The sequence below is a fragment of the Myotis nattereri genome (genome assembly GCF_964212035.1).
Source record: "Myotis nattereri genome assembly, chromosome: 2".
Classification (NCBI taxonomy): Eukaryota; Metazoa; Chordata; class Mammalia; order Chiroptera; family Vespertilionidae; genus Myotis; species Myotis nattereri.
This window is the reverse complement of record NC_138076.1, coordinates 15,975,513-16,119,691: the sequence shown is the minus strand read 5'-3', so window position 1 is coordinate 16,119,691 and position 144,179 is coordinate 15,975,513. Positions and strand designations below refer to the sequence as shown.

Here is a 144,179-nt window from a genome sequence, read left to right as displayed (position 1 = left end):
GAGGCGGGCAATCGAGGCTGTCTGGTTCCTTTAGCCAGGCGATCCCTTAGCCCTCTCTTTCACAGCAAATGTTGTGTTGGAGTAATCCATTCATCCGTTGCTCAGGATCTGCTGGTCAGCCTCGGCATAATATCTCTTTTCATAATACTTTGAATTCTGTTAAAAGGTAAAGCACATAAAAATATGATTCCATCAGTATAGTACACGGTCACAATGTAAATAGGTCCATGGTGTCAGCCATGCATGGATGCACTGCATTTGAACAGAGGTTGCTTGGAGGGACGCAGAATGTTCCGGGAGCATCACCAACCATCTGAATGATTGTCCTTGTTGTGATCTTAAAAGTGCTTAATCAGCTTTGTGAGTCTGACTGCAGAATTCAGGCTGGAACACAGAAAGAAGCAGAGGGTTAGGTCCCTGTCCCAAAAGACATTTCCATTTGGGCTGGGAAATAGGTTAAATAAATCTTTCAATTTTTTGTATATTCTCTCTACAAGAGCTCTTGGTATAATGATAGGAGACAATTCACAAGTCAGTGTGAGATTATATATATATATATTTCTCAAATCATTGCTAGACCATAAGTTCTAGCAATGAGGCAGTCACCTGAGCGAAACTAAAGAAAGAAAAGGTTTGGAAAAGAAGGGGTTAGGAAATCCAGACTGTAGTAACAAGTACTCCCTGGGACCAATATTCTCTGATGCCCACACTTGGTTGCAGAATCCATGTCATCCTACCAACTTATCAGAATTGTTTGCCCTTGCCAGTTTTGCTAAGTGTTTAGACTCTAACCATTAGAGTGTCAGCCTGGGCACTGAAGGGTCATGGGTTTGATTCTCAGTCAAGGGCAGGGACCTGGATTGCAGGTTTGCTCCCTAGCCCTGGTCAGGGCACATGCGGGAGGCAACCAATCAATGTGTCTCTCTCACATCAATGTTTCTCTCTTTCTCTCTCTTTCTCCTCCTCCCTCCCTTCCATTCTCTGTAAGAATCAATAGAAAACATATCATTGGGTGAAGATTCACACACATACACACACACAAGAATTGCTACCTTAGAATTGCTGGGAGATCTGTTAACTCTAGAGACTGGAGTTGGTTTGGGATGGGTCCCGGGATACTTTAAAGTTTCCAGCTGATTCTGACTTGTGGGCAGGCTGCACAGCACTGGCCCTAGAGCGGTGGGTCTCACACTGCAGCAGGCATCAGCATTGTCTAAAGAAGGTGTCATTGCTCTGCTTTCTGGTCTCCACTGCCTTGTCCAAGGACATGGCCTGGTTGCTCACTGTGGCTGCTGATTTTATCATCTGTGGTTCTCACCCTTACGGCAGTGCTCTTCAACCTTTACTGGGCATAGGAACCACCTGGAGATCTTGTGAAAATGCAGGTTCTGGGTGGTTGCCAGAGGCCAGGAGGAGAGGGATTGTTTAGAGCAGTGGTTCTCAACCTTGGCTGCACATTAGAATCACCTAGGAATCTTTTTAAAATCCTGATTTCTGGGCCTCATCCTCCAGATATTCTGTTTCTTTGTTATGGGGTGGGGCCACAAGATTAGTAACAAAGAAACAGAATTTCCGGAGGATGAGGCCCAGAAATCATGATTTTAAAAAGATTCCCAGGTGATTCTAATGTGCAGCCAAGGTTGAGAACCACTGGTTTAGAGAGATGGTATAGAGTTTCCCGTTCACAAGATGAAAAGAGTTCTGGAGATTGGTTACACAACAATGTGAATGCACTTAAGCATTACTACACTGTACACCTAAAAGCAGCTAAGATGGTAAACTTTGTGTTACGTGTATTTTAGACGATGGTTTAAAAATGCAGTCAGTGGGTGTGGGCTGGGGCCCGAGATTCTGCAGTTCTTATAAGCCTCTAAGTGAAGCTGATGCTGGCCCTGGGACCACACTTGCAGAACAAGAGTGTGGTGCATCAGGATCACCTGCGGGACTTGGTTTACTATAGATTCTCCATCCCCATCTCAGAGATCTTGACTCAACACATGTGACAGCGGGCTCAGATGTAGCTGCTCTGAATTCCCCCCACTTTAAGAAAGAATCTTTATGGGTACTTCCAAAGGTGAGACAGATAATTTATAGATGAATGTTTGAATATCTGAAATAAACGTTTCTGTGTGCCTTCCAAGTCTATAAAGTGGTGGCCTTCTCTGGGTTCAGAGCTGAAAGAGGAAGTAGACACCAGAATCTAATCAACCATCACCCCTTAGGCAGGATGTGCATTTGTGATTGTGTTGGAGCTCCTGGAATACCACATCCCTCAGCAGATCAAACCTCAGGGTTCCACAGCAACTATTCCCCAGGCCTCCTGTCTTATGACCAAACTGCACCCCACCCCATCTCCAGTTCACGGCAAGACCCAATAACCCACTGACCCAAACTTAGTCTTGGAAAGTCTAGGGAGCCCCAAAGCCATGCAAAAATGCGACAGTTGCCATTTATGTGTATTTGGTATGTGACAGGACCTTAGCCCATCATCTCTTTTAATCTTCTCAACAACCTGTGAGGCATTTACTGTTATTACCACAATTTTACGGGTGAGAAAATAGAGGATCGCCTGGCTGGCGTGGCTCAGTGGTTGAGCGTTGACCTATGAACCAGGAAGTCACGGTTCGAGTCCCAGTCAGGGCACATGCCCAGGTTGTGGGCTTGATCCCCAGTGTGGGGAATGCAGGAGACAGCTGATCTCTCTCTCCCTCTCCCTTCCTCTCTGAAATCAATTACATATCTATACTAATAAAAGGGTAATATGCTAATTAGACCAGATAGACCAGACATCTTCCAGGTGTCCTTCTGGACAAAGCCACGGTGGCGGAGACTGAGGCAGAGGCAGTTATGGGTGATCAGGCAGGCAGGGGAGAGCAGTTAGGGGTGATCAGGCAGGCCGGCAGGTGAGTGGTTAGGAGCCAGCAGTCCCGGATTGCGAGAGGGATCCCAGATTGGAGAGGGTGCAGGCCGGGCTGAGGGACCCCCCCACCCCCACCCCAGTGCACAAATTTCATGCACCAGACCTCTAATATATATATGAAAAGAAAAGAAAATAGAGGATCTATAACTGACCCAAAATCATAGAGCCAGTAGGTGACAGAGCCGGGATGTGAAACTGGCTGTGTCTGGTAGGATCCCTAGGCTCTTTATGGATTTTGGCTTTTCATGGGCCAGGAATTGGGGCCAAGAGTGGATTGCAGCTGAGGAGCACTAATGAGTATCAGAGCTGTGACCTGTATGCCAGAAAAGAGTCCTCCATCCAAAGTCCGCTTGTCCAGTACTCACTGTCCCCAGCACCCATCTGTCCTGCTTTTCTCATGAACTGCCATAACTTCTCATAATCTCCGTAAGAGAATTTCTACTTAATGCCACTCCCACCAACTGATAAAGAAGGCCTTTCTAGCAAATAATAAACATATTAAAAGAGTAACATGTTAACCTAAATGGGTTCGTGGCTGGTAGAAAATGTACAAGAAAGTCACAGTGGGAAGCTTAGGGGATGCTGAGGGATTTTCCTCTGAGGAAAGATCTTTACTAGTAAAACTAAAAGGGGCTGTAGGTCATCTGGTCCCACTTTTCATCTTTAAAGATGAGTTTCCATACAGGGCAGTGAAATACAAACAGGGTTTAGTATGAGGTCCCTCATGTCAGGTTTTTTTTTTTTTTTTCCCATTTAAATCCCCCCACCTTGTTCTAAACAGGAATTGAAGATGAGAGTATCAGAATGTGGGTCTAAATATGTATTCAGCACTTATTTGACAAATGCAAATACAAATGCAAAAATCAAAGTGAAGTGCCCTAAGAAACATACAGTGCCCTGTGTGTGTATAGTTGTCCTGGCGCTGAGGCAGCTCCGAGGAGGAGGCCGTAGAATTCCTGGGAGAGACACCTGAGCGGATTCCTGAAGGATGGCAGGTGTACGAGTTTACTAGGCCGACAAGCAGTTTCCTAGAGTTACGGGAACCTACCAGGCAGAGCCAGGGAAGGGCACTTGGAAGCCCACAGCAGGATTATTTTCCCTGGAGCTCAGGGCCAGTGGGAAGAAGCAGAAACACAGAGCGGGACCAGGAGGCGGCCAGAGAGGTTTCAGGGGCAATGAGAGTGTGGCTACAGGAGGTAGTGGCAGAGGTGTGCAGACTGCATGAGCCAGAGGCCTGGGCCCACAGGAGGTAGTGGCAGAGGTGTGCAGACTGCATGAGCCAGAGGCCTGGGCCTGCCAGGGCCGAGTGGGAAGGTGGCTGCCGGATGGAGAGGCCGGCCCAGGAGACAGAGACCTGCTCTCACTCAGCTCGCACAACTGAACTATGTAGCTGCTGACCCTCCATGGGGACCTCAGAGTCAACGGTGATGCAGAAAAATACCAAAGGAAGATAGAAATAAATGCTGCCAGAACCTGAACCTGAAAGAAATATTAGTGCTGCCCTAACCGGTTTGGCTCAGTGGATAGAGCGTCAGCCTGCGGACTGAACGGCCCCAGGTTCGATTCTGGTCAAGGGCATGTACCTTGATTGTGGGCACATCTCCAGTAGGGGGCATGCAGGATGCAGCTGATCGATGTTTCTCTCTCATCGATGTTTCTAACTCTCTATCCCTCTCTCTCCCTTCCTCTCTGTAAAAAATCAATCAAATATATATATATATATATATATATATATATATATATATATATAGTAATTGTTTAAAAAAAAAGAAATATTAGTGCCTTCACAGACTGATGAATTTCAGAGGGATGGCGGGAGTGGGTGGTGGGTGGGAGAGATTTTTTTTTTGCATTTCAGATGTGCCTTTTATTTATTTATTTATTTTTTATATTTTTTATTGATTTTTCACAGAGAGGAAGGGAGAGAGACAGAGAGAGTTAGAAACATCGATGAGAGAGAAACATCGATCAGCTGCCTCTTGCACATCCCCCACCGGGGATGTGCCCGCAACCCAGGTACATGCCCTTGACCGGAATCGAACTCGGGACCTCTCAGTCCGCAGGCTGACGCTCTATCCACTGAGCCAAACCGTTTTTGGCAGATGTGCCTTTTATTTTTAACTAGGGGCCCAGTGCATGAATTTGTGCACCTTGAAAGGAACTGTGGGCTGTGAGGCTGCGGTAGGCACAGAGGCGGGTCTCGGCCCATCCTCCCTGCCCCCTCCAGGCCCCTCCCACCTCGGCCCCAGTCCCCTGTCTGCCAGCAGCTCCCACTCCTGCCACCACCACTCCCATGCACTCAAGGCTCCAGCCCCACTCTCACCTGCTGAAGGCGTGGAGCGATTGGGGCTGGCACCAGCAGCGGGTGCCAGCAGGGCTGGTGCCATCAGCGGGTGTGAGCGGCAGCTGCTGGCCCTGATCTCCCCTCAGGAGCAGGGGGAGGTGGAGAAGCCCTGAGGGGCGATTGGGGCCAGCAGCTGCCGCTCGCACCCACTGACGGCACTGAGAGATTGGGGCCGGTGCAGGGCACCAGCAGTGGATGTGAGCGGCGGTTCCAGCGCTGGCAGAGGGTGCGAGCGGGGCCAGCGTCAGCAGCAGGTGCAAGCGCCGAGCAGGACCACTGCGCATGGCAGCAAACAATTTTCAGTAACCACCAGAGGCTTGCCCTGATGGCAGCGACCAGCACCCCGCCTTGGTCTGGCGCCCCTACTCACCTGCTCCATCATCCCACTGTGGCCGACACCCGCCATGTTCCATACACGCCCCCTGGTGATCAGCACACATCATAGCGACCAGTTGTTGGGTTGTTCAGTTGTTCCACCGTTCGGTCTATTTGCATATTAGCCTTTTATTATATAGGATTTTTATTTTAAATATATATATATACATACATATATATGTATATATATACATATATATAAAATTGTTGATGGTATAACAGATGTCTCCCATTTTCCCCTCCCCTTAGCCCCCCTCCTCCGAGCCCCCCCCCCCATTGCCTGTGTCCATGGGCTATGCATACAAGTATATAAGTTCTTTGGTTTAGCCCGTGAACTTATATGCATATATGCATAGTCCATGGACACAGACAATAGTGTGGTGAAGGCCTGGGAGGGGGTGGATGGGGGTGGATGGGTGTCATTGGGGGGGGGAAAGAGGACATCTGTAATACTTTCAATGAAAAAGATGAATTTTTTAAAAGAATTAAAAAATTATAAAAGAAGTATTATAGTTTGTTTTTTAAAGTTATTGATGTACCCAAAGTGAAGTTTGGGTAAGTTAAAGGTCATTTTCCCCCTCCCCAGACAAGGCTACTGGCTATTGCTGAAAGTGCTAATAATGACAATAAGCAGGTGTTAATTCAGCTCTTCATACCTGCCTCACCCTTGCCAAGCACCGTGTCCCCCTCTTTCAGGCTTTAAATCTGTGCACAGCTCCTTCCAGCTTCCTCTGGGCTCTGCCAAATCCTGGACTCTGCCAACCCCGCCTCCCCCCCCCCCCTCCCCGCCTGGGGTGTTGGACGGCCTTGCAGGATTCCTGGCAGCCAGTCTCCGTGGGACCATGAGGTCAGGGTGGCCTGATTCCTGTTTGCCCAAACACAGGAGAGCACAGTGTTGTTTCAACCTGTTTTAAACTGCTGATATTAGAGAGTTGGATTCTCTCCATACACACACACACACACACACACACACACACACACACACTGCAACCCAACAATTGGGAAAGACTTTTTAAAGTTATTTGGCCCTCAGAGGGTTACTGTCACGGGGAAGGGCCTTTGCTCCATTTGAATCACAGTGTTTGATCTGGGACAGATCTTATATTCAAGATCTTTTTCTTCAGATATGGCATGTATAAAAATGCAGTGGGCCATTAGTAAGCAATAAAAAAACCCACAATCAAATCTTGCCATTTTCAACAACATAGATGGACATAGAAGGTATTATGCTAGTGAAATAATTCAGGCAGAGAATAACAAATACCATGATTTCACTTATATGTTGGGTCAAAAAACAAAACTAACAAACAAGCAAAACAGAAACTTCATATATAAAAAGAACAAACAAAACAGAAACAGCCTCATAGGTACAGAGAACAAACTGATGGTTGCCAGAGGGGACGCGGCTGAGGGGATGAGTGGAAAAGGTGAAGAGGAATAAGAGGTACAAACTTCCAGTTATAAAATAAATAAGTCACAGGGATGTAGTCAATACATCATAACAACTTTATATGGTGACAAATGGTGAATAGACTTACTATGATGATCATATTATAGGTATATCAATGTCAAATCACTATGTTATACACTTGGAATTCATATAATATTGTACGTTAATATTAATTTAAAGAATTTTTTAAATACCTAAACAGGTTAAATAACATGGATCTGGCCATACAGCCAGTTAGTGGCAAAGCTAAAACCATTAAGTCAAATCTCTTAGCCAGTGCTTTTCCATTGTTACCTCCTCTTAACTCCCCCTCAAGCCATTTGAAAAAGAAGTACACAGAGAAATAAAATGAGTGAAGTAGAGCAAATCGTTAATAATCACACTGGTTCCTTGATTAAGAATCTAAGTAAAATTCCCCTGAAACGTATTATAGGGAAAGTTCCTACAGAACCATTTAGTTTGGTCAGATATTTCTTCTTTGATTCCTGTAGCCATCCCAAAGAAATGGCCCAGAAGAAGGCAAAATTTCAATCCAATAAGGAATCTTTTGGGCAGAGAGAACTCTTGCCAATATGAGCATTTAAGGCTCCATAATAGATGTGAAAAGCATCTACAGTTCAAGAGTCTAAGAATCTGCATATGCTTTATAAATACTAAGATAATATTTCCAGGAAACTGGAACCAAATTATGAGAAATATATCTTTGTATTTTTATACATGCAGCACAAAATTCACTTTCCTGAATTTAACCTAAAAGCTGTATAGCAAACCATTCTTTACCCAAACCACTTTGCTCTGAATCTAAAACAATTGAAGTAAAGATGTCTGGAGCCTCAGACGGGAAGAAATGTATCCCCTATAACCCATGTCTCTTGTCAATACTAGTAGATGATACTCACACTGGAAAAGACAGCTACTAAGTCAGGGTCTTTGTATTTCACATTCTCTTGGCCACACTCAAAAAAGAGGATTTTTAGCCATTAGGAGACATGTTCTGGAATCAGAGAAAAGTTAACCTATTTGCCTTTTGAAAATTCTGATCATATAGTTTTTTATACGCTGACTTGCTACCACCACCAGGATTAGGTTAGTTTTTAATCCATCTGGACTGTGATGCATCATAGTTAAAATTTTTACTTTTTAGGGGGCAGGGGTTGTACTGAGAAGATGTACATCATCTACAGAAGAATGTCTGTCTCAGCTACTATTTGGACTCAGTCCCAGGAATTCATCCTATAAAAAAACATTTCCCAAGGGGAAATATGCTAATCACACAGAGATGATTGCAATCAGCTTTAGGATAGCAAAAGGGAAAAGAATGAGCAACAATTAGACAGTGGTTAAATAAACTAGGATAGCAATTCAATTAGAATCTGTAACCATCAAAAATGGAACATAGAAAAGCATATAAGAAGCAATCCATGTGAGTATTATACCTCGTAATTAGACACGTTAGAGTTTATAAGTTGTTTCTGCATCACATTATCTCATTGGCTCTTCACAGCAACTCTATGAAACAGAAGTCGTTCTCGCCATTTGCTGATAAGAAAACCAACTCGTGGAGAAGAAGTGGTTTTCTGGGGTCACTCATGAAATATTCAACTCATTGACCACAACGATTTAAAAACCACAGGTACAAAGATCAAGACTGGAAAGACCATAACAAGTTGCAAAAGTTGCTCTGTTAAGATAAAGTGTTTTTCTTTAAAACAAAAAAAAAAAAGTGTTTTTCTCTAGGGGTATGTGTGTATGTGTTTGTTTTTTGTTTTGTTTTCTGTAAAGCTCCTTTAAACACTGGATATCTTTATGGCTATATATCTTAATCATTGCAGCTATGCTTTCAGCTTCCTTAATTGACATCAAATCATGAGATAACCTATAACACGGGTTTTCTTTGTTTTCCCAGGTACACACAGGTCCTATGTGTGGTCTGCCTTCCCACACCGATAGCAAGACTGTCTGGGGTGGCCAAACAAATAGCTTTTACATCTGGCTACTGTGTCCCCATTTCCAACACTGCTATGGCCACAAGGAGCCCAGCCCCCCTGAATCTTGCTTATATACCCATGTATATACCCACTAAAGTGATTCCCCTTTGCAAAGCAAGTCCTTGAGTAGTTTGTGGTAGGAAGTTTCCAGAGCTGCTTTCAGGAGAGGTGCCCTGGAGTAGCAGAGTGATTTAGTAGCGATGTAATAGAGCTTTTAGCCTGTGCTCCAGTGTTTTGTTGTTGTTTGCTTTTAAATATATTTTTATTAATTTCAGAGATGATTTCGGAGATGAAGGGAGAGAGAGAGATAGAAACATCAATGATGGGAGAGAATCATTGATCAGCTGCCTCCTGCACACCCCACACTGAGGATCAAGCCCACAATCCGGGCATGTGCCCTGACCAGGAATGGAACCATGACCTCCTGGTTCATAGGTCGATGTTCAACCACTGAGCCACACAGTGGTTTAATAGGACCAATCTCCCATCCCCATCGTCTGTTCCCTCTGTTTCCCTTTGTTCTCTTTGAGTTCCATGAGCCTTCTCCACTGGGAATGTTCAATCTAATTCAAAGGAACAGCGGAGCATAAAACAGGATCCCAATTCTCTTTGTCAATAAAGAAGCTGTGTTCGCTCTCATGGAGACCATCCCTTCTCCGGGACAGCATGAGCAATTTCTGCTCAGAGGCCATTTTTAAAGGATGACTGCCTGGCTGTAAGTTGATTGTAAACACAAATATAACCGGAGAAACTCAAATCCCAAGACAGTATTTAGTTATAAGTGGGCAGTCAGTGGATATGGTGTGTGTGTGTGTGTGTGTGTGTGTGTGTGTGTGTGTGCGCGCGCGCGTGCTTGGGTTAAAATTCTCACGTTTTATGGACTGCAAATACTTTCAAAGATCCCAGTTTGAAAAACATTACGCTCATAGCTTTTAGCTGCAGCCCCTTTACTTTCTTCCCTTCGAGAATCAAGTTTATTTATTTATATTTTAATATATTTTTATTGATTTTATAGAGGAAGGCAGAGGGAGAGACAAAAACATCAGTGATGAGAGAGAATCATCAACTGGCTGCTTCCTGAACACCCCTCACTGGGGATCAAGCCTGCAACTACCAGGAATTTAACCTCGACCTCCTGGTTCATAGGTTGATGATCAACCACTGAACCACGCCGGCCGGGTGAGAATCATGTTTCTTGAAAGAATTGTCCACACACAATACCTCCACTTCCTTCTCTGAAGATTCCTGCTTCAACTCCTGCCACTACACTAAGACTGTTCTCCCAGAAAATTCTTTGGAGAAACCAATGGGTACAGTTCAGCATCATCATGCAGCTTTTTGACTCCATCTTTCCCTGCTCTTCTCTGTCCTCATGACCCAATATGCAATGTCCCCCTAAAGCCCTCTGTCCGCACATGCTCATGTACACTACCCCCAACCCATCCTCCATCGATGACAGATAAATACCCCAAGTCCCCAGACAGCTCCAAGCCGCAGATTCTTCACTGTTTCCAGGATCTTCTACCAAGAGATTAAGCTTCAGTTGCCCATAGGGTGACTTCCACGATAACACTCCCTTTTGTTTGTTTTCTTCTCTTCCCTGTTTCACGTCCACATTTCCCTACCACTGTGCTTGGGATCACCTCCAAAATAAACTACCTGCATTCAAATCCTTGTTTCGAGATCTGCTGTTGTCGGAACCCCACATAAGACACCGTATTTCTGCTGGGCAGTAGCTACTTCTTTGGGATGCTGGAGACGTGGGGCTGCTAGTCTTTGCATTGGCAGACTCCAACCAAAAGACAGGAAACCTGGGTGACACGGTGTACAAGGGTTGGCCTCTGAGAGGCTGGACCAGCACAGAGAAGCTTGGGGGGGTTACAAGGAGGAAATGGGTGCAGTAAATGGGACATAATCAGCTCAGTGCAGAGCAGCATGCTAGCCTACCAGGCTTCTTTGATAGAATTCTGTGTGGCCACTGGGCGAGGTGGGCCCCTAGGCCTTAGTAGGCCTACATATATTTCCTGGTTTTTTAAAATAATAGACACATTTTACTTTTGCAAGAAGAAAAAAATAAAGAAAATATATGTCAAAAGTTAAAAATCGAGAGAACCAAGATGGCGGCATAGGTTAACGCCGGAGTTTGCTGCTTTGAACAACTACTTCAAAAGTGAAACTAAAAAACGGAACGGACATCACCCAGAACCACAGGAACGCTGGCTGAGTGGAAGTCCTACAACTAGGAGGAAAGAGAAACGCATACGGACACTTAGAGGAGGCGCAGTGCTGAAGTCAAATTCTGAGGTGCGGAGTGCGCGGAGTGGGCTGGCGGCGGAGGGCGCGGTTGGCGTTTTCAATCGGGAGGGAGTCGCAGACTCTGAGCTCCAGATACGGGCGAGTCTTTAGGGGCCCAGACTCAAACGGGAGAAGCGGGACTGTCTGGCATCGGTCAGAGCGAGTGCAGCTTTCTCTCCGAGCTTTGCAGCGGGTGCTGGGACTCAGAGAGGCAGAGCCCCTGGGGACAGGACTGAGAGCCGCCATAACTGCTCTCTCCGGCCCACCCTGTTGATCCTGTGCGACCCGCCCCGCCCAAGCCCTGCACAGAGGCATTTGCCGGATAGCCTCAGGCAAATGCCAGATTAGCACCTCCCTAGAGGACAGAAGTTCTCTCACTGCTGACACAGCTGATTCTCATAGCCACTTGGCCTGGAGGTCAAACCCTCCCTGGAATTAGCTACAACAATCAAGATTTAACTATAAGACCACGAACAAAGACCACTAGGGGGTGCATCAAGGAAGCATAACAAAATGCGGAGACAAAGAAACAGGACAAAATTGTCAATGGAAGATATAGAGTTCAGAACCACACTTTTAAGGTCTCTCAAGAACTGTTTAGAAGCCGCCAATAAACTTAATGAGATCTACAAGAAAACTAATGAGACCCTCGATGTTATATTGGGGAACCAACTAGAAATTAAGCATACACTGACTGAAATAAAGAATATTATACAGACTCCCGACAGCAGAACAGAGGAGCGCAAGAATCAAGTCAATGATTTGAAATGCGAGGAAGCAAAAAACACCCAACCGGAAAAGCAAAATAAAAAAAGAATCCAAAAATGTGAGGATAGTGTAAGGAGCCTCTGGGACAGCTTCAAGCGTACCAACATCAGAATTATAGGGGTGCCAGAAGATGAGAGAGAGCAAGATATTGAAAACCTATTTGAAGAAATAATGACAGAAAACTTCCCTCACCTGGTGAAAGAAATGGACTTACAGGTCCAAGAAGCGCGGAGAACCCCAAACAAAAGGAATCCAAAGAGGACCACACCAAGACACATCATCATTAAAATGCCAAGAGCAAAAGATAAAGAGAGAATCTTAAAAACAACAAGAGAAAGACAGTCAGTTACCTACAAGGGAATACCCATACGACTGTCAGCTGATTTCTCAACAGAAACTTTGCAGGCCAGAAGGGAGTGGCAAGAAATATTCAAAGTGATGAATACCAAGAACCTACAACCAAGATTACTTTATCCAGCAAAGCTATCATTCAGAATGGAAGGTCAGATAAAGAGCTTCACAGATAAGGAAAAGCTGAAGGAGTTCATCACCACCAAACCAGGATTATATGAAATGCTGAAAGGTATCCTTTAAGAAGAGGAAGAGGAAGAAAAAGGTAAAGATACAAATTATGAACAACAAATATGCATCTATCAACAAGTGAATCTAAGAATCAAGTGAATAAATAATCCGATGAACAGAATGAACTGGTGATTATAATAGAATCAGGGACATAGAAAGGGAATGGACTGACTATTCTTGGGGGGGAAAGGGGTGTGGGAGATGTGGGAAGAGACTGGACAAAAATCGTGCACCTATGGATGAGGACAGTGGGTGGGGAGTGAGGGCGGAGGGTGGGGCAGGAACTGGGAGGAGGGGAGTTATGGGGGGAAAAAAGAGGAACAAATGTAATAATCTGAACAATAAAGATTTAATTTTAAAAAAAAGTTAAAAATCATGCTTTTAAGTGAAACGAGTTGCCTTTATTAAAATGACACATTTTATGTTTGTGACTCAGGAGAGCCTAAAGGTCTAATTTGGTCTTCCTTTGGGGTCCATCATGATTAACCTACAGCACTATAATGAAAATGGCAATATCTCTACGTAACAGCTACCATGGTGTTTCAGTATAGGGGCCAGGTGAGAAAACAAGCGAATCTAGCATTATAATTACACCACAGAGCAGAATCCTATCTAATAAACGGCTAATATGAACATCAACCTAACAGCAGAATGACTGGTCACTATGATGCTATGACACGCACTGACCACCAGGGGGCAGATGCTCAACACAGGAGCTGCCCCTTGGTGGTTAGTGTGCTCCCACAGGGGGAGCAGCTCAGCCAAAAGCAGGGCTCACAGCTGGCTAGTGCAGCGGCAGTGGTGGGAGCCCTACCTCCACAACAGCGCTAAGGCTGTCTGACTGCCCACTAGGAGCCCCAGACTGTGAGAGGGCACAGGACAGGCTGAGGGACCTCCCCCTCCCCCACAGTGCACAAATCTCGTGCACCGGGCCTCTAGTCTATATATATAAAAGCCTAAGCGACTGGCCGACTGATAGCTATGATGTGCAATGACCACCAGGGGGCAGACGCTCAATGCACAGGCATGGAAACATGGAACAGACTGATAAATCTCAGAGGGAAGGGAGGAGAGTGGGCAGAGATTAACCAAAGTTCTTATGTGAATACTAGAGGCTCGGGGCACGAATTCATGCACAGGTGGGGTCCCTTGGCCTGGTCTGTGGGGATCAGGCCAAAACCAAGCTCTCCGACATCCCCTGAGGGGTCCCAAATTGTAGGAGGGTGCAGGCCAGGCTGATGGACCCCACCAGTGCATGAATCCATGCACCAGACCCCTAGTCAATTATAAAAGCCATGTGTGGTTATGAAAGTTCTGCTCAGGGGAAGCAATAAGAACTGAATTAGAATTAGGGGCCTAATCTCAAGCAATAAGAATCAGGGGTCTAATCTCAAGTCTAGCTAACTTTTAAATATATTTTCTTTAATTCTTTAGGGTACATAATTTAAGAGATGTCTGGCCATAGAAGAAAACAGTCCAACGAAAACCAATATAATGAATATATTTGTTAGAATACATATTGGCAGCCCTTTCTCCCCTTAAAAGAGTCAATCTTTCTTCTTCTTTTTTTTTTTTTTTTTTTTTTCCAAATTTTGGTTTAACAGATGTCAGAATTGCTAGCAAAATCTGGCAGGACTTTGATTTTTTAACAATGAGGCTCATTCTGTACATGGGTGCACATTACAACAATACCCACAACATATTTTCATCTCCATGTAATTATCTCCCTTTAGAACCCTGTGCACTGTTAATATTTGGTCTGGACTAAATAAATGCACTTAATTTTTTATTTTTGTAAAATATATATAACTGAAATTTACAATTTTAACCCTTTTGGGGTATACAGTTGATTGGCATTAACTACATTTATCATGTTGTGCAATCATCACCACCCTCCATTTCTAGAAATTTTCATCTTCTGCCACTGAAACAAGAACTACCCATTCCCCACCCACCCCTGGCAATTGCCATTCTACTTTCTGTCTTTATGAATTTGCCTACTATCAGTACTCCATATAAAAAAAAATCCTACAATACTTGTCCTTTTGTGTCTGGCTCATTTTACTTAGCATAATGTCCTCAAGCTTCATCCAGGTGGAGCATATGTCAGAACTTAATTCCTTTTTAGGGCTGAATAATATTCTATTGTATGGAAATGTCCCATTTTGTTTATCCATTCACCTGTTGATGGACCCTTGGATTATTTCACCTTTTAGTTATTGTGAACAATGCTATTATGAACATTGGTGTACACATATCTGTGCTACTATGAACATTGGTGTGCTAATATCTGAGTCCCTACAAATTTGATTTTTAACAAAAATCTCATGCCTTAACACATACATCATGTGTGATGCGTATTTAAACCTTCTTGAGAGACTTTCCCTTTGACAGGTTAAATCTCCAAAGATGCCTGGCCAGTATGGTTCAGTGGTTGAGTGTCATGAACCAAAAGGTCATGGTTTGATTCCCAGTCAGGGCACATGCCCGGGTTGTGGGCTTGATCCCAAGTAGCGGGTGTGTGGGAGGCAGCTGATCAGTGGTCCTCTCTCCTTGGTGCTCCTAACTCTCTAGCCCACTCTGTCTCTCTCTCAAATAAATAATAAAACAATATTTTAAAAATTTCCAAAGACTTTATAAAGAATTCATACAAGTGAAATATTTTTATAATTGTGAAATACAGAGAGAAAATAGCCTTAAACCAGGAGAGAGACTTAACACAGAGGAAATGCAGGTGCAGCAGCTTGATGACCAGATATAAATATTAAATGCCACAACCTGCATTTCTTCTTTTATACATAGTTGTCCTAGTTCCCAGGAACTGAACGTAAACTTGGGAGGCTGGGTTAGTTAGAGTGCTCTTAGCGTGATACTTAACTTTAGTGAAGATTATTTTGTTTAATATTTATTTAAACTTCTCAAACTTATTCTGTAGGTTAAAATAAACTGTTCATTTTCTTACTTGAAAGTAGACTTTGCATTTTTTTTTAAAAAATATATTTTATTGATCTTTCACAGAGAGGAAGGGAGAGCGATAGAGAGTTAGAAACATCGATGAGAGAGAAACATCGATCAGCTGCCTCGTGCACATTTCCCACTGGGGATGTGCCCGCAACCCAGGTACATGCTCTTGACCGGAATCGAACCCGGGACCTTTCAGTCCGCAGGCCGACGCTCTATCCACTGAGCCAAACCGGTTTCGGCGGACTTTGCATTTTTAAATCTATTTATAAATTCACATAGCTGCTATCCCTGGCCCCTAGGAACTTTGAAAGAGATTTTGTCTTGCTTTCAAATACTGTTAGGGTGTGTGTGTGTGTGTGTGTGTGTGTGTGTGTGTGTGTTTTCCACAACCTGCATGGTTTTCTATAAACACAGCGAGCACATTCACTCGGAAGGTGAGACAAGACAGATAAAACAGATGGTTAGTTGTGCATCAGCCCACATGACACCAAAAGGTGCTGCTAATTTTGAGAACCATGCAGATGAGATGTCAGCGGAGCAAGTATGTAGCTCAAGCAAGCTGTTTAACTGTAAGCCCCGAGCACTACTCCTGCTAGCTATGGGCTGGAACTGTTGCTAGGTAACCATTTTGAAATGGACACCTAACGACTATTAACTGCCATCTTCCTTTTCTGTTCTATCATTTAATGAAGGGACTTGCAGTTTCTAAATTCAATGTAACATCAAAAGTCGTGGGGGGGGGGGGTCCGGGGGGGAGATATCTTAGCTTAGACTATCAGTGCCTACTAATGGAAATACTTAAAAGAAAAGCAACATGCCTTCTAACATGCCACTCATGAATAATTACTTTCTTAACATTTCCATTGTTTTACGTCAATGGAATTTACTTCACAAACCAACATGTTAGTGTTCTTATTTTGGGTTGCTTTACATTTTTAAAGATTATACTTTCTGGAATTTCTCCCAAAATTCAGTAAGTGTGTACTTTAGATATAAAGGAAATAAAAGCTAAATTTATACTGTTTAGCTCATTTAAATAAGTCTTTTTGTGAGGATACAAATTATGCTATTGAATAATTATCATCCCATGGAAAGGCTTAATATTTTGGGGAACAAAAGCCCACATTTTGGGGGGGCATATCTCTCATTGGCTAGAATTAGGTGCTTAAGAAAGTTAAGTAACCTCATGGAGGAGGGGGGGGTAATTGAAGAATTGGTGGAGGGGTAAAAGGCAGTGAGGAATATATATAAGTAAATTCTATATTAGTTGGGATTAGATTCATTCATGACAGAAAAGTCAAAATAAGAGCGAGGTAAGTCCGGCCAGTGTTGCTCAGTGGTTGAACAGTGACCTATGAACCAGGATGTCAGGTTTGATTTCCAGTCAGGGCACAGTTCTGGGTTTCAGGGTTGATTCCTAGTAGGGGGCGTGCAGGAGGCAGCCAATTGATGATTCTCTCTCATCATAGATGTTTCAATCTCTCTCTTCCTCTCTCTGAAATAAAAGAATTTTATTCTTTTAATAAAAGAGTGGTTAAGGCAGTAGTTTCTTTTTCTTTTCATGCAAATTCAACTGGTGTAATAGCTTCATAATCATAAGAAGACAGGCAGCTCCACCCACGCAGAGTGTCCTATCTACCCAGCAGGAAGGAGGAAAGTGAGAAGGACACACCCTCTGTTTAAGGACACTTCCTGTAAGTATCACATCTCTCCTCCTGCTAGAGCAGCGTCTCTGCAGTTTCTTCTGCCTGCAGTCTGACAGACTCCACTCCGTCCAGTTTAGGTCAACACTTTCCCCAGTGAGGCTGTTTCATGCATTTGTAATTCACATAGTTTTGTCACATTCTGGGATCCCTCAACCTCCTAAGTGATTTCTAAATTTGTACACATTAGGCTCACTCATTATGCTACAACATTCTATGGGTTTTTGTCACATATTGTTTAAAACATCAACGAATAGCTGCAGCGATCCTGAGAAAGAACAAAGCAGGTGGGATCTCAATACCAGATATCAAGCTGTATTACAAAGCCACTGTTCTCAAAACTGCCTGGTACTGGCACAAGAACAGGCATATAGATCCATGGAATAGAATAGAGAGCCCAGAAATCGGCCTGAACCAATATGCTCAATTAATATTTGACAAAGGAGGCATGAACATACAATGGAGTCAAGATAGTCTCTTCAATAAATGGTGTTGGGAAAATTGGACAGATACATGCAAAAAAATGAAACCAGACCACCAACTTATGCCATACACAAAAATAAACTCAAAATGGATAAAGGAATTAAATGTACGGCGGGAAACCATAAAAATACTAGAAGAATCCAAAGGCAACAAAATTTCAGACATATGCTGAAGCAATTTCTTCACCGATACAGCTCCTAGGGCATTGGAAACTAAAGAGAAAATAAACAAATGGGACTACATCAAAATAAAAACCTTCTGCACAGCAAAAGAAACCATCAACAAAACAACAAGAAAGCCCACTGCATGGGAAAATATATTTGCCAATGTTATCACCAATAAGGGTTTAATCTCAAACATTTATAGGGAACTCATACAACTTAACAAAAGGAAGATAAACAATCCAATCAAAAAATGGGCAAAGGACCTAAATAGACACTTTTCAAAAGAGAACATTCAGAAAGCCAAGAGATATATGAAAACATGCTCAAAGTCACTAATCATCTGAGAGATGCAAATCAAAACAACAATGAGGTACCATCTCACACCTGTCAGAATGGCTATCATCAACAAATCAACAAATGACAAGTGCTGGAGAGGATGTGGAGAAAAAGGAACACTTGTGCACTGCTGGTGGGAATGCAGACTGGTGCAGCCACTATGGAAGACAGTATGGTGTTTCCTCAAAAAACTAAAAGTGGAACTCCCATTTGACCCCGTGATCCCACTTCTAGGAATATATCCCAAGAAACCAGAAACACCAGTCAGAAAGGATATATGCACCCCTATGTTCATAGCAGCACAATTCACCATAGCTAAGATCTGGAAACAACCTAAGTGCCCATCAGTAGATGAATGGATTAGAAAACTGTGGTACATCTACACGATGGAATACTATGCTGCTGTAAAAAAGAAGGAACTCTTACCATTTACAACAGCATGGATGGAACTGGAGAGCATTATGCTAAGTGAAATAAGCCAGTCAATGAAGGAAAAATACCACATGATGTCACTCATTTCTGGATAATAAAGACCATTATAAACTTATGAACAAAAATAGATACAGAGGCAGAGCAGCCTCAAACAGACTGTCAAACTACAGCGGGAAGGCCAGGGAGGGTTGGGGGGCAGGAGGGGAGGGTAAGAGATCAACCAAAAGGCTTGTATGCATGCATATAAGCATAACCAATGGACATAAGACACTGGGGGGTAGGGGAGGCCAGGGGATTGTCAAGGGTGGGAAAAAAGGAGACATATATAATACTCTTTGTAATACTTCAAGCAATAAAACAATTTTAAAAAATCAATAAACTGTATCATTGTGATATTGCTCTAATAAATTATCCTATCTAATAAAAGACAAATATGCTAATTGACCGTACCTTCGCTGTGCCCGTCAGCCAATCAGAGTGATATGCAAATTAACTGCCAACAAAGATGGTGGCTAATTTGCATACTGCAGGCAGGGCAGGCCAGTGTGAGCCGCCATCTGGGCCCCCGTGTGCGGCCCTGTGCGGCGGGACCCCTGTGTGCAGCCCTGGGTGGTGGGGCTTGGCAGTGCAATCGGCTTAAGGAAGCCCTATTCTTGCAGGAATCTTCCTGCAACGGGCCTCTAGTGTATAATAATAAAAGCATAATATGCTAATTAGACCGGACAGCCAAATGACCTTCCAGATGTCATTCCGGACGTCCTTCCAGATGAAGCCGCTGAGGCGGGGGCCAAGGCAGAGGTGGTTAGGAGCAATCAGGCAGGCAGATGAGTGGTTAGGGCGATCAGGCAGGCAGGCAGAGTGGTTAGGGGTGATCAGGCAGGCAGGCAAGCCAGCGTTTAGGAGCCAGCATCCCAGATTGTGAGAGGGATGTCTGGTTGCTGGTTTAGGCCCAATCCCCCAAGGGGTCCCGGATTGCGAGAGTGTGCAGACCGGGCTGAGGTCCCACCCCCACCCCATGCATGAATTTTGTGCCCTGGGCCTCTATTATTTAATTATTTAGTATGTTAATATATATTTAATAGAAACAAGAGCACATAATTTGCTTAGGATTGCAAGCTGTTAAATTGCAGAGCTAGGATTCAAACCCTGATGAATGGATCTGCAAAGCCCTCTTTCCTTCTACCTTGCTATTTTCTTTTTTAAGAATCTTAACCTCTGAGTCTTCTCACTTTATAGGAAGAATTTTAGATTTCCTGTGTGGGGTCACTTGCTCTTTCCCATGTATTGGCACAGCACTTTCTAGATATCAGGTCAAGCTTAAAGAGTGGCTCTGAAAGGGTTTTTTTTAGAATTGCCCACTCCATTGGATGAAAATAGCACATTGACAACTGTTTTGATCATCTATAGGGTGTTCCAAAATTCATGCAAGATTTGCAATTGAATTGAATTGCGTGAATTTTGGGACGCCCTATCTACACTAATAAAAGAGAAAAATGGTAATTGGCATACGGCGATACCGTTTTCATTGGCTAATCAGGGCTATATGCAAATTAACTGCCAACTAAGATTGGCAGTTAACTGCCAACTAAGATTGGCAGTTAACTGCCAACAAGATGGCGGCTAATTTGCATATGTAGGCACAATGCAGGGAGGGGAAAGGGAAAGCAGGAAGAAGCCCCCTGCCACTGACAGTGATCAGAAACCCAGGGGGGAGCTAAGAGCTGGGGGACAGGGCAAAGGTGGCCCTGGGGCCACCTTTGCCCTGCCCCCCAGCCATGATCAGAGAATCAGGCGCCTTTGCCGCCCTGGCCAGTGATAGCAGGAAGTAGGGGTGGAGCCAGCGATGGGAGCTGGGCACGGTCGAAGCTGGCAGTCCCAGGAGCTAGGGGTCCCTTGCCTGGACCTAAAGTGAAGCCCACGATCGCGGCGCCCCCCGCTGCCACTGCAGGTCCCCGCTGCCTGGGCCGGACGCCTAGGCCAGAGGCGTTAGGCCTGGGCAGGGGCGGAGCCTGCAACCGCAGGGAGCTGGGGGTCCCCTGCCCAGGCCTGACACCTCTGCCGGAGGCCTCAGGCCTGGTCAAGGGGCCGATCCGGTGATTGGTGATCGGAGGGTGATGAGGGTCAACTCCTCTGGCTGAGGCATCAGGCCTGGGTGGGGGGTGGAGCCGGGGACTGGGGGGATATGATGGTCCCGTTGCCCAGGCCTGAAGCCTGGGTCAGAGGTGTCAGGCTTGGGCAGGGGGTGGAGCAAGTGATCAGAGGGAGATGGGGGTCCCCTGCCCAGGCATGATTCCTGGGCCAGAGGCCTCAGACCTGGGCGGGGGCCAGAGCCAGTGATCGGGGGGAGATGGGGGTCCCCTGTCCAAGCCTGACACCTATGGCGGAGGCGTCAGGCCTGGGCAAGGGGCCGATCAGGCGATCAGAGGGTGATGGGGGTCAATGCCTGAGGGCTCCCAGTATGTGAGCGGGGGCAGGCTGGGCTGAGGGACACTCTCCCCACCCCCCACACCCAGTGCACGAATTTCGTGCACTGGGCCCCTAGTATATATATGAAAGCCTACAACCAGTAGCTATGACGTGCACTGACCACCAGGGGGCAGACAATCATTGCAGGAGCTGCCCCCTGGTGCTCAGTGTGCTCCCACAGCTGGAGCACCGCTCAGCTGACTGACGGTCACCACACACCAGGCTCATGACTGGCGAGCACAGCTGTGGCGGTGTGAGCCTCTCCCACAGCACAAGCCTCTCCAGCCTCCATAGCAGCGTGCTACCAAGCGGTGGCAGATGTCAGGCACAGCAGGGTTGGGATGAGCAGGAGCTGTGTGGCACCCGGCCCCACTTCTACATCCCTCTGCAGACATCGGACTGCTGGTTTTGGCCCCAAGGGGTCCTGGATTGTGAGAGGGAGCAGGCCAGGGTTATGGACCCCATAAGTGCATGAATTCGTGCACCAGGCCTCTAGTAGATCAATAAAGGGCACAGACTTGTCAAAGTGGTGGATAGGGCACCACTAATGGTCCACTATACAAGCCCATCCCATCACCCACATTTCTTCCCCCTTGTTGTATTAATAGTTTGGATCAGGCAGCACCTATTTGCAATCTCTGCTACTTTCAGCTGCCCAATAACTAGCTGATACTCCCACCCATCCACCCCTCACCACCTCATTACCCTGCCTTCTCACCTTGGAGTTTACAATGTACTTAATGGGGTTTCTCCCCTTACTTCTGCTGGTGATGGCTGATGGCTGTGGAGGCTAAAGCAAGACGAAACTCCTGCTGTGGCAGAGGAAGGAAATGAGCATTATGTCAAAAGGCTGCCATTTGCAGAAGAAAATAACTGACTTTTTCATAGAAACTCATAGCTAAAGTTCAAAATCAGATCACTGTTTTTCCCTTCCCTGATCTGCGACTCCAGTGCATTCTCTGGTGGAGACCACTGTCTTCTCTAATCGATCCTTCCCTTCTTCCTTGGTAACAGAATTATTGATTGACGCAAGGCTCATGGCCATCCAGAATACTGTCTTCGAGACTCCCTGGAAAACTACTCTAGTTGATGAATTGCCTCCCACTGGTACAGGTTAACAACAATTCAGACACTCTATCCATGTGTATTGAACAATCAAGTAAATAAATGGTGGATGGTAGGAGCCAGGTTTCTCACTGTTGAAGCAAGGGAAAGTGGTAGAGTGATCCATGTGGTAATGGATTAGAGTTGGAGACATCTGTATGAACTCATGCTTTGATTAATATGGATACCAATGGTTATATATAAAAATGTTTATGCACATATGTAAATACCTGGGTTAGTTCCTTTCTCTTTCAGCTGAGAAGCAAAACCACCCCAGTAACAAGGGACATACCTGTCACCCAGATTTCTAATAGCACTCTCCAATAAAGGGAACCAGGTTTCCTTAGAGAAATGGCTGATTTCTAGGCTTTGGGCAGGGAAAATGCAAAGTAAGGCTGGAGCATTTTATAAATCCAGAAATTAAGAAAGTGCTAAAAAAATCCACAACAAAGGAGTATGTCAAAGGGACAAGGAACCAACAAAAAGAGTTTCCAGTGACCACAACTGGAAAAATTTGAGCAAGAAAACAAAGAAGGATTTATTGGATTACTGTATAAGCCAAAGTATGTTTTTAAAATCCTTAAACTTATACTGATATAAATGACCGAATAGATAAGAACTTCAAATAATCTATGTAGATATCTGCCCTCAAGAAGGTGAGCCACAATTCCCTGCTCCTTACGTGTGAGTAGTCCATAGTGACTTCCTTCTAAAGATGGGGAGGGGAAGAGAGGGCAGTCATCTCCTATCTAATAATAGACAAACATGGTAATTAACCATAACTTCGCTACCCTTCCCATTGGCTAATCAGAGTGATATGCAAATTAACTGCAAATTAACCAAGATGGTGGCCGGCAGCCAGGCAGCTGAAGCGAACAGGAGGCTTGCTTGCTCCAGTGATGGAGGAAGCCAACGTTCCCTGCCTGCCGCTGCTGGCCTCTGAGCTGCACTCTAAGCAACTATGTTGCAATTATAGAAGCTAAACAAGCTCCAAAAACCTGCTTTCAGCCAGCTTCAGCCTCAGAGCTTAGAGTGGCAGTGATGGCAACAATGTTTCAATTATAGAAGCTAAACAAATCCAGATTCCTGCTTTCAGCCAGCTGCAGCCTCAGAGCTGGAGCTGGCTCTCAGCTCCAGTGACAGCTATAGAAAGTAAATAAATCCCAGAGTAAAAAAAAAAACAAAAAAAACAAAAACAAAACAAAAACAGACAAAAAGGAGAGGCTGGGAGCTTCAGTTGCCCGCCAGCCTGAAAACGGCCCTCAGCCCCTCACCCAGACTGGCCAGGCACCCCAGTGGGGAGCCCCACCCTGATCCAGGACACCGTTCAGGGCAAACCAGCCGGCCCCCACCCGTGCGCCAGGCCTCTATCCTATATAGTAAAAGGGTAATATGCAAACTGACCCTAATAGCAGAAAGACTGGGAATGACTGGTCACTATGACACACACTGACCACCAGGGGGCAGATGCTCAATGCAGGAGCTGCCCTCTGGTGGTCAGGGCGCTCTCACATGGGAGGAGCTCTGCTCAGCCACAAGCCAGGCTGATGGCTGCCAGTACAGTAGTGGTGGTGGGAGCCTCTCCTGCCTCCTCAGCAGCGCTAAGGATGTCCGACTGCAGTTTAGGCCTGCTCCCCGCTGGCAAGTGGGCATCCCCTGAGGGCTGCCGGGCTGCCAGAGGGATGTCTGATTGCCATCTTAGGCCCAATCCCCTGGGGAGTGGGCCTAAGCCAGCAGGTGGTCATCCCCTGAGGGGTCCCAGACTGCGAGAGGGCACAGGCCTGGCTGAGGGATCCCCCTCCCCGGCAAGTGCACAAATTTTTGTGCACCGGGCCTCTAGTCCTATATAATAAAAGGCTTATATGCAAATCGAACCAATGGCAGAACTACGGGTCGCTATGACGAGCACTGACCACCAGGGGGCAGACGCTCAATGCAGGTGCTGCCCCTGGTGGTCAGTGTGCTCCCACAGGGGGAGTGCCACGCAGCCAGAAGCCGGGCTCATGGCTGGCGAGCACAGCAGCGGTGTTGGGAGCCTCTCCCACCTCTACAGCAGCACTAAGGATGTTTGACTAACGGCTTAGTCAGACATCCCCCGTTAGTCGGACATCCCCCAAGGGCTCTCGAACTGTGAGAGGGCGGAGGCTGGGCTGAGGGACCCGCCCTCTTGAGTGCATGAATCTCATGCACTGGGCCTCTACTTGTAAAATAAGTGACAGTAGAGAAATCTGACACTTATTGCTTCAGCCATGTGATTAAGGCTAGCATCAACAATGCTAAGTCATGTTGAGTGTATACATATATCACATCCTTTGACATGATGTCATGAAAATGGTGTTCTGTCTCTGTGGTCTTCCTTTCAAGAACACTTAACCCCAGTCTAACGACCAAAACATTAATCAAATCCGAATTAAGGGACTTTCTACAAAATACCTCAAAACTGTCAAGTTCATTGAAATGAAAGTCTGAGAACCAGTCCCGCAGACCCTTAGAAGACATGATGATTGTAATGTAACCAGGATGGGATCTTGGGATAGAAAAAGGACATTTGGTAAAAACTAAGGAAATTGAATGATACGGATGTTAGTTAATAATAATGCATCAACATCAATACATTATTGTGTCATTACATTGATTGTAACTAATATGCTAATGTAAGGGGAGTATGAGATATATGGGAACTCTACTATCTTTATAATTTTTCTGTAAATCTAGAACTGCTCTAAAATAAACCTTATTTTAAAATAATGCTATATGAAAAGTACTTGGCACTTTGTAAATATTCAGTACATGTGTATTGGCCTGAATTAGTTGTATTATTGGTACAATTTCCCAAACTGAGAGAACAAAATGGCCTCTTTGCCCTGGGAATTCTGTATAGGAACTCCTATTGTGGGAATTCTTCCAAATTCCTGTGGAGTTAGTTTCACTCCTGAGAGGGAGTATAGAACATGTTTTTAGAAAGAAAACAAACAGCCTTAAAAAAAAAAACAACCAACATCTAGCATCTGGACAAATATAGACTTGCACATCAGAAAGTAGGGAGTGACACATGAGCACAAGCAAATGCTGAAACTGACTCACTTCATAGAAGATAACAGAGATGCCGTGAACTGACTGATTAGTCACACCACCCTGCTCTAATTGTGATTACAAAAGCCAAACTGTTTTTATGGGCAACACCCAGTGAGCCAGACTAAACAGGAGGAATTAAGGGGGTTTTTAATAGGAGTGCTAAATGATGACACTAGCCTCTTGCTTCAGAAAACCTACCCCAAAGCAAGCCCAACAGCCTGGAGCAAAGCAGGGTAAATAACTCGGTTTCCAAGAGCTTAAGTAATCAAGTGATTATAAAGCAAGTCCCTGAAGGGAGGCGAGGACTCTGGGAGAACTAGGTTCTGGAAGCAACCAACAAGATGCCAAGGGCGAGACACTGATGCAGGCAGGGTGTCTAGTCCTTGCTTTCCAAGAGCTGAGTCCACGTCTTTTTTCTTGCTGATTTTTTAGAAAAGCATTTCTTTTTCTGTAATTCTTTCCTCATTTGGATCTGTTTTTGTATGTTGCCTTAGCTACCATTCACAATTAAGCAAGCAAGCCAACCAAGGAAGTACTAAGTGTAAGAACTTGATAGAAGACAAATGAAAACCATGCATGGGAGTAACTCTCATAATGGTTTTGTCCTGGAGGGATTGGAATTGTTAAATGTAATATCTAGGGTGATGCAACAGGGTTATTTTAAGCTGTCGGCATTAGAATTTTCAGGCATGAAGAACTAAATTCATTTTCCTGCGAGCGAAAGTGGTAGTGATGAAAGGACAACGTCTCCAAAATAAAAATTGACACATTTTGAGTAACTTTTGTTTATTATGAAGAATTATTTTGGAGGCAGTTCATATCATACAAATGACCACTTTGGTCTTGTATGGCTCATGTAGCATGTCAAAATTTTTATTAATAATCATTATATCTCACAGTTGTATAGCTTGTTACTTACATTTTAAGGGGTGTTTCAAACACTTTATCCTATTTGTTGTCACCTTGATATCTTTTTCACCTTAGCCCAATTTGACTTAAATCTGAGATATGTAAAACTAGAGCCTTCTAAGAAATGACCCTAGGGTGAAGAATATCATAAAATATTAAAACTATTGAAATAGTTTAAAATATCTGGATTTAAAGAGAAATCTAGAAACCCTTGTATCCACGGTCCTCTGGCTTGGCCTCCTTCCTGGATTCCATTCCTAGGTCATGTCAGAAGAGGCTCTTCCATCTTGGCTGGACTTTAGAAGCTTCTTCTAAAACTCACAAAACCCAGACAATATCCCAGATAAAATAAATCAGTAGCTCAGGGGTGGAATCCAGGTATCAGTACTTGTAAAGTTTCCAGGTGATTCCAAAATGCAGCCAAATTTGAGAACCACAGTCCCAACAGAAGAAGAGACTTTTCAATTAAAAATGAGGTTGTGTGATCCCTCTGGCATACTAAGTTTTGGGGTCATATCATTTCTAGTAATGTTTGAAGAATCATCAGTAAAATTAGACTTTTAAATTCTAATTTTATAGACATGACATACAAGGTTTCCCCCTGTGTGTGCAATAGATTTGGGGTGGTTTAATCCATTTAAAAACTAAATGAGGGCCAAACATTAATGAAACTCTCTGGTAAATTAGTGACACACCATATATTTCAGCTGAGAGAGCAACTTACTCTGTGAATTACTGGACACAGATTGAGGAACAAGTTCTTGAGAAAACACTGACAGTAACTGAGTCACCTCCTGTCACAACAAACAGACTTCTTACCTGAGAGACTTTCAAATTCAAGAATCTATACTAATAAAAGGATAATATACTAATTAGACCAGTCAACTGGCCATCTTCTGGACATCCAACTTCCTTCCGGATAAAGCCATGGTGGTGGGGACCAAGGCAGAGGTAGTTAGGGGCGATCAGGCAGGCAGGCAGAGAGGTTAGGGCGATCAGGTAGGCAGGTGAGCTGTTAGGAGTCAGAGGTCCCTGATTGGAGAGGGTGCAAGCTCGGCTGAGGGACCCCCCACCGCCCGGGCATGAATTTCGTGCACTGGGCCTCTAGTAGTAAATACTTTCAAATGAGTTGTAACAAGTGCAAGATATGGATAAACAACTTTGGGGAGACAGTCACTCAAGACCAAATATTTAAAATTCTTCTCTGAATCTATCTCTGACATTGACTCATGCATTTTTCTTTAAGGATTTAGATTTTTGGTGCTTTAGATTTCCCATCTATAAAATGGACTCTAGGCATCTGTTTCAAGGTGGTATTAAAATTTTATTTAGAATGTACTTTGAAGATGAACTATACATGTAATTAAATTCCATGAACGTTCCCATAGAGGTTGCTGACGATATGACTGAGTTCATTGTTCTAGCTAGAAGTTTAACTCTCTTTAGCCATATGTTCATGTTCAGCTCTTTGTCTATTCATTGATTCAACAGATATTCAATTGTGATCTACCATGTGTCAATGTGTAGTGGTGAAAACAAATTCCTTGTCCTCATGAAGTTACAATCTTGTGTGGGAAACAGACAAATTCAAACAGTTTGGATGAGGAAACTAAATTAAGTTTGTGTTAAATTTGTGTTAGTATTTAGACAGATTCTATGACAATGCTACATAATTTTTTTTTAATCCAGCGAAGTTGCATAGTAAGAAAAAAGTGACTCCTAAATAATAATGAGACTGCAATGAGACTCCAAATGCATAGTTTATATTTTCTTTATGATCTCAAACAAGACACTAGATTTATTAAGCGGAAAGATCGTTCAAAAGAACACGGTGAATGCCTTCTATAACTTGACATCTTACAGACTATTGCACTGAACAAGGAAAACACTGAGATGTTTACAATCAAAATAATAAAAAGGGTTTAAAAATATTGAATATTTCAGGCAAACCAAAAACTATAAATAATAATATAATGGATAATGCATTTTGATTAAAAAAATAACCCACAATCTATATTTTGATTTCATTTAACAGGTTAACAGCAATACATGCTTATAGCTTTGCTTTTTTTCTTTCTCTTTTTAAATTTAATCAACATACAGCCAAAATTGTTTCATATATACCCAATGACAGATATATCATTATGCTTATAACTACTTCATATGTATCTCTAAAAAGATACAGATAGTCTTAAAATAAAGAACAATACTTTCTTTATCCAATCAGTGTTCAAATTTCTCTATAGTCTCATAATTTTTTAATAAAGCAGATTTTCAAAAATTGTGGTAAAAATATGCATAACATAAAATTTACCATTTTAACCATTTTCAAGTGTGCAGTTCAGTGGCATTAGTACATTTACATTGTTGTACAACTATCACATCATTCACCTCCTGAATTTTTTCATCTTCCCAATCTGAAACTTCATACCCATTAAACAATTCCTAATTCCTCCCCTTTTCCTTCAGAGTAAGTATGACAATCACCATTCGACGTTCTGTCTTATGAATTTGGCTACTCCAGGTACCTTATATAAACTGAATCATGTAATATCTCTCTTTTTGCGACTGGGCTTATTTCACTAGCATAATGTCTTCAAGGTTTATCCATGTTGTAGCATCTATCAGAACTTCATTTCTTTTTAAGGCCAAATAATATTTCATTGTATGTATATACCACATTTTGTTTATCCAGTTGTCTCATACTTCTTTTTAACTGTTTTATTTCAGTCTTTGTTTGAAAATCCACTTTATTCTTTGGGAGCAAAGCTGCACATAAAATATGTGGTAGTGGTATGTTTCAAAATTCAAAGAGATGAGAAATCTAAGAATCAAATTACAGAATTTAAACCCTTTTTGAAACCTTTATAGAGCTCTAACAATCCAGAGTTAAATACTTTAAAAATAAAAGCAGACTGTTCTTCACAGTTATGGGGCCAGGCTGTTCTTTGTGTAGTGGATGTGATGTCTGCCCAATGGTGAGACATCACTGCTGAGAGCCCAGACCACGATGTGGGCTCCAGGTGCCCAGCTTGTCTGGTTGGGAAAGAGGACCGTGTTCTGGAGTGTTGACTCAGTGCCCCTGGCAGACACTGCTAGTGTTCATTCCCAGACAGAATTTCCCATTATACCTGAAGTCAGCTTATGGGGCAAGAAGATGCTGTGTGTCATCATTAAGTCACTTCTAATGCAGTCTCTTGAAAGAGTAGGCAAATTTCAGAGAGACTGGTGTGAACAGACAATTTGATTATGGATGTCAAACAGGAAATGAAAATCTGAAGAATCTGAATTTATTACGGTTAATTATATATTGACTAGACTAGGTACAAAATTCACACATGGGGGGCGGGGGTCCCTTAGCCTGGCCTGCACCCTCTCACAATCTGGGACCCCTGGCTCCTAACCGCTGGCCTGCCTGCCTGCCTGATTGCCCCTAACCACTCTGCTTGCCTGTCTGATTGCCCCTAACCACTCTGCCTGCCTGCCTGATTGCCCCTAACCACTCTACCTGCCTGCCTGATTGCCCTAACCACTCTGCCTGCCTGCCTGATAGCACCTAACTGCTCGCCTGCCTGCTTGATCGCCCTTAACCGCCTTTGCCTCAGCCCCTACTATGGCAGCTTCGTCCGGAAGGATGTCCGGAATGACGTCTGGTAGGTTGTTCGGCTTTCGGGTCTAATTAGCATATTACACTTTTATTATTATGGATGGGGTTGGGGTCTTGGAATTATAGTTCTATGACTTCCCCCAACTTCTTTTCTACCTACTCTTTAAAAACAAAGTCAGGATCAGGATCATACAGTGATAACACTGTAAAAAAATCAATCTTAACATATATTCATTTTAAGATATTTTAATTAGACCAACTAAACTAGTAAATTGTTTCAAATTTCACATAATGGCAAGATTTCCATCATTGACATCATATATACTAGCTCAGCGATTTTCAACCTGTGGGCGTGGCAGGCACACTGGTGTGCTACAAGAATTTTAAAACATGCAATTCCTGACTATTTAGTCATGGGCACTGACCTCTTCTCCCTTAGATTGTCAAATAAAAAAATGACAACAGTCAACACAACAATAGCCATCTGGTGTGGAGGAATCAAAATTATACCTATGTTTTGTCAGATGGACAAAAAGTATGTTTTTTGGTGTGCTGCAGAATTTTAATAATTAGTTTACAGGTGCCATGAGATAGAAAAGGTTGAAATCGCTGCATTAGATGGTTAATTACTTTACTAAGTTTTCTGCATTTTGTAGCTCTTGTGTATATTTACATACACAAATCCTTCCTGTGGAAAAACTCCTTGTAGATGAGAAAGGAAATAATAATATTTACTTCACCTGGGAATCTGACCTCAACAACTTGAAGGTTGAGTAAACCTAACATGGTATAAAATAAAGTCTTTTAATAAGGTAAAAAACACTATCCAAAATATACACAAATGGAGAATTGAAGAATATTAACTGATATTTAAACATTATATAATTCACTGGGTCATCATTTCCTTGGATTCATGAATTAAGAACCTGATGAAAGCTATGGATCTTCCCTCTACAAAAATGTATATACTTTTGCTTATAATTTCACATGTTCTTGAACCCTCTGATGCCCATTGTCAGACTCTAAATTAAGCATCAGATATAATTCATCTACTTTCTTTTATGGTTGATGAACTGAGAATCATGGTGGCTATGCAACGTGCCCATAGCCACCATGTGAGGTAGGTAGAGAGTTCACTCTAATTGCAAAGTGATTTTTACTACCACTTGGTTATGAAACTTCTAAATAAGAGCTCACCTAACTTAGATGACTAATGTGAGAGGCCCCATTGGCCTAAATGTCTCTCCCTACCGAGCCTCTTACAGTGCCTTCAATTCTCACATGTGAGGTCTTCTGGTAGCATATTTGTGTTAATGTGAACAAAACATTAAGCACCGGCCTCCATTCAAATGCCAGGAGAAGGTCAACTAGAGGATGATATGGGTCACTAGCCCAGATTCTTTCTCTGGGAATTCTCCTTTGGGATTCTGGGTCTCCTTACCTGTCGTTGACCTTGATGCCTTCATGCATTTGCCTACTTTTCCCACATCAGCTCAGTGGAACAAGGAGGTGGAGTTAGAGAGATCTGGTATAAAAGAAAAAGGGGGATGGGGCAGAAAACTCTCCTTAGCAAGATTAAAGTTAAGCAAAGGCAGCATTTTCAGAAATTCATCTGGTTCAAATATTTGTGCAGCTAGAAGTCAGAGTTCTGGAAATGTTTTATATTGTAATACTAGGCAACCATATTCTCAACATTGTTGGAATTTATTTAGAAGTCTCCAGTTTTATAAGTCTCATGTAATTAACTTGGAGAAACTTGCACATGTTAGATAAGGGCTGTGTCTAAGGCCAAGAAGGAAGCTTAGACTGATATTCCAGGAAAAATGGGATTTCCTTTTGAACATACTTGCCCTCAAACAAATCAGAAATTGAAATACAGAAATACTAGTATATTAAATATAACTAAATATAACAAGTGCTTTTTGTGATTGCTTGAACAAAGATGTATTTGTCTGCATGACTTTCTTTTGAAATATGATTTATTCTAATGATAAAGATGACACCTATTATAGAAAATGTGGAAAACAAGAAAAAAATTGTAATTTCACTAAGCAACGATAAAAACCACTGACAATTTGATGCATGTATTTTCAGGGTTTTTTTCTATGAATGTACATTTAAACATACACACATACATACGTATCCCAATGTATGTATCTATTTACATCAGAAACTAAAGAAAATGATGGTGAAGTCATTTTTCCCCACCAAATATCTTTCTATGTGGATCTCTATTTCTTTAAAACAATTCCCAGGGTAAACATTTCTTTAGGATTTCCCTGCTTCTTATTAAATGCTCTACACAGAGTTGTACCAATACATTCTTGCCGTAACACCTGGGAGTGCCCCTTTTCCTTATTCTCCTATTAATATTCTATGTTTAATTTTTTTTTCTTTTCATTGTATCTATATTGGATGATGGATGCTAACTAAACTTTTTGCAATCATCAATCATATCACTATATATGTGTGTGTATATATATATATACTAGAGGCCTGGTGCACAAAAATTTGTGCACTCGGGGGGTGGGGGGGGACAGGGGGTTCTTCAGCCCAGCCTGTGACCTTTCGCAGTCTGGGACCCCTCGGGAGATAATGACCTGCTGGCTTAGGCCTGCTCCCGGGTGGCAGAGGGCAGGCCCAATCCCTAGGTGCAGCCCCTGGTCGGGCTCAGAGCAGGGCCGATTGGGGAGTTGGGGCGCCGCCCCCTGTCATGCACAGAGCAGGGCAGATTGGGAGGTTGCGATGCCACCCTCAGTCACGCTCAGGGTAGGGCCGATTGGGGGGTTGGGGCACCGCCCCGTCACACTCAAGGCAGGGTTGATAGGGAGGTTGTGGCGCCACCCCCTGTCACGCACAGAGCAGGGCCCATCAGGGGGTTGGGGCGCTGCCCCCTGTCACACACAGAGCAGGGCCCATCAGGGGGGTTGGGGCTCCGTACCCTGTCATGCACAGAGCATGGTCGATCAGGGGGTTGGGGAGCTCCCCCCTGTCATGACCAGAGCAGGGCCCATCAGGGGGTTGAGGAACTCCCCCCTGTCACTCAGAGTAGGGGCGATAGGGGAGTTGGGGCACCGCCCCCTGTCATACACAGAGCAGGGCAGATCAGGGGGTTGGGGCGCCGCCCTCTATCACCCACAGAGCAGGGCCGATCAGGAGGTTGGGGCGCCGCCACTGTCACACTCAAGGCAGGGCTGATGGGGAGGTTATGGCTCTACCCCGTCACACACAGAGCAGGGCCCGTGGGGGGGAGGGGGTTGGGGCGCCGCACCCTGTCACACACAGAGCCGCAGGGCGATCAGGGGGTTGGGGAGCTCCCCCGTATCAGACACAGAGCAGGGCTGATCAGGAGGTTGGGGCGCCTTTCCCTGTCACGAACAGAGCAGGGTGGATAGGGAGGTTGTGGCCCCACCCCCTGTCACACACAGAGCCGCAGGGCGATCAGGGGGTTTGGGCGCTGCCCCCTGTCACGCTGATCCTGGTGCCGGGAGGCATCGCGGCTCCGCTGATCCCGGTGCTGGGATGCATATTACCTTTTTACTATATAGGATAGAGGCCTGGTGCACGTGTGGGGGCTGGCTGGTTTGCCCTGAAGGGTGTCCTGGATCAGGGTGGGGGTCCCCACTGGGATGCCTGCCCAGCCTGGGTAAGGGGCTGAGGGCTGTTTGCAGCTGGTCACACACCCTTAGTGTGGGGGTCCCCACTGGGGTGCCTGGCCTGCCTGGGTGAGGGGATGATGGCTGTTTGCAGCTGGTCACTCACCCTTCAGGGTGGGGGTTCCCCACTGGGGTGCCTGGCCAGTCTGGGTGAGGGGCTGAGGGCTGTTTTCAGGCTGGCGGGTGACGGAAGCTCCCAACCGCTCCTTTTTATTTTATTCTGGGCCAGCTTTAGCTCTGAGGCTCCACCTCTTAGGCCTCTGCTCCTGAAAGCAGGTATCTGGTTTATTTTGGTTCTATAATCGAAACTCTGTATCAACTTCAGCTCTGAGATCCTGGCTCGCTGAAAGCTGGTTTCTGGGGTTTTGTTTAGCTTCTATATTTGTTACAGTGTTTCTTAAACTGCAGGCTCAGAGGCCGGCAAGGCAGGCAGGGAACGTTGGAGTCCTCCGTCACTGAAGCAAGCAAGGCTCATGTTAGTTTCAAGCTGCCTGGCTGCCGGCCGCCATCTTGGCTGGCAGTTAATTTGCATATCTCGCTGATTAGCCAATGGGAAGGGTAGCGGTCGTACGCCAATTACCATGTTTCTCTTTTATTAGATAGGATATATATATATATATACCAATTACCATGTTTCTCTTTTATTAGATAGGATATATATATATCTACACTAATAAAAGACAAAAATGGTAATTGGCGTACGGCGATACCTTTTTCATTGGCTAATCAGGGCTATATGCAAATTAACTGCCAACTAAGATTGGCAGTTAACTGCCAACAAGATGGCGGCTAATTTGCATACGTAGGCACAATGAAGGGAGGCGAAAGGGAAAGCAGGAAGAAGCCCCCTGCCACTGACAGTGATCTGAAACCCAGGGGGGAGCTAAGAGCTGGGGGGCAGGGCAAAGGCGGCCCCAGGGCCGCCTTTGCCCTGCCCCCCAGCCATGATCGGAGAATCAGGAGCCTTTGCCGCCCTGGCCAGTGATAGCAGGAAGTAGGGGTGGAGCCAGCGATGGGAGCTGGGCAAGGTCGAAGCTGGCAGTCCCAGGAGCTAGGGGTCCCTTGCCTGGGCTTAAAGCGAAGCCCACGATCGCGGCGCCCCCCGCTGCCACTGCAGGTCCCCGCTGCCTGGGCCGGACGCCTAGGCCAGAGGTGTCAGGCCTGGGCAGGGACAGAGCCTGCAACCGCGGGGAGCTGGGGGTCCCCTGCCCAGGCCTGACACCTCTGCTGGAGGCCTCAGGCCTGGTCAAGGGGCCGATCCGGTGATTGGTGATCGGAGGGTGATGAGGGTCAACTCCTCTGGCTGAGGCATCAGGCCTGGGTGGGGGACGGAGCCGGGGATTGGGGGGATATGATGGTCCCCTTGCCCAGGCCTGAAGCCTGGGTCAGAGGCGTCAGGCTTGGGCGGGGGGTGGAGCAAGCGATCAGAGGGAGATGGGGGTCCCCTGCCCAGGCATGATTCCTGGGCCAGAGGCCTCAGGCCTGGGTGGGGGCCAGAGCCAGTGATCGGGGGTGATGGGGGTCCCCTGTCCAAGCCTGACACTTCTGGCGGAGGCGTCAGGCCTGGGCAAGGGGCCGATCAGGCGATCGGAGGGTGATGGGGGTCAACGCCTGAGGGCTCCCAGTATGTGAGAGGGGGCAGGCTGGGCTGAGGGACACTCTCCCCCCCCCACACACACACACCCAGTGCACGAATTTCGTGCACCGGGCCCCTAAAATATATATATATATATATATATATATATGTCAAACCATTACACTGGACACCTGAAATTTAAATAGAGATGTATGTCAATTATATTTCAATATAACTAGGAAAAATAAAGCTTAGTAACTATATAAAAAAATCGATGCCACCTTGGTCAGCGTGGCTCAGTTGGTTGAGCATCATCCCATGCACCAAAAGGTAATGGTTTTGATTCCCTGTCAGGGCACATATCCAGGTGTGGTTCAATCATGGGTAGCATATCACATTGATGTTTCTCTTTCTGTCTCTCTCCCTTCCTCTCTCTATAAATCAATTTTTTTAAAAAGAATGAAAGTTTTTTAAAATCTACTTTAAGTTGATGGACTAAATATCGTATCCTATGTTAAAGTCATTACTTTGATTACTCTTGAGATGAGACTATTATTATCTATCTCTATTTCTTCTACTATAAATTGTTTTCCATGCATGCTTTTAAAAAATTGTGGTACTTATCATTTGCAAGCTGATTTATAAAAATTCCTTATATAACTTAAGTATAAACCCTATGTTTTAAGAATTGAAAATATTTCCACCATTATTTTCTTTAGCTTCTGATGGCACTTTCTCCCCTTAATGTATCATGAAATGTTACTTGTGCCTCAAGTAGATTTGAGCTGAACTGCTTGCAATGGGGCAGGCCTCATCACATTTATCTGGTGGGACAAATAGAGGGGACACCTATGGAGGGTTTGGGGTGTTAAAGCTGAAGTTCTGGAGTTGAAGCTCTCAGCACCTCTGGTTTCTCCCAGATATTCCCATTCTAATCGCTGACATGATACATTTTCTCAATAAACACACCAATTTTCATTTCAAAAATGGCTACAATACAGAAGCTGGTTGGATTTATTTGTGTCTTTTTAGATGCCTCTTGGACTAACTTGGAGCAGTCTCAGGTGGGTGGCTATAGTCAGAAAGGCTTCTGGAATATAACTGTATTTTTTTTATTCCTCACCTGAGAATATGTTTTTATTGATTTTAGAAAGAGAGCAAGAAACATCAATGTGAGAGAGAAACATTGATACATTGCCTCCTATACTGGGGGTTGAACCAGCAACTTAGGTATGTGCCCTGACCAGGAATGGAACCTGGTGTATGGGACAATGTTCTAAACAACTGAGCCACCGGGCCAGGGCCATAATTGTACTCTTACTCTCCTTTTCTGTCTATTTTTAGCTGGGCAACCTTGGCCTGAAGCTTCTCTTTTTCTTGATCTTATTGCATTTCCTTGAGGCTGCAAAAACTGAACATACTTTAACATATGTATGTTCTTTGCTTCCAGGACTACCCACTTCTTGCCTCATCTACTATGACATAACCATTTTCTTTGATGGTCTGTAACTTGCAAACTCGCTTCCATAGAATTTCTATGCTAAGATTCTTTTGGTTTCAAAGAAGAGAAACCAACTCAAGGGTGCTCTAGCAAAAGCAGAGGATTTATTTCGAGTCTTTGGGGCAGAAAATGTAGCTAAGACTCAAGGATACTAGGCAAAAAACCAAAATGTTGGAAATCCAAGAAACATGCTCTCACGCTCATATCTGCTATCATGTCATATCCGCCTTTTCCTTTCTTGGTGGACTGGATTTCCTCTACTCCCAAGTCCCTGTGATGGTCTAGGGATAGCTGCTCATGGTCTCCAATTTAACGTAGAAAGACCGACTTTCCTACTCTCCGTCCTGAAGGGTAGCAGGACGTGCCATCGCAGAATACGCCATGTTGGCAGAGGATTCTGTTGAGCCTGAAGGCTATTGAGAAGAAGCAGATATAAGAAAAGTACCCTACCTTCCCCTTATTTGCCTAAAAGCAGACATATATTTTCAAAGGTCTCCCTACTTCCTTCTCTACCAGGAAAGACAAAATTTAATCCCTGGAGGCAACTTTAGACCCTTAACAAAGGCAGTAATTTATGTGCATAACCCTCCACCACACCCCAAGACTGGCCTCCCCCACACTTTCTTATGGTGTCAGCTGAAATTGCCTTATAAGCCAGCGTTCTAATGACTCATTTCCCCCTGATTATCTCCATGTATACTTGAGGTATGCATGATAATAAACTTCTGTTTGTTTTTCTCTTATAAATCTGTCTTTTATTACAGGAGTCTTAGCCAAGAAGTCAGAAGTTTAGAGGGAGATTTTTCTTTCCCTACATTCCTAACTCTAAAATTCTAAGATAGGAACTTTGGTCCAGTTTTAATGAGGTGCCTACCTTGGGCACTAAGAGTAGGAGTGTGAGGTCACATTGTCCACATGGCTGTGGGAACCCACTGCTCGGTGGACAGGGGGCAGCTAGAGGGACTGCTGTGAATTTACACAGATACAAACTGTACGCATCACATTAACTGTATTTTTAAAGATCCTCCCCTATAACTTCTAGCATAGATGTAATGTTACATGCCAGGAAATTTAAAAATAAATGAAAACCATCCATTTCAGGAATATCATCTGCAAGAAAGTAACCACTGACATTTAAGAAAAAACCTGAGAGTTTGGTCCTAGTTAATTCCGTTGTTTTGCAGAGACAATGCCTCTGACACAACAATGACAAGCGGGAAGGGTAGGTGACTATGCCCAGTGTCGCGTGGAACCTGAAGAGTAGCTGAATGCCACCCAGAATACGACTGTAGGAGTTCAGGACGAGCCACTTCAAAACATGCTGCTTGGGCATATTGATTTCTCTGAGCTGTAAGCACTTAAGAAACAGCAGATGCAGGGAGAGGCTTTCTCTCAGCTCCCTCATCTGCCTCAAGATCTTCCCAAATGAACTGGGTTGTCACAGATCCCTCCCCAGAAGTGTCATCAACCAAGGAGGACTGACTCATGCCAGGAGAAGGGGCTAGAAATGGACATCACACTCAGACACACCTGTCACAAAGGATCATACCGCCCATCTGTTCTGCTCAGGGCCCATTCATCTCTCCTGAAAATCTTTACCCTCCCACAAGAGGCCTACATCTCTCTCCGCTGTCCTAGTAGCATGGTATTTCACCTGATTCTAAGTCACCCCGGGGAGCTAGTCACTTATCCCTGGGTCTCTCCCATGTGTACATGCGTTATACATGTTAATAAACTTCTGTTTGTGTTTCTCTTGTTGATCTGTCCTTCATTACAGAGGTCTTAGCCAAGAATTCAGAAGGGCAGAGGGAAAAATATTTTTTTTCTCTCCTACAAACCTAAACTTCTAGTATAAGGCTCCTGTAATTTCTCCAGTTTACTTTGGGAAATATTTTCACTTAATTTGTACATCACGTTAAACTTATTTTTATTTTTTTTTAAAATGTATTTTAAAAGCCAAAGGAAGGGAAAAGTAATACATTCAATATTCTGTACTTAGAACAAAACCCAAACTCCTAATATATAAACTTAATATTCTTAGCTTTGAAAATGTAGTGTTAATAAAATTGTTTTCAAGAACAACCACACCCTCGGAACAATGTTACCTTGCAGAGGAAGGGAAGGGCTTCCTCAAATTGTTTTTACACCTGAAGAGCCACTGTAGTTAGGGAACAAAGGAACAAAGCTGAGGGTTCACTGGCGACGTCATCAGGACGTCCATTCAACCTGCTCTGACAATTCTGAACTAGACAGTATCTAATTTAGGAGAGGGCCATAGCTTTTGAGACGGCCTTAATATCAGATGAATGCTTTACTTTTACACCTTGATGACGAGAACAGAGATAGGAGCTTTCGCAAGTAGTCTCGTATCCAGCCATCCTGCACAGGCCTTCTATAAATATTAGATGAATTTATAATGAAGTTATGACCAACCGTGATTCTTATATAACAGCTCACCATAAACCCTTATTATCTCAAGCCATCTCACTGTTTCGTAGGATGTAGAGTAGGTAGGGGATCAGGTTTTATTGTTCTAGTCTATAGAATTTTAAGCAGAAAGTTTTCTTTTTTGGGTACAAGAGTAATAAATATCGTGAATAACATCCACGGTAACTTTGCCTTTCCTGTCTTTTAATAACTACAATACTAATCAAAATTATAGTTCTTTGGGAAGACCTCACATTTTTTATCTTACGCTCTGCTTCATGATGTGTGTTATATGACGCCACCAAAGACTTTGTTTTTATTTTACAAATGCCTCAAGATTTTGTTTTTGTTTTTAAATATATTTTATTGATTTTTTACAGAGAGGAAGGGAGAGGGATAGAGAGTTAGAAACATCGATGAGAGAGAAACATTGATCAGCTGCCTCCTGCACACCCCCATCGGGGATGTGCCCGCAACCAAGGTGCATGCCTTTGATTGGAATTGAACCCGGGACCCGTCAGTCCATAGGCCGAAGCTCTATCCAGTGAGCCAAACCGGTCAGGGCTTGTTCTTATTTTTGAAAGAAGGATACAATATCACTGTCTCATTCATTTAAAAGCTAACAGTTGTGGATGAAAGGGGCCACATGCTAACCTGGTAAGCTCAGGGAAGGCTTGCCTGGCAGTCTTTCAAACTCAAAGACCTAGCATAACCACAAAGGACGGTCTGAAACTAAAAACTTTAACTAAAAGCAGTTATGGTGGGTAGTCACCTCCTAGGCCTGTATCTTCCCTGACAAGGTCAACCTTGACTTTAACTTACTGTCTTTTTGCATCTACGATAACAAAAAGTATCATTGAAATGCCAGGGTAACTTGAAAGTTCCCTTTTTCCGGACCCCTCAGGACACAACCAAATGCCCTGGGTGCCAGGGCAGATACCACAGATTCCTTCATTGTTACTGTTGTTATGAAAATCATTGACTGTTAACTATCCTGCACCCACCTACGTATGCGTCTGTCATTTTACTCTTTATCCAATCCCAGAGCATTCCCTGCTTTGCTTTTTCCCGCCTCTCTATTCTATCACCAATGAGTTTCATGTAACCCACTGATGTCTCCTTTGATTGCAATGTTTAAAAATAGATGAAAGCCCTAACTGATTTGGCTCAGTGGATAGAGCATTGGCTTGCGGACTGAAGGGTCCCAGGTTCAATTCCAGTCAAAGGCCTGTACCTTGGTTGTGAGCACATCCCCAGTAGGGGGTGTGCAAGAGGCAGCTGATCCATGTTTCTAACTCACTATCCCTCTCCCTTCCTCTCGGTAAAGAAATCAAGAAAATATATTTTTTTAAAAAATAGATGAAAGCCGCCATTCTCTGGAGCATTATCCCAAACCCGGCAATCGTCAAGAGTTTGGCTAAAATAAACTCACAAACATACTTTATCGGTTTGAATGTTTTTACGTTAACACAGTTGCCTAAATCGGTTGTCAAAAATGGAAAATATTTTTCAAAACTGTGCAGGCAGAAGGAAGGTCTTAAACCGTATGTCTCACTGTCACCAAATCTCGTGAGCAAACCTTCCATTTCAGACGAGGGCCCCCTTGCACATTGCCCATGCCACCCATGGAGGGTGAGACCATCTGGGCAAGCTCACCATGCCATGGAGCGGCCAGGTGTGCCAGAGTGGCACCTGTCCTCTTTCACGAAGACACATATGGTGGCTCCCTGTGCATGGCTCATCTCCAGCGTGAGGCACCAAGGGGAGGGAGGGCATCCTCTCTGCTCCCCATGCTCCCCCTTCCCTCCTGAACCTGCTCCATCTCAGAGTGCCAAGTGTGCTATAGTTAGCGTCATGTGTCATAACTATTTCACAGATGTTTCTCATTGATCTTTCACTGGGATGTTTTCTCTCTCTTTCTCAGGAGAAAAATGTTTGCAACAGGATTAGCGTTGCGAATGGTCGAGGGTAAGGTGGGGGGCAAAGGGACACTGTTACTTACAGACCCCCAGGGCACATTCTGGAATTCTTGGTGACATTGCAGCCAATCCTTGGGCCTTCAGTAAATGGCCTGGATCCTGCGTAGCTTCAGCTGCGAGTCCTTCCAACGGATGCTAAAAATACACTGCAGTTTATTTTCCTCAGTAGGGAGCATATGTGTTCCCACTTGACCTGGAAACACAAAGAGAGCCAATGTTAAATCGAATGCTGCCCAGTCCAAGATGAATTTGTTTTCTGTAGTGCAGGGGAAAGAAAAAACAACAGGCATTGGGACAGTGTTGCCTTTGCTCTCAGGGGGAGTCAGCGTCTTGAACACATTTTTTACGCTCCCTGTTGGTAGTTAAGTGACACTCTCAGACTTCTTAGCCAGTGCTGATATGAACTGGCTCTCATTCAAATCGGACGGTGAGTCCAAGGCAGATTTATTAAATTTTGGGAAATAAGAGTGAGGAAAGCTTTCTTTCTCCTTTTTATTTTTTTTTTAAATCTTCTTAAAAGGCAGAATCTAAAATGCCCTCTAATTGAAGGACAGATTTTTATGGACACTTGTACTTATCCCTTTTTCCTTCAAATAAGCAAACAAAGAAGCAAATCAAACACTTTATCAACAAATGGCAGAGAAATTCTGTTTTAATAACAGATGTTAAACCTAGTTCTTGTGTTTGGGGCTGTTTAATCTTTGGGTGGCCCAATGTTCTTCATACATAAGAGCAGAGTTCACTTTAACTGTCGATGGGTGTCTTCCCTGCTTTCAGCTGGTACCACTTTTCTACAGCTTAAAATACTCAGTTGGCTGACAATGAACTTAGACCCATTCCTCTCCACCCCCCACCACACCTCCAAGAAACAGCACAGTGATTAAAACAGGAGGTTTGGACTTCGCCTTGTTGTGAGCCTGGATTCTGCCATTCAGTAGCTCTGTCTTCATTTTTCTCCGTTTGTAAAACGGGATAATAATGGGACCTGCTATTCAAGGCTGTTGTGCAGGTTAAAGGAAACACTGCACGAAGAGCATACAGAACAGAGCCTGAGTTCACAGGAAGCCTTCATGCATGTTAGCTGTTATTGCTGGTGATTATTCTTAGATAGCTCAGCCATCCCAATATCCAGAGTTTAGAGGACATGACCTTGAAGATCCCTGTGGTTAAACTGCTCTCTGTCAAATTTGGCTTTATTTTTATTTCTAATCTTCTTCTTTGGAACAGGCCTAAAACCTTTTAAATCAGTGGTTCTCAACCTTCCTAATGCCGCGACCCTTTAAGACAGTTCCTCATGTTGTGGTGACTCCCAATTTCATTGTTACAAATTGAACTTAATTAAAGCATAGTGATTAATCACAAAAACAATATGTAATTATATCTGTGTTTTCCGATGGTCTTAGGTGACCCCTGTGAAAGGGTTGTTTGACCCCCAAAGGGGTTGTGACCCACAGGTTGAGAACCGCTGTTTTAGAGGGATGTGCCTTCCTCCTCCTCTTCCTACCTTTCCCTTGATTTCCTACACGTTCATCTAACAAAATCAAAACAAAAAAGGTTAAAATCAAGGAGGTGAGAAAGTTTCCAAGGGAAGTTACTTAACATTTTCAATGATGGGAGATCAAGGAAGGAAGAAGCATGAGTGAACCTTCTAGAGAGCTATGTGCTGGCTACTGGGGATAGAAGCCAGATTACTGGGTCCAAGAAGGGAACCAGTGGAGACAACCAGACTGGCCCCAGACCACTTATGTAAGATATTTGACAGAGAAAGGAAGTAAGGCAATGAGACAGTAGCTAGAAGGTTAGCAAGGTCAAGGAAAAAATCTGTCAAGATGGAAGCAAGTCAAGTATGTTGAAGGCAGAACAAAATAAATGAGGGATGAAAGCTTCCTTGGAGCTTGTTGCTAGTCTACCAAGGGGTGACAGCAGAGTACCCCGGCTGCCTGGGGCCATCCACACTGTTATCGACAGGTAATGAATGGAAGACTAATGCCCACAATGCACAGGATCCTCCCCTATAGCTCAAGACCCAACCTCTTCACACATGTTCTCCCCTAGAAGACTTGTGCCCTAACAGAGGGTCTGCACTCTGGGAGGAAGCCAATGTGCCTGAGATATTACTGCAATCATAGGGCAGCGGCTAAAATGAAAACAGCCTCAGAGTAAGAAAGATAGGAGAAATGAAAAGATTTGGGAGCCTGGCTGGCATGGCTGCTCAGTGGTTGAGTGTAGACCTATGAACCAGGAGGTTGCTGTTTGATTCCTGGTCATACCTCAGTGGTGGGCTCGATCCTCAGTAGGGGGTGTGCAGGAGGCAGCCGATCAGTGATTCTCATCATTGATATTTCTATCACTCTCTCCCTCTTCCTTCCTCTCTGAAATATATAAAAATACATTGAAAAGATTTGGGAAAGTTTATAGATGAGGACCATGGCATTGGATAGATATCCAAGGCAAGAAAACTTTGAATAATCACCATTCCTCTTTTTCAAACTGAGATGATCATTTTTTGCTTTTAGGAAGATCCTGACATGTGCAGGGCCACAGGCTTGGGGCAAGACTACACTCGATGGTCCATATATTGTATATTTAAATGTTTAAATCCTATCTAAAAGAGTAATATGCAATTTGACCGTCACTCCAACACACAAGATGGCCTCCACAAGATGGCTGGCAGGGGAGGGCAGTTAGGGGTGACCAGGCCTGCAGGGGAGGGCAGTTGTGGGCAATCAGGCCAGCAGGGAAGGGCAGTTGGGAGGGACCAAGCCTGCAAGGGAGGGCAGTTGGGGGCAATCAGACCTGCAGGGGAGGGCAGTTAGGGGTGACCAGGCCTGCAGGGGAGGGCAGTTAGGGGCAATTGGGCCGGCAGGGGAGCAGTTAGGCATCAATCAGGCTGGCAGGGGAATGGTTAGGGGGTGATCAGGCTGGCAGGCAGAAGCGGTTAGGAGCAATCAGGCAGGCAGACAGGTGAGCGGTTGGGTGCCAGCAGTCCTGGATTGTGAGAGGGATGTCTGACTGCCCGATTAGGCCCCATCCCAGGGATCGGGCCTAACTGGGCAGTCCGACATCCCTCGAGGGGTCCCAGATTGGAGAGGGTACAGGCTGGGCTGAGGGACACCCCCCCCTTCCATGCACAAATTTCATGTACCGGCCTCTAGTGTGCTATATCAGGCTAGCAAATGTGGTCCTCTCATCCCTCTCATCCATTGAGCACAGTGAGGAGCCTGTGGGCACAGAGGGACAGTCAACTCCATCCATACTCCACAAGCCTCGAATGGCCACGTAACTCCCGAATGGCTCTGAGAGACTGCCCGGCCTCCTACAAGCAGGCTTGAGACCGTTTGCACAGGCATTTCCGTGTCCTTCACACCAAGCATGTTCTAGAAGGCTGAAGGGGCTTTCCCATCCTGCCCCTCAGCCCATCAGAAATTTTACCACAAGGGGTGGGATGTGGCAAGAGGAGGACCAGGTTGGGAGCCCAAGGCAGGATCCTTCTTGTCTGGATTTAAGAGCTACACTGGGCACATTGCATTCTCCTGATCCACCTTTCAAAGAACAAACTCTCAGATAAGCTTTTTACAACAAGGCTTCCCACCACATTGACAGCAACAGCACATAGCAGGCCAAGGGGCTCAAAAAGAACACTGCTTCTGAGCAAACTCATTCACACCAGGCTTCCGTGCTTCAGTGAGGGCCCAGAGTGGCCACAAACAGGGTGTTGTCTGGTCCTAGCCAGCTCTCTTTATTAGATAAAGCAAATGACACATTATCTCCTGACAGAGAAGAGCACAATTTTCAGAGACATTTAAAATGGAAGCGTAATTTTCTGATGGCTTCTAAAGGGGAACAGCTTAGCACAGGTTATTTAGATCTAATCCAAACCACTCTAGGACTTCAATTTAGCCATTTAAGGTAGGAAGCCGATGCCTTCTCCCATCTCCTGCTGCAGGCTGAGGTTTAGATTGGAGTTAGATGCACCAGAGTATGAAGATTTGGGGTCTGACCACAAAGTTGATGTCTTCAGGGGAATCATTCCACAAGGGGAGCTGACACACCTGACTCTATCCTTTACCTGGCTGGGAAGTTGCTTCATGTCTTGGTCCTGTTTCCATGTGAAAAAAAAAAAAAAAAAAAAAAAAAAGCCGGCCTAGAATGATTTAGAATTTTTCTTGAGGTGGGAGGCCACGGATTCCTCCAGCAATTTGATCTTCCAGGAACTCCTTCAGGTGCACACCGCTCAGTTCTCCCTGGTAATGTACACATAGTTGGGACCCACCTGTCCGAGGGCACATCCTCGGATGTAGAGCCAGGCTTGACAACCATCCCTGGGGCGGATTTCCAGCTGAAATGTTCAGTTGCTCTTTTTGAAGAGACAAACTATCACTACTAAAATAACTGCAATAACTGCCCCAGTGATAACTGGAATAGCAAGCTGAGTCGTCCCCCTGTCATGTCTCAAAGCTGAAAAATGAGATCTCGGAAGATTTAAGCCAATGCGTGGAAAACTTATTGCAAGCAGATTCAGACTGCCGGCACCGGGAGGGGCCCAATAAAGGGTTGCCAGGGAAGCTAATTGGTCTAGGAGTATATATGTGCTACAAGCCTGTGTCACCACCTGATCGATTCCCTCAAGCATTCTTGCCCAGCAAGGGACCTTACATTTCCCTGTTTCTATGCATCAGTTCACCATCAGTTCACCTTCTTGTTGCAGTCCCTCCCTAGTTTCACATGCCTCTGGCTCTGAGTCTAAAACAGTCTGTTATTCCTGCATGGTTGGTTTCTGTGATTAGGCTTGCTCAAACTGCCCCGGTTGCCTCCGCCTCTGTTCCACCTGCCCTGCCTGCCTGTGTGTCAAGCTAACTCCTCTCACCTGGCTATGGGTCCCCAAAGGACAGCATTGTCATGCATGGGGGATAGTCACAAGTGTTAAGTGGTAGATTTAACCAATGAATTGTTTTGTGTCTCCGAAAAGAATTTGCTTCATTCTGAACTAACCTGGAGGCAGCGATGGAGGTGATACCCAGAGACTCAATAAGTTATAAGATTCTGAAGGAATTATTTACGTAGCATAGATGTGACAAGGAAACTTCCTCAAAAAGGAAAATATCAACTTTAGAAGTGAGCATTGGGCTGCTAAGTTTGCCTGCCATTTTCTTGAACCTACAACATAAGTTCTGTAGTTTGGGGAGATGGTACCTAGCTCCCAGGGTTGTAGTAATGATAAATGGGACACCCCAGAAAAAACACTGTGCTTCACCATGCAACCCCCCACCCCCACCCCCCCGCAGCCCAACCCCCAATTAGGTCTGCCGAGAGCCTGCTCAAAGCCTGCCCCAGGGGCTCTGAGAACCTGCCTCAGCTGGTTTTTCACAAAATAGGGCCTCAATAAATATATATCAGATGAATGAATGGCTGCTTGCATTTCTCCTTTTGTGTACTTATTAGGTGCAACAATGAAACCCAGGCCCCTTAATTCTGCCAGTTCCATTACCGAGTGGATGTAGGGTGAGTGGAAGGGAGAGGGCGGTCAAGAATGAGTAAAGGGCGATAGCGCAGCCTACGCACCCGGAGAGAAAAGAAATTCTTGGAGGCTTGGGGGCAACAAAGAGCCGGAGCAGACGAATCCAAACACGAGGTCCCGGGGCCTCGGGTGCGCAGGCAGGACCCACTCCCCGCACGTCCCCGCCAAGTGGCCCGCACCCAGCCAGGCGCCCCCGTCCCCGCACCGGGCGCCCGCCCCTGGGGCGGTGCCGGGAACACGCGGCGCCTCCGCCGGTCACGTGGGGGCCGAGCCGCCGGGCGGCGCTGCCGCTTCCCGATCGCGCCCTCCCAGTGCCGGGGACGCGGCGCTCGCGCTCTCTCCCGGGCCCCGGGAAGCAGAGACCGGGAGGTGCCGCCGCCGCCGCCCCCTCCTCCCGGCTGCACCCCGGCCCTGTGCTCGCAACATGCCCGCCGCCGAGCCAAGCGCCGCCCTCCTCCAGGAGCTCGCGGAGGCGACGGCGCTGCGGGCCGCGGGGCCGCGGCTGCGAGGGTAGCGGAGCCGGAGCGGGCACGGAGGCGCCGCGCGGCGGGCGGAGCGGAGGAGGAGCAGCAGGCATCCTCCGCGGCGCGCCCATGGCCCCGGAGGTAGGAGAATGCGAGCGGCACTCCCCGCCGGCCGCCGCCTCCCCCCGCGCCGCCGGCTCGGCGCCCCCCGGAGCTGCTCGCGTCGCCGCCGCCCCCCAGCTGCGGGCGCCCGGCCGCTGGCTGCGCTAGGACCCGCCGCCGGTCGCCGAGGGCGGGTGGGGAGAGAGGAGCGGGAGCGACCGGGAGCCTGGCGCCCGCCCGGGCGCAGCGCGGCATGGAGCTGTGAGCTCCCGCGCCCGCGCGAGGGTGTCGGCCCGGGGCCCCGCCATGGCTGGGAAGGACAGTGGGAACCTGAAGACGGTGAGGCTGTGGCGGGACGCCGCCCTGCGCGCCAGGAAGCTGCGGAGCAACCTGCGCCAGCTCACCCTCAGCGCGGCCGGGGGCTGCCCGGGGGTCGGGGCCGACCAGATCGACTCCCCCGACGCCCCCCAGCTCGTGCTACCGGCCAACATCGGGGACATTGAGGTGCTGAACCTGGGGAACAACTGCCTGGAGGAGGTGCCCGAGGGGCTGGGGTCGGCGCTGGGCAGCCTGCGCGTCCTGGTCCTGCGGAGGAACCGCTTTGCCCGGCTGCCCCCGGCGGTGGCCGAGTTGGGCCACCACCTCACCGAGCTGGACATGAGCCACAACCGACTGACGGCTCTGGGCGCGGAGGTGGTGAGCGCTCTGCACGAGCTGCGCAAGCTGAACCTCAGCCACAACCAGCTGCCCGCCTTGCCCGCCCAGCTGGGCTCGCTGGCCCACCTGGAGGAGCTGGATGTCAGCTTTAACCGCCTGGCGCACCTGCCCGACTCCCTCTCCTGCCTCTGCCGCCTGCGCACCCTCGATGTGGACCACAATCAGCTCACTGCTTTTCCTGGGCAGCTGCTGCAGCTGGCTGCCCTGGAGGAGCTGGACGTGTCCAGTAACCGGCTCCGAGGCCTACCTGAGGGTATCAGTGCCCTGCGTGCCCTTAAAATCCTCTGGCTGAGTGGGGCCGAGCTTGGCACCCTGCCTGAGGGCTTCTGTGAGCTGGCCAGCCTGGAGAGCCTCATGCTAGACAACAACAGGCTGCAGGCTCTGCCCGCCCAGTTCAGCCATCTGCAGAGACTCAAAATGCTCAACCTCTCCTCTAACCTCTTTGAGGAGTTCCCTGCTGCGCTGCTGCCCCTGGCTGGCCTGGAGGAGCTCTACCTTAGTCGCAACCAGCTCACCTCAGTGCCATCCCTGATCTCAGGCCTGGGCCGGCTCCTCACCCTGTGGCTGGACAACAACCGGATCCGCTACCTGCCGGACTCCATTGTGGAGCTGACGGGCTTGGAGGAGCTCGTGCTGCAGGGCAACCAGATCGCTGTGCTGCCGGACAACTTTGGCCAGCTCTCCCGGGTGGGCCTGTGGAAGATCAAGGACAACCCACTGATCCAGCCCCCCTACGAGGTCTGTATGAAGGGGATCCCCTACATCGCAGCCTACCAGAAGGAGCTGGCCCACTCCCAGCCGGCAGTTCAGCCCCGCCTCAAGCTGCTCCTGATGGGCCATAAGGCTGCCGGGAAGACCTTGCTCCGGCACTGCCTCACTGAGGACAGAGTGGAGGCAAGTGAAGGAGGAGGGGACAAGGAGAAGGGCTACTCACCTCCACCGCCGCCCGCGAGCAAGGGCATCGAGGTGACCAGTTGGACAGCCGACGCTTCCCGGGGCCTGCGGTTCATTGTGTATGACTTAGCCGGAGATGAAAGCTACGAGGTGATCCAGCCCTTCTTCCTCTCCCCAGGGGCCCTTTATGTGCTGGTGGTGAACTTGGCCACCTACGAGCCACGGCGATTTCCTACCACCGTGGGCTCCTTCTTGCATCGGGTGGGGGCCCGCGTGCCTCACGCGGTGGTGTGCATTGTGGGCACGCACGCAGACCTGTGTGGGGAGCGGGAGCTGGAGGAAAAGTGTCTGGACATCCACCGCCAGATCGCCCTGCAGGAGAAGCGCGATGCTGAGGGGCTGAGCCGCCTGGCCCAGGTGGTGGACGAGGCGCTGGCCCGTGACTTCGAGCTGCGCTCAGCCAGCCCCCATGCCGCGTACTATGGTGTGTCAGACAAGAACCTTCGGCGGCGCAAGGCCCACTTCCAGTACCTGCTCAACCACCGGCTGCAGATCCTCTCCCCGGTGCTGCCTGTGAGCTGCAGGGACCCCCGCCAGTTACAGCGCCTTCGGGACAAGCTGCTCTCGGTAGCTGAGCACCGGGAAATCTTCCCCAACTTACACAGAGTCCTGCCCCGGTCCTGGCAGGTGCTGGAGGAACTGCATTTCCAGCCCCCTCAGGCACAGCGGCTCTGGCTGAGCTGGTGGGACTCGGCACGCCTGGGCCTGCAGGCAGGTCTGACCGAGGACCGGCTGCAGAGCGCCCTGTCCTACCTGCACGAGAGCGGCAAACTGCTCTACTTTGAGGACAGCCCAGCCCTCAAGGAACACGTCTTCCACAACCTCACCCGCCTCATTGACATCCTCAATGTCTTTTTCCAGAGGGATCCTTCCTTGTTGCTGCATAAGCTGCTCCTAGGGACCAACGGAGAGGGCGAGGGAGACGGGGAAAGCTCCCTCGTAATGGCACTGCCACCGCCCAGCCAGGACCTGCTCCGGGCCACCCAGCTCCATCATTACGTGGAGGGCTTTCTGCTTCACGGGCTCTTGCCGGCCCATGTCATTCGGTTGCTGCTTAAGCCTCACGTCCAGGCCCAGCAGGATTTGCAACTGCTGCTGGAGCTGCTGGAGAAGATGGGACTCTGCTACTGCCTCAATAAACCCAAGGGCAAGCCTCTGAATGGGTCCACGGCCTGGTACAAGTTCCCCTGCTACGTGCAGAACGAGGTGCCCCATGCAGAGGCCTGGATTAACGGGACCAACCTGGCCGGGCAGTCTTTTGTGGCTGAGCAGTTGCAGATTGAATATAGTTTTCCCTTTACCTTCCCACCTGGGTTGTTTGCACGCTACAGCGTCCAGATCAACAGCCACGTGGTGCAGAGGTCCGACGGGAAACTTCAGATCTTTGCATATCGAGGGAAAGTTCCTGTGGTGGTGAGCTACAGACCCGCCAAGGGGGTCCTGCAGCCAGATACTCTCTCCATCGCCAGCCATGCATCATTACCAAACATATGGACGGCGTGGCAAGCCATAACCCCCTTGGTGGAAGAACTGAATGTGCTACTTCAGGAATGGCCTGGACTGCACTACACCGTGCACATTCTCTGTTCTAAGTGCCTTAAGAGAGGGTCGCCCAATCCACACGCTTTCCCGGGTAAGTGGAGAGAGGGATGTGCGTCTTCTGTGCTGTGTTTTGGAATGCATTTCTTTAGAAGATTTTTGTTTCTCCTTTGTAAGATGTTTAACCTCACAGGCTTCCCAGGAAAGCTTCTCAAGGTGAATACAAGGGGGTTTGGGGACAAGCAAAAGGCAGTGAGTACATGAGCAGTCTGACATACAGTCCCCAGTCTCGTACTCTCGTACAAGAGAGATTCAGACGTCCCAAGTGGGTTCTAGTCAAAACATGTGGGTCTCCCTTATTCCCCTCTTCCCAATTGAGCCCGCTTTTCATGGGAGGAAATGTCAGGTAGCTGAACGGAAGATGGGGTCTGAGGTTAGTCTCTTGCTGAGCCTGGGCTTTAATGCTTATTAGACACACCCGGAGGGTTTGAGATGCTCCGAGTTTGACATGTCATTGCCATTTTTATTTATTTATTTTTGTTTAAATTTAGAGGGTGCCGTCATAAAGTAAAAAGTCTAGCTCACTTTTCTTAAGAAATTCCAGAGAAGAATGTTTTGTAATCGGGTTTGGATTAGTGAAGACAGTGATACTGATATTCATGATGAATTAGTGAAAACAAAACTTTCAGTCTGTAATGCATGACTAACTCCTGGGATCACAGTTTTACTCACCACACTCGTGGGCAGGAACCGCAGCCTGCTGAGCTCTCTCGGGACTTTCCTCGGGTGCTTCCTGGCAATTTGGTGCTTTACAGATGTTTTAAGGTGTTTTTTTGGTTTGTTTGTTTTTTTGTAAGTGTTAGAGAGTGGAGCTTTTTGGAAGTACTTTGTAAGAGATAGAAGAGACAAAATATTGCCAGTAATTTTTTTCTCTTCTGGGAAATGTTTCCTTCCTTCCTTCCTTCCTTCCTTCCTTCCTTCCTTCCACCTACTTACCTACCTACCTACCTAACTACCTACCTACCTACCTGAACCATTGTAATGAATGGGAGAACCCAGGACAAGTTGTCTGGGACTTCTGATTCTGCTTAATTGGCATCCTGAGTGTTCAGTTTGGACTCTGTCCATTTCCCACATGTGAAGGCATTCTTTGGAGCAATTCTTTAAACATCTCAGATATTTGTGGAGCACAGGCTTGGCTAACAACATTCCAAGTGTCCTGAGGACAAACCTAAGGATAGAATCATTGCCAGTTTCTCCCCTCGGCCCCCCACCCCCAGAGCACATTGAGGGGTGATGAAATAGAAGACTGTACCACTGTGATCTTTGTCCTGGCTGATGCAGCTCGTCATAGTGTTGGGAAGGAACCAGACACCAATATTTCCGAAGGTAACATCTTCCCCTCGCCCTAGATCTAGGCTGAGTTTAATTCTTCAACTTGAAAAAAAGCCATCGTATTCAGTTACCTGTCAACTGAGCTGTCCATTCTGTATGATTATCTGGTGTCTTCTCACAGTCTGAGACTTGGTAGATGATGCTTCAGTTCGTTTTATATTTGCCATTGTGTTTTCTTCCCGAAAGCAGATACTTCTCTATTGTCTAACTAAATTGAATGAAGTGGTTGAGAGTTACATATTCACAGAGTAGCTGATTGAAGGAGCTAACTAAAGCCAATTCTTAATCCAGATGGAACATTCATACAACTGAGGTTATTAGCAACAAAGGGAAAGGCATAGGTTATTATTGAACAAGTAAAGATCTGTGCAGAGGAATTCCAAGAACTTTGAGGAGTAAACAATGAGGCTGGAATTTTTATCTCCTAACCTCAGCTGTTTATTTTTGGTCATAGTCAAAAATTCCACAAACAGGTCCATTCTCGTTATCATTTTGCCTATTTGCCAGTTAAAGGAGGCACACCTGGTTTGTCATTCAGGCTCTAAGGAAGAGATGATTTTTTCTCAACAAAGAAATGGTTGAAAATTGTAAATTATATATTGAATAGGAATAAATTACCAGGTGTTTTGATAATATAGACTGTCTATTTCTATTTTATTTATGGGCAGAGAAATAAATTATCTTTTTGTTTTGTTTAGGATTCTATTCTAAAAGTAGCAGAGGGCACAAAAGCTGTAGAAAAAGGTGATATAGTACATTCATTACAATAAGACAAGGAAAAAATACATTTTCCTCTTTCATATTTTCCTGTGATAGCCATCATCTGCTAGTATTTGCCACATTTCCAAAAGATTTGGGAATGCCTTAGCCGGTTGCTGAGTGGTTAGAGTGTCAGTCCACAGTCTGAAGGGTTGTGGGTTCGATTCTGGTCAAGGGCAGATACCTCGATTGCAGGATTGATTCCCTGGTCGGGGCACATGAGGGTTGTGTTTCTCTCACATCCATGTTTATCTCTCTCTGTCTCTCCCTCTCCCTTCCATTCTCTCTAGAAATCAGTGGAAAAAATATCCTCAGGTGAGGATTAAGAAAAAAAAAGATTTGGGAAGAGCTAAAGTAATAAATTAGAAGGTGATGTAGGAACAGAATTATAATGTTGAGTGTTCAATTGGTTAGGGCAGTGGTCGGCAAACTCATTAGTCAACAGAGCCAAATATCAACAGTACAACGATTGAAATTTCTTTTGAGAGCCAAATTTTTTAAACTTAAACTATATAGGTAGGTACATTGTTATTAACTTAATTAGGGTACTCCTAAACTGGCCTTTGCTAAAAACATCCTCAATCTGATTGAGGTACATTCACTGAGGTCGACCCCTTCCAACTCTCCCATCCACACTCATCTTGTATACTTGTTTCGTATATCTCCTTTCCGAAAACCTGACTGCTGCGCATGGGCCACGAAGTTTCAATCGCATTGTACCTGTGCGCCTGCACGTGCTATTTTGTGGAAGAGCCACACTGAAGGGTCCAAAGATCCGCAGTTTGCCGTCCACTGGGTTAGGGCATACATTTAAAATATGTTTATCCAGTCCCTAGATTATTAAAATATATTTTACCTTGGCAGAAACCTTTGACTCTATTGGTAGCTTTTTGTCTTTTTAAGAAGTCATTTTGCTTTTAGAAATATTGAAAAAGTTGGTTACTTAGTTTTACATTTTATTTTTTTAAAATATATTTTATTAAGTTTTTACAGAGAGGAAGGGAGAGGGATAGAGAGTTAGAAACATCGATGAGAGAGAAACATCGATCAGCTGCCTCCTGCACACCCCCTACTGGGGATGTGCTTGCAACCAAGGTACATGCCCTTGACCAGAATCGAACCTGGGACCCTTCAGTCTGCAGGCTGACGCTCTATCCACTGAGCCAAGCCGGTTAGAGCTAGTTTTACATTTTATTAGTACCAAGTACCCCTGTAAACTGGTAAATTTTTTTTTATTGATTAAGTTATTACATGTAAACTGGTAATTTTGTTACAATGTAAAAAAAAACACCTAGAATTTGAATTTTTTTTTCAGTTTTGGGACATTGTGAGTAAAAAGCAAATTACTGTCTTCCTTGATTTTATACAGAAGAAATGTAAAGTTGGATTAATAGTTTTAAACATTATTTTATTATAAACTTTTGAACAATAATAGATACAGAGGCAGAGCTGCCTCAAACAGATTGTCAAACTGCAGCGGGAAGGCCGGGGAGGGTTGGGGGACGGGAGGTAGGGGGGGTAAGAGATCAACCAAAGGACTTGTATGCATACATATAAGCATAACCAATGGACATAAGACACTGGGGGATAGGGGAGGCTAGGGGATTGTCTAGGGCGGGGGGAAAAAATGGACACATATGTAATACCCTTTGTATTACTTTAAGCAATAAAAAAAAAAATTAATCCTCAAAAAAAAATAGTTTTAAACATTATTTTGTGAAAAGTCTGTGTTGGCCCTGTCATTGTCAATAGGTCATTAAATCCAGCCTACGCCGTACTAATGTAGTTGGCCTAGGAAAGTACAGTATTTCTCTTTTTTTATTTTGACCAATGAAAGAAATGCCATGTTTTGGAAAACTCAGCTGACTATCTCTTGGTTTTAAAAGTTTTTTTTTTTTTTTTTTTAAAAAAGATCTAATTATGTGGCCAGAGAGATTACTGATTTATCTCACTTAAGATAAATGGGTTGAGTGACAGGAAAGTTGAATGAGGCCAGTAATGAGCCTAAACGTCAGGTGTGGGAACCTTCCCCTGCTTTCTGCAGGCTCTGGCCGGACTGCCAGCTTCCAACAGCCAGGCTCCCCTCCCCCTTACTTGTCTGGGTGTTCTGGAGTAAGTTTCCTCTTGTGCGATATTTATTTGTTCTGTTCTTTTTTTAAAACATTTTTTTTTTTTTTATTTCAGAGAGGAAGGGAAAGGGAGAGAGAGAGAAACATCAATGATGAGGAAGAATCATTCACTGGCTGCCTCCTGCACTCCCCCCGCTAGTGACCAAGCCCACAACCCAGGCATGTGCCCTGACCAGGAGTCGAACTGTTTGACCTCCTGGTTCATAGGTCGATGCTCAACCACTGAGCCACGCTGGCCGGGCATCTTCTGTTCTTTTCTACCAATATGGCAGAAAAGCTGAACACTCCTGAGGTTGGGTATGTGGATTATTGAGGCCAGGACATAGGCCTACAGCAAGATTCTAGTGCTTTGCTATTCCATGTAAGCCGTTGAATGAATGCTGTGTGTTTTTAAATTGAAAGAGTGCATCTTAATGAGTCGAACTTGGGTTCAGTGTAGTTTGTCACTGAACATCCTACTCTCCAGATTATTAAAGGCTATTTTTAAGGATAATTGGGAGCAACCCAAAGCAGGTAGAGCATTGGCACATGGTCTTTAGATTTGGTTTCTTTCATTCGCTAGTTAACTCGATGCCTTTGCACATCTCTGGTCAAGTCCCTTTTGCCTGAGTTCAAGTTCTCGCCCGCTGTGTAGCTCTCCGAGGCACTCGGGCATTTTGCCCTGCTCTGCTGGTGTCTGTGTATGTGCCCTGATTGCTCTTTGATGAGGTTGTACCCTTCTCTGAGCAGGAGACACGCCTGGGGCTTTGTGGCTTCTGTGAGCCTGTCAAATGTTGGCTGAATGACTCTTTGGTGGTTTGTGAGAAATGTCTTTTTTTTTTTTTTTGGACATTCACATGTTCTGTCAAACTCCTAGGTGGTACTGTAGTGATCATCTTGCTTCGTCCCCTGTCCCAGCTCCCTCCCCCTGTGCCCCAGATGCCCCAAGTGTTCCCATTGTCGCTGCATTGCTGGTCTTTCCCTTGAATAGGCCCTTCATTTTGACCACTGAACCAGAGCAAAGTTCTTTCCTTGTTATATCTCCGTTTGAGAGTTACTGGAATTTGAGCTGACCTAGTTGTTTGGATTGAATTAGTCACTGTTTTTAATTTCACAAAGGTTATTAAATATCTTTGGAGTTTAGCTTTATTAATATTGATGCTTCTTGGCTTTTATTTTTGTGAAGTGTCCTCTTTGAACTCTCCTGGGCTTTGTTTCATATAAAAATTAAAACCTTAATCATGCAGTGGGAGAAACAAATACTGTGCCTGATAGAATTCAAAGGCTGGGAAGGCCTTCAGGAGTAAATCGCATCTCGTGGTGGCCGTCCCTTTAAATCGCAAGCCCATCCCTGCCCAGGCAGCGTAGATTTCCTAGAGAAAGTATGTTTTCTTTGTTAACAGAGCTTTTGTACCCTACTCTGCCACCTGCTAGTCTTAACTCCCAGTAAGCCTCATGTAACACCTAGTTCTTACTCATTTACTTCATTTTAACGCCTAAAACATTTCCAGTGTACCTCACAAGGTTGTGTTGGGGATTAGGTGAGAGAATGTGTTGAGAAAATGGTTATTCTCCTTGTGTTTGTAAGGAAGTGAGGGGCTTCTGCGCCATGGTATGGGTGCGGGTGGGGCTGATAGTGGAGCGAACATTTTTATATTTTTGGTCGCTGTCTCCATCCACCCATGAACTCCCTTCTCGTCATAGGAGCCTGTTAGGATTAAGGACCTGATCCCTCCATTAGGGCCCAATTTACCTATTTATTTCTGATTTTAGAGAGAGGAAGGGGAGAGAGAGAGAAAGATATCTATGTCAGAAACATCCAGGGGTTGCCTCCCGCACGTGCCCCAACCAGGGGTTGAGCCCATGACCTGGGTATGTGCGTGGACCGGGAATCGAAGCCACGGTGCTCTGGTGTACGGGGCGATGCTCTAACCACCTGAGCAGCACTGGCAAGACTCCCCCCCCTCCCCCCGTTTTTTTTTTTTTTTTTAATACCAGGAGGCAGGTGCCGCCCTCTTTTCTTGCCCTCTCTTGTCTCTGCAGCCTCTGCACTCCTGTGCGCTGGGTGGAGTGGAGAGCTGAGCTGCTGGGTGTTCTAGGCTCTGTGGAAGGCAGACCCGGTGGTCTGCTTGGGGGCAGGCCCGGCCAGGTCTGTGCTCCCTGGTTCAGCTGCTCTGATTGCAAAACCAGCTGCCGGTGGCGGTCAGGTTTCCCTTCCTTTGGGGGCTGCTTTCCTTCCCTTCATTGGGGGTGAGGAGGCCCCTTTTGGCCTGCCTTCCCCAGTCCTGCTTTTGCATTAATGAAGCTGACCCTCTGAGCCCCACTTGGCTCCTCATGTCTGGGCAGCCTATAGAACCCAGAATGATTGACAGGCATCCCAGACAGCCACGGAACACGCATGATGACATGTCTTTGTTGAACCACGAAGACTCTCTCCCTTGTAAGTGTGGCAGTTCTCCCGTACGGTTACATACTCTCTTCTCTGAGACCCGATGTTTCCTGTGCTGGCAGGTCACACTCCCTAGACCAGTGGTTCTCAACCTTCCTAATGCCGCGACCCTTTAATTCAGTTCCTCATGTTGTGGTGACCCCCAACCATAAAATTATTTTCGTTGCTACTTCATAACTGTAATTTTGCTACTGTTATGAATCGTAATGTAAATATCTGATATGCAGGATGTATTTTCATCATTACAAATTGAACATAATTAAAGCAGTGATTAATCACAAAAACAATATGTAATTATGTATGTGTTTTCTGCTGGTCTTAGGCGACCCCTCTGAAAAGGTCGTTCGACCCCCAAAGGGGTCCCGACCCACAGGTTGAGAACTGCTGCCCTAGACAGTGCCTGGTGCAGGGCTGAGCAGGTGGGAAGGGGCTCAAAGCGGATTGGTTATTTTTAAAGAACTCAAGAAATTCTGCTGTTTCTTAATCGATTCTTTGGCAAAGTGCTTTTTTTTAGGTGGTTTATGGGCTTTGTCTTAAAGTGTGCACTTTAAGGTAAGCATATAATTTTCCCACGTGACTTTTCTGGTACATATATTCCTGTCCTCTGTATCCAACTCCTAATTCTTTCAGGAAAGATGTGGTGGGGGAAAGAGTGGGCAAGGAGCAGCTATCAGGATGCAAAGCGAATGAAGGAAAGAGAAAATGTTTTCAAGCATTCAGTGCCCAAAATACAGAAAGCCTTCTACCACCTGACCTTGCCTTCTACCACCTGACCTTGCCTTCTATCACCTGACCTGCCTTCTATCACCTGACCTGCCTTCTATCGCCTGACCTGCCTTCTACCACCTGACCTTGCCTTCTACCACCTGACCTTGCCTTCTACCACCTGACCTTGCCTTCTACCACCTGACCTTGCCTTCTATCACCTGACCTGCCTTCTACCACCTGACCTGCCTTCTACCACCTGACCTGCCTTCTACCACCTGACCTGCCTTCTACCACCTGACCTTGCCTTCTACCACCTGACCTTGCCTTCTACCGCCTGACCTTGCCTTCTCTTTCTTTAGACAGTGAGCACTCCCCTCCCCCAAGCCTGCTGTTCCGTAGTCTTTCCAGCTAACCCGCCCCACCCCTGACCTTGGCCTCTCAAAGAGGGAAGCTGTAGAGGGAGAGGAGGGTGGCGCGGGCAGGAGTTCCTCATGGTGGGTGCCGGCTGTTTTCTCCTCTCCCACGTGCCATTGCTTGCGAAGCTCCGGACAGAGTCAAGGTTGCTGGTTTGAGCTCATGGAAGCCCCTGGAAAAGTTGCCGCCTGTAATGAGTGCAGAGATGGTTCTATATGTGCTGTTTATGATGGATAATGACTCCCAGACACCATGGCCAGCAGGGCCGACTTACGTGCAGAGGGAGAAGGGAACATTTGTAGTTGTTTTCTATTTTTGGCACTGAGTGCTTGAAAACATTTTTTCATTTTCCTTCCTCAACATAGTCTCTTCGCTGAAAATACGGATTGTTACTTAGAGAGTAAATTAGTAAAAGAAACAAAACAAAAATCAAATGTTTATCTTTAGCGGTAGGTTTACAGAAGGCAAAGACTGCAGAAGCAGAGAGAATGTTGGCGGGGGTGGGGGGGGGCGGAGGGAGGGAACTGGAGGAGGACAGAGGTCCCGGGGTCCTGGTGGGGGCCGGCGGTGGATTCCCATGGGTGCTGTGAGCCTGGAGGCTGTGTCATGGGCCTCAGGAAGGAACTCCACGCTCTAGACTGGCAGCCCCAGGCACCCAGGCTGTTCCAGCTGCTTCCTCTGCTTTTGCAAATCTGTGCAAAGGGCACTTGCGAGAAGGGCAAGGAGGAAAGGAGAACTGGAGCTGTGTCAAGACTGCTCTTCGGTTGTGTGTGCCTTTCGGTTCTGGGCAGAGTGGCTTACTGAGTCCAAGCTGCTGCTCCTTCCTGCTCTTCCTCCTCCTCTTATGGAAATCCACATCACATCCGAGTAACCATTTGTAAGGAAGCAGTTCCGTGGCATTTAGTGCGTTCAGTGTTGTACAGCCACACCTTTAAGTCAAGTGCTTCTGGAGGCTAGGAGCAGATTCAGTTGCTGGCTTCCTGCCTAGGGGGAGTTGACTGGGAATTCTTTTGCACAGTTTTGAGACACTAAGGCATGGCGGAAGGAGGAAGGGCTTTTTAGGCCAGGCCTTGAGATGCCACGCTGTTGAACACCTTTTAACCTGGCTGCGACCGACATCCTCTTACTCAATGTTGATGAGAGGACAGAAGTCTGTCTGGCGTCCTGAGTTAATGGGGGCCTGGCACATAAGAGCACAGAGAAGAACACACTTGAGTACTGTGCACTTCCTATCATCTGTGTGTGCTTTTTTACACCTAAAATTTTTTAAAATGTATTTTATTGATTTTTTTACAGAGAGGAAGGAGAGGGATAGAGAGTTAGAAACATCCATGAGAGAGAAACATCGATCAGCTGCCTCCTGCACACCTCCTACTGGGGATGTGCCCACAACCAAGGTACATGCCCTTGACCAGAATCGAACCTGGGACCCTTCAGTCCGCAGGCTGACGCTCTATCCACTGAGCCAAACCAGTTAGGGCTGCACTTAATTTTTAAAAAAATGTGTTTATTGATTTCAGAGAGAACATGAGAGGGAGAGAGAGTTAGAAATATCAATGATGAGAGAGAATCACTGATAGGCTGCCTCCTCCATGCACCCTGTGGGGATCGAGCCAGCCACCCAGGCATGTGCCCTTGACTAGGACCCTTCAGTCCACAGACCGACGCTCTTATCCATTGAGCCAAGCCAGCTAGGGCTTTTGTGAGTTTCTTTGAGCCAAACTGTCGACAATTGTCACGAAGCAGAATCTCAATGGATTGGGATAATGCTCCCGAAAATGGCATTTTTAAAAAAATCTATTTTTGTACATTACAATCAAAGGAGGAGATGTAGGTGGGTTACATGAAATCCACTGGTGATAGATTAGAGAGGTGGGAGAAAGCAAAGTGGGAAACCTCTGGGATTGGATAAAAAATAAAATGATAGACACTTCTTTTATTTAGGTGGGTACAGGATAGTTAACAGTCAACAATTAACATGGTAACACTAACAATGAAGGAATTTGTGGTATCTGTTGTGGCATTGGTTGTGCCCTGAGGAGTCCAGGGCAAAAAGAGAAGTTACAAGTTACCCTGACATTTCAATGATGTGTTATCGTAGATGCAAAAAGACAACGTGACTACCCACCATAACTGCATCTAGTTAAATTTTAATTTCAGACGTCCTTCGTGGTTACTTTAGGTCTTTGAGTTTGCGAGACCGCCTTGCAGGCCTTCCCTGAGCTTGTTGGGTTAGCATGTGGCCCCTTTTGTCCACAATTACATGGCATTGGCCATGGGGAGCTGATCGGGGACTTTGGTGATGTAATTGTTGTTTGTATATATGGAATCTGACCACACACAGAGAAATTCACTTGCATGTTTGAGTAATTACTGAAAAAACTGGCTTTTGATTTTCTGGGGGGAAAATATGATCCTACTGAGAAAGACTGGCTACAGCTTTGAATTTGCTTGACTTAGGTGAGTAGGTGGAAAGTAATAACCCAGATCATTCTTTTCCATTGATTTTCAGTTCGGATCATTTGTTTGCAAGAAATCTCAGGCAGATCTCAAAATAGGCAGGATCCTGAGATAGGAAAATGCATGGTATCTGAAGATTCCTAAAAACTTCCAAAATGAATCAGCTTTTTGGGGCGATGGGGCGGGGGGGGGGATGCCCCCTCTTTCAGAAGGCTTTACATTTCTCAGAGTTATTTATGGATTTGCTTTTGTATCGAGAGGGATTGAAGTCATCCGTGATTTCTGAACACCAAAGACTGCATGTGCACTGACTCCAAAGGCAGTATAAATTAAATTGGATCCTGTCATCAGGAAAATATATGGCTGCTACTTATAGATTTCTTTGATGAAGGACGCGTTGTTGAGATGGTTTTTCATTCTTAGCATATTAAATGTTGAGAGAATTAAAGAGTTAATTTTTCTTAGATCCTCCCCACTGCTAAAACGATGCATATAAATGAGATGCATATAAATGAATGTAGTATTAGAACATTGTTATGGTACTAGTGAATTTGGGTTAGTAGAACAAGCCTCCTTTCCTGCCTTTCTGTTTTTGAAAAGGGGGATTTAAAAAGAAAAAAAATAGAGGAGGAAGAGATAATCGGAAAAATGATATTTCTCCTAGGTACTGTTTGACTTATCACCTTTATTATAGTTTCAATAAGATTCTTATTTTTCACGCCATGGAGTTATTATTGTATTAATTATCACATCTGTCTAAGAGTGGAGGGTTGGGGGAAAATAAGAGAGTTGGTGACTGTTGAGTTCTCATCATGTTCTAGACCAGCCGTGGGCAAACTATGGCCCGCGGGCCAGATCCGGCCAGTTTGAAATGAATAAAACTATTGAAAAAAAAGACCGTACCCTTTTATGTAGTGATGTTTACTTTGAATTTATATTAGTTCACACAAACACTCCATCCATGCTTTTGTTCCGGCCCTCCGGTCCAGTTTAAGAACCTATTGTGGCCCTCGAGTCAAAAAGTTTGCCCACCCCTGTCTAGACACAGCTAAGTGCTTCTTATGGGCGATCTCATTTAATCCTCCCAGCAACCCTAGGAGCTAGGATTATCATTGTCCTCATTTTCAGGTGGAGAAATTGAGGGTTAAAAAGTGAAGTCCCCAGAGTTGGAGTGCCCTGGGACTTTTGCCCAGACCTCTGCTCCTACCCACTGCCCTGCCCTGGGGTTGGGTTGCCCACTGCTTCCCAACATACACAAGCTCACCTCCTTCCCGCCTTTTTCCTAGATGTCCATTCTGTATCACTCAGTGCTGGGCACCGTGGTCCCTGCTGGGCATACAGGTCTGGTGATGGGTGGGAACTGCCCATGTGGAGTTCCGGGGAGGCCATAGTCAGGTGCAGGGGAGCAGGGGGTCTCAGAGGGGCTTCTGAAAGGGCTGCCCAGCAGCTGAGTGTTGCAGGGTGATTTCCAGTTAACCACATGGAGAAGAGGGGAAGGGTAATTCAAATTAGAATGGCATTTAAAAAGGCAGGCAGTTCAGCATGCTCTGCCTGGGAGTGGGCGTGTGTCCGTAAAAGCATTTCGGCATTTAGCAATTGTAACAAGGAAGGGGCTTCTTTATTTAAGGTGCATTTGTGGACTGGTAAAAGGATGCCAGTGACCACTGGCGGCCCATAAGCTAGAGTTTCGAAAGCATTGTCCTAGCCCAGCCGTGGGCAAACTACGGCCCGCGGGCCAGATCCGGCCCGTTTGAAATGAATAAAACTAAAAAAAAAAAAAAAAGACCGTACCCTTTTATGTAATGATGTTTACCTTGAATTTATATTAGTTCACACAAACACTCCATCCATGCTTTTGGTCTGGCCCTCCGGTCGAGTTTAAGAACCCATTGTGGCCCTCGAGTCAAAAAGTGTGCCCACCCCTGTCCTAGCCTGTGCTTTTCCATCGGGCAGGCCTCTGTTGAGACCATGGAAGCGATTGGCAGCTGGGAGAACGTAAAGGTAGTGTCAAATGATTTGTTCAGACTCACGTTCTAGTTATTGTTGGGCTGACAACACACCTGTCCTCTAGGCCCATGTCTAAGGGTGCCGCTGGAGACTTCCTCCTCCGAGCCCGGGAGAAAAGGAGTGTTGGTTATCCTCACAGCCAGGTGGCTGCATGCCTCTGTGACCCCTGGGAATGCATCCGAAAACATTGATTTTTCCTTCCTCTGAACCTCAGCCATAACTGATCCTGGGATAAAGGCGAATTTGGCTAGAAGACAGTTAGCACTTTATTGTGGACTAAGATTCACTGACTTTACCCTCTGTTATTTTTATGATACCACAGACTGCCTAGAATTACTGGTTTTTATTAATTTTGCACTAGTGGAGCGCCATGTTTTATGCATTTCATTAGGTTGCAACACTACCTACCACCACAAGAGAGTGTTTTTCTTACATCTTTCATCATATCAACATTGGAGTTTGTCTTCCTTTGTCCCTCAATTTATCAAAATTCTACTTAAGTTACATTGTAATTGAAATCCTAGGAAGTGCAAGATAACTTTACATTTTTACTTTATATTTTGTTTGTCTTTATATTTTGGGTTGAAACATTTGGAATTTTGTGTTGCAGTTTAAAATGGAAGCATTATTAAAAAAAATAAAAGAGAAGCATTATCACCGAGTGGTTAGTTGCAAGGGCTCTTGAGGGAGAATGCTGGGTTCACAAGTCACCACTTGTTAGCTGTGTGACTTTGGGCATCCTAATATTCTCTACTCATGTGGTGTCCTGAAGATTACGTTAATCCATGTAAGATGCTCAAACAGTGTTTGACACATGGCAAGAGCTCAAGAGGTGTTAGAGGCTGCTGTCCCTACAATTATTCCAAAAGCCCAGGTTTATACGTCCATAGGGTGGGGCAAAAGTAGGTTTATAGTTGTGAGTTTTTGAAACAGTTTATTCTTGTATTATTATTTACTAGAGGCCCGATGCACAAAAGTTCGTGCAAGAGTAGGCCTTCACCCGGGACCTGGGCTTCCCTCGCAGCCCCGGCTTTGTCCGGAAGGTCGTCTGGTCTAATTAGCATATTATGCTTTTATTATTATGGATTAGTTATTGTATTCTTTTCCATATGAGCAAATGTAAACCTACTTTTGCCCCACCTTGTATTTGGAAATCTGGTATACATAATTTATTGTTTTTTTAACGTAAGCTGTCTCAAATATGGTTTTATGTTATTAGTATCTGTTCAGTAATTATAAATGCTTACAGAATAGTACATCAACAGATTTTTACCTTTGTTCTACCATTTGACATTTAAGTTGTTTCAGGTTTTTGTTGTTATGAGTGATTCTGTGATGAGTGTATCCTATATAATAAAAGGGTAATATGCAAATTGACCCTAACAGCAGAAGCACCAGAATGACCACTGAACCGGCCAGTATGAGGCGTACCGACCACCTCTAGGTCCCTTTCCTGGCCAGCAGGCTCCGATTGCCCCATGGCAAACGGGGAACCGGGGGTGGGTGGCAGGGGACGCGGGTGGCACCAGGCCAAGACCCCCGACCTGCCGGTCGCCCCACACACAGAGGGCGACCAGCGACAGGGGTCGGGCCAGCAAGTGGGTGGGAACGGCCAACCTCTCGGCCCCTCCCCCTCCTCAGGCCAGCAGGCTCCGACCCCCCTCCCCCCTTGAGTGCATGAATTTTGTGTACCAGGTCTCTAGCATATATATAAAAGGCTAAGCTGACTTGTGCATGCACGAAACATATAAAGCTCTTGCTGGCACCACAATCGCACGCTTGTGTTTTGATCTGTCATTGTTGATCTCGAATTTGGTTGACATTTCTGTCATAGAGAAAGGGCGAATAATGATATTAACCCAACCAATATCCTAGGAACTATGCTAACATTGCCAAGGAATTTTTGCTGATTTTACAGCAGTTTAGGAAAAAAATTATGAATCGCAAGTAAATGAAGTTACATATTCAATATCTTCCACAAAATCCTCATCTTCTCAGCAAGAATTGACATATTTAGCAATATCATCATCACTAATAAAAGCAGACTTAGAACTGGACGCTACAGGAGGAGTGCGATAGCGCTCCCGGCACTTTTGGCAAAAGACAGGAGGAGCGTGATTGCGCTCCCTGGCACTCTAGGGGTTAAAATATTTCTTCTAATTAATTTCCTTTCAATGTGCATGAATCCATGCACTGGGACCCTAGTATAGATATAATATACTATATCTATATATCTATCTACACACACACACACACACACACACATATATATGTATATATATCATAATTTACAAATGGATGTACTGCTTAATTAGTCCTATAGTGACAGGCCTTTGATTCTTTCAAGATTCTTTTACAGATTTTAAGCTGAGCAAGCTCTCCACTTTCCAGAATTTTGAGAAACAACCTTATTTCCTTCAGGGTTGATAATCCCTCCTTGTGCTTGGAACACTGTTGCCGTGCAATTAGAAAAAGACAAATGACTGAGTCAAAATGGTGGGACTTAAAAAAGGGCTTTGGAATTATAATAAAGCTTACCTTTGTGATTTAAAAGAAGAGTAATCTTTGTAATTGGCTTTTGTGATGCATATTGGAATACCACTGTTTTCAGCATAATTACTCATTTCACAGCTTAATTCATCCATTATAATGTGATGTAATGTTTAGACACAGCAATAATTACAAATCTTACATGCCTGCAAACAAATGTACTGCTGATTACAACAAGACAGTGGCAGATAGACTAATGTGGTGTTGGGGTGAGAAATTAGTGGAAAAGAATTGATAACGAGCTGTGTTTCACTGACTGCAAACCTTGCTTCTGCCTTTCGGCCCCAGGAAAACCGCCTGAGCCCGTGGGGGCGGCTTTTTCTCCTTCTGCCCTACAGCCAGCCTTCAGAGTCCACACCATTGTGTTTCTAGACTCCAACTTGGGGAGTTCTGCTCAGGAAATGTGCCTTGGGTGGATCCTGGTATCAGTAGAGGTTCAAAATTTAAGAGATCATCCACACCATTTGCTCTTCAGTGAGTATAATGAATGAAGAATGGGTCTAACTCGGTTGCCATGGCTCAGTGGTTCAGCATCGACCTATGAACCAGGAGATCACGGTCAGAGCATATACCTGGGTTCTGGGCTCCGTCCCCTAGTAGGGGGCGTGTAGAAGGCAGCCAATAATTGATTCTCTCCCATCATTGATGTTTCTCTCTCGCTCTTTCTCCCTCTCCTTTCCTCTCTGAAATCAATAAAAATATATTTTAAAAAAAACAAAGAAAGAAAAGGATGGGTCTAACCCAGCCCATAAAATGTGTTTGACTTGCAAAAAAAAAAAGTAAACAATTAAATCCTGTTAGAGTGTGGCTTTTGTGTTTAAAATACGTTATCCAGAGCTAACAGAATCACCCACCAGGTTCTCGGAGAAGGAGAACGACACACAAAGCCTCCATCTCATACTAAGTGTCCAAATCAATGCAGACGGTGAGGAGGAAAGCACGAGCCACATTTTCCGGACGTGCTATTGAGAATTTGTATTCATTCTGGGCTTCTCTTCATTCACCTCGGCCACACTTCCGCACGGCATGGCTGCGGTGCCCTGGATTCAGGAGGCCCGTTGCTTATAAATTGCGTGGGAAAGAACTAAAGAGAGAAATGTGAATTTTCCAGAATGCTGTGATGCCCAGAACAGCCCACTGGGCTGCTGGGAGCCGGGCCGTTTTGTGCCCAGGTTATTGTAACAAAAATGGCACGCACAGCCCCGTAGGCTGCATCCGTCCCCTGCACTGACCCCGCTCGCTCCCAGATGGCTGGCCTGCTTGTGCCCCTCTAGGTTGGGGCAGGTGTTTCCTTTGAGTTTTCTCTTTTATTAAGCCTCTGTGCCTGTGTGTGCCTTTTCTTCTCCCCAAGAAAAACACACACTTGCACACCCTCCGGTCCCTCCCTGTCATGTGCATTCTTTCTGGTTGCGACAGCATTTCCATCTCCTGTTCTTGGTGTGGGCAAAAGGAAAATGCGCTTGTCTTCTGCTTGGTCATTTCAGGAATTGGCATTTGAGACGGTTGGGCCCAGCTTTACTGCAGCCAGACAGAGCTCCTTAGGGCTGTGCTAGCCTCTTGGCCGCTTCTTGAAGACTGTTTCGGCCCTCTGAGCCTTGTCTGTGTGACATGGGGCAGTGAGAGGAGACCCAGCTCGGCCTGTGTGGCTTAGTAGTTGAGCGTCGACCCATGAACCAGGAGGTCAGGGCATATGCCCTGGTAGGGGGCATGCAGGAGGCAGCCCATAGTTGATTCTCTCTCACCACTGATGTTTCTATCTCTCCCTTTCTCTCTCTGAAATCAATAAAAACATACTTAAAAAAAGAGGGAGAGAGAAGCTGACCCACATAGCAGGGATGGTTGCATCTGGTCGATTAGCAGGGCTGTTAAAATTCTGTCCCTGAGCCAAAAACACAGGTACTGTTTCCAGGAAGTGATGAAGTGCCGTGTAGCTGGCCCCAGGTGTTCACAGGAAGGTCGGAATACGCCCGCTGTCCCTTGTTACAGCTCATAAATCTCCTGACTTACGGTGCCATTTGTGACTCAAGGCACATTAGTTAACTCATGCAGGGATGGGGGTGGGGGTGGGGAGGGGAGGATTTGTATTGAAGGCAGAGCCAGTGTAAAACCGGGGGAAGCGTCACGTTGCTCTTTGTTAGAAAAGAATCCTGTATCTTTAGTTGCAGACAAATACTTGCTTTTGAAGGATCTGGTGGTGTGTTGGTGGCTTTGTTCTCAGCCGAGGACAGACACGCTCTGGCCTTCCAGGGACGCAGGCGCAGGAGTCACGCAGATGAGTGGATAATGCTTGGAATCCCAGTGTGTCACTTCCGATTGCCACATACGAGTAACTTCCCACTTCCTCCTCCCCCTTTCACCCCAAGGAGTCCAGTATTTTTCTCTGGAGGGGGACAGCGGACAGGTGTCCTCTAGACCAGCAGTCGCCAACCGGTGGTCCGTGGGGCCCGAAAGGTTGGCGGCCGCTGCTGTGGACAGAGTTGAACACTGCGGGGAAGTGTTCTTCTGCGAGCCGCTTAACCAGCATCAGATAAAGCGGCCTTACACCTTTTGCCTCTGAGACCCAGTGGGTTAGGGAGTCAGGAAGCGTGGTCTCAGTTTGCTCATCTGTAAACAAAGGGAATCGTTCTAACAGCGCCTACGCCTTTGCCCCTGCTGCCAGCCGCCTCAGACGATGCGAGGATTAGCTGAAGGAAGGAGTGTCCAGAGTAGTTTTTGCCGTATGTTTAATAAGTGGTAGCTCTGATCACCACGATCCCTGTTTACAGGTGAGGGACACAGGCTCGCTGAGTAACTTGGCCTGGGCACCATGGCACGTGGCCACCCACTCCGGAACCTACGCTCTCTGCCACCACCCTGTATATAATGCCTCTTGGGAAAAGGATAGCTTTCCACCTGTCAAACATGGGTGGTCGGTTGAATGAAAAACAAAATAGTGTGTGTGCAAGGCACGGGTTGTTTAACTCTGTGTACACATTAACTGGAAATCTGCAATGACGAGGCATTGGGAAGGTCATGGAGAGTCGGGGTGACCAGGCCCCGGTCCCCGGAAGCTGCAGTCCAGGGAGGGGAGCAAGCAGTAGACATAGAGTTGTGGGGCTGGGTAGTAAATGCTGGGATGAAAAGATCTTCAGGAGCCAAGAGAGGCCCGAGGAAGGGAGCCTTCGGAGCCAGGTGGATGGGGTTGGAGGCATAGGAGCAGGTCTCCAGCAAAGCGGAGGTGATGCTGGGGGCTTCTCTGCAAACCACCAGGGCCATCGAACTTGAACTTCGATGCAGTCGGGGTCGGGGGAGGAGGGTCGTGCCAATTACTGGGAATCGGCCATTTCCCTTGTAGGTGCACATTCCTTGTAAATATGTATTTAGCCTATCTAATCTGTCGGCTAACTTTTTCCCCCACTAGAACAGAACTTTTGGCAGCTTGATATAAAGCTAAAGTATTTTTTTGATTTGATGATTTGTTTCCTCTCGGTGAGGGGGAAATATTGGAGGGTCACGTGGCGAAATGTCAAATTTACAATATTTACGAACATTCAGGACAGCAGCATAGACCATGGCCTTGGATGGAATGTGAATGGAGTCAGGGGGACCACCCTGGGCTAATTCAGACCACACTGCACAGGACACAGGCCCCTGGGCAGGTCCTTGGGGACGGAGGAGGCAGTCCGGGTGCTGAGGCGAGGCAGTCCTGGGCCTCTCTGCCTGGCTGTGAGATCTCAGACGTGCCAGGTGACCTCTCTGGGTTTCAGAGTCCCCGTCTGTGAGGCGGAAAGCGTGTCTCTCTGATTTGAGTGTGTGGGATGAGTTTTAACCACAGTGAGAAGAAAACGGGGGCTCTTATTTTAAAACAAAGCAGAAGTGATTTGATAAGATCAATTCCAACAGGGCTGATATATATTGCCTGCTGCCTTAATTGGTTTGTTAGGGTTGCTTAGCCACCACCCTATGATGGATACCAACTGAATTCTAGCAGATTTATAGTGTCAGGTTTGTAAGTAATGTCATTTGCAGATAATAAAGTTCCCAATTTGTTCTTAAATTTGGAAGGGTCGTGCGGAAGAAATAAGAGACTTTATTGAATATCTAGTAACCTCTCACCACTTTAAAATATTGAAAGGATAACTGATGCTGATGGCAGCTTGCTTTGGGTCATGAATTATGCATGCGGTGTGCCCTGGAGTTCTTCATGGCTGTGCATATTGAGTCATCTTTTGTTCTCGCTTGTTTTCAGTGGTGGTGCTGGTAAAAGAAGAGGTCACAGCCAGTCTGTTAAAGAAATCTGTTTGGTGTAAGACGATCTTCTTTTGCTGTTCATTCTATTCTGTTAGTGGCTTTTGTTTGTGCTTTGTTTATTCATTATCAAATTGGTCCTCAGTAGGGCGGGGTTGGGGGACTGTGGGAGGAGATGCCCTGGGATGTTCACAGCTGAGGTTTGGTCTAAGGACCCAGCAGAGAGCGGGCACACCTCTCCCGGCTCCTTGCAGCTGTAAAGCAGTTCTGTTCTTGCCCCGTCCTCTTCCTTCCTGCCCCCGCTACATCTTCAAGGCCGTGGCCCCCATGCAGATCTTAAGGCTCCGAGTAAAAGCAGTTTAAGCCTTAACTACTTTTTCACCTCGTAATGAGAAAATAAGATGGCATAAGTTACTAAGAACACGCCCATGATCTTTTCTCCCACCGATTTCCTCTAGCCTCGAGCTGCAATTAGAGGATTGAAAACTGCAACGCAGTGGAGAATGAGGGTGTGCTCTTTGTCCCCTTCGCCCCTCCCCTAAAGGTTCCGTTGGGAACTGCGCTATGATATCAAAGGTCTTATTTAAGTTTCATACATGAAGCCATGGTGACTCTCAGTGAAGCCACTTGTCACGCTGCTTAGTTTGGCCATTTAACGCAGTGCTTACGTCTGCAGTGACGGCGACGGCCTGCTCTGTGGGAGGAGCCTCCCGGGCAGGTGTCCGCCCGGCTCATCTGGATTAATTAGAAAGGGCTTCCCGGGGATTGCACTGTGGGTTGCTGAGCTCTCATCTTCCTAGGAGGGTCATGTGTGGGATGATCAGAGGTAGGGATCCCAGCATTTGGGCGTCGCTCTGCATGGAGGGGACTCCACCTCTGTTATGAAGTGTACGTCTACGGAGGGCAGCTTCCCCGTCAGAGTTCCAGCTCCCAGGCTGTTGGAAAATGTTGGGGCTGCCTTCTCAGTGGTTAGAATGGTTTTAGTTCATACGACGTGGAAAGAAGCTTTGCAAAAAACATCAGTTAACTTCGTTTGTCTCTATTATTAGCTTGGAGCACTGCACAGTGCTCATGCAGTACAGAGAAATAGAGTAGCATTTAGAGTTAATGCACAGGAGGCCAGTAGGGTATTTATTCGCGAATCCTGCCTTTGTTCAGCAGGGATTGACTCAAACCTTCCAGCACGGCGCGGGCTTGGACACCAGGGGCGGGTCAGCAGGACTCTCCCCCAGAGCCTGTCCTCGGGGACCTTGGTCCAGAAAGGGAGCTGAGGCTTGTGCCCAGCTGCAGTGCATTGAGAAATGAATCTAGACCAGTGGTTCTCAACCTTCTGGCCCTTTAAATACAGTTCCTCATGTTGTGGTGATCCCCCAACCATAAAATTATTGTCATGGCTACTTCATAACTGTAATGTTGCTACTGTTATGAATTGTAATGTAAATATCTGATATACAGGATGGTCTTAGGCAACCCCTGTGAAAGGGTCATTTGACCGCCCAAGGGGTTGCGACCCACAGGTTGAGAACCGCTGATCTAGACAAACACCACGGGAGTTCAGAGGAGAGAGAGGCTCCTTCCAGCTGAGTGGGTCTTGGAGGAGCTAGAGTTCCGTTTATTGTGGTGGGAAAGGCAGGCTGTGAATGAAGGAAGTTACAAATGGCCTTTTCTTCTAGAGCCAACATCAAATCCCTGGGCTTTTGGCCGGCCCGAGTGGCTCAGGTCCCATGCACCAAGGGGTCTCAGGCTTGATTTCCAGTCAGGGCACGTGCCCAGGTTACAGGCTTGATCCCCAGTAGGGGGCGTGCAGGCCAATGGATGTTTCTCTCTCATCTATGTTTCTCTCTCTCACCCCTCTCCTCTCCTCTCTCTCTAAAATCAATAAAAAACAGTAAAAAAAATTTTTTTTTAATCCCTGGGTTTTTAACTTGTTACCTAAAAAAGTGCAGTACAGTAGTTCACGGTTTTGAATTACCATTAGCCCATTAGGCACACTAAGAGATTAACAGTAATCACTAATGATAAAATAGAACAATTACAACAATACATTGCAATAAAATTTATGTGTATGTGCCCTCCCCCTCTCTCTAAAAATGTCTTAATGTACTGTACTCACTTTTTCGCTTAAAGACTTATCCAGATTGCCAGCATCACTACTGTTACACTTTTGGGCCGTTATTAAGTAAAACAAGAGTGACTTGAACACACGCACTGTGCTAACGAGACCACTGCTAAGTAACTCATGAGTGGGGAGTGTATCCAGCGCGGATTCTCTGGACAAAGGGATGGTTCACGTCCCACGTGGGATGGAGCAGGATGCCCTGAGATTTCATCATGCTCCTCAGAATGTTAGTACTTATGAATTGTTCATTTCTGGAATTTTCCAATTAATATTTTCAGACCATGATGAGCTGCGGTAGGTAAGTGAAACTATACAAAGCGATACTGCGGATGTGGGGAGGGAGGCTTCTGCACACATATGTATGTTTTTATTTATACACTAGAGGCCCGATGCACGAAATTCATGCAAGAGTAGGCCTTCCTTCCCCAGGCTGCTGGCACCGGCTTCCCTCTGGTACCTGGGACCCCGGGCTTCGTCCTTCTGGTCTGATTAGCATATTATACTTTTATTATTATAGATTACTTACTATTAAATGTGGTTGAGATGACTGGACCATTTGTGGCTGGATAAAAGAGAAGAACGTACCTAAGCCCAGAAAGTTCACATACAGTATTTATTTCAAGGCAGAAATAGTTGGCATATTTTGGCTTGGAAGATACCTTGCTATAGAGTCAGAGATCCAGTAGGGATATTGTTAGAAGCAAACCTGTCCTATATTGGGTTGGCTGTTTAATAGTTAAACAGTAGGGCCATATCTGGAATTTACTTGTTAATCTTTTATTAACTTTCTGTCTAAACCTTTATTGCCTTGTGTGTGTGTGTTTCTGCTTTAATGGACTGAGTTTATTTTGGGACTTGTACAAATTATTTTAATTTTTTTAAAGAATTTGGCAGTGCTTTCAAAATGTTTTCTTCTGTACTCCCTCTAAAAATTTTAAACAAGTTGATGTTTCTTTGATATATTGAAGTTGTGAAAGTGTCTTCACTTTGCTGACTTGTAAAAGGATCTTATTTTGAGTAAGTTTTAATGTTGGGCCTTGAAAGATGGGAATTTGAGTATACTTACTTGTTTCTCTTTATCACTTGGAGGTTCACCTTGGCTGTGAGGGAAAATCTATAAACAAAACCATGTGGCTGCAGTTCCCCAGGTGCAGTCATCAACTAACGGATGCCCATCAGGGAATCTGACTCATGGGATTGAAACGTCCTGGACGCCATCTATTAACGTATCAGTTTATCGGACACCTGGCATGTCTGCTAAATGCCATAATGGTACTCAGTGCCGGGGATGCAGAGGTGAATAGGCTAGGAAGGGAAAGCCAGTTTTATTTTTTCATACTGGGAAATTGAGACCTTGTAAGACAGTAAAATACTACTCAGCTAATTATCCCATTTGAGTCTTCAAATTGTTGTCTTTGACATGAAATATGTCCTTGGTTTCTCACTGTAGGTCCCAAAGTCTTATTGAATGCACTTGGCAATATTGGGTTGTGCCCTCTTTTCCGTGGTCTAAGGCAATCCTAGCAGAAAATAGGTACTTACCACCTATTTCTTAGCTTCCTCGCGCCCCGCCCCCCCTGCGCCCTTCTTTTGCTTTGTCTCCTGTGATCTTGAAATCCTGGGGAAATGGAGCAGCTTTTCACGAGACGGTTCAGGTGATCTTTAGGCTGGAGCCGCTTCAGTGCCAGGCTGTGCGCCTCCCGCCTGCCCGAGGGCCACGAGGAGAGAATAGCGTGAGCCTGGGGCAGGTCTCTCGGGCACTGTCCTTGCTTGACCCCACCTGACCAGTCTACTCCGGGCCTTGCCCAGCTCCCTTAGCTGCTGGCTCAGAGAAGAGCTCCAGAGAGTTTTCCAAATATGGGCCCAAAATTGTACTTTCAGAAGTGTGCTCATGAGTAGTATGTGGGAGTCCCTCATCTCAGCAGATACGGTGAGGACGTCCTTAAGTTGGATCGGAAATAGGCCGACTCTCCAACCACGCTCGCTCTCAGAGCGAGCAACTCCGTGTGCTTTCTCACCTGTCTTCTCACATCTGTCCTGTGCCTGGTGTTCTCTAGCTCCTTTCAGACTACCTTGACAGCCACTTGATTCTGGTGGAAACCATGGCGGAGGCACAATGGATGTCGTTCACAGTTGTTCAGGCTTTGGGGTTGCACATGAAGGTGGGGTGGCATTAGTGAAGTTTGGTTTTCTTACCCAAGTGACCCTTACTGAGCGCCCATTGCGTGCAAACCACATGGCTCTCTGCTCTTAGGTGGGATCTTGTGAGGTTACCAACACAGCGCAGGGTTAAGGAGAGAGCTCCCTGAGCCCTGGACGTGTCAGAAAATGCTTTTGCTGTGGCTATTACTCCGGGGATGGTGGTGGTGGTGGTGGTGGTGTGTGATGTCCTGTCAGGGAGGAACATTCAGAACGCTTAGCATGGTCATGAATCAGGATTATAGAACCTGTAGGATGTAGAGAATTCTGGAATGAGAAGTTCCATAATGTTCGTTTTCGTTGTAAAGGTTGGGGACGGGAGGCGCTAAATTGGGATTTAATGGCTCCTGTGCCTGTGTTCCTGAAAGCACTTGGGAAACACCTCTCACCTCCACTGTAACCTGTACCATCCTCGTCCAGGTCTGGTTCTCACCGGACAGTGAGCTCCGGGGAGTCAGCTGCCGTGTCTTACTCACCTTTGTTCTTCCAGGTCGTGGAGCTGGTGTAGGGTTACCAGATAAGATAGAGGATGCTCTATTTTAGTGAAATCTGAACTTCAGGTAAACATCAGCTAAGTTTTATCCTAAATGTATCTCGTGCCTGTGTTTGTTAAATTTGAATTTTGGATAAACAACAAATAACTTTTTCATGTAAATGTATGCCATCCAGTCTTCAGATGTAATTGGTCATCCTGTGTTTGTACTTGCTAAATCAGGCAAACCTATAGAAAGTTCAGTACTTAGGAACTTTTTAAAATCGAAATAGGTATCCTATGTAATAAAAGCCTCATATGCAAATTGTTTGACCGGGAGTTCACGCGCTTGCTATGACATGTGCTGACCACCAAGGGGCGGAGCAGAACATGGCGGGCATCGGCGACACAGTGCTGGCAGCGGGCGGGAGTGGAGGCGCTGCCGGCCCTGATGGGCCCTGATGAGAGTGGGACCATGGCAGGATGGTGGAGCAGGTGAGTGGGGAGTGCCAGGCCAAGGCAGGTGTGAGCAGGGGCCTGATTGCCCTGCAGATGGCAACCAGCGGTGGCGGGGGGGGGGGGGGGGGGAGGAAGGGGTGGACTGCCCGGCTCCCAAGCACTGAGGGAGCCAGGCGGGGGGCCCAGCCCTGACTTATCGCCCCACAGATGATGACCAGTGGCCAGCAGGCCCCGATTGCCTGATTGGGGCCAGGCCCTGGATGGGGATGGGGAACTGGGGATGGGTGGCGGTGACCAACCTCCTGCGGCACCTGGGCGGGGGGCTGTGTGACCTCTCGCTGCCTACCTGGGGGCAGGGGTGACGGGGATGGAGGTGTGGTGAGAATGCGGGGTGTCCGCCGAGCTTGCTCTCCCTCCCCCTGCTACCCTTCCCCGGGACGCCAGGGCTCGTCTGCCGGGGAAGCCTCTGTGCTCAGGTGTCGGGCGCCCGCGAGGAGCCCACACTGCACCTGCACGGCCTCTTCTGAGTGAGCCAGGCCGCAGCCATCGAGTCTGCAGGGGCTGGTCGGGCTCCCCCTGGGTTCACCAGGAGCCGGTCTGCGAGGCCGGCTGGGAGAGAGCGCACTGCCCGCCTGGCTTCCGTGTGGTGCTGCTGGGCAGCCCAGAGGCCCACGCTGCACCCCGGCCTGTGGCGTCCTGCTGCACTCATCGCATCTCCGCATGGGGACTTAAGCTCCGTGACTTAGTTGGAGGGGGGTGCGCAGGGGGCCCGGGGGCCCAGGTGCTGCCCAGGGCCCAGAGGTCAGCTGGGACCTGCCCTTCCATGCCAGATACTTGAGCTTTGATCACCGGCCGGGCCTAGGGACCGCACCCGTGCACGAATGTCATGCACCGAGCCTCTGGTAATTCTGTATTGTGACCCACACCTAAGGCAAATCAAGGTGGTCCCTGGGCGTGGTCTCTATGGGATGTAGGGTGGGACTTGCAAATAGGAGTGGCTGCCCTCTTTCACCAACAGTGGTAGTGAAGATGGCTGTTTCCACCACAGCAGCTACAGAGCCTTGCCACTAGGATGTGCAGGAGGACCTGATGGGTGGGTGTGGGGTGCTTCCGGCCACTGTGAGCCAGGCCGCCTAACCCAGGTTTCCCATGTCCTTGACCAGCCACCTGTGAGACCGTGCATGTCACCTAGTAAAGTAGTTGCCTGGGTTGTGGACCTGTGGTTTCTCTTTCTCCCTGTGCAGCCCTCCAGTGCTCCCACCCTTGCTGGAAGGCGGGCAGGGGCAGGCAGGATGGGCTGTCGTCTGTTGGGCGGGTGGAGACAGCTTCAGAGCGGGCTGTGGCAGCGTGGGGTACTGTCAGTCTCTTTTTTTGTGATGTGTGTGTGTGTGTGTGGGGGGGGGGGGGTCAGTGTAAATATATAATGTAACTAAATAGGCGTGAGTGGATGGTAATACCCGAATCTTATTGTAGGAGAAAGTGGGTCAGGGAGGGGTGAGGTCAGAGGCTGAGAGCAGACACAGGCTGAGGCAGGCAGTCGCTGCAGAGAGCAGACCGGGAACTCCCCTCCTTTGGGTTACATTGGTGTTTTTAGGTCATCTTCCCGCCTGCAAAGTAAGTATTTGAAAGTGGGAATCCATGCCCTTTTCCCAGAATGTAAATTTGACTAATTAGGGCTAAAAACAATTATGGCCTAATGTAAGAGACCACTGAACAGCCTTTGTTCCGTGTCAGCCAAATTAGAGCTTGGCACGGTGGGTGCGCCCTGTGGGCTGAAACCTGTGAGGGTAAACAAAAATAGAAAGCTTTTTCTCTAGACTTGAGAACCGAATTGATGTCTGGTTATTAAGAGCATTGGTGGCAAATGGCCACAGAAGTTGGGATCCCAGCCTTAATGAAGGGTGATGGTGTCCTGAGGACATGGCATTTAAAAGAAACAAAATGCCCCTGTCTGGTTTGCTCAGTGGTTAGATTGTTTGCCCTCAGACTGAAGGGTCTTGGCTTTGATTCCTGGTCAAGGGCATGTTCCTCAATTGGATGTTCAATCCCCAACCCCAGTCGGGGCCTGTGCGGGAGGCAACCAGTCCATGTGTGTTTCTCACATTGATGTTTCTCTCTGTCTGTCTGTCAGTCTCTCCCTCCCTCCCTCCCTTCTTCCCTTCTTCTCTCCCTTTCGGTCTCTCTAAAAATCAAAGGAAAAAGAATCCTCAGGTGAAGATTTAAAAAAAAAAAGAAAAAAAGGGCAGTGTTCCCATCTGTTTTGAAGCCGTTGAAACCAGCAAATGCTCGATACAAACCCCCGTGTGGTGTGTTTTAAGGAGTTGCACTAAAGCCGTGTACTGTGCCCAGCAGTTCTGACACCTCAGCTCCCTGGGGGAGAGGGTTAGGTCTGGGTGTCCGCACCGTGTGGCTCTCCTTGAGAAGAAGCTGGCGCCCCCTCCCGGTGCCTCTGAAGCTGGGCTCTGCAGGTGCTCTGAGGGGCTCTCAGTCCTTCGGGGGGATGCACTGGGTGAACTGGAACCTGCACTTAAACTTCAGCTGCGCCCAGAGAAAATCTTTCCCGTCACTGAGGACTTGCTGAGGTTGGAGGTCAGGGTGGGTGCTGAAGTCTCATAGGCCAGAGACCCTTAGCTTAAAAGGGGGCATGGGAACCTCCTATTTCCTATTTACCTTCGCTACGCCCCGAAGCCACACCAGCCAGTCAGAGTGACTATATGCAAATTAACCCAACCAAGATGGCAGCTGGCAGCCACGGAGCTAGAGCAAGCAGGAGGGTTGGTTGCCCCAGCGATGGAGTAAGCCAAGCTTCCTGCCTGCCCTGGCCGGCTGTGGCCTCCGCTAAAGGCAACAAAGTTTCAATTATAGAAGATAAATCCCAGATACCTGCTTCCAGCCAGCCTCCACTGGGAGCTTGGGTGGCTGGGGGCCTGCACACAGCCATCAGCCCCTCACCCAGGCTGGCCACACCCTTAAGGGGTGAGGGTCCCCGCTGGGGAGCTTGACCAGCCTGCAAACAGCCCTCAGCCCCTCACCCAGACTGGCCAGGCACCCCAGCAGGACCCCCCTCCCTGAAGGGGGTGTGGCCAACCTGAAAATGACCCTCAGCCCCCCACCCAGGCTGGCCAGGCACCCCAGTGGGACCCCCACCCTGATCTGGGACACCCTTCACGGCAAACCAGCCAGCCCCACCCATGCACCAGGCATATAATAAAAGGGTAATATGCAAATTGACCCTAACAGCAGAATAACTGGGAATGACTGGTCACTATGACACACACTGACCACCAGGGGGCAGATGCTCAATGCAGGAGCTGCCCCCTGGTGGTCAGTGCGCTCCCACAGGGGGAGCTCTGCTCAGCCACAAGCCAGGCTGCCAGCTGCCAGCACAGCAGTGATGGTGGGAGCCTCTCCCGCCTTCTCAGCAGCGCTAAGGATGTCTGACTGCAGCTTAGGTCTGCTCCCCGCTGGCAAGTGTACATCCCCCGAGGGCTGCCGGGCTGCCAGAGGGATGTCTGACTGCCATCTTAGGCCCAATCCCCCGGGGAGCGAGCCTAAGCCAGCAGGTGGATACACCCTGAGGGGTTCCAGAGTGTGAGAGGGCACAGGCCAGGCTGAGGGTCATTTTTGTGCACCGGGCCTCTAGTATGTATATGTGTATATATGTATGTGTATATGTATATGTATATACACACACATAAAACAACCACAGAACTCTATTTTGTAGTACTATGTGATATGGTGCATTTGGTTAAACTGCCAAGCGAATCAGTCTTCTCGTGTAGATGGCGACTCCAGAAGTGGAGTTTGCAGAGGCTGCTTTGGGGACTCCAGACTTCACTCTGGAGAGGGTTCTCCTGCACCGACTCACCCATCCGTGGAGCAGCTGTTTGCTGGCATCACGTGTCTCTGAGAGAGTCAGGGTCCTCCTCTTGTCAGTGTACTTCTCATTTCAGTGACAGAAACTGTGCCAATGGTAAGCACTGGAAGAATACTAAATGTCAACAGCTGGGATCAGACGACAAAACTGAGCTCCCAATAACCAGACACCCACCTCTAAACCATTGCACAATGGGAAGTGCAGGCTCCTGTTGGCAGAGTTGGGCATCCTGAAAACAACCCAAACTTAATACGATGGGACAGCAAACTTGGTACTTTTAATTTTTGGTAATTCATCCAGTTCTGAAATTTTTACCTGAGCCCTTGAGGGAAACATACATACCTGACTTAGGTAAGACTTCTATATTATGAAGAGGAGGTTTACTCTAAAGAAAAGCCGATCGGCTGTAGGTGATTGGTTCCCAGGGCGGCACAACCCTTGATGGAACTGTTGGGTTGAGATGTGCTGTGTATGGAACTCGCTGGAAGAGGCAGTGGTGAGTTTGGAGACAGACAAGGAAAAGAAGAGTTCTGTGGCGATTATATGAGTGGTGAAGGGTTGTGTGGATTGGTGTGTAGTGCGATGGCCTGGGAATTCAGGGTCTTTTGATATTATTTTTACTAATAATCTCTGTGGCTTTGGACATGTCAACTCTCTGGTCCTGTCTCCTAATCTTTAAAAGGAGGTTTTTGGATTCAGTGATCTCTAAAGTCTCTTTCAGTCAAAAATTCTGCTATCATTGCACACACACTAGGAAAATACCAGCCCCGCAGTCCACCTCCCTGATGTGGGAAGTATTTCCCGGTTGGATGTCAGCGAGAGTTACTCTTGCTATTAACACTTTATAAAAAGCGGGAAATTATTAGTGTGCATTGTCACACCCATGTTAGACCATTTGCATTCCAGTTCTTGAAAGAGAACCTTAAGGGACTGTGAACATTTACCAAGGGGTGTAGCTGAGAGTTAATAGTGTCAAAGTGCTAACTAGTTTAATAGCTGGTAGTTGCCACTGGATGTAAAAGTTTACAATCTGATTTTTAGTGTTTTTTGCCTCAAAACCTAGTCAGGCAGAGGTGGTGCATATGAAATTATCTTCAGGAGAGCAGGCGTGGTACTAGCTATCAGCATTGCTCATAAGGATTCAAACTCTGTTAGGTTTCAGTACCTTAACTTCCATTGCTTTTCTAGAAGTATCTGCCATCCTGAGCAAGCCCCTGGCTTCTTCAGAGACCGGGCTGCGGTGTGTCTTGGAGTGTTTGAGGAAAGCACATTTGTCGAAGGAGTTTTCCTGGGTCATGCCAGGCAGTGGGGCTTGGAGCTGTAAACCCTCTCTCAGGGTTTGGTTCCCTTTGAGAGAAAGGGAAAGGAGATAAGGCTTGCTCTTGCTAGAAAGTAAAGCCTATCTTCCCCTACCTGTTTGCACTTTAAAGAAAGAGATAGTTTGTTCATTCAAAAGCATAGTTTCCTTGACCACAATGCAGCAGCCAGTTCGGCTGCTCCTTTTTGTGTCCCAGAGACGAGTTTTCAGTGTGCGGGAGGCTCTTTTGGTGCCAGATTTGGGCTGGATTCTGAGGGAACCATGAAGGTACAAATGTGCAACTGGATAGATGCCTTTATAATAAACGCACATTCTTCTTCCTGACTTAGAAAAATATATAATCTTACTATTTAGCAATGTGCAATGCTAAATATAATATATTGCTATATGTTATTTTACTATATCATTATAGTATAAACATTACTGACAATATGTACTCAGTATACACACATACATATATGTATATACATACACACACACACACACACACACACACACACGTGGGTGGATGAAGAGATAAAAGCCCATGAATTGTTAACTTTCAGAGTTGTTTCAGAGAGCTGGATTGCATTTAGCTATGTACCTTCACTGTGATATTTGGGGGGAAATGATAAATTCAATCAGTTAGCAACTAAGAGGAAAGTAAGTATAAGGGTGGTTTGAAATCAGAAGTAAATCTCTCGTCGTCAGAAAAAAAAAAAGGTTGTTTGATTTAACCACTTTTGCCAGTTTTGTGTGTGGAAGCCGACATTGCGATGTATTTGATAAAAGTATTTCTGTGGACGTTCAGTTCTAAGTTAATACTTAACGTAGCCTGCGGGCTGGTGCCTTGCTACTGTCGTCTGCATTTTTCATTTGTTTGCTTTTAGAAAAAGTCCCAATGTAAGTACAAAGAGCTTTCCCAGTTCTCTCTGTTGAATATTTTACTATTGTTTCAGAATGATTATCCAGCTGCCTTATTAAAGGGCCTCCTTCATCTCATGAATATTTTAATATTTCAGTTTCAGACTTAATGACGAGGAGCTTTGGAGTCCCCCTGAGTTCCATTTGCTGTTATTTTTGTGTCTCCTTATATTAATGGCTTTCACTTTTATTCCTTTGCTGGAGATGGCGGAGGGAATGAGATTGGATGACTTCTTCTTCATTTTTAAGCCTGACCCGCTCTATAAAATGAAGAGCAGAGCCACTCCCTCAGAATGGCTAACATGCTCAGCTGTGTGTAAATTGGGGTCATAATCCTTCCTTTGAAGAACTGGAGGAGTGCTGTTAGGAGAAATGTGCTGGAAATGATTAAAGAGAAGAGTACAGCAGGACACAGTGGCGGTTTCAAGGTGTCAGGTGGGGCACCCTCTGTGTCCAGCCCCAGGAGACTGGGAAGCAAGGAATTAGCCATGTGTCCATCAGTAGGTGGCCCGGGTGGATTCCCCACCGTTTGGTTAAGTCCGCGTCTGGGTTGTGCTTTGTCCTTCCTCACCTTTGTCATGATGGGGAAGATACCACAGAGGGAGGGATGTGTGTGTGCTGCTTTATATCTCACCTGTTTGTGCCGTACCAAATATCTGCAGCATTTTGCTTATGCACGAATGTGGTGGGCAGTTGAGGTTATTCAGCTATGTGGCTACACCGAATATTACTCTACGCAGTATGCTTCGTATATACTAAGCAGCGTATGGCCTGATTGGACTTAGGCACCTGCTATTTGAAGTTGTTGGAAATGGAAATATTCCCTTCATTTATGGTAAGACAGAATTTTAGTCAGTGTTTTCCAAAGGTCTAGGATGTGCAAGGAATTGATTGCAAAATTAGTCGTACGTGTAGGATGAGGTGTCTTCATTTTAGTTCATATATGACAATTTAAAATAGAGGTTGTTTAACTGATGAACAAAAACAGATCCAGAGACAGAGAAGCAGCGATCAGACTGTCAAACCTCAGAGGGAAGGTAGGGGAGGGTGGGGGTAAGGGGGAGGGATCAACCAAAGGACTTGTATGCATGCATATATGCCTAACCAATGGACACAGACAACAGGGGGATGAGAGCATGAGGGGGGGGGGGGTTGGGGATTAATGGGGGGATGAGGACACATATGTAATACCTTAATCAATAAAGAAATTAAAGACTGAAAAACAAAAGAGGTTGTTTTTTTATTTCGCAAACTACGGCCGGATCCGGCCCGTTTGAAATGAATAAAACTATTCAAAAAAAAGACCGTACCCTTTTATGTAATGATGTTTACTTTGAATTTATATTAGTTCATACAAACACTCCATCCATGCTTTTGTTCCGGCCCTCCGGTCCAGTTTAAGAACCCATTGTGGCCCTCGAGTCAAAAAGTTTGCCCACCCCTGGAACCACTAGTTGTCAATAGTGAATTCCTATTCCAGCGCATATTTTCTTCCTACGATTTAAATACATTCCATCCACTTCCAAGAATCTGGTTCTCTCGTGACATTTCTAACGAGTTTATTGGAAACAAAACCCAAAAACCCTGTCGCTGTTCCTTTCAGGGACAATAAAATATGTTAATTACAATGCATAGAAGTAGAAAGGAGAAAATAAGTCACTTGTTAATCTCACCAACTTTATGAGAGTTGGAGAGCCAATGGGGGTTTCTGGGCTAAGAAAATTTTAAATTAAATATTTTTAAAAGACCCTAGGGTGTGTGGTGAATAGACGGGGGAAGCAGGGAGGGGAGGTAGGACTGGTGCAGTAGTCCTGGGAGACACATGCCCCTTGGACTGCATATGAGCAGTGGAGCCAGTGACGTGCTCACATTTAGATCTGGTGGAAGGTAGAGCTAAAGGGTTTGTTGAGAAAGAAGTAAAGGAAGACATAAAGTTTTTGGCCTGAGCGACCAGAATGATGGAATTGCCATTTATTGAGCTGGGAAAGACAGCTGGGATTTTGAGAGAAAAGTCAAAAGTTGAGTGTGGAACCTGCTTAGTTTTTTCATTATCCTTGTTATTAAAACCTATTATTGTCTTATTTAATCCTCCCAATGCTTTCCCAAAGGGATCAGTGTGCTTTTATTAATAAATCTCAGGGCAACACTAACTTGAGATATGGAAACATGAAGTGATGGAAAGAAAAATTCAAGGTAAAGACTAGAAAAGACCAGTTAGGAGAAGGCACCTCCAGGAGTATGATTTGGGCCCAGCCTGAGGGCCTTTTACAAGGCAATTTAATTAAACTGTACGTTTCTAATTGAGACCTCTTTGCAGACAGCCTCACAGATGTCTTTTAGGATCTTTTGTTCCTGTGTCTGGCTCTGGCTGGTGTGCACCCAGCTTTGGACTTAGCTACCTGACGTGCTGTGTGATGGGGCTAATATTACTAAAAAGGAATATGATTTTTTGGTGCCTCATGGGTCCTTTGTGATCCTGCCAGTATTGGCATTCACTGTGAAAGAAGCTTTTTTATTCTCCTTTTTTTAAATGGAACTATTTCTGACTCTATACAAACTAACTCTAGAAAACCTCATTATTTGTTCAGCTTATGCAGCCTGAGAAAGAATTGCAGTTGAAACAGAATGTGGAAGAAGGAAAATCCACTGTATCACTTCCTTTTGTTTGCATATGGATGAGAGCAGCCAGCTTAAAGCTCTGTCCCTGGCTTTAAGGGAAAAACAACACGTCTGCATTTAAGACACCGAGGGGAGTTATAGCTATTTTGTTCTCAGAGTCCTCCTTGACTTCCTTTCTTTTCTCTCTTCGTCTTTACCTTTTGTCATGGTGGTGGTTTTTAATTTTACCCCAGTGTTGCTCTTTTATGTTGATAGTATTTGGGCCTTCTTACGTGACCAGTGTTGGAACTTAAATTTGCTTATTTAGCAGTGTTTGTGGAGCACCTCGATGGGCCAGGCACCCTTTGAGAGGCTGGGGATGCAGGCTTGACAGGAGTGAGAGAGTGATGGGCCGTGCGTAGGATGATCTGAGAAGGAGGCATCTGAGGCTGAGATCTGACCTTCACCAGCCTCCTGGGTGATGACAGAGAAGGTGGAGGGAAGCCAGCCTTGTCTCTGCAGAACCATAGCATCTCAACTGTGTACTCTTAGATCTTTCCGGGTGAGAAGCTGGTGCAAAGGCATGCTAATTTTAAACAATGACAGGAGTGATGTATGTGCCCATGCATAGTTTATTTGTATTTTTGTAAAGAAACCTGGTTCAGTGTGAATAGAGTCGTGTTTTGAAGAGGGCTGTTCTGTTTCCCACACTGAACAAATAACACATTTGAAGCCTGCACCTGGTGAGAACATCTGTGGATTATTTCCCCGTTTTTAAGAGACGGAGTAATATTGGAACAATAGGTATGTGCTTTAGAATCATGGTTTTTAGGGATGAAATGGAGGGACCTTTGGAAATCATCGGGCCTAATTTCTTCCATTTCTTTGGATGGCAAAGCTGAGCCTGACAGTCTGAGCCCAAGGTCACCCTGCTGGTGAGCAGAAGGGCTGGCACTGCAGCCCAGGCTCCTCTGACTTTGGGGCTCTTGCCCTCTCCATCCATCCCACTTTTCCAAACGATTAGCATCTGTGTCTCCATGTATTTCAGCACAACATCCATGCCATCAGAGTCCCAGAGAAGAGTAGATTTTTATATTAAACTATAGGCCCGGTGCACAAAATTCGTGCACTTGGGATAGGGTTTGGGGGGAGCTCCCTCAGCCTGGCCTGCGCCCTCTCGCAGTCCGGGAGCCCTCAGGGGATGTCTGACAGACAGCGGGTCTAAACCGGCAGTCGGACATCCTTAGTGCTGCCGTGGAGGTGGGAGAGGCTCCCACCACTGCCGCTGCACTCGCCAGCCATGAGCCTGGCTTCTGGTAGAGCGGCGCTCCCCCTGTGGGAGCGCACCAGGGTGCAGCTCCTGTGTTGAGCGTCTGTCTCCTTGTGGCCAGTGCGCATCATAGCGACTGGTCGTTCTGCCATTTGGTCAATTTGTATATTAGCCTTTTATTATATAGGATTACCCTACAATCATTTATAAAATAGATTTCTGCTATTTAATTTAATCCTGCCCCGGATAATGATAAAACAGATAAATATTCAGTTTCTACCTTTCCATTTTTTGGTTCATCAGTGTAAAAGCTAAATTCAAGAGGAATGCTAGTGTTTTATTTTCGGTCTATAAAATATGGGATGCATTTGTTAGTGTTTATGGAGAGAGAGGGGGCACAAGGTGAAGTCCAGGGGGTGGGGAATGACCATTCCTCTACCATCCTTTCTCCTCTTTTTCTTCCCTGCCTTGCCCTATCTACCCTGCACCTACCCACCTTTCTCTCCCATCCTTTCTCTCTCACACAGACCCCTCCTTTCTCTCCCACATTCCTACATGCACACCAGACACCTACTTTCTTGTTTTTATGTTGGCTAAAACCATCCTAATCTGTAAATCAACATTTGCAAAATATAAGAGAGAAAGCTGAGAGGTAATATGGAATGTCACAGCATCTGTATGTCCCGAAGCACCAGTTGGGAATAAATACGAGGCAGCCTCCAGGGATTTGTTTGAGAAAAGCAAGTGGTTCCCAGAATTCAGTGCTCCTCAAACATTTGTGTGCTCACGAGTCACCTGGGCTGCCTTTCCCAGTGGAGGCTCTGCATTCCTAACACGCTCCCAGGTGCTGTGTGCTGCTGCCGCTGGCCACGCTTGTTAGCGCGGCTGCAGGAGCTGGGCCTCTAGGACGGTGATGCGAACCTTTTGAGCTCGGCGTGTCAGCATTTTCAAAAACCCTAACTTAACTCTGGTGCCGTGTCACATATAGACATTTTTTGATATTTGCAACCATAGTAAAACAAAGACTTACATTCTTTATATTTATTTCATATATTTAAATGCCATTTAACAAAGAAAAATCAACCAAAAAAATGAGTTCGCGTGTCATAGGTTCGCCATCACTGTTCTCGGAGGATCTACACTTGTCTCCCACGTCAGTTTGAAGTTGCATGCTTTTCCGTGGACCGAGGAAGCGCTGGTGTCTAAAACTTGGTGTCTGAGATGACAGTCTTAGAAAATTTGGAGGCGGGCAGTGCTTTCTCCGGGGCAGCCCTTATTAAAAGAGAAAAGCCAAACAAACAAACAAAAACATTGAGTGAAAACTTTAAAAATAGAAATAAATAAATAGGAGATTTTTGTTTTTACAAATTTAAGCTATGTCTAAAGAACTAAAATATGAATATGATGTTCTTCCGGCTCCAGGAAAGCCTCACTCCTGATCAGGCACGTAAGTATTTCTAGATCTTTTAAAAACGAATTTCATGCTTTAAAAATCCTTAATTTAGAGATTTCCTTCTATGTCAAGCATATCAAACTCACGGCCGACGGCCGCATGCTCAGTGTTTGACATGCTTGTTCTATGTAAATGAAATCTTTGTACAAAAATAATTAAGAAGAGAAAAGCCTATTTACACTCACCTTTCATGTGGTTTTGCTCTTCATTTCCTCCTTTCAGTGTAGAGCCAGGCTTTGATGATTTTTTAAATATTTTAAAAAATATATTATGATTGATGATTGATTTCAGAGAGGAAGGGAGAGGGAAAGAGAGACAGAAACATCAATGATGAGAGCGAATCCTTGATCAACTGCCTCCTGCATGCTCCCACTGAGGTTTGAGCCCACAACCTGGGCATGTGCCCTTGACCGGAATTGAACCTGGGACTCTTGAGTCTGCAGGCTGACGCTCTATCCACTGAGCCAAATGGGCTAGGGCCAGGCTTTGATGATTTTTAGCTGCACACCTGCTGAGACCAGGAGGGCTTTTATTTCCAGTACCGATACGAACACATAGACTGTCTTTAAATTCAGAAAGTCTTACGTAGAGTTGCCAAAATAGGATGGTATGTTTCCTCAAATTATGGAGCAGCATGAGGGGTGATATGTTCTAGGACGAGAGGAGTAGGATCAAGGCTTTTGTACTGTTCACGCCGAGAATTCAAAGCGATGCGGGGTGGCCGGGGTCAGGGAGACGTGCGGGAACTGAGACAGTCGGGACCAGGGGACTCCTCATCCCTGTTCTGTCCCGGCAGCCTGCAGTGAGCACCTTAAAACCCTTTGGGCCTGAGTGTGAAAGTTTCCCAATAAGGGCTTCCAACTGGGCTGTCTGACAAGGCCATCGCTAGCTCACACTGCCTCTGGCATTGTTCCTTGAGGGGAGTGAGTTAGTGTTTTGTATGTGGTAGGTTCATGTCCAGAAAACAACAAGAAGTATCTTCATGCAGTTGCCACCAGTACCATTAGCAAGTATCTTTAAGGAGATGCTACATTTTTAGTTTGCGGATCTGTATTAGGGAGTTTTGCTTCGTGTAATTGTCCTTTGTTTTTATTATTATTATTATTATTATTTATTATTATTACTAGAGGCCCAGTGCACAAAGGTGCAGCCTGGCCTGCACCCTCTCCAATCTGGGACCCCTCGGGGGATGTCCAACTGCCATGGTAGGCCCAACAGGGATTGCAATCCGGGACTGCTGGCTCCTAACCACTCACCTGCCTGCCTGATCACCCCTAACCACTCTGCCTGCTGGCCTGATTTCCCCTAACTGCCCTCCCCTGATGGCCTGATCACCATCAACTGCCCTCCCCTGATGCCCTGATGGCCCCCTAACTGCTTGCTCCCCTGCCGGCCTGATTGCCCCTAACCGCCTCAGCTCCTCCCACCATGGCTTTGTCCGGAAGGAAGTTGAATGTCCGGAAGATGTCCAGTTGATCTGGTCTAATTAGCATATTACCCTTTTATTAGTATAGATTATTATTATTAGTTATTCAGGGTTAAATAAAGACATTTAAAGTATTACATACAATTAAAACTTCGTAATAACTAAGTTTGCATATAATATTCCAGTTTCTGTGCCTTGCTTAAAACAAGCCCAATAGGAAGGTAGGCGTTTGTATAAGCAGTGGATCAGGTGACGCCTTCCTAGGTGCCAGGAGGCTGCAGTACCTTGTGTGGATGGCCCAGGCTGGGGAACCAGGGAGGTAGCAGGATGGTGGCTGGGGAGAGCCCAGGACGTGTTTGTTTGGCCTCTTTAAGAGATTGCTCTACATCATGCTGAATTTGCGAGGAGTTTAACTTGAGAAGCCTAGAAAATTGAGTAGAAAATACATTTTCACAGTATGTTAAGCCGGAACAGACTATTTTGAGCTGAACAGACCCTAGAGATAAACCAGTTTAGCTCCTTCCTTTTGCAGCTGCAGGACTGAGGCCCAGAAGAGTGAGGGTGTGTCAGGACCTCGTAGGGAGTTAGGACAGCCCGGGACTAGAACCCAGGACCCAGAGCCTGCTTGCCCTTTCCCTCCCTGCAGGAATGCTCACCCAGCCTCTGCAAAGCATTTCCCTGAATGCAGAGAAGTTCACTGTCACTCTTAAAGCTAAGGGTTTAAAAGTTGTTTTTATAACCTGGCCGGTGTGGCTCAGTGGTTGAGCATTGACCCATGAATTAGGAGGTCACGGTTTGATTCCCAGCGAGGGCACGTGCCTGGGCTGTGGGCTCGATCCCCAGTAGCGAGCAGGCAGGAGGCAGCCGATCGATGATTCCCTCTCATCATTGATGTTTCTATCTTTCTCTCTCCTCCCTTCCTCTCTGAAACCAATGAAAATATTTAAAAGGATGTTTTTTTAAGAAGCTGTTTTTATAATAATTTATTAGAGCAACATAATTAGTTGCAAGTAATAATTTATAGTTAATGAAAGAAATGGATATGCTCAATAAAAGCCATGTATTAGTTATTAAGTCCTAGTCAGAGCTCTTGAGCTAATTTAAGGGGGAAAAAGGATTTGTCAGGAGTAGAGCGAACCCCAGAGTCCAAGGAAAGTAGAGGCTATTTTCCTGATGGGAATTGGAACTTGGGACTGGTCGGTCTCTGTCCCTCTGTCCCAGCTTCTCTCTGTGTCCCCTGCCCTAGATCTCCTGTGTGATGGTACCTCCCCCGCCCCCCGTGTCCTGTCTCATTCTACTTGTCAGTCAACCTGACTCTCAACTCCATTCCCCTGACTTGGTCCCCCGCCCTCTGTCTCTTGGTCCCCTGTGCCTACCTCAGTGCCCTGTCCCCGTCCCAGCTTCTGTCCTTCCACCTCGGGTGTGGTCACCTCTCAGTGCCACCTCTTTCTGTCCCTAACGACTCGCCCTGCTTTTCATTCTCCCCTCAGACCAGCCTCTCTGCTTCCGTCACTCCCACAGACTAATTCTGCCTCTCACCCCATTTCCAGTGCCCCAGGGAGCCTCCTGAACCACCTACTTCAGCTCTTCTCACCAGGCGGGGTTCCTGCCACACCCAGGCAGGGGCTGCCCGGGGCCAGGTGGCCAGTCCTGCTCTGGGTGGGAGCAGGGTCCCGGGGGCCGCAGGAGTGCTGAGGAAGGCAGCCGCCTGTGCGAAATGCTTGTGTATCATCTCAGTCCTCACGAAAACCTTAGGGGTGTGGACACTCAGGCCTCTCCCCTTAAAGCCATGATCTCAGGGTTCCACGGCAGGAGGCAGTCGAGCTGGGAGCCAGCCAGGGGTTGGCACTGCCCTGACCTCCTGGGGCTGGCCTTTTCTGCAGTGAGTCAATTAGTCCTACTGAGTTACAATGTCCTCTTGCTGGGAGACCCCACTGTCTTGTGCACGGACTGTATGTGGAAGTTACTATGAAGGCACCTGAGCTGTCAGTATAGGCTCGATGTCAATAGGATTCTGTGAAAACCTTGTTTGAAACTGCATGGCACCTACTGACAACTTCACGTGCCTCGAGCCCGAGGAGGATTTCTTTCTTCCTTTCTTTTTTTTTAAAAATATATTTTTATTGATTTCAGAGAGGAAGGGAGAGAGAGAGAGGGATAGAAATACCAATGATGAGAATCCTTGATCGGCTGCCTCGAGCCCACAACCCAGGCAGTGCCCTTGACGGGAATTGAACCTGGGACCCTTCAGTTCACAGGCCAGTGCTCTATCCACTGAGCTAGGGCATGAAGCAGATTTCTTGGATCTAGGTCAAGGCTTTGTAGAAACACCCAGTACAGTTTAAACATTTAAACGTCGTAGCTGGTTTTGAAAACCCCCACACCCCCTTTTAAAGAATATTTGAAGCTCTGGCATAAATCAAATTTTGATTAATGAGGGGTAATAAGCCTATATTTTCATAACCTCTGGCATCCGTAAAGTTTTTATATGGATGTAAGGATTGGAGGTATACTTGGGAGGGAGGTGATCATTTCTGCACTATCTTCCTTGCAAACAAAGATTTTAAGTACTTTTTACATTCCGTGAAATTTGCCGTGATGAAATCTAAGACCCAAGAAATACAGGGTGGAAATGGGCTTAGTGGTCAGAGAGCTTTCACTTCCACTCCCTGGCCCTCCTGCGCTGACCTCCTGCCGTGGGCCCTGGCATCCTGGGAGCTTTGCACAGAAGCCACTAATCTCCCGGCAGTTCATTCTGGCTCTGTCCACAGCTGCTCCCTGTCACAGCCAAGGCCGGGCAGGGAGTGGCCTGGGACCCCAGTAGGCGGCCAGACCCAGATGCTGTCCAGATCTGCCTCTCTCATCTCGGTTGGCTTTAAAGGAAGAGGGTAGGGCAGGAAGCTGAAACAAGCAGCCTTTACTTGCTGGAGAGCTTTTCTCTGTCCCTGTACAGCTATTTCCTAATCAGACATGTGATTTAGGTCTGGGACAGGCTGCCTGTGGCCTCTCCCTTTAGATCAGCGGTTTTCAACCTGTGGGTCGCGACCCCTTTGGGGGTCGAATGACCCTTTCACAGGGGTCGCCTAAGACCATCAGAAAACACATATATAATTACGTATTGTTTTTGTGATGAATCACTATGCTTTAATTATGTTCAATTTGTAACAATGAAATTGGGGGTCATCACAACATGAGGATTAAAGGGTCGCGGCATTAGGAAGGTTGAGAACCACTGCTTTAGATCCTTTAATTCTGCGATGCAAGTGGCACCTGGGCTTGAGTCTGGAATCACACTTCCCATGTGGCCAGAGTCCAGCTTCCCTGACTGGCCAGCTGGCCACCATTTGCCCAGGGCATCCCTGACTCTCAGCCACCCTCAGAGGAGAAGGCTGCCTCAGCACAGAGCCCCTGCAGGCCCAACAGGTCAGGTGGGATGTGGGCACCAGACTCACCTGCCAGGGGGCGCGAGGTTGTTTAGAGAGATCAGGGTGATGGTGGTAAAAATCAGACAGATGAAAGGACCCCAATAAAAATATTCATATGTGACATGAGTCCATTTATATAAAACTAGAGGCCCGGTGCACAAATTTGTGCATGGGTGGGGTCCCTCTGGGTGGCCTGCAGGGATTGGGCTGAAACCCACAGTCCAGTGCTGCCTGCAGCTCCTACCTGCCGCTCCCGCTCATCCTGGCCCCAGTGTGCCTGCTGTGGGCTCACAGCCAATCAGTCCCTGTTAGGAGAGGCTCGCAGTGCTACAGCAGCGCTGACCAGCCATGAGCCCTGCGTCTGGCACCCTCCCAAGGGGAGTGGCCTGCCGGATCGGGCTGAAACCGGCTCTCTGACATCCCCCGAGGGGTCCCGGATTGCGAGAGGGCACAGGCCAGGCTGAGGGACCCCACCGGTGCACAATCGGACTGGGGAGGGACCGCAGGAGGGCTCCAGGGCGTGTCCGGCCCATCTCGCTCAGTCCCAATCAGCCGGACCCCAGCAGCAAGCCAACCTACTGGTTGGAGCATCTGCCCCCTAGTGGTCAGTGCATGTCATAGCAACTGGTCAACCGGTTGACTGCCCTCTGGTAGTCAGTGCACGTCATAGCAACTAGTCGACCAGTTGACTATCTGCCCCCTGGTGGTCAGTGCACATCATAGTGAGCAGTTGAACATCCTTAGCATATCATTAGCATATTACACTTTGGTTGTTCGGTTGTTCTATTTGCATATTACCCTTTTATTATATAGGACTAGAGGCCTGTTGCACGAAATTTGTGTATGGGTAGGGTCCCTAGGCCTGGCCAGTGATCGGGGCAGTTCAGGGCCTTCTGGCTGCTGGCCGGGGCCTTCCTTCCCCGGCTGCCAGCTGGGGCCTTCCTTTGTTCTGTGCCGCCCCCTGGTGGTCAGCGCACATCATAGTGAACAATCGAACTCCTGGTCGAACTCCCGCAGGGACACTTTGCATATTAGCCTTTTATATATATAGATTGTTTATGTCTGTGTGGGCAGAGGAGGGGCAGGGAAGAGGAAGACATTGAAATCAGATGAATAAAGGAATTGGGGACAAATAACAGTTCTCCCGTGGCTGTCAGAGAACATCCTGTCAGGTGAAAGAAAGGAATGTTGCATTTATGCTTACCGTGTGATTCTGCTGCCTGCGGAAGGGAAATCAGCAAAAACCTGGTCCGTATCTAGGCTTTCTCACTACGTCAGAGCGGGAGAAAGGGATGGAGGGATGCGCTCAGCTCAGCCCAGCCCTGGATCCTTGCCAAGGGGTGAAGGGGGAAGTGATTCTACCCTCTTCTTAACACATTTTCTGTTAATTTACTTATTAAAATGAGCACATACTGACTTTTATAATTAAAAATAAATAGATTTAAAGTAAGATAAAAAAAACCCCAGAAAGCCATTTTAGGGAGAAAAAAGAAAAAATATTGAAATTTGCACTGGAGTAGATCATTTTAAGTTTTATGTTTAAGTTGTGGTCTATGGAAATGGCACAAAATTCAGAAGGTACAAATGGCGCTACGGGGAAAAGGAGGCCATCTGTTTCCCTTCCCCGATGCCAGTTTTGCCAGATTCTTGGGTGTTGTTGCAGGATGCTGTATATTTTTACAAATATATACATATTTTTATGTATAAATGCAGAAGAGAGAGGCCCCCCCCCCAAAGAAAAACATTGTTTTGTATCTTTTTTAAAAATTGAAAATATATACTAGTACTGGTCATATGGATATGTAGCCAACTGTCTGATTCTTTTTTTATTGGCTGAATATTATTCTGCTGCATAAGCTGGTTTTATTTAACCAGTTTTCTATTGAACATTTGAGTTGGTTTTGGGGTTTTTACTTTAGAAACAGCACTGAAGTAAATACTTATGACTGTATCCTTTGACATGTACGGGTATGTCCATAGAGTAAATACCTGGAAGTGGAGTTGTCCAGTTTCTCTCCAGAGGGGAGGTGAGATGTACACTTCCTTCAGAAGTGAACGGAAGTGTTCTTTAGGGTCTAGGACTAGGTGCTGCCTTGGCGCGGCGGGGACTGGAGGGAAGGCAGGGGGGATGTCAGGGCCTTTCCGCTGCTCCTCTCATAGGCTTTTTTCTTTCGAGAAGTTGATTTTGTTCAAACCTCAGTTTTTATGTTTCAGATTAACAAGGATATGAGGAAGAAATAAACATTTACTGAGATGCTGTTATGTGCCGGGCATAAGCTTAGGTCAGTTACAAGCATCATCACGTAATTCTGGTCGCGCCCTGTGAACTGACCACAGTGCACAGATGAAGACCGAGCCTCAGAGAGGCGAGGTGACTTTCCCAGGGCCACACAGTGGGTGCGTGGAGACTCAGATTTCAGACTTTGCCAAAGAACTCGTGATCTTTGTGGCTCTCATTTATCTCCCCCCCCCCCCCCCCCCCGCCAAAATTAGAAATCTCTGAGCTCTTGCATTGCAGAAAATCTGGAGATGCACTGAGCATGAACTAGGTATAGAAGGTGGATGTCACCTATGATTGACCTGTAATGTGTGACATTGCTTGTACCTCAGAAGTCCCTTTCAAGGCATCTGTTTCAAGTTTGCCATCGGGTTATAAGGATTGTCCTTAATCTACAAAGGGCTGTGTTCCCCCCCCCAAAAAAAATTATTATTATTGCCCTAACCGGTTTGGCTCAGTGGATAGAGCCTCTGCCTGTGGACCGAAGAGTCCCAGGTTCGATTCCGGTCAAAGGCATGTACCTTGGTTGTGGGCACATCCCCAGTAGGGGGTGTGCAGGAGGCAGCTGATCGATGTTTCTAACTCTCTATCCTTCTCCCTTCTTCTCTGTAAAAAATATCAATAAAAAATATTTTTTAAAAAAATTATTATTATTATTATTATTTTTTGTCTACTAACTGATGGAGAAGATAGACCTAAAACAGCGGTGCTCTGAATGCTGGTTCGCTTCCAGGCTGGATCACAAACGCCCACATAACCTACAGTGTTCGGAGAGTGTGGTGGCCATAATTCCTTGGTGTGTGCAGTCCATAGTGGGGAGGATGCATGAATAAAGGCGAGAGCTACAGCGAGGAGGAAAATAGGAGAGGCGAGGGACCTCATATTCTTTCGGGTAAATCCCTACAAGTAAACAGCTGGGTGACATGGGGCCTGGCTGCAGTGAGTCAGGGCTGGGACCAGGGATTACGGGACAGTAGAGGCTTTCTGAGGTGCTACAATGTCACTGAGTAAGAAATGGGGCATTTGTTACTTTTGAAAGTTAGATGTTTGTAGGTTGGCAACTCCCTCTACTTCTTGTTTCACGTGACTCTATTAAGCTAATAACCTCTGATACAAATGCACTTCAGTTAAAGAACTTGGATATAACTTGGTGTAATTTTTCAGCTCAAGAGACAAGGAGCTTTTTTCCTCCCATCCAAGCCAGGATAAATTTTCTCATGGGTGATAGGGATTATTATGGTAGTTTTTCATTTTTCTACTTGTTTTATCAGAAGTGGGATAGTTTCCAGTCTAGATGGAGAGAAGATGGTGTTCTTCTGAGCTAATTGTGTGGGTTGGCCGGTAGATGACTTTTTGCTTCCAGACTGAAGGGAGCCAGTGTCCTGATCTCTTCTCACCCTTAGCCCTGTCTTCTGGAGGTTTGGGGGGATAGTGTTGGATGAACTAAAACTTATGTTTCAACTTGTAAGATACTCACTCTTAACCTTGCAGTAGGCAGGGAGTAATTTCCTGAGGTGGGAGAGGAAGGAGAGAAGGAAGAAGCCAAGCTCAGTTGTCTCTAGTTGATTAGAGGTGCTGGGAGTATGTTCACCGTGACCTACCCCACCACAGCATGTTCATGTTACGCTGCTCCTTGACAGTTGACACCCACCAATTATCTTTGCCTACTCGGACCTACTAATTTATAGCTATTAGCAGGTAGTGTCACCTACCCATTATTATTAGATATTAGATGGTATGTATCTAGTGTTATTCATATTGGAATTTTCTACATGATTGAGTATAGCTTCAGCTTGAATTTCATCTAATAGAATATGTATTTTCCCTTTTATTTATAACTATCACAGTGAGGCGTAAATGAAATAATCATAAGTATAAGCTGAAAAAAGAATCTCAGCAAAAGATACACGCTTTCATGGCATTTCTGCTTTCTGTAGATTGATCTGTGAGAGTCCCTGATTTTTTTTAGCTTGAAACTCATTTGATATGGTAAATGAAATTTGTCCTTCCTGAAATCTGTCAAGCCTTTCATTTTCTTGGGAAGGGTGGTCATGCTGAAACCCCAGTTGTTGCTTCTAGTTCAGATTGTTGCTTAACTATAGGGCTTTGTTTTTAATTGAGGCACAGATGAGATATAATTGGCATATAGTAGAATGCACAGTTTGAAAGTGTACAGTCTGGTAAGTTTTGACATATGTCTAGAGACCCATGAAACCATCACCATGATCAAGATAATGAACAAATGCATCTCCCTCAGGAGTTTTCTCTTGCTCACACTCTTCTTTCCTGTCCCCTCTGTCCCCATCCCTACCCCAGGCAACCACGGATCCTCTTTCTGTCACTATAGATTAGGTTGCATCTCCTAGAGTTTTATACAATGGAATCAGACAACATGGACTCTTCTTTGATCTGGCTTCATTTACTCAGCCCAGTAATTTTTCAGATTCACCTACATATCCATGCTTCATCTTTTTTTTTTTTTTTTTATTGCTGAGTAGTATTTTATTGCATGGATGTACCACAGTTTGTTACCTGCTCACCTTTAATGATCATTTAGGTTGCTTTTAGTCTTTGGCCACTTCACATGAAGCTGCTGTGAACACTCATGTGTAAGTCTTCGTCTGGATTTATACTCTCAGTTGTTTTGGGTAAATAGGAGCGAATAGCTGTATCACATAGTAGGTGTATGTTTCATCTTTTCACGAAATGCCACCAGCGTGTATGGGAGTTACGGTTCCTCCACACACTCGCTAACACTGGGTGTGGCCAGCCTTTTCCGTTTAGACAACTTAAGTGTGAAGTGGCATCTCACTGTGGTTTTGTTGGCATTTCCCTAACAACTAATGATGCAGAGTATCTTATCAGGTGCTATTTACTGTTAGTATACTTTCTTTGGTGAAATATCTCTTCAAACTTCTGCCCAGTTTTTTTTTATTGGGCTGCTTATATTTTTCTTACTAAGTCTTGAGGGTTCTTTATTCTGGGTACAAATCCTTTGTCAAATATGTGCTTTACAAATATTCCCTCTCAGTGTCTTGTCTTTCATTCAGTGTCTTTGGAAGAGTATAGGTTTTTTAACTGCAATGATGGGCTTGCCATACAGAAAGATACTATTTTATTCACAGGCTCAAAAGTACTTTGAGACCTATAGCCCCACTTCCACTTTCAGCTCAGATAGAGTAACAGAGCCTGTCTTTTCTCTCATACTCAGAAAAAACCACCAAACAAGTAAAATATATCCTATATAATAAAAGCATAATATGCAAATTGACCGAAGGGCAGAACGACCAGTTGGCAGGGGTTGGGGCTGGCGAGCAGGCGGTGCCAGGCTAGCCAAGGCTCGTGCCAGCAAGTAGAGGGAGGGAACGGTAATAGGGGGGTGGGGCAGCGACCAGCAGCAGAAGAGGGGCGATGGGGTGGGCTGGCACCGTCCCCTAATTGGCCCATCCGATCGCCTCCCGCAGAGGGAGGCCGGGCAGCAACGGCGGGTTGATGGGGGTGGCGGCGTCCTCCCCTGATCCCTGTCCTCGCCTCCCACAGAGGGAGGCCAGACTGTGGTTTAGGCCCATTCCCCCTGGGGATCCATCAGTAGGACATCCCCTAAGGACTCCCAGATTGTGATAGGGCGCAGGCCAGGCTGAGGGACCCCCTCAGTGCACGAATTTTCATGCACCGGGCCTCTAGTAAAATAATAATCTTCAAGACACTGAGCATCAGGCAGCAAAGGACAATATCCTGAGATACAGAAATGGGACAAGTCCCAGAATTGCCTCAGCCAGGGCCTCAAAAGTGTCCAGGCTGCAGTGCAGACAGGGGGAGCTGAGACAGCACCCAGAAGGTCCCCTGGATTAAGGAGAGCATGGTGTGGACTTGTGAGCTTGTAAGTGGTCAGATGCTGTATGGTTTGAAGGCAGAGCAACAGGACTTGCTGATAGGTTCATTGTGTGTGAGAGAGAGAGGGGGAAGCAAAGATGACTCCATGGAGTGGACATTTTTGGATATGGAGGAGTCTGGGATACACATCAGTATCCAAGTGGCAATGTTTGATGGATATTTTAATCCTCATCCGAGGATATTTTTTCATTGATTTTTATTTATTTATTTTACTTTTCCATTGAATTTTAGAGACAGTTGAAGGGAGGGAGAAGTGGGGGAGAGAGAGAGAGAGAAACATCCATGTGAGCGAGACACATCGGTTGGTTGCCTCCCGCACACACTCTGACCCAGGCCTGGGATGGAGCCTGCAACTGAGGTACGTGCCCTTGACCGAAAATCGAACCTGAGACCCTTAAGTCCCAGGGCCGACACTCTAACCACTGAGCCAAACCGGCCAGGGCTTTAGTGGATATTTTGATCTCAGTCTGATATTCAGGCGAGAGTTCAGGACTGAAGGTAAACTGAGACCTTGGCCAGGCCAGTGGCCTAGTTACGTGGTGGTTCCCCTGAGTACTGAGCCGGCACCGCCCTTGCCTCTGGCGAAGCTGGTCCTGTGTGGCGATCCCGTACTTTGTAACTGGCTGTGGCTGCCATGAGCGTGTCCTCCTGGTCTGTCTGCGTTGCGGCTTCAGTCTGGAAGCCAGCTGCCTCGGCTTTGCAGGTGGAGCGCAGCGGACACATAAAGAGCCTTTCTTGTCCGGAATGACAACCTTTAGGAGGCTGCAGAGGCTGAGGAGTGCTCAGTTTCGATTGTTCGTGCAATTTACCGCTTTTCAGGTCATCACAGATGCTTTTTGTTTGGTTAAAGCGGCCTCCAGTCCGGGCTGGATCTGCTGGGAATGAACGTGGGTAGGGGAGTAGATACAAAAAAGCTGGTGTTGGGAGAGGGCCCAGCTGGCCCACACCCCTGCACTGCTGGTTATGCACGTGGGAGATCCTGTTCATGTGCAAAAGGAGGCGGTCCACCATCTCGAGATTCCTTCCAGCCATACGGCGCCGAGGTCCTGTCCAACTCTCACTTGCGTGGATTTTCTGTCTCCAGGCCCTACAGGGGCTCCCGGGCTCCCCCTGCCCAGCCCGACATTCACTCCTCCTCCGCCTTCCCTTCCTCCAAGGAAACGAGTGTGCAGAGACTCTTGTCATCTTCCTTGTTAGGAGATGGGGAGAAATGTGTGGTTTCTGATCATTGCTGAGGAGTTCCAATGGCTCCCGGAGTATTTCAGAATCAGGTCGATTTGGATAAGACCTCTGGGCCAGCGTTTCAAATTTCAGTTCGGGTCACGAAAGTTCCTCCCATTTTTAGTTGAAAAGAAGACTAATGATGGAGGGAGACAGTTTTAGTCCGAACGCTTTGATGCCGTCTGCGTTCATTTCTCTGAGCCTGGATCCACTTCCAGGAAGAAGTAGGTGATAGGCCAGCCCCATAAAGAGGAGCCGCTGCAAGCACTTCATCCCGGCAGCCGCAGGGAGGGCAGGGAGGGCTTTTCTCGCTCCTCACTCGCGTTTGGAGAAAGGGAAGGCCAGGCCTCTGATCCTCCTCTCCTCCCCCCCCCCCCCTTTGATCTGTGAAGCATGTCTAATCCTCAGCCAAGTCTGCTGGAACTTTATCCAGAGCAGGAAAAAGGGAAATATTTTTCCTTTCTTGGGTGGATTTGTATTTATATAAACCCTTAGCAATGGAAATGGATCCAAGTGGCAGGCATACACGTCCACGGGGAGGCAAGGTGGAATGAATGAATGCATGAATGAATGAATGAATGAATGGCGGGAAGAGGCAGGGCAGGCTGTCCCTCTGCCCCAGTCGCCTTTGATGGTGGCAGACCTTTGAAGGGTCAGCGAGGAGAGGGTGGTACGAGACCTCACGTGCATTTTCTGAAGGACAGGCCTATCTGTGGACCGTTATAGCAGAGCGTAGGCTGAACCAGCAGCAAATCAGTTAACCCCTGACCGTGATGTCAGCGAGCTACATGTGCAGAGTGGGCAAAAGTAGGTTAACAGTAGTGAGTATGCGAAACACAGAGCTTATTCTTATGTTATTAATTTATTATACTTATACAAACAGCTGTAAACGTACTTTTGCCCCACCCTGCATGTATATGAATGATTGAGTCACTTCATTTCTTCGTTGTTACTAAGAGAAGAGTGATGTGGGAGCTTTACCTTTCTCTGACTCAGCCTCAGAAGGAAGCTTGACCTTCTCAGTGTGTCCCACTGTTGATTGACGCACACAGATCCGTCTACACCTTTTTAGGCCAACCCTTGCTACTTCTCGTGGGTAGTGCGATTTGAAAGTGTGCTTGCCATCAATACAAATGCTTTCTCGTCATGAAACCACTCCATTTAAGCTTCACGTGGTGCCCTCATGGTTCTGCGTTTCTAGGATGCAGGGTGATTCATTTGTAGACCTTCTAGAAAAATCTCACACAGAATCGAAAGACAGGATCCCTCGTTTTTGTGTTACTGCGGTTTGTACATTATCTGGCCTAATGTGAAACTGATGAGGATGCTGAGAACAGCAAGTAGAAGGAACTTTGATATCAAACAATCCTTTATTTGCTATTGTTCACTTTTTTAGAACCAAAAGCAAAAGCCCTTCCTGGTAGGCGCCTTAGCTTCCTGCAACTTCCCAGGAGTAATTCCTCCTACATATTAATAAATGCCGCAGGAGCCACGTTCAGCTGCTGGCCCGGATATTTGTTCTGGCCCCAGGGATATTCATTTTATGTCGTTGAAGCCTCACTTCCAAGTGGAATCTTCCAGAAGCTTCTACCTGGCATGTCGCCCTAGGAAACTTCTCAGGAACTCTGAAGATTTGGAGACCCCGATGCTGGTTGAGCAGGTGGAGAGGGTCCAGGCAGAACAGCCTGGAGGAGGTGGGATGAGGCTTTTGTTCCACTGCAGGTGATGGGATAGGGGTGGGAGGATGTAGGGGAGAGAATTTCAAATAGACTTGAGGTAGCCGGTAGGAAAGCAGGTTGGATGTGTGCAAATCAAACAAACAGACAGACAAAAAGAGACATGAGCAAAGGGAAATATTAGCTTGTAGCATGAGGGATGTGCCTGAACTCAGGCAGACATTTGAAAACAAATTTTGTCAACAGATTTTTCTCCCCTTGGTTGAACTTTAGTCAGATGCTCAGGAAGAGGGGCTGTGATCTGAGGTCATAGCTCTTGATCCAGAATAGACCGCAGTGATGACCCATCAGGGAACCCCATGGACCAACTGCCACTGTTCTCGGCAGAGACACCTGAGCTACTTAGTCATCTCCTGTCCCTCAAACACACAAACAGAAACGCTTTGTGTCATGATAAGCAGACATTACTATTAGGACAGTCACCTTCTGTGAGGAACTGGGCTAAACAAGAAGCGTCTGTGCCCAGCATGGGGCTTCAGTTGCATTAATCGTCAGGGGAGGGAGGACTTTGCAAGTTGGGATCATTGTGCACGTCATAGACGTGCTCAGGAGCGTGGCTTTTGTTGTTCCTTCTGCCTGTAACTCTCACTGCTGCCACCACTTTGGAGAATGTTGGGAAGAAGCCAAAGTGAAGTGCTGAGATTTAGTGTGTTTCCTGCAGCCTGATGACCAGGCCACACAAACTCACAGAGGACAGGTATGAGTTGTGCCCCTAGTTCAAGGGCATTTTTAAGAACCCCACTGGCCTGCTTCTGTTTGGCTTATAGATAAGAAAATACAAAATTGTCCTCAAAGTTCAAGGCATCGAAGTGCATTTCTGAGTGTTTTTTAAAAAGAAGTCCCAGCCTTCAGAATCAGAACTGGACTTGAGAATTCAACCAATGTCTGGATGTCCTTCCGTTGCCTAGAACTCCTGGGCGAAGAATGCCACATCCCCGTGGTTTGGGAGACCTGAGTCCCAGAGCTTCCTGAGAGTGTATGTGACCAAGTGCTGGACGGTTTCGCTGGCCGCCCAGCTGACTTCCCAGTGGCCCAGCCAGAAGATTCCTGCTGAATCTGCAGGTACCCTATCCAGCTTTCCCGGGAATTTCGTTGGCACTCAGAGGACAGATCCCTGCTGGCTTTGGTCAGTTGACTGTGGGCAGGTCTGACCCGGGGCAATCCAGCCCACCTCTCTACTCTCTAGGAGGCTATGCCGTACCCTATCCAACCAGGCTGGGGAGGGCTCTCCCCACATCCAAGGTTTTCTTCCTTAGATAATTTCCCTCAGTCTCAGGGTGGCCTTTAGTAGTCTCTTTCCTCTCGATAATACATTCCCTGTAAAAAGTCTCTAATTGTTGCCCTAACCGGTTTGGCTCGGTGGATAGAGCATCGGCCTGCAGACTGAAAGGTCCCAGGTTCGATTCCGGTCAAGGGCATGTGCCTGGGTTGCGGGCACATCCCCAGTAGGAGGTGTGCAGGAGGTAGCTGATCGATGTTTCTCTCTCATCGATGTTTCTCTCTCATCGATGTTTCTAACTCTCTATCCCTCTCCCTTCTTCTCTGTAAAAAAATCAATAAAATTTATTTTTTAAAAAGTCTGTAATTGTTTATATTAAGCCCCACTCTGTGGTTTCTGTTGAGTGACTAGACCCTGGCTGACTCCTGCAGCCATCAGTCTTAGTCAGGCTGGGAACTAAGGCTGTCTGACTGCAGATTCGACTGTATCTGATTATTTCTCAAGGACCAGTAATTTCCAGTACATTAAGTCGATTAGTGTGATTAAGGCGTTTAGTCTGCTTTTACATTTTTGATAAAAATCTGTTTTAAATAGCGCACAGGTGTTATTTCATGGTCATTATTTTTAAGAACAGAGATGTCTACCGCGCACATGGCTTCCTTCTCACGGAAGCCACCCCAGAACAGGAGTAGACGTCTGTTTATCTTTTCAAAATAGCAACCCAGTGCCTTCCCCTCCGGGGCTCCTTTCTCCTCTTTGTCTCCTAAGCCCTGGGATCTTTCATTCCTGTCGGTAGTTCAGACACAGAGCCTCGGAGGAAACCAGGAGGAGCGAGTCCATTTTTCTAATTGTTTTTTTCAGATGTGGTTTGTCCAGCTCATAGATTACAAGTGATGCGTACAACGTAATTCACCACTTCTGGTTGTGGTCTCCACTTCACTCCCAAACCTACTTAGGCAAACACTCTTCACGCACACATCCATCCCCACCTTTCTGCTGCAGGCCCCCAGGGACCTCTGAACCCTGGGGTCCCTTTTCTGTTGTTATTTTGCTTGTCCTCTCAGCAGAACTTGGCACCACTGATCACTTCCTTTTGTTGAGGATTTTGTTTTCTTTTGTGAAGCCACATTCTTGTTTTCCTTCTGCTTCTGGCAGCTCCTGGCTGCTCTCTTTCTTCTTCCCAGCCTCTAAGTTTTCAGCCCCCCAGGAGTTTGTCTGTGGTTCCTTTCTCTTCTTTATCTCCTCACTTTTCTCGGTGATGTCATCTACTCCTATGCCTTTAAATATCATCTATTGGCCAATCACTCCCAAATCCCTACCTCCAACCTTCACCTTTTCCTGCAAATCAGAGTAGTTTATGTAATTACACACTTAATACCTAGTCCCATGTTTGTCTAACAGTCAAATCTAACGTGGCCTGAACAGAACTCTTCATTTCTCTGCTTCCCAACAAGCCACCTTTTCTCTTAGTCTTGCAGATAGTACCACCACCATCTGCCAGTTTCTCAAACCAAAGATTTGGAATTATCCTTGGTTCTTCTCTGCCTTTGACCTGCACATCCAATTCATTGGCAAGTCCTGTTGACTGTCTACAAAACACACCCCAGCCTCCCCATCTCCTCCAGCACGTCTCCAAACCAGGCCTCCACCGTCTGGGCAGGAGTGTGAGCCTCCTGATAGTGTCCCTGCCCTCAGCAGAGTGACCTTCTGAAAACAGATCAGATGTCGTTACTCTGTTGAAAATCTTGCATGTGGCTCCCTACCACTTAGAATGAAAACCAAGTCCCATGATCTGGCCCTCACTGCCTTGCCTCCTCTCCTTGTCCGCTTTCTCCTTCACCCATGATCTAACCACCCAAGGCTCTTCTCTGGGCATCCAAGCATCATCCTACTTCAGGTCTTTGCATTAGAGATTCCCTCTGCCTGGAATGTTCTTCCTGTAGCTCACGTCTCCTATTATTTAGATTTCAGCTTAATGGTACCTCCTCAGAGAGGCATCCTGTCCTGGACATGCCAGGGGAAAGCAAACACCCAGTCACTCTCCGATTCATTAGCCTGTTTTAATTACCTGGGTAACAACTTTTTTGTTTTAAATATATTTTTTATTGATTTCAGGGAGGAAGGGAGAGGTAGATAGAGAGAGAAACATCAATGATGAGAGATAATCATTGATCGGCTGCTTTCTGCACACTCCCTACTGGGGATGGAGCTCACAACCTGGGCATGTGCCCCTGACTGGGAATTGAACCATGACCTCCTGGTTCATAGGTTGGCGCTCAGCCACTGAGCCATACTGGCCAGGCTGGATAACAAGTTTTTATCGGTCATGCAGTTTGTTTTTTACTAGTGTTCTTTGTAGACTATAAGCTCCATGAAATCAGGGATCTTTGTGTACTTACTCCCTGCCGTTCTCATTCTGCAGTGGTGCCTGTCTCGCATTCGTCAAGGGCTAGTTTGCAGCTGTTGCAGGAATGAGTGAATTCAGTGGCAGAGCCAGGCCTGGGACATAGGATTTTCTTCTTTCCTTTCTCTTCTAATTTATACCAGGATGTCTTTTGCCAGTGAAGCACTTCCTGGCTCCAGGTTATTGATAATCTGCTGTTTACTTAAAGGTTATGGTAACATTTCTTAAAACACTTCCAAAGTTATATTACCTTTAATTCATTTGCATTTAACATCTTCTTTTAAACGTCACCTTTAGTTTAAGTATTATGACCTGCATCTTTTTTGGATTTTAATTAAAAAAAAAATTTTACAAATTATTTGCAAATTATGAGGTTTTTACTTCTGTCAGAGACGGGCACAGCCCTGGGCTTGGCGACGAAGGCCCAGACCTGTTTCTGCTCTTTACACGGACTTGCTCTGCTCCTTCCTGCCGGCAGTTTCTCTTCCAAAAAACATTATCGTTCACCATCAAGAGCCGAGACCAAAGTCACTTCACCCAGTGGAATATCTTTTTAAATCAGGACTACCCAAAAGTGCAGCCTGGCCTATTTATTTGACTGATTTAGCCGTGGTCCTGAGGGAGGGACCGTGGTGCTGGGATGAGGTGCGGGCACTGGGACCCGCCCCGTCCTGGAGCGCATAGGGCAGCCACCTCTGTGGACGGTTGGCGACGTTGGAACCAACAGATGCAGTGGCACGGTTTTAAATTGAACATGTTACTGTTCCGTGTTTACTCCTGTGAATAGGCTTTCTGGGCTTTATGTTGTCTTAAGACCAGGTGTCCTTTTATCTCTGGCTTTCCTGTCCCACATAAAAGGGACCGAGGAGTTCGCCAGTGCTTGCGGGCCCCGACAATGCTGGGCTCTCCAGGTGCGGAACCTGCCTGCTCCCTGGTTGCGGCGGACGCTGCCTGTGCCCCGAGGAGACCTGGGAAACATGCATTCGTGTATCTCATTATAGCTACATCCAGAGTCTCACTTAATTAAATTAATTAAAAGACAGGAGTGGGCCTCGGGGCTGGAGGGTGTGAATTTTACAGTATTGGAGCTGAAAGAGGCCTTGAAGACATCCAGATAATGTCTTATTTAATAGAACCTCTGTTCTTGTTTAGTGTCAAGACTCCTTTTGCTGTTTGGAGGGATGTTCCTAACCTACACCATTATCCTGGATCAGGAAGTGGGTTTTATTTGCACTTAAAAAGCAAGGTTTGGGGCTTTTAATATTGTGGTTTGGGTTGTCAGTATGATACATTTTTAGTATTTTCATCATGTGCCTAATATGGGAGAGTTCTGATGAGGGGCAGAAAAAGCTGAGCTCATTTTACTTATCTTCCATTAATTTTACTTTGAAAAACCATCATAAAACGTGGTGTTCTGCTCTTTCACGGGGGCGGTGGGGGGAGGGAGAGGGAGACACAGTTTATAAGAGTTTGCTCGCATTTTCATGCCAGAAATCTTGAGCGAGGGCCATTAAGAATAGTTTTTCATAACTTTCATGGGCACAAGGATGCAGTTCAGTGGCCCAACACAGCTTCAGTTAATGGAGGGGTCTGTTTATCAGGCCAAATGTCTGCATCTCCAGGAAGACTGATTGCATTCATTGTACGTTGCACATGACTAGACAATTTCCCGCAGAGGAGAAAGCCTTGGCCCTGCACACTGGCCTCTCCCTTCAGTGTGAGGCAAACTGTTCTCTTCTTCTTATTGGCTCACACCTAAAATAAACAAGCCAGCCACCCCAGGGCCTCTTCATCTCGAATGACCCATTTCGCTCTAGGTTCATGTGTGTGCTTTGTCAATTTATGTTTCTGATTAGAATGTGCTTTCAAGTTGACATTTCCACGTTGAAATGTCGGTCTCAGAGTTTTTAGTGACCAGGACAATTCTATCCGACGAATGGGTCATAGTTTATCATGTCCCCGTTGTTGGACATTTGAGAGGGTTATCAAGTTTTCACTGTTGTGAGTAGTGTTACTATGAGGAATCGTTGTATAATTTTTGTCAGAAAGCAAGGCCTACTTTTTTACTGAATTTATTGGGGTGACATCGGTTAATAAAATTATATAGGTTTCAGGTGTACATTCTATAATACGTCATCTGTATGTTGTATTGTGTGTTCACCAACCCAGGTCAAGTCTCCTCCAGTCACCATTTCTGCCCCCCCTCCCCTCTACCCTCTTCTCCCTCCTCCTAGCTCCCTTCCACCTCCCCCCAACCCCCTTCCCCCCTTTATCCACCATGCTTTTGTCTGTGTCTGTGAGTGTTTATGCATTTTTTCCTCAATCCCTTCACCTTTTTCACCCAGCCCCGCAACCCCCCTCCCCTCTGACAGATGTCAGTCTGTTCTCTATGAGTCTGTTTCTGTTTTGTTAGTTTATGTTGTTTATCAGATTCCACATATGAGTGAAATCATAGGGTACTTGTCTTTCTCTGACGGGCTTATTTCACTTAGCAGAATGCGCTCCAGGTCCATCCATGTTGTCACAGAGGGTAAGATCTCCTTCTTGTGTTACAGCCGAGTAGTGTTCCATTGTGTAAATGTGCCCCCGCTTTTGTATCCACTGACGGGCACTTGGGCTGCTTGCACCCATCACGCAGGACTGCCCTTTTGCTAAGTTGACTTTGTCGGATGCTGAGACCCTCCACACGGGAGACCCTGCCTTAGACTCCTGTATCCCCTGCATCTTCTGCAGCTCCTCGCACACAGCATGGTCGTCTCTCTATTTAAATATTCAGGGAGTGGCTGCACTTTCGTTTAAAATCAAATTTGTGTTAAAGATATTTGAGACGATGAGCTTCTATTTTAGTAGATAGCACATGTTATGAGCCACTCTCTGCACTCGTGATTAAGATAGGTTTTGGGGGGATGAAAAAGCCGTTTTTGTTATTTTCTTAATTTAGCAATTGGGCACATTTCTTAAATCCTAAGAATACTGTCACCATGCCTTTTGGAGTGTACGGTTGTACTGAGCGAGAGCACTGTGCTGGCCATGGCAACAGAGAAAGTGCTGCTGGGTGGGGGGTGGGGGGTGGGGGGTGGGGGGTACTGAGGAGCGGCCTTCATCCCTGCTCTTTGGGATTTAATGATCCAGTTGGAGAGAAATTGTATCCGGGGCGTGCTGGGGACACAGGCTTCCTTTGGGTATTGTGGAAATCCATTATGTTAATTATCTGTGTTTCCTAGACCCCGTTACTAATAAGATAGTATTGTGTTGGTCTTTTCAAATCCGCACACAGACCTACCCAGGAAATCCTCTTGCCAGTGCGAGGCTGGGCTGTTCACCTTGATAACGCCTTTGGTGGCTGCATTTCCAGGTCATTTGTGTGGGGCTTTGTTGAAAGGCTGCTCCCTCTGCCCACGTCCCATCTGCCCCGTCCTCATGGTGTACAACTCCTTGGCAGCGCCCGCTTCCCTGGGCTCTGGGGACCCTGGCTCAGTTTGCCCGAGTGTAGATAAAGATGCGTGGAGTCAGTCTGTGAAAAGGAAGGTGAGGAGACTGGGGCAGATGCTGTCTTTGTCTGGGATGGGGGCCCTCCTGCCACAGCCTTCAGCACGCTCTCCGTGGTGATGCAGGTGAGAATTTCGGCAGCGCAGGTGGGCGCAGAGCCAAGGCTGCTGTTCTCCTCGCATATTTGTTCTGGGAGCACATGGGCTGTGGACCCGGCGCTTCCCCACTACCTGCCCTCTCCTTGCTTCCTTCATCCCCAGCTCTGTTCCTCTGTCAGATGGTCCCCTTGTTAAGGCAAATCTCATTCATGCATTTTTCTCTCTCCTCCTGCAGGGGAGCTGCTGAGTCAGCCCAGACCGGAAGGAGTGGCCGAGATCATTTGCCCCAAGAACGGCAGTGAGCGAGTGAATGTTGCCTTGGTTTACCCACCTACACCGACTGTGATCAGCCCCTGTTCCAAGTGAGTTCTGAACGGAGTAGCCCCTGCCCCTCACTCCTGATCCTGCCTCAGTAGTTGTGATGACAAAAAGCCAAGTTCAAGTATATCTCAACAGACCTTATAAAGTGTCTCCCCCACCCCCCAGAACAGACCTAGTTATCTAGGTGACATCAACACTGTGGCTTATGTAGCAAACTAGGAGCTTTTATTTTTTTCTTATTTGTGATTTTTTTTTTAACCTTTGCTGAAAAAAAAAAAGTCAGAGCATTTTTAACAACTTTATTGAGATATCATTTATATGCCATACAGTTCACTCATCAAACGTGTATAATTCATTTTTGCAGCTAAATGCAATCAGAGCATTGTTTTCATGGGTAGTCTTAATTCTGTCATTGCAGAAGTAATTGGGCCCTCCCGTCAGGGAACAGTGAGTGCCCATCTATAATAATAAAAGCGTAATATGCTAATTAGACTAGACGTCCTTCCGGACGAAGCCAGGCTGCGAGGAAAGTCCGGGTCCCAGGTGCCTGCCAGTGGCCAGAGGGAAGCCCTAGTCCCGGGTGCCAGAGGGAAGCCGGTGTCAGCAGCCAGGGGAAGGAAGGCCTACTCTTACACAAATTCCGTGCATCAGGCCTCCAGTTAAAGAAGAAAAGCTTGCGGAAAGCGGTAGTAGGTTACTTTTCCTCTGGGCCTTTGGTTCTGTATCAGTCCTTGGTCGTCAGAGGCTGTGTTGTCTGCTCTCATCTTCCCCAAAAGGGACTTAAAGATGGAGAATGCACCTGTGTGAATTAACTTCTTTTTTTTTAATCCTCACTCGAGGATATTTTTCCATTGATTTTTAGAGAGAGTGGGAAAGAGAGAAAAACAACAATTGGTTGCCTCCTGACCAGGGCTTGGGCCAGGGAGGAGCCTGCAACCAAACTGAGGTACATGCCCTTGACTGGAATCGAACCTGAGACCCTTTGGTCCGCAGGCCGACGCTCTATCCACTGAGCCAAACTGGCTAGGCCTGAATTAACTTTTGGATACAATGTTACTTAGTATTATAGATAAAACTCATCCTTTTTTCTTTTTCTTTCTTTTTTTTTTTTTTTGGTAGTATTAAAAACTAAACAGTGAAACCACTTTTCAACTGAGATGAAATGCATTCTTACCACAAAACTTGTCTTCTTGGAGCAGATCTGGTATCTTGGGTGCTGTCACTTCTGCAAAGTATTCATGCCGGAAACCTTTATTTTTCCTCCTAGTTGACCACATAGAATTCTTTTTCATATATAAGCTTTTTGCAGGGAGGTTGGGCAGTTCACATGTGAGGATGGTGACCTGTCATCTCCTCTGGAGAAGCTTGCTACCAGGCTGGGTTGGGGAGAGCTGTGTCCCTGGGGTGTTGGCTCTCCTGCCTTTGGGGGGCTCTCTGCAGAGGGAGGGGCCTTCAGTGTCACGCTCATTTGGCTCATTAGACAGAACATCTCCAATCCCTCTTTCCTGGGAAATAGGAACACTCACAGAAACGCATATCTAATGTCATTATATTCAGAATGCTGTTTTAGCTAACACGAATAGAGACAGCGTGATGCCTCGCCAATATGCCCTTAAGACATTGTCAGATCTTGAAGTGCTTCTTAAATATTAAGTCGAATTACACAGTATCTTCATATTAACCAGAAAATCCCCAGTCCTGAACCTATCAGACCACAGAAATTTTCTGGTCTTTGAACGGGTCCCTTTCTTTCAGATGCACTGGGGTAAGGACACGGGGACAGTACCGACACAGCAGGTGTGAGAGGGGGAGAAACAGTTGTTCAATACACTTTGCATTGGTGTAGACTTTCCTGAGCCAGGAGAGGCATTAGCCTATTGCTTTGCCCTAGCCACGTGGCATTTAATGGGCAGGAGAGAGCTAGGACTCACATATCCATTTGCAGGAGAAACCGCCGTGGCCTGGAGCCAGCTTTATCGGTGTTTTCCCAGGGGCTTCTTGTTGTCCTGCCACAGAAAGACACTTACACCAACCTGGAAAAATGCTATCAGCCCTGTCTCTCCCACAGTTTATTATATCCAAATGAACAGGTCTTTAAAGTCCCGAGTAACCAGAGCCGCCTAGCCTCAGACATCTAGATGCTGGAGGGAATGCCTTTAGGACTGAACTGCTGTTGGCCTGGCTCTGTGAATGGCTTTATTTTGAAATGGATTTTTTTTTTTTGAAGGCCTCATACAGTGGATGGCAGTTTTGGAGTGTAGGTCTCTATTCTAAATGAAGGAAATCTGTGAAAACAAACACATCCAGGCCAGGCCCAGTGGGAGGTCTAACTTACTGGTAGATGACAATATATTGGAAGCAGGAGATTTAGGAGACAATGAGGAAAGCTGTTACAGGAGGTGGGCATTACATCAGCACAGCTGTGGGCTGAGCCTGAGAGTTAGACTTGGGGCCCAAATGGGCAGGAGAAACGGAGACAGGGGCTCTTGCACCGGCCTTGCAACTCCAGCCAAGTTAACTTAAGCAGGTCACTGTAGAGTGATCTTTGACTTCTGTCGTCCCATAAAGTGCAGGTGGATGGCTCTGAGGGAGGGCCCCCTGGCCAGGGGGCCTCACTGAGCAAAATTGAGCCATGCTGCCTGGATGAGCACACCCATTCCGCCCCCAATTCACTTTTAGAGCTGAACATAATTTATTGTTCAAACCAGGGAAGGATTGAGAGTGGAAGGTGTGCTGTTCCTAATTATTACACCAGGATGCCAGGCATTAACCAGAGCTGCCCCAGGCAGACCCGAGTAATCACCCTGCTCTCTGGGTCACAGATCTAGACCTTAGCGTGGTTTTTAAAAAGACATTCCAAGCTCTTCTTTGACCATGTGTACACGGTGGTGCTCAGTGAGCTTTATAAGAAAATCCACTGAGGACTGTGATTTGATTGGATATTCCTTATGAATTCTAAGCTTTTCCATTGCTCATTTACAAATGTTCTAGGTGTTTTCTTCCCAAGTCGGGAGAGACAGAGAACAAAGAGTAGGGAGTGATTGATTCTGGCTTGTCTCCGTGGTTGGTGGCTGAGGTCTGGACAGACATTGCCCCGGCGAGAGGTTACCTGTCCTGGAGGAAATGAAGTACCTCTGCTCCTGCACCTCAGCCTCCAGGGGAACGCCTCCCGGGGGACACCGAGGGGCTGATTGTCAGAGAGAGATACAAGCCATTTCCATACTTTGCCCTTTGGGGCTGATTTTCAAAGATTTGCATTTGAGTTGAGATGAAAATTTATCCAGTAGCAAGTTTGCTCTAAAAAATTCTGACCTTCTTAAGGGTACATTTCCTAAAGCTCTGTTGAGATAGACTTTCATACCATAAAACTGGCCCATTCAGAGATGATGAAGATATTTGCAACTGACAACATAGTTTAATTTTAGAACATTTTCAACACTCCAAAGAGAAACTTCCGGCCCATTTGTGATCACTTGTGTTTGGCATAACACCTAGCTCCTTGCAGTCAATGCATTTGTAGTAGCACGTTCAGGAGTGGCTTTGCTGCCTGTTGTGATGGCATTAAACAGATTTGTAGTTTTAACGAAATTCTTATAAACACCTGTTATCCCTGGTCCCGTTCAGTCTAAAGGCAGTGAGTTGACTTGCAACCCCCCACTCCTCCCCCACCCCCGCCGCCAGTTTACTGGACAAAGAGGGGAATTAGAGCTGCTTGGAGGGAAGTTGTTTTTTGTTTTTGTCTTTTTTTTAAGTATAGGTAGCAATTTCAAACATAAACTTTATTTTTTAGAGCCATTTAGGTTCATAACAAAATTGAGCAGAAGGTACAGAGAGATACCATATGCCCTTTGCCTCTGCACATGCACAGCCTCCCCACCATCCCCATCCCCATCCCCATCCCCACCCCCACCCCCACCCCCACCAGCGGGCACATTTGTTACTGTTACTGTTGATGGACCTGCGCTGACACGTAATCACCAAGTCTACAGTTTATATTGGAGTTCACTCTGTGCATCCTGTGGGTTTGGACAAGTGTATAATGACATATATCATACATGTTACAGTGTCGTACACAAGATTTTTTCGCCCTAAAACTTCTCTGTGCCCCGCCCCCTTAACCCTTGGCAGACACTGGTCTTTGTCTTTTCAGCTTTATTAAGGTGTGATTGACACATAAAGTTGTAAGATATTTAAAGTATGCATCCTGGTGATTTCACATGTGCACACTGTGAACGGGGGGCCAGCACCTCGTGAAGGAACACACCCACCCCCTCATATGTCTACCCTTCAGGGCTCCTGAACGGCAGCCCAGCCGACCCCCAGGCTTTAAAGGGATGCTGAGCCTTGGACGTTAGGAGTCATAAGGGACAAAAATACACTTTCAGTCAGAAAAGAAAGGAGAAGGTAGATGGATAACGGTTATTGAAAAAGTGTTTATTTGTGAATTCCCATCTCCATCCTGTTGCTATGCATGTTGAGCCTTTTAAGATTCCAATTCTGGCCCTAACCGGTTCGGCTCAGTGGATAGAGCGTCGGACTGCGGACTCAAGGGTCCCAGGTTCGATTCCGGTCAAGGACATGTACCTTGGTTGCAGGCACATCCCCAGTAGGGGGTGTGCAGGAGGCAGCTGATCGATGTTTCTCTCTCATCGATGTTTCTAACTCTCTATCCCTCTCCCTTCCTCTCTGTAAAAAATCAATAAAATATATTAAAAAAAAAAAAAAAGATTCCAATTCTGACGGGAAGGTGCGAACTTTGGGCAAAAAGCAGCCTGTGTATTTCATTTTTAGGTTCCCTGTAGAATGTTTCTCTTTCTCGTTTCCAAAGACCTGTAGGACAACACCCCCCGCTCCCCAGGCAGATACCCCAGTGTATCTTCTGATTTTCCTGTAAAAGGTAGAATTCAACAGGTTAGCACGTGAAAATGCTTTACCTTCCGTGCTGGAGTGCAGCCCATGTTCTTCCCTGTGGTTTGTTAATGGACTGATCCTTGAATGTACAGGAAATGGGAATCTATCATTTTTATTTCCCGACAGCTGCCATCTCTCTCGTGTTGGTACATGTCTGTCTGGGCTCCGTCATTTGTGGGGTGGTAGTACTGAAAAAGGACCTTCGGTTCTGATTTTGGCAGGTCATGTGTTACAGAGCGAGAAAAAAATGGGCCGGTTTGAAAATTGTTGGGCTGAGCTTTCTCCTTTTCCAAAAAGTCCTACTAATAATAGGAGGCAAGGTTGAGGTACCGCACTTCAGAACTGCCTTTTAAACCTGGGCTCCTGTGTATATACTGGAGCGTTCCATTCAAGCACGATCCCAGTAAAATTCCAGTTGTGCACTGTTGTAAGTATTCTCAAAAATATAGTGATTCCTTTGCATAGGAATGTTGGCAGTTACATTGTTATGACAAGGATATTCAAGACCAATTGAAATAGCCTTTTATAAAAAGTAGGATGTAGACCCTGTGGCCTGTATCTCACCAACTAAACAGGCAAAGTATGTTTAATCGCACTCAGATTTGTTAATATGAACTCGATTAAAAAAAATTCCTTTAAACAATGGAATGAGATAAATTTGGCTTTATCACAGTGGGGACTTTCTCACTGATCACAGAATTTTTTAAATGCGGAGGGCGGGGCAGGCTGCGTGCGGAGTGTGCCTGGGGTGTGGAGCAGGGTGATGTGCATTGACTTGTGCTGTTCTTTGCAGCTCCTTGCCTTGCCGCCTTTACAGGTGAGGAGCAGGAGTGTTTCTGTGATGATGGAGTCTCCCGTCAGCCACATTGATATGGCGTTTGTTCCCTCTCTGCTTAGGTATCTCCATACTTTCTTGGAAAATTAAGTGGAAAAGATAGTGCTTCTTTCCCTTATGCCACCATTTTTACTGTGCCCACTCTGACTTTAGGAGCACCAGTGTTTAAGGGTAAGTCTCTGGGAAGCAGAGAGGGTTTCTGAACTACCGACTGAGAGAGTTTAGGGGCAAAGGGGGGATTGGGTTTGGGATGAAGAGATTGTATTGAGCAGGACAGATTACAAATCTTTTACTTGTCCAGAATCAAGACCCATTTGGGAATTAAGGATAAGGAAAGTGCTTGATTCTTTCACCCAATTCATTGTATTCCGGAATACATCAGTCAGCAGATCCTTACTGGAAAAAAAGAAGTCATTTAAAAAAATTACTCCAATATTAGGCAAGATGATAACATCAGGAAAAACTCAGTTGATCAGCACAGCCGATAGCTTTCTAAAAGCCGTGTTTGTATTTATTTTCTCAGGGCACTTTGATGGGCTCTGGAATTAACTTCCTGAGTTGGAATCTTCCCGACTTGACTTGTTTAGCTGTGAGGTAGCATCTGTCAGATGCAGATTACGGAAGCGCTAATCTCCTGGGGTTACTGGGAGCATTAAGAGAGACTATCACAGCCCTAACCGGTTTGGCTCAATGGATAGAGCGTCGGCCTGCGGATTCAAAGGTCCTGGGTTCGATTCCGGTCAAGGGCATGTACCTTGGTTGCGGGCACATCCCCAGTGGGAGGTGTGCGGGAGGCAGCTGATCGATGTTTCTCTCTCATCGATGTTTCTAACTCTCTGTCCCTCTCCCTTTCTCTCTGTAAAAAATAAATAAATAAATATTGAGAGACTATCACAAGGAAAGCATTTAGCATTGTTCCTTACACAGTAAATAATGCTCAATAAATTCAGTTGCTCTTATTTCTACTCAGAATTATTAGTGGTGTGTACTGGGGGTGGCACATACAGGTAATAATGAAAAAAATTTCATAATACACATAGAGATATTTGAGTAAAATCCACCCTCTGACTTACTAGCAGGGTTTAGCTTGTTAATGGAGGTGCCTGCCCACGGAAGGTACACATGAGTGCGGGATAGGTAGGTGAGGATGTTGGCCTCCCTTCCCTGCCTTGCCCATGAAGGGGCCCAGGTAGAATGCATGAGGATCTGTTGCTAAGGCTGCCTGCAGTTACCAGTGAGCATCAATACCCAGCCCAGGCTTCAGGAGCTAAGAGATGAGCGGTAGCATTTCTTTCGTGTTGTAGTCACGCATGCCTGCCGTGACTGGATAACCTCCTCGGAGGGGACCCCGACTCCTTCGCTCCTCCCGACAGCCCTGTGAGTTCCATAGGCGGGAGCACTGAGCCCACACACAGTTACTGAGGGCACCGCTGGGCTGAAATCTGCATCGTGGCTCCCAGTCGGTGCTGTTTTCACAGCAAGCTCTTCCTTCCACATTGGTTTCAAAATATAGCGTATTAATAGAACATTGGAGGTATAGTAAGGCCACCAGATCAGGAAACGGCTGCCATTGAAAAGGTAGTTGATTACTCACATTTCCTTAGAGGACAGACATGCCGCGGGGGGTCTGGGCGGGGAGCTGCATGGGGAATCACCCGGTCAGTCACGAGGTGGAGAGAGAGGGAGGAACTGGGCAAGGGCCTGTATTGTGGTTTCTGTGGGAAGGCAGAGGGGCAGGCTTAGCACTGGCCAGATTGGATAGTTTCAGGGGGCTCTGGGGCCTAGGACTGTCCCTGGTTGTCTGGGACCTTTGCAGTGTTTGGGGCAGGTGGATGGTGGCCCAGAGAGTGAGGAGGTTGTGGGGTCTGGTTTGCATTTGAGAAGTACACTCACATTTGAGTTGTTTACCATCTCTGGCAACTGGCTCCCATTGAGGGGGCAGCCCCTCCAGGGGCAGCAAGATCCCGATGTCACAACTTCAGAATACAGGAAGTAAAAGGCATGGCGACCACGTCATGGTGTGGCTTCAGTTTGGGGCTAAGCTTCTCAATACCTTCAATAACATATATCCCAGGAATGCGTGTTCAATAACCCGTGAGGATGCTGGGTCTCAGACACCCTCCCCCCCACCCAGTTGATCTCTCCCTTCTCCAGGCCTCTGTTTCCGACTTCCTACCTGGCAACCCCCTTGGATGTAGGCTTCATGGGTGTGAATTATTGTCTTTCTCCCCCAAAGCCCTTCATCAGCCTGTGCTTTGCACCCATCTGTGAAGCTAGGGATCCGTCAGCCTCAGCACTGCCCCCCTTCTCCAGGTGCACGCCTTCTACGGTCATATCCGCGTGTCGCAACAGGAGTGGACCCCGCCGTGTAACTTTCTCTTCGACCCACGCTATTCTCTAGATCCACCTGCCTTTGCCAAGATTTCTGTGATTAAGTCTCAACTCAAGTGTGAGACCCTGTTACTTCTCTCCTTATGAAAAAGCCTTGAATGGCTTCCTAGTGAGTATAGTCTCAGGTTTAAATCCTGGGCATGACTCCCATACCCTCTTACTGTGGGAGCGGTCAGCCATACTGCGCCCCTGGCTGGGTCTCAGGCCTCAGCTGGCTGCCACCCCTTCCCTCCCACCCAGTGAAGGCCCATTATTCCTAAGGCCAAGGCCCTGTGTCACCTCTGAGAAGCCATCAGCCCTTCTAACTCATCGGTCACTCTTTCCTTCACATCTCTTCAATACCTCTGTACACCTCCATTATAGCAGTGAGCTCACTGTAGCTTGGCTATTTTTTACTTGTGACTTTTTCATCACATCTTATTAATCATTCATTCAGCGGATCTTTGTTGAGTGTTTAACCTCTGCGAGGCATTGTGCCAGGTGTTGATGCAGAAATAACTGAGTTAGACTCTGGCCTCAAGAATCTAATAGCCTCCTTTGGGGAGAATGAGAACCAAAGCTACAGCCAGGCAGTCTTGTGAGTAATTACAACTAAAGTGTGATACCTGCTGACCGGTGGATCAGCAAAGTCCTGTAGGCACAGGGAAGAAAGAACACCACCAGCCAGAGCTGGGAGAAGTTCTAGGAACTTGAGTGGATTTTGATTGGTGGGTGAGGACAAGCTAACTGAGATGGGGAAGCGGTGACCTGATGGATTTTTTTTCTCTGAGAGCCCGAACATGAAGAGTGGTATTCATGTGGGGAAATGTTCACACCGCTTTTCCTTTTACTCCCTTCCGCGCTGGAGAATCCCCTGTAGGTGCCCCTGATGAGGGATTCTTGTGTTTCTCAATCTCATGTGTGGCTCAAGGGAGCTGACAGCCAGACACAGCTGTCCGCATTTCCGCAGGTTCTTGGATCCCGTGAACAAAACATTTACGTAGCACTTCTCTCGCACGAACCCACGTCTCCCAGCGCCAGAATTAACTGCTTGGTTGAAACGTGTGTTTTCACGAGGCCGTCCTCTTTACAGTTAGATGTACTGTATTATTACTTGAATTTCAGGCAGCCTTCAAATCTCTCTCTACTGGGAAGTTACTATTTTTTTTAAAATATATTTCTATTGATTTTAGAGAGGAAGGGAGAGGGGGAGAGAGATAGAAACATCAATGATGAGAGAGAATCATTGATCGGCTGCCTCCTGCACACCCCCTACTGGGGATTGAGCCTGCAACCCAGATATGTGCCCTTGGCTGGAATCGAACCGGGGACCCTTCATTCTGCAGGCCTACGCTCTATCCACTGAGCCAAACCGGCTAGGGCCGAAGTTACTATATTAACAGGCCTTCAAAGGGTCCTCGTGGCTGAGTGCCACAGAAGCCGGAGACTGTCCTGGGGCCCTGAATATTCCAACCCATGCAGCACAGGCTGGGGTCAGGCAACTCCTTTGAAGGCCTGGCCCTGCCGCTCTCTGGTGTGGTTTGCGTCTTGGTAAAATGCAGGGGAAACGTGCTTACCTGGCAGGATGAGCTGAGCTGATGATTCGTGAAATAATGCTCCACAGTGGACGGTGCTCTTCCTGGCGTGTAGTATGTTGTTAGTAAATGGAAGGTGCCTGTTTTTGGTGACATTATTATTATGTTCAGCAGATTCTTGTATGGGCTAGAGAGATGTCTTAGGTAGATACTGAATTATCAGTTTCCTTGAGATCAAGCAGCCTTAGGAGAGGTGGAGGTTAGAGGGTGAGGGAGGGGAATCCTAACCCCTGTATGTCTTCGTATGTTTTTCTAAACGTTGCTAAAGCAGTTCTTAAAACATCACAGCTTGCCTTTGTAGGAAAGCTGAAATAAGGGAGGGGGACATTCGCCATTTTTCCTCTTTTGTCTGAATTGAAGGTCACTTCGTTTAATTAACTGAAGACACAGCCCTTTCTTCATTTTATATTCACCCGGCTCCTGAGTGTAGTTCAACAGCCTTGTTTACAACACTTTAAGTAAAATTCTTCTTACTCTTTAGTATGCATCCCTACTCTTAGACCAGCGATGGCGAACCTTTTGAGCTCAGTGTGTCAGCATTTTGAAAAACCCTAACTTAACTCTGGTGCCGTGTCACATATAGAAATGTTTTGATATTTGCAACCATAGTAAAACAAAGACTTATATTTTTGATATTTATTTTATATATTTAAATGCCATTTAACAAAGAAAAATCAACCAAAAAAATGAGTTCGTGTGTCACTTCTGACACGCGTGTCATAGGTTTGCCATCACTGTCCTAGAGGGTTATTTATTTAGCGTGTGTCCGTGTGAGTTCCTGGTCAGGGGGCAGTGATGTGTTTAGAGCTTGGGGTTCTTAATTACAGACCCAGGGAACTGAGACTGCAGTGGAGTAAGTGCTTCTATGTCATTGGCCTCGTCTCTATGTCTGAGCCTCATGCCACAGAAATGTCCGACAGGTGTCTCGTGAAAGGACTCTTGCCTTGGTAGGAACGTGATTAGGCAACTATAAGGTGCTCTGGAAATAGAAATAAAATCCGTGCAAAGTAGATTTAGAGCATCGCTTCCTGTGCTTATCGTTGAGAATACCATTGCCTGTTGTCATTCCTGTGCTTTCTTCTCACCCACCCACGTAGGAAGAACGTTGGTGAAAAGCACAGAAACCAGTGACCTTTATGGCTGTGGAATTTCCGTGAAGAGACTCACCTGGACCATGTTTCGTACCTGGTAACCCTCCACACTCGCCCTGTGCCGTGAACTTGAGCGCACGGCTCAGGGTGCTCTCAGAGGAGGGAGCACGCCTGGCCTGCCCACGAGGTGGGGAGGGGCCGGGGGAGGTCGGGAGGGAGAATATGGAGCAAGTGTTTTACAACCTGAACCTCAGAACTGTGATCCTCCAAGGAGAGCGCTACTTGAAGAAAAGAAAAGACAAAAAAAAAAGTCGAATGGCTTCTCAGGGATTTTGTTTTCTGTGCACAGATAAGCCATAGTTCCAGCGCAGGTGGCAGTATTGAGAGCACTCAGATTTCAGTTCTGTTCAATGTGAGCGAGGGCGCGCCTGGCCGTTCATTGCTGTTCCGCCACTAGTGTAAAATATGTACATGTTTATCTTTATTTTTATAATATGCAAAGACATTTAAATTTATACAGTTGGAAGCCTCTAGCGTTAGTTAACACTGGGTGCAATATTCGCATGAGAACTGTGCCAAGACGGGGCTGACTTCTTGTTTTAGCATAAGACCTTCCTGTTCATTCTTGACTCTGTAATCCTTGGCAGATTAAAAATGGAAAAGATGCCTGTCTGCCCATGGGGTAAGGGTTGGCTTGTAGAGGTTGCCAATAGGCTGCAAGGTGCACGCAGGCACCGACGCCTCTCCTTCTGACGAAAGGCCCTGCCTGTGAGCCGCTGGGCAGGTGCTGGGGTTGTTCCTTTTCGCTGCCACGTGTCACCACTGCCGGGCAGTGTTCCTCGCTGACCGTTTGTGGTCATGGTGATGCACCGATGGAGGTCTGGGGTGAGGGTTCTTTAGCAGGAGGCCGAAGCGTTAGCGAGTCCATTGAAAACCTGAGTCTTTCTATTACAAAAAAAATTTTTTTTTGATTTCAGAGAGGAAGGGAGAGAGAGAAACATCAATGATGCAACAGAATCATTGATCTGATCCTCCTGCGTGCCCCCTACTAGGGATGAAGCCCACAACCCGGGCATGTGCCCTGCTCGGGAATAGAACCATGACCTCCTGGTTCATGGGTCGGTGCTCAACCACTGAGCCACACTGGCAGGGCCTGAGTCTTTCAACAGCTTAAGATAATCAGGAGTCAGTTCTGAAACACTCAGAGAACTCTCAGAGTGAGTGCTCTTTCTTCTAGGACAGAGTCTGTGAAATTTAGCAGAGCACTTGGCAAGCCTCCACATCTGGCCCTCAGGCCTTCAGCTAGTCAATGGCCTAATTGGAGAGCCTAATCCCCCATTGGTTATTTATAAATACAGAGCCTCTGACTGGTCGGTCTTCTGCCAAGAACTAGGAAAACTTGTTTTAAAATCTCCACAAAGCAAAACGTAAGAAGCAAACCAAACAAATTGCTTTCCCTTCGATTCCTGACTAGGGCCAAGCAGCATCTCCTGCAGTAGTAACACCTTCTCGTCTGAGGGATGTGAGGGACCATTTACGTCTGCCTCCTCTGCGTGTTGATCGAAAATGTGTAAGACTGTTCTCACCCGTGTGAGGCAGGAAAAGTGAGTCCGCTGGTCGTATTCTTTCATGAAGTATTAACTCTTGGAATGCCATGGTCCACAAAGTGTCAACAAGCAAGTGGCTGCATCACAAAAAATCACGAATCAATTTTTGTAGACTATTTTGTGCCCCAGGAGTTAACTTGACCAATTCCAGAATCTCCAGTTAAACAAGGGTGATTTCTGATGATCAGAAAACCACGTGGAATCAGACTGTCCATTTTTAAATACTTGAATATGACACCTCAAAATTGAGATTTTGCTCTCTTGAGAACAGTCACAAAAATAGTCTGGTTGAGCCTTTTGTCACAGTTCTCGTGTGTGTGCATGGGCGTGTGTGGGTGTGTGTCAACTGAATGCTAATGTTTAATTGCTTTGTGGACCGTTGAATCGTAAAAGTTTTTAATTGGCACGAGACAGTTCCTAAACTGTCAAATTAACGGATTTTGCCCCATCTTTTGTAAAGACTCTTAAGTGTGTGACTTTGAGCTAATTCTCCTGGGACCATATTAAATGAAAAAAAAAAAATGCCCCTTTGGGTGACATACCCTGAAGAGTGTGTGCTGTTATTATGAACATAAATGTCCACGTTCTTAATATCAGGTTTTCACCAAGTGATGTTTTGTGCTGTCATCCGAGCCCTAGAGAAGCAGAGTAAGAAGAAGTCTTGGGGTCACATGTGTTTAAGTAAAAAGACCATGCAGTCGAGGGTCATGTGACCGAAAGCAGCTCCAGAAAAGCTTGAGACCTTGGCCCCCGGGTGGGGGAGGGGTGAAGGTACAGAAAACACTCTGCTCTCGGGCACTTGCACCCTCTGTGCAGGAAGTCCTTCCCTCCTTCCACACCTGGGAAGACTCAGCCAGCGGAGGCGACAGGCAGGTCGCTAAGCACACGGGGAGTCTTCCCGCCAGGTTGTCCCTGGCCCCCCAAAGAAACACCCTCCACGTTGGTTATGGTTTCTATCCCTGCAACTCGCAGTATCAGAACCGCTTCCTGGAATTGTAACGTGCTGCCAGGATTAATGTTCTTCCCCTTCTAAGAAAAAATGACAGTGCTCATATTTGACACTTATGTGATGGACTCCTATGACTGAAAAACATGGAAAGGGCTTGGTGTCATGCCTGATGGGTGATGGGATGTGTGTTATTTTTCATGCCACAGTTTGTGAATTGTAATTGCGGTTTCCTATTTAATTGTAACCAGGCAGAAATTAAAAAAAAAAAAAAGTTCAATAAAAATACAAATGTTTAAGCAACTATATTTCCAGAGTTTAGTTATTTCTATGGGTGTGTTTATTTTATTTTATTTCTTTTAGTTTTGATTTCATCACTTAAGGAATAACTTTTATATTTTTAGCTAAGTCACTTTTGAGCTATGGGAGGTGGGCAGTAGCAGCTCTGTTTGGGGATTGAGTCCCAAAGACGAAGACTGTTTAAACCCTGCACTCTGGCCAGGCCAGTGTGGCGCAGTGGTTGAGCACCAACCCAGGAACCAAGAGGCCTCTGGTTCGATTCCTGGTCAGGGCACATGCTCGGGCACAATCTACAGTGGGGGTGTGCCGGAGGCAGCTGATTGGTGATGTTTCTGTCGCTCTATCCCTCTCCCTGCCTCTCTCTAAAGATCAATAAAAAACATATTTAAAACAACAACAACAACAAAAAAACTCTCTATCCTCTGTTTTCAGACCGGAGATTAAACTCTTGAGTATTGGCTCTGGTTTCTTAAATCAGACCCTTTTCCCAGTGACCTGCTGTCCTCCTGAATCAGAGCTTACGCATGTGTGATAAGCTTGCAAGTTCTCTCTCCCTGGGCTCTTAGCAGCCTGCCACCACCATGTTACTATCGGGGAGGGAGGGTGTATATTTCAGGCTGGGACCGGGTACCAGGACCAGAGGCCCCGTTCTCCCTGTTTGTTTGACAGGACAGTTGAGAAGCTAAGGAAAGAAAAAGAATGAGGCTGCTTCGTGTAGACTTCACAGCCTCTAGAGAAGAACCAAAGCAGGAAAGGCCCAACCTGGGGGCACAGGGAGGAAGGGGCCCCCTCAGCCAGGAGGCTTCATGTGAGACTCCTGAGAAGGTAGGTGGAGCCACCGGGAGCCCTGAATCCAAACATACCTCTGCCAATGGAAAGGATGAAACCATGAGGCTGGCGGAATTTTCAAAACAGCAGCATAGACGGTTTTGCTCTGACAAGCTGGTCCAGGTGAGGAAGGCCCCGTGCCCAGCCCTCTGTCCCTCCTGGTGAACAGGGCAGAAGAGAAGTCGTCACAGATGTCCATGGTGACAATAGAAGTTCCTGATTTATCACATCGATCACTCCCTCCCAAGTCTATTTCTCCTACTTAATTGTGAGCTTTTTGCAATAGATTCCAGATTTGCTTTGAGTACCACAGGTGGTTAAATTCAAAAGCCCTGGTTTGCCTTTGACTGTGTCTGCTTGTGGCACCCGCTGGTCCTGGGCGCCAGAAGGGACATCCCCTGGTAGAACCTGCGGCTGCTGCAGGGAGGGGACCTGGAAGAAGTTCTAGAAAGCAATGGCCCTTTGAAGTTGCCTGGGTTTGATGACATGAGAAAATTCACCTGGTGACAGAAACCCTGTTTGAATATTTAAGCACAAGTAAGAAATATCTTCTTCATCTTGATATACAGGAAAGATTTTTGAATGAAATTAATTTCATTCTAAACACTGTGTTTCCCCAACTGCTCCATGAAACATGTGTCTCCTGAGATTTGTTCTTCTGCAAAAGAGTTCTGAGATCAAGTAAGTTTGAGAAATGCTGCATTAAACAAAGCTTAAGAGTTATTGCTGCCAGACTCGGAGCCTTTCAGATGCCGATTAAATGGTGAGTGTCCGAAGGGGATAGAAGGCAGCATTTCCGCGTGTATCTGACTGGAAGGAAGTCTTTCCCAAGAGTTGTCTGTGGGCATCCTCTGAGACCAGCTTTCCCAAATGGCAACCTGAGAGGTTTGCACTAACAGCATCACAAATAACATTAAATGCGAATGGCTTACACAGCTCAATGAAAAGAGATTTTTGTGATTGGACTAAAAATTTATGCTCTCTACAGGACACAGATGTTAATTTAAAAATATAGGTTGGACAAAGATATACCAGGCCAAAACACACACACACACGACACAAAACTAAAACAAAACACAAAACAACAACAAATGTCGCAATAGAGCTGCACTGACTGCACTAATATTGGATAAAAATAGACAATACAATTTTAAAAAATGAGGGGTAAAGAGGGATATTTCATTATGAAAACAGGTCAATCGATCAGGAAGAAAAGGAGATTTAGGACATGCACAAAAATATAGATTCAACAGCACAGTGCTAACTCACCCATGGGTCAAAGAAGAAACCAAAAGGATGATTAGAAAATCTGAGGGCAACACAAACCAAGACTTCAGTAAGATACCACTTCACAACTGTGATGGCTACCATAACAAAGATAGACAATGGAAGTGTTGACTAGGCTGTGGAGAAATTGGGGCTCTTGTACATTGCTGCTAAAATGATCAAGATATTTTTGTTAAACATTCTATTCCTCCACTTTCAGTCTATACCCAAGAGAAAAAAAGGCATGTGTCTATCCAAAAAAACCCTGTCAATGAATGTTTATGGCAGTATAATTCATAATGGCCAAAAAATGGAAACAACCCAGATATGTATCTACTGATGAATGGAGAACTAAAATGTTGCTATGTTCATACAATGGAATGTTATCTGGCAATTAAAAAGAAATGAAGTAGTGATGCCTACTACCACTTGGAAAACCTTAAAAACATTATTCTAGGTGAAAGAAACCAGTCACAGAAGATCACATAGAGTATGATTCCATTTCTATAAAATATCCAGAATAGGCAAATATATAGTGGTTGCTCTGGAGGGGGAGGGGTTGGCAATGACTGCCAAGGGGTGCAGGGTTTCTTTTAGGGGAGTGTATTAGGGTTCTCCAGAGAGAGAGAACCAATAGGATACATTGGGGACAGATTATAGGAAATTGGCTCATTGACTAGGGAGGTTAGCGAGTCCAGTATCTGCAGAGCTGATGTCCCGTGTGAAGGCTGTTTGGCAGGGGAATTCTGACTTTCTGAGGGAAGGTCAGCCTTTGGTTCTGTCTATGCCTTCAACTGATTGGGTGAGGCCTACTCATATGATGGAGGTCAGTCTGCAGTTATGAAAGCTGAGAGCACAGGCTTCTCTGAGAAAGCCTCGAAGGACAAAGACCGAGCGATAGAGCCACGTTGAGAATGGAGTGATGAGTCTTTCAAATGAAGACACAAAATTGAAATAAAGGAAAATATTTGGAGGCAATGAGTTGTTAGGCTGCTTGCCCATGGCATGGTAGAGTCTGAGACCGTGAAAGGATATAGAGCCAGTGGCCTATGACCAGATAAAAGCCTTTCGCAACATGTGCCTCCTGCATAGAGGCAATTCCTTGGTCAATTGGCATAAATCTAAACTGCATTCCCTCTAGAGGTATACTTGAGAGTATCAGTGCAATCACACCCAAGTCTAATGGTAACACCTTGCCCACAGCTCCCAATGCCCCTCTGCCAGTTCTACAATGCTGGCTAAAGTAGGCATGGGCATCTGGTGGCCTGGTATGCAAAAACTGTCCAGACAAGTAAGTTTCCCGCTCTTAGAATAGAAGCCAACCAACAGCAGAAGTAGGAAGAATGCCATGATATGGAGAGAGGGGTCAGAGTGGCCATTAGGGTCACTTCCAGACCGAAGTAAAGATGGAGCAGAGATCTGGGTGAAGCCGAGGAAGCTGGCAGAAGAGAATAGAACTCAACAATGAGCCAAAGGCCACACCCCTGTGAGTGGGTCTGGAGACAATCGGGGGTCCCTAGAATTGCCTCCATTGCCCCAGACCAAATGGCACGTCTGCCATTCTGGCTCAGAGTTGAAGTTATTTATATCTTATTTTCAGGAACTTGAACTCCTTGGGAACACCTTCCACGTTCCATCCCTTCAGCAGTGGTTCTCAACCTTCTGGCCCTTTAAATACGGTTCCTCATGTTGTGACCCAACCATAAAATTATTTTCGTTGCTACTTCATAACTGTAATGTTGCTACTGTTATGAATCGTAATGTAAATATCTGATATGCAGGATGGTCTTAGGTGACCCCTGTGAAAGGGTCGTTCGACTGCCAAAGGGGTTGTGACCCACAGGTTGAAAACCGCTGCTTTAATGTGTATTGGTTCCACTGAACTACATCCAACCTCTGAGGAACCAGGGAGGGAGGAATGAGGAGGACATTCATTCACCCTTTCTCCTGATTCCCAGCTTCCACATGTGAGCATATGGGCATGAGCCCCTCATTATCCCCCTGAATCCTAGAGAAAAACTGAAATGATGACATATATCTAATGACTGTTTGGTCCAGCTGCCTTCTTACAAATCTAAAACATCACTAGTCGACTGACAAGCTAGTTATTATTTCAGACTTGGCATATGTCAGTGTCATCCAGCTAGGAAGAAGGCATAATGAAATACTTCCAAGTGCTTTGAACTGGCAAAACTGTGTTTACGCCATTACATGGAAACCAGCTACTGGCATGCTATTGATGAGGTTTAATGCTGCTGAGGTCAGGAAATTACAGCTCTCTGGTTACATGTTTCACTGCACACTGGTTTGCATCTCATCGGGAAAGCATCTTGATTTGGAGCTATTCCTTCGTGCATAAGGAAGGAGCTTGTTATAAATAAGGGGCTGGAATTCTTAAATGATTTTACTTCCTCCTAAGAGATGCAAATGAAGACAAGTGGATGGCTGTCCGTGTTTGGGCTGCATCAGAAAATTTCACTACTCATGTGCAGGTGACAGCAACATAATAAAAGGGATGTCTTCTCGCATACCCAGGCTTCTCTCTCAACCAGTTCTGCCAAGCACCGTGGGCCTTGCCAAGTACCCATGGACATGGCCAGAGATACAGCTGATGCAGGACTAGAAGGAGCACTGGGCTGGCTATCAGATGACCTGGATAAAGACCGGATAGCCTCTAACTAGCCATGGGATCTTGTACATGGGATGGGACTTCTTTAGGCCACAGATTGTTCATCTGTATTCCTAGTGATTGCTTGCAGTCCCCTCCACAGTTTGAACAGAATCTACCAGTATGCCAGTTCATAAGCTGTTGTCCCACAGCTACAAAATTACTGCAGCTGACCTGTCAACATTTGGTCATTTTTCTAATTGCACGGATCCACACACACGCTCTGACCTGGTTCTCCTTGTGGCTAACCCTGCGTCTGTCCTGCAGTGGCCTTGAATAGTTGGATCTGCCTGGTGCTGGGGCACTTTTCCTCTTACTCTCGGGAACAGCCTCTAGGACTGCAGTCTCCTTAGCTGCAGAGACCAACGGATAGTTAATGAAGCGGTTCCTGTAATCGCTGGCCTTCAAGGATTTGGTCACAGTGTTATTTTCAAACGCAAGTGAAAAGAACTCACTGCTCAAGTTCTTAAGTGGACAGGTTGGAGGAGTGGTACATTTCTGTGCAAGGGTGCTCCCTTGTAAAAACGAGGAGGACATTCAACACAGCGCAAGGAAAACAGTGAGACTGGTTTCGCCAGAGATGTTAACACCCGGGGCGCTTCTGGAATGCTGTTCTTGGAACCCATGTTTTTAAAACATGGACTGACTGACTATAATGTGAGGCGTTTCTGAGGCCGAACTCACCAGGTGGAAACGCAAACAGAATTGTGCTCCATTATTAGGACTGTAAAGTGAAGATACTGAGAGGGATCGTGCCAAGAAACGACCTTATTTTTGTCACTTTGTGCCATCTGCCACTCGGACTTTCCCAAATAAGGTGCCTTTAAATGTTACCTTCTCTGCACTCAGAGCCTGAGGCATGGCAGAGGAGTGGGACTTTCATGGGAGTAGAAATAGTTAGCAAAAGCTTTCAATGAGTCCAAATTTAACCCCACTCTCAGGACTCTATCCCAACATCCTAGAGATATGGTCAAAGGTATAAGTATATGGGTGTTTCTCATAAACATATAAAGCAACAATGGGAACGTGATGAAGTGCGTGATGGGAAATGTCATTGGAATGATGCTTCTGAAGAATGGTTTACAATAATATACAAAAGGCTTTGCTACAATTTTATGTGAAAAAAATGAGGTTATAAGTTTTATATTCAATGCATTTTCTTATTTATTTATTCATTTATTTTAAATATATATTTTATTGATTTCAGAGAGGAAGGCAGAGGGAGAGAGAGATAGAAACATCAATGATGAGAGAGAACCATTGGTTGGCTGCCTCCTGCACACCCTATACAGGGGACCGAGCCTGCAACCCAGGCATGTGCCCTGAATGGGAATCTAACAGTGACTTCTTGGTTCATAGGTTGGTGCTCAACAATTGAGCCACACCGGCTGGGCTATATCTAATGTATTTTCTTTCTTTTTTTAAAATATATTTTATTGATTTTTTTTACAGAGAGGAAGAGAGAGGGATAGAGAGTTAGAAACGTCGATGAGGGAGAAACATCGATCAGCTGCCTCCTGCACACTCCCTACTGGGGATGTGCCCGCAACCAACGTACATGCCCTTGACCGGAATCGAACCTGGGACCCTTGAATCTGCAGGCTGTTGCTCTATCCACTGAGCCAAACCAGTCAGGGCTATATCTAATGTATTTTTAACACATGTGAGGATGAATGCATGAATGAGAGTGCCACCGAAGGCCCCTCCCCCTCCGCAGACAGCCCACCAAATACAGGAGAGCTGACACCTCAGGGACAGACCGGGCTCCTGTCACACAGCTCTCTCCAAGGCCTCCTGACAGCAAGTCTCTCCAGAGGACATGACAGGTCACCATCCTCAAATGCGAACTTCCCACCTCCTTTAAAAAGCTTATATATGAAAAAAAAATTCCATGTGGCCAATTAGGAGGAAAAATGAAGGTTTCCTGCATGAATACTTTGCTGAAATGACAGCACCCCGCTACCAGTTCTGCTCCAAGAAGACCCGTGGCTGCGACTTCTCAAGATTTGCAGTAAGAAGGCATCTCAGTTTAAAAGTGGTTTGGTTGTTAATACTCTAAAGCACCTAAAATGCCAACAGAGATTACTTTAGTTTTGGGAGGACGGCTGATTTCTTTTCCTTCCTCCTTTATATTTCACTCTGCTTTCCAAGTTACCCACAATAAGCTTTACCTTGAATTTATAACTTCATCACAGAAAACCCTTAGGTGACCACCCCTGCCCCCTTACCTGAGATTGCTTGGTCTCCCCATTTAGTACAGCCATGCCTTTCTCCCCGCAGACACACTGCAAACTCACTTCCATTGTTCACGGTTGCAAATGCCACTGGTAATCTCAGCACCATTAGCCCCGCAGAGACTTCCAAACGGGGGCATGGGAGGAAGCAACGGACCAGTATCCACAAGGCTGCACATGCTGACAAAGCTGATCGTGTGCCTTTGCTGTGGAGGCAGTGACGCTGATTGTGACTATATTTAATACATTCATAATGCAATCACTGGGCTATCCACGCCTGTGATCATAGCATGCTGTATTATTAAAACAGACCACTTACCTAATGCTTTCTGGATAAAGGTAAAAAAGAGGACTGCAGTGTTCCCTGGGTAGAAGTTCAACTACTTTTAGACTAAAAGCCAAGCAAATGACATGAACTTCATTGTCTTTTGTTTGGTGGGGGTTTAAATGTATCAGGAGAACTAACTCTTTGAAAAGTTCCTTAGAGTACATAATTTTGCAGTAGCCCATTTACTTTCTAATTTATATTTTATGTAAATTTGGAATTTTGCATATTAGGTGCAAAATTAGGGGTTATATCTGCGGTCTATCCTATCTAATAAAAGAGAAACATAGTAATTAGCGTACGACCGCTACCCTTCCCATTGGCTAATCAGCAAGATATGCAACTTAACTGCCAGCCAAGATGGCGGCCGGCAGCCAGGCAGCTTGAAACTAACATGAGGCTTGCTTGCTTCAGTGACAGAGGACTCCAACGTTCCCCGCCTGCCACTGCAGTCCTCTGAGCTGCAACTCAAAGCAACTATGTAACAAATATAGAAGCTAAACAAAACCCCAGAAACCTGCTTTAGTCCGCCGGGCTTCAGCCAGCAGGATCGCAACATTGTAAGCAAAGGCCAGAAACCTACTTTCAGCAGCGGAGGCCTAAGAGCTGGAGCCAAGCCTCAAAGCTAAAGCTGGCCCAGAATAAAAAAAAGAAAAGAAAAGAAAAAAAGGAGCGGTTGGGAGCTTCAGTCACCCCCAGCCTGAAAACAGCCCTCAGCCCCTCACCCAGACTGGCCAGGCACCCCAGTGGGGACCCCCATCCTGAAGAGTGTGTGACTAGCTGCAAACAGCCATCATCCCCTCACCCAGGCTGGCCAGGCACCCCAGTGGGGACCCCCACCCTGATCCAGGACACCCTTCAGGGCAAACCAGCTGGCCCCCACATGTGCACCAGGCCTCTATCCTATATAGTAAAAGGGTAATATGCCTCCCAGCACCGGGATCAGTGGAGCCGCGAGGCCTCCCGGCACCAGGATCAGCATGACAGGGGCCAGCGCCCAAACCCCCTGATCGCCCTGCGGCTCTGTATGTGACAGGGGGCGGGGCCACAACTCCTATCGGCCCTGCTCTGTTCCTGACAGGGGAAGGCGCCCTAACCCCCTGATCAGCCCTGCTCTGTGCCTGATAGGGGGGAGCTCCCCAACCCCCTGATCGCCCTGCGGCTCTGTGTGTGACAGGGTGCGGCACCCCCCCCCCCCCCGCGACGGGCCCTGCCCTGAGTGTGAGAGTGGTGGTGCCCCAACCCCCTGATCGGCCCTGCTCTGTGGGTGATAGAGGGCAGCACCCCAACCCCCTGATGGGCCCTGCTCTGTGCGTGACGGGGTGGCGCTGCAACCTCCCCATCGACCCTGCCTTGAGTGTGACGGGACGGTGCCCCAGCCCCCCAATTGGCCGTACCCTGAGCGTGACTGAGGGTGGCATCACAACCTCCTGATCTCCCTGCTCTGTGCATGACAGGGGGCGGCGCCCCAACTCCCCAATCAGCCCTGCTCTGAGCCCAACCAGGGGCTGCACCTAGGGATTGGGCCTGCCCTCTGCCACCCGGGAGCAGGCCTAAGCCAGCAGGTCGTTATCTCCCAAGGGGTCCCACACTGCGAGAGGGCACAGGCCGGGCTGAGGGACCCCCCTCCCCCTCGAGTGCACAAATTTTTGTGCACCGGGCCTCTAGTATAAATATAAAAGCCTAAGTGACCGTTATGACCAGTTGACTGAACGACTGGTTGACTGGTCACTATGATGTGTGGTCAGTGCGTTCCCACAGCCAACCTCCCATGCCTGCCAACCTCCCGTGATTCCTTCCCCCAGCTGGCCCCGATCACTGGCCAGGCCAAGAGACCCCACCCATGCACAAATTCGTGCACCAGGCCTCTAGTAGTTAATAAGTCTATATAAGGTGGGATTCAGTACGCCACTACATCATTAAAAAAAAACCCAAATCTATATGTTTGAGGAATAAATATGAGAATAGCATACAGAGGGAGAAATCTGGAGTCAAATTCGTGTAGCTGAAATTATTTGTAGGTTTCTTTGTTAACTGGGTGAATTTTACTACCCATTTGCTTCCTCCTTGCCCTCTCCTGGCCTTGCAGCAGATGCGATTTACCTTCCTCTGTATCTGATGAATGTTCCGTCCATGGACTGGAAAAGAGAAAAACAAGATGCTCAGTAATAGCAATGAGAATGCCACCAGTGAGGACTTTTCCCTCAGTGTGCTTCATTTCGGCTCAGATGGATCACAGACATAGCTAATAAAGCCCTCGTTGGTACATTAATTCAGGGCATCGGGGTTTCACATCCTCTTTTCAAAATGCTTATCTTACACATAAGGACTAATAGCCTGGTGGGATGTGGGCTGATGTCTCCCATGTGTGATGCAATGATGAGATGGAAATCATCATACCTGGTTTGCAGACAGAAAAACCAGGACAATGGAAATGGAAATCCTTACTTTTTAATGGTCATTTATTCTTTGGAAATATCACAAAAATGGTCCTCTCATGTCTGTTTTATCACTTGTGAGGTAAAATGTTAGATATTTTTTCTTAGCATACACCTAAATAAATTCCCAAGTGGAATAAGGCAATTCAATGTAAAAAGTGAAATTAAGCAAGCATTAAGAAAGTAGAGTGAATGTTTACCTGAATTTAAGGAGATCACCACATCTTGATGATGTGTATCTTTTAAATGTTTTGTCCATCTAAAAATACCATGGACAAAATAAGACAGTAAAAGACAAATTTAAAGAAATATTTGCAACATGAAAAACTAAAGAGATGGCATACTATAAAAAGAAATCTTAATAGCTAATTAAATGTAGCAAAATGATCAATGAACCTAAATAATTCATACAAGAAGAAATACAAGTAGCAAGTACACATGTAAAAATGTTGGGCTGCATTATTAACAAAGTGCACATTAGAACAACCTTGTGACTGTGCAGACCAAACTAGCAATGAGTGTGGAGAAATGGCCATACACCCGTTCTATGTAAAGTCTAAGATGGCACAGCTGACCTGCTGGGCAGTTGGCAGTAAGTATTATGAATCTTAAAGGTGCCTGTTAACTTTTCTCTCCAGGTCCACTTGGCCTTATATCTTTTTGGTTGTACAGTTTTATGAGGTATAATTGGTATACAATGAACTGCACATATTTAAAGCACAGAATTTAATAAGTTAATACACATATACACCCATGAAACTATCATCACAATCATGAGAATGACCCTCATAAAGGTTTCTTGTGTTTCTTTGTAAGTTACTCAGCTTTCCACCTCCACCCCCAAGTCACCACTGCTGTGCTTTCTGTCACTATAAGTTAATTTCATGTCAATTAAATAGTACAGCACATCCTATTATTTTGGTCTCTATTTTTTTCATACAACATGATTATTGTGAGATTTATCCACGTTGTTTCGTGCATCTAGTAAATTTCTGTTTATTGCTGAGTGGTACTCCATGGTATGGTATACAATCACTTATTTCATTTATTTATCCATTCACCTGTCTATAAGCAGAAAATTGCCTGCTATCTTTTTCTAGATATTTATTCTAAAAAAATAATTAGAGATTTGTTCAAAGATTTATGCATAAAGATATCATAATAGCATTATTTACATTATAAAAATAGTTTTTCATATATCCAATAATAAAGATAAATCAATTATATTCAATCCACTCAAAGCAAATGAAATATTTATAAAACCATATTTTAATAGAATTTTTATTACATAGGAAAGCTTTCATATATAATGTTGCCTTTTAAAAAAGGATACAAAATTCACTATTTGAATTTTGTAAAAATAAAGTCATAGAGGCACTAGAAGAAAACAGGGGTGATTATATTATAACTTGTATGCCAAGAAAGGTTTCCTAAGAACATACAGAAGCAAAAAAGAAAGAAAAGATTGATGAAGATGAAAATATCTTTTGCCAAAAAAATAGACAAAATAAAAATATACCTGATAAAACTTGGAGAAAATATTTGCAACATTTATCACAGATAAAAGGGTAATGTCCCTGATATATAAAAACTTTTTTAAACTAAAGGAAGGAAGATAAAAAACTAGATAGGAAAAAGAGGAAAAGATAGTAATAACTCAAAAAAAATCTAAGAATAGCTTAAATGTGAAAAATGGTCAACCACACTATTTCTTACCTAACAGATTGATGAAAATTAAAAAGTATGACAACACATTCTACTAGAGAAATAGTGGGAAATGGGCATTCTCATACATTGCTGGTTTGAACTGGTACAACACCTTTGGAAGGAATTTTGGCAATAAATAATAGCTACGTATAAATGACCTTTTGACCCAGCAACTCCACTTCTGAAGGTGCAACTCCAGCAAAACAAAAACACACATGTACAAGGTTATACATTGCAGCATCATATGTAATTTCAAATTGTTGGAAATAACCTGCGTGCCTATACATAGAGGAGAGGTTGAATAAATGATTGTATATACACACAATGGAGTACTATGCAGCTATGAAAATGAATGAAGGTCTTAGCATAAACTTAAATAGAGGATTTCCAGGATATACTGTTAAATGAACAAGCAATGACTTTTACTGGTAAGACTATGTTTATGTTTTACATACTCAAAGGATAAATAAAAGCATTAGTAAAGAGAGTCACTGAGGATGTGGGATAAAAACTGCAAATATAAATGAGCAGAAACAAATAATCCTAATAGTATTTAAATAAACAACAACCACACAGAAAGGGAGCATAGGGAATCAATCAAGTAATTTCTGAAGACAGTAATTAGATTTTTACACCCTCAGGCTAAAGGCAAAAACTATTGGCAATTATGGTAGTGATTAAGTTTGTTTTTTTCTCAGTGGTATACAATTCTGCAACTACTTTATGGATACTCTCGGAGTGAGTAAATATCAGGATCCAGATTTTTAACTACCAGAGAAGAGAATTTCAAATACACGAAAGGAGAAGGCTAGAATGCACCCTGTGGTGCTTACTGTACTGGAATTCGAAGTATCAGTATAAACATATGGTTTCTAAATGCATAGGTACACAAATCAATGTGAATCTCAGAACATAAACATATATTCCTGACTGTTTGCTGAGAGAGACTAAAAGCAATGCTATCCCAGTAGCAATGAACACATGTAGTGCCCACATCTGGATTTTTAAATGCCATGCTCTACTAAAAAGAGCTAGAATTCCTTGGAGAATTGACTGCTTTTGGGGCTGGAGCAGCTTGCTGTGCAAATAAGCAAGGGCGTGCTCAAAAAATGATGGGACATACCCAAAGGACATAGAAGCCAGGTTATGGGGGTTCCACTGACCAAGTCTCAAAGAGAGAGCAATAGATTATAATTCAAACTAAAATGAGAATCCACAAGTATTGATACTAATATAAATAAGTGAGTAAGTAGATGGGAAGGAGGGAGAGCACTTCCTTACAGTAGCTTAAAACCCCAAAATAAATGAATAAGGACTATAATGAACAAAATAAGCTGATGAATAAAATAGAACCAGAGGCATGGAAACATGGAACAGACTGATGAATCTCAGAGGGAAGGGGGCAGGGGGAGGCAGGAAGAGATTAACCAAAGATCTTATATGCATATATGCATATAGGCCTGGTGCACAAATTGTGCATGGGTGGGGTCCCTCGGCCTGGCTGGTGATCGAGGCCTATCAAGGAGCTGGTTGGCTGAGGGGAGGGACCCTGGGAGGTTGGCCAGCCGGCCGGGGGGAGTGGCTGCGGGAGGTTGGCCAGCTGCTCCCCCCTCCCTGATCAGAGCCATCAGGGGGATAGCCAGCAGTGGGGGAGGGGCTGCAGAAGGTTGGTGGGCCGGGGAGTGGCCATGGGAGGTTGGCCATCTGGCTGGCTGACTGCCCCCCCACCCCTAATCGGGGCTGATATGGGGGCCGACTGGGCAGGGGTGGGGGCTGTGAGAGGTTGGCCAGCCGTGGGAGGTTGGCTGTGGGAGCTCAGTGACCACCAAGGGGCAGCTCCTGCATTGAGCGTCTGCCCCCTGGTGGTCAGTGCTCATCCCAGCGACTGGTTGACTGGTTGGTCTGGTCGTTCAGTCATAACGGTCGCTTAGGCTTTTGTATATATAGATGTGCATTACCTATGGACACAGACAATAAGGTGGTGAAGGCCTGGGGCAGGGTGGGAACTGGTGGAGGGAAACAATGGGTGGGGGGGGGGGGGAGGAGGAGGACATCTATAATACTCTCAAAAATAAAGATTTAAAAGTAAATAAATAACCTGGCCGGCATGGCTTAGTGCAGGGGTCCTCAAACTACGGCCCGCGGGCCACATGCAGATACAAATATTGTATTTGTTCCCGTTTTGTTTTTTTACTTCAAAATAAGATATGTGCAGTGTGCATAGGAATTTGTTCATAGTTTTCTTTTTTAAACTATAGTCCAGCCCTCCAACGGTCTGAGGGACAGTGAACTGGCCCCCTGTTTAAAAAGTTTGAGGACCCCTGGCTTAGTGGGTCGAGCATCGACCTATGAACCAGGAGGTCCTGGTTTGATTCCCAGTTGGGGGTGTGCAGGAGCAGCCGATTGATGATTCTCATCATTGATGTTCCTATCTCTCTCTCCCTCTCCCTTCCTCTCTGAAATCAATGAAAATATATTTTAAAAACAAATAAATAAAATAAAACAAACTCATAGAAACAGAGTAGAATAGTGGGTGCCAGGGTTGGGGAGGTGGGTGAGGAAATGGGAAGATGCTGGTCAAAAGGTACAAGCTTCCAGCCATAAGGTGAAAGAGTCCTTGAGATCTCATGCACAGCCGGGCGACTATAATTAACAAGCATCGTAGACGTGCTCACTGTAACCACACAGATAGCTGTGAGGTGAAGGATGTGCTAACTATGCTAACTTGGTAAAGGTCTCACAATACATACTTGTATCAAATCATTCTGTTGTTATACAGTGTTATAGGTCAATTATATCTCCATAAAGCTGGGAGGAAATTTTCAAAATGAAATTCATCTTATGCTTTTCTATTTTACACATACTCAACCATGAACATGTGTTTGTTTTTCTTACTGTACATATAGCCAAAATTGTGAAGGCACTGGCAGGGGCCGTGGCCCCGATGGGTTACGATGGCATCTTGTCAGCGTCCGCGTCGCTGCTGTCCCCAGGCCTGGTCACACCCTGGGCTGTACCACAGCTGTGGCAGAGCCAAAATAGTTCGGAGAGGGCTTGTGACAGCAAGACAGCTGGGGTCTCAGATGACTCCGACGTGACATCTCTCTCCCCTGAGGCGATGAGGACATCGTATGACAGAAGGAATTCTAAAAATGACAGTGTGCACACTCTGGTGAGGAAACACACGGCCGTTTTTTGGTGGCATCCGAGTTCCAGAGGGAAGCACTTGCTAAAGCAGCGGTTCTCAGCCTGTGGGTCGCGACCCCTTTGGCGGTCGAACGACCCTTTCACAGGGGTTGCCTAAGACCATCCTGCATATCAGATAATTACATTACGATTCATCACAGTAGCAACATTACAGTTATGAAGTAGCAACGAAAATAATTTTATGTTTGGGTCACAACATGAGGAACTGTATTTAAAGGGCCAGAAGGTTGAGAACCACTGTGCTAAAGTGTTATTGATTTTTCCCCCCTATTTTCTTTTTGAATAAATGTATGTTTTTTTAAAAATATATTTTTTATTGATTTCAGAGAGGCAAGGAGAAGGAGTAAAAGATAGTAATATCAATGATGAGAGAATCACCAATTGGCTGCTTCCTGCACGCCCCACACTAAGGATTGAGCCCGCAACCCAGACATGTGCCCTGACAGGGAATTGAACCCTGACCTCCTGGTTCACAGGTCGATGCTCAACCACTGATGCTAGCCAGGCAAGTATCACTGATTTTTTTTTAAGCAAATTATTACTTGTTATAGTGTATGGAACAGTTTGGGTGCCTTGGGAAAGTATTATGTTCTCTTTATAGTTATAGCTCTTAAAAATAAAAATTGAAATGGCACTTCTCAGTGTTGGCTTAAGTACTAGAGAGCCAGCACATACTCGTCTGATGAGCTCATCGGAAAGTGAATCTAAAAGGTGTGAGAAAACTCTGCAGTCTGGGTTTTGAAGTGCGGATTATGCAATGGGTTTGACAGTCTCATCCAATTCATCCCACAGCTGTCCGGTCTCTGCCAGTTGGACGCGCCTTCAGGGGCTCGCTGAGCTTGCCGCTGGCCCAGACAGGCTGTGTGCAGGCCAGGCTCTCAGAGGGTCGGCTGTGCTCCAACAGGCTCCGCAGGGATTTCACAACTCGATGCCGCAGACATCCTAAGTTCTGTGTCCCTCATCACCCAGGTCTAACGGATCAAGCTCTTCATATCACACAAAACCCAGTCTGTAATTTGTGGTTTGTTTACTTAGTCTAGAGATTCTTCTCATTCCCTTCTGTCACTACAAGAGATGATTCCCTGAATGTATCCTCAAAGACAGCCACCCAAACGGGAGAAAACTTCCTAATCCCTCATTTAGAGGAATGAGCCATAACGTATCTATTAACCCCATTCCTGAGCAACCTCCCTGTTTGACTTTAGAGAAGGCAAAATATACTTCCAGCATCATTTACTGGTGTGGGTGGACTCCCCTTCTCCTCCTGCCCACTGGTATTTGGTGAACATTCAACAGCCAGCCCCCAAAGAGCTGATCAGTTGCTAGTTTCCATGGCCAGGTTCCAAGTGGCCAATTTTATTTTAATTAAAAAAAATTTTTTGTGCATTTATTTACCTATTTACTTATTTTTGTTGTTGTTAATCCTCACCCAAGGTTGTTTTTTCCATTGATTTTTGGAGAGAGTGGAAGGAGGAGAGACAGAGAGAGAGGGAAACATCTATGGGAGAGAGACACATTCGTTGCCTCCGCGTGCACTGCTATCGGAAACTGAGCCTGCAACCGAGGTACGTGCCCTTGACCGAATCAAACCTGGGACCCTTCAGTCTGCAGGCCGATGCTCCCACTGAGTCAAACCGGCTAGGGCCCAAGTGGCCAATTGTAGATTTCCAACTTGATGTCACTGGGCCTGGAGCTGGGAAGAGATGTGCAGTAGAACCCCATTATATAGGATTTCTGTCGTATGGATACAGTAGACATATAAATGAGCTCAAGAGCACAGGAAATAATAAAATGTAATGAAATAATTAGGTAACAATGAGCTTTGAGTGTTTATTTGTTTTAAATGTAATCTAGCTAAGTATAAATTTATATAATGTAATTCTCATTTAAAAACATTTTAATTCCTGAAAACACAGCATTTCGTGCTCAAGGGCCAGTTCTATCAGATAATACATTTCCTGAAAGCACATTTTAGCGTGAAATTGGGAGAAGGGTGAAATGAAAATATGGGGTTACTATCTCAGTGGTGTCTGACTTTGAACTCTCCTGCAGACAAATTTCTGGGGTTCCCAAATTCCTATTTCCGAGATGACAGCCAAGGAATGGGTTTGCCATCCACTGCTGAGAGTTTTGCTGTCTGCTGCGCCACCTGGTGGTTAGAATTAGACATAGTTACATTCCCGGCTGCTGTCTTGCTTCAGGGCTCTTCCCATATGGGGAGCATTCTTTACTCACTCAAATTTTCAGCTACTAATTGGGTTCCAATGGGTAATTTAACTCTTCTGGTTTACAGTCTCCCGTGCCTTTAGGATAAATTCCCAAACAGCATTTGCCTAACAGATGAGCAAAATTTTTGTTCACTGAGGCCCCAACTTTGGAATAGTGGGGTTTTCCCAGGCTTTGTCTCCTAAATGTTAATCAGAATATCCAATGTCCCCACAAGTAGCCACTTAGCTTAATGAATACACAATATCCTATTTCTTAGCTATGCTGTACTTTATTTTTCCCTAATGTTGTATTACATATATATACACTAGAGGCCTGGTGCACAAAATTCGTGCGGGGGGGTGGGGGGGGGCCAGGGGGAATCCCCTCAGCCCAGCCTGCACCCTCTCCAAACCAGGACCCTTTAGGGGATGTCTGACTGCCGGTTTAGTTCCGATCCCGGGGATCGGGCCTAAACCGGCAGTCGGACATCCCTTTCACAATCCGGAACTGCTGGGTCCTAACTGCTCACCTGCCTGCCTGCCTGATCACCCCTAACTGCCTCTGCCTGGCAGCCTGATTGCCCTTCACTGCCTCCCCTGCCGGCCTGGTTGTCCCTAACTGCCTCTCCTACCAGCCTGGTTGCCCCTTGCTGCCCCCCCCTCCCGCCAGCCTGATTGCCCCCAACATCCCCCCTCTGCCGGCCTGGTCGCCCCCAGCTGCTCCCCCACCAGCTTGGTCACCCCACGCAGCCTGCTGTTCAGTTGTTTGGTCATCCCTCACTAACCCCCTGCCGGCCTTGTCATCCCACACAGCCTGCTGTTTGGTCGTTCCTGTTACTGTGACAGTGTCCCAGACAATTTGCATATTCCTCTATTATTAGTATAGATATACACATATATATGTATATATATAGTTTCTTAATTATTATTATTATATATAAAATGCCCCACAACTCAACCTTTAGAAAGTCTTTCTACAAATCTTATTTATTTATTCAAAACCTATTTATTGATGTCTATTGATATGTATTGATATCTATAGTGTGAGTCACTGGCCCAGGTAATTTAAATAAATGGTCCCCAAATGAATCATGATTAGACAGTGACCTCGAATTTGTGATGTATAAGGGAGTCAGTGCATTGTGAATAGAAGCTATGCTTTATTTCACCTTAACAAGGACCCTGTGAGATGGGCAAGGCAGGTGTTACTTTATTGTTTATGACACTTGCCTGAGGCCACACAGAACATGCCTTTAGCCTCACACTTGATTGATAGTTTTGCTGGGTCTTGATTCTGGTGAAATGTCACTTTCATTCAGAATTTTAAAGGTATTCTTCCTTTGTTTTCTTGTGTCCAGTGTCCCCATTTAAGAAGTCCAATACCATTTGGATTCTTGTTTGTTTTTTGTTTTGTTTTTTAATTATCTGTGTCCTGATTCTTCTAGAAAGCTTAGATTTTCTTTGAATCTATAGTTCTGAAGTTTATTGGGGATGTGTCATGTCGTGGATCTTTGTTGTCACAGGTACTCAGGGGGGCCAGAGTCTGGAGGACTGTGTCTTTAGTTTGGGGGAGTTTGCTGCTGTGGGTTGTTTATCATTTTCTTTGCACTAATTTGTCCATTCTTCTTTTGGGAATTCTGATTATTTTGCTGTTGCACATCCTGAAGTGATCTTCTCATTTATTTGCCTTCGCCTCCTGTTATCTTTTAAAAATATCTGGGAGATTATTTTTCCGCACTTCACTGATTTTTACAAAACATTGACTGTCAGATTTTTAATTTCTATAGCTCTTCTTGTTCTTTAAAATACTTTACTGTTCTTGCCAAACCGGTTTGGCTCAGTGGATAGAGCGTCGACCTGCGGACTGAGAGGTCCTGGGTTTGATTCCCGTCAAGGGCATGTACCTGGGTTGCGGGCACATCCCCAGTGGGAGTGTGCAGGAGGCAGCTGATCGATGTTTCTCTCTCATCGATGTTTCTAGCTCTCTATCCCTCTCCCTTCCTCTCTGTAAAAAATCAATAAAATATATTAAAAAAAAATAAAATAAAATACTTTACTGTTCTTGTTTCAGGATGCCATGTTTGCTTCCTTCTCTGACCACATTCATTGCTTTTTCTACTCCTCCCTGCATAATCTCGGTGTCTTCTGAGTTTTGGTTTCCATGTGTTTGATGTGATCTCCTTTGTTTTGCTTTTATTTTAGACCGACTCCTCCAATATCTGGCAGGTTGTGCCTGACTAAGAATGAGTGAGGCATCTTTCTGAGCTGATGGTAAATCATGTGTCTTATGAGGCTAGTGTCAGGTGGGCTCTACTGAAGCATGATTGGAAGGGACCCTATTGCTTTATTGGGCGACTTCTTAATGTTCATATCCCCCAGACAAGGAAGCGCGTCCCCCATTTCCTGCCAGAGGGTGCAAGAATGGCTGCAGCTGCACAGAGCTGGGTAGACGAAGGAGCTGAGTGGGGGGAGTTTCATGGTTTAATATATAGACTTTCGCTTACATTTATTTTTTTATTATTATTTTTAATTGATTTCAGAGAGTGGGAGAGGGAGAGCGAGAGAAACATCAATGATGAGAGATTCTCATCAGTAGGCTGCCTCCTGCATGCCCCTACTGAGGATAGAGCCCAAAACCCATGCATGTGTCCTGACCAGGAATTGAATCATGACTTCCTGGTTCATGGGTTGACGCTCAACCACTGAGCAACACTGGCTGGGCAACTTACTTTTATATTTTGATCTGGCATCTCATTCTACCCATGGGTGGGGGGAGGATCTTGATACTCATCTCTAAAGAAACATGTGGCTGTTCTGTAGGGTTCTTGGTGACTTATTCAGATACCAGTCTAAGCTTGTGTGCACCACACCCCATATTCCCTGGACCCCAGTACAGGGAAGCGTCAGAGGGAGGCTGCTGGGGGCCTCACACTAGGAAGCTCATTTAATATTTATACTTGGAGCCACTTAAATTTAGTCATGATATAAAGTAAGAAAAAATCATAGTGCACTGCTCGTCAGTATAAACCAGTGATGGCAAACCTATGAGACGCATTTCAGAGGTGACTCGTGAACTCATTTCTTTGTTAAATGGCATTTAAATATATAAAATAAATATAAAAATATACATATTTGGCCATTTTAGCATTTTGTCAGGAGCATTGGCGCTGCGAGGAAGAGTTCCTGCTGATTCCCGTGCGGGCAGTGTCGAGATGGTGAAGCTGTTCATTGGAAACCTGCCCCGGGAGGCCACAGAGCAAGAGATCTGCACACTCTTCGAGCAGTACGGGAAGGTGCTAGAATGTGACATCATTAAGAACTACGGCTTTGTGCACATAGAGGACACGACAACGGCAGAAGATGCCATCCGCAACCTGCACCACTACAAGCTGCACGGGGTGAACACCAATGTGGAAGCCAGTAAGAATAAGAGCAAAACCTCCACAAAGTTACATGTGGGCAACATCAGTCCCACTTGTACCAACAGAGAGCTTCGGTCCAAGTTTGAAGAGTACAGTCCAGTCATCGAATGTGACATCGTGAAAGATTATGCCTTCGTACACGTGGAGCGGGCAGAGGATGCGGTCGAGGCCACCAGGGGCCTCGACAACACAGAGTTTCAAGGACCTACGGATTGTAGGCCAGTGACGCTGCTGAACATCCTGCAGGATAAGCTCACCTGCCCCCACAAAGTTATCCAGTCCCAAATGTCAGTAGTACCAAGGCTGAAACCCTCTTCTAGGTGATTTTATCAATCCGTTGGCTTTGTATACCATCTGAAGTAGTGCTGCCCAACATGATAGCCATAGCCACGTACTGTGCTGAGTGTAAAATACCTAAGGGATTTGAAGAACATAGTCTGAAAAAGAATGTAAAATACTCATTTTTAAAATGATTATATGTTGAAATGATGTTTTGGAAATAGTCAAATAAAATACATCATTAAAAAGCATAAAAAGATATACATCTTTGTTTTACTATGGTTGCAAATATCAAAACATTTCTATATGTGACACGGCACCAGAGTTAAGTTAGGGTTTTTCAAAATGCTGACACGCCGAGCTCAAAAGGTTTGCCATCACTGGAATAAACTGTCAACCGCAATTATTTACACCTGATGAAATAGAAAGTCGCATGTGACAAAAGAGACAAATTTGTTTATAAATCTTTTTTGGGGGACATGATATCAAGAATTGGCCAAATAAAACTAGGCCAGCACCTGCAGGTATTGAAATGGACGTCTGAAATGATGATGCTACCACTCCTGGCTCAGTTACTGAAAAGTGTAAGTTCATAGAGCTGCCATGGATCCGAGCCCAGCAGTGTCATTGCCTTCACTTAGTTGAGTTTCCTTAAACTAAAGCTCAGGGTGGTAAACTAATTGGACTGTTCTCCCCAGTTAAACCTTATAGACATTTCACAACATAGGTTACTTTTTAAGTTGGGTATCTCTGCACCATTTACACTTTTGTGTGTCTAGGATCAGCCTTAGATTATATGGTGCAATGAAATAACTTTCTTAAATACTTGCTAAAGCTTAGAATTCATTGGATAGAAGACAAGGTTTTGCATTCCACAGTGCAAGATAAAGCTTGCAGAGCAAAATTCCTGAGCTCCTCCAACCACTCCCTTCCCCCTGGCAAAAGCCCTCCAAGAGGCCCCTCACCATCTGCCCTCAAAAGCCCAGCCTCTGACCAGGTCTGCAATCTGACCTTGGACTTGAGTGAATGGTCCAGAGCCTTCACCCTTAGCTGCTCTGGGGGTCATATATGTCTGCAGGACTCATTCCCCTACTGTTAGCCCAGCCACCTCTATTTCCTGCTGGTCCCCAGTCTGACTTCTTCACTGGAGCCATCTATGTCCTTTTGACTCACGGTGACTGGGATGAGGCATCTTATATTAGTTGGCGTCTTCTGAAAAGTAGACACTAAGTTAGGATTCAATGTGTAAGACTTGCTTGGGGGAATACCATGAAGGATGAAGGGAGTGGGAATGGGCAGGGGAGCCTGCAGACCAGATGCAGTCCTGGCTCCAGTGAGGAAAGGAAGAGGAGGGAGGGCTGGTGAGGAGGGGCTGGCTTTTGCTAAGTGCTTTGCATATATTATCTCAAGTCTTACAACAAAACGTCTATGACAGTCACAGAGGCTCAGAGAGGTTAAGTGACTTGCCCAATGCCACACAGCCTGCAGGTTTTGTTTTCTCAAATAAATTTTAAGGATTTCAGGAACAGAGGATCCAATATATATTCATTCTTTAAAATGGGTTTAAATGGGAACTAGAGAGATATTTAGATATAATGACACATCTTTGTATCTGCTCCAGCAGACAAAACACAGAAATGTTTACTGGCCTGCCCATAGCCACCCCTAAGCCTTAGATCCAGAATATCTTTAAGACGAGCATCATGTAACCTAGAGGCTTTGTCCATTGCTTATGCAGAGGCAGAGGTTAAAGCAGGTAGGTCTGGACACTTCCAGCCAAAAAAGTCCATGGATGCTGAGTGCATGAAGGAAAGCAACAAACCATAACCTGGAAATTTTGATGGGTACACACACAAAGAAGTTTTCCCCCTAAATGTTTACATCTATATATGGGTGCCCCCCCCTAATATATACACAATTTAAATGCTGATAGTTCAATTTTGAAAATGAAATATATTTTAATAAACACTGTCTTTATAATTACTCAAAGTGTATGTATACATTTTTGGGAAACTACACACACACACACAGATACACAGGGTTGGGCAAAAGTAGGTTTACAGTTGTGAATACATGAGCCATAAGGTTTATTCTTGTATTATCTATATACTAGAGGCCCAGTGCATGAAATTAGTACACAGGTAGGGTCTGTAGGCCGGGCCAGTGATCAGGGCTGATCGGAGCCTTCCAGCAGCTGGCCGGGGCCTCCCTTCCTTGGCTGCCTGCTGTCAGCTGTGGCCTCCCTTCCCCAGGTACTGGTCAGGGCCTGCTTTCCCCAGCTGCCAGCTG

At 46.1% G+C, this 144,179-nt stretch overlaps 2 protein-coding genes across 3 annotated transcripts; both read left to right on the top strand.

Annotated features, from left to right (window-relative positions):
• Positions 1 to 47,494: 47,494 nt before the first annotated feature.
• On the top strand, positions 47,495 to 123,262 carry MFHAS1 (multifunctional ROCO family signaling regulator 1; the record flags this gene model as incomplete). 2 transcript variants are annotated; one of them, XR_013995491.1, is made up of 4 exons in its annotated part: positions 47,495 to 50,492; positions 107,569 to 107,695; positions 118,463 to 118,553; positions 119,931 to 123,262. XR_013995491.1 is itself a non-coding variant. In XM_081082587.1 (3 exons), 3 exons carry the CDS (start codon positions 47,495 to 47,497, stop codon positions 118,494 to 118,496), a joined length of 3,159 nt encoding a protein of 1,052 aa, XP_080938713.1. In that variant the 3' UTR covers positions 118,497 to 123,262. The 2 variants fall into 2 exon arrangements, 1 of the variants encoding a protein (XP_080938713.1); XM_081082587.1 differs by having other exon boundaries at positions 118,463 to 123,262.
• Positions 123,263 to 140,391: 17,129 nt separating this feature from the next.
• LOC308512882 (RNA-binding protein 4-like) lies at positions 140,392 to 142,133 on the top strand. The gene is made up of 2 exons (XM_081082586.1): positions 140,392 to 140,460; positions 141,335 to 142,133. The coding sequence occupies exon 2, from the start codon at positions 141,402 to 141,404 to the stop codon at positions 141,933 to 141,935; it is 534 nt and encodes a 177-aa protein (XP_080938712.1). The 5' UTR covers positions 140,392 to 140,460; positions 141,335 to 141,401; the 3' UTR covers positions 141,936 to 142,133.
• The last annotated feature ends 2,046 nt before the right edge of the window (positions 142,134 to 144,179 follow it).

Bases quoted from the DNA above. Each gene is read 5' to 3' on its own strand.
- LOC308512882 (XM_081082586.1), top strand. From the start codon at position 141,402: ATGGTGAAGCTGTTCATTGGAAACCTGCCCCGGGAGGCCACAGAGCAA.